General features: G+C 42.4%; 4 protein-coding genes and 1 long non-coding RNA gene across 10 annotated transcripts in view; 4 read left to right on the top strand and 1 right to left on the bottom strand.

Moving 5' to 3' along the window:
* Positions 1-38,963, top strand: part of LOC106576405 (anoctamin-4) — a 42,005-nt gene extending 3,042 nt beyond the window's left edge. Inside the window, exons 3-29 of one of the 2 annotated variants that reach the window (XM_014153552.2) lie at positions 6,676-6,912; positions 16,918-17,112; positions 17,258-17,394; positions 17,720-17,872; positions 18,468-18,568; positions 19,016-19,060; positions 19,170-19,301; positions 19,686-19,792; positions 20,122-20,177; positions 20,525-20,646; positions 20,903-21,037; positions 21,323-21,419; positions 22,056-22,116; positions 27,016-27,098; positions 28,287-28,427; positions 28,714-28,878; positions 31,677-31,713; positions 31,853-31,964; positions 32,094-32,151; positions 32,619-32,716; positions 32,817-32,959; positions 36,566-36,718; positions 37,033-37,180; positions 37,318-37,437; positions 37,536-37,644; positions 37,746-37,949; positions 38,306-38,963. In XM_014153552.2, coding sequence (XP_014009027.1) covers positions 6,676-6,912; positions 16,918-17,112; positions 17,258-17,394; positions 17,720-17,872; positions 18,468-18,568; positions 19,016-19,060; positions 19,170-19,301; positions 19,686-19,792; positions 20,122-20,177; positions 20,525-20,646; positions 20,903-21,037; positions 21,323-21,419; positions 22,056-22,116; positions 27,016-27,098; positions 28,287-28,427; positions 28,714-28,878; positions 31,677-31,713; positions 31,853-31,964; positions 32,094-32,151; positions 32,619-32,716; positions 32,817-32,959; positions 36,566-36,718; positions 37,033-37,180; positions 37,318-37,437; positions 37,536-37,644; positions 37,746-37,937 — 3,137 coding nt within the window. In that variant the 3' untranslated portion in view covers positions 37,938-37,949; positions 38,306-38,963. Of the gene's footprint in view, positions 1-6,675; positions 6,913-9,745; positions 10,169-16,917; positions 17,113-17,257; positions 17,395-17,719; positions 17,873-18,467; positions 18,569-19,015; positions 19,061-19,169; positions 19,302-19,685; positions 19,793-20,121; positions 20,178-20,524; positions 20,647-20,902; positions 21,038-21,322; positions 21,420-22,055; positions 22,117-27,015; positions 27,099-28,286; positions 28,428-28,713; positions 28,879-31,676; positions 31,714-31,852; positions 31,965-32,093; positions 32,152-32,618; positions 32,717-32,816; positions 32,960-36,565; positions 36,719-37,032; positions 37,181-37,317; positions 37,438-37,535; positions 37,645-37,745; positions 37,950-38,305 lie in introns of those variants that run through there. The other variant, XM_014153556.2, reaches the window with a different exon arrangement.
* Positions 22,181-26,141, bottom strand: LOC106576406 (uncharacterized). Of its 2 annotated transcripts, none has more exons than XM_014153557.2 (4): positions 25,842-26,141; positions 24,136-24,256; positions 22,682-22,834; positions 22,181-22,455 (listed from the first exon to the last, which is right to left on the bottom strand). In XM_014153557.2, exons 2-4 carry the CDS (start codon positions 24,221-24,223, stop codon positions 22,271-22,273), a joined length of 426 nt encoding a protein of 141 aa, XP_014009032.2. In that variant the 5' UTR covers positions 24,224-24,256; positions 25,842-26,141; the 3' UTR covers positions 22,181-22,270. The 2 variants fall into 2 exon arrangements, with proteins under 2 accessions (XP_014009032.2, XP_014009033.2); XM_014153558.2 differs by having other exon boundaries at positions 24,136-24,252; positions 25,842-26,124.
* A 16,571-nt stretch (positions 38,964-55,534) lies between the features above and the next one.
* On the top strand, positions 55,535-60,205 carry LOC106576407 (amphoterin-induced protein 2). The gene is made up of 2 exons (XM_014153559.2): positions 55,535-55,879; positions 56,499-60,205. The coding sequence occupies exon 2, from the start codon at positions 56,588-56,590 to the stop codon at positions 58,109-58,111; it is 1,524 nt and encodes a 507-aa protein (XP_014009034.2). The 5' UTR covers positions 55,535-55,879; positions 56,499-56,587; the 3' UTR covers positions 58,112-60,205.
* Positions 60,206-83,750: 23,545 nt separating this feature from the next.
* On the top strand, positions 83,751-120,227 carry LOC106576408 (sodium-coupled neutral amino acid transporter 4). 4 transcript variants are annotated; one of them, XM_014153561.2, is made up of 16 exons: positions 83,751-83,961; positions 100,063-100,287; positions 100,700-100,796; positions 101,074-101,189; positions 102,586-102,659; positions 102,799-102,891; positions 103,006-103,087; positions 103,300-103,382; positions 103,628-103,686; positions 106,396-106,632; positions 106,927-107,006; positions 107,117-107,217; positions 107,546-107,670; positions 115,459-115,603; positions 115,861-115,958; positions 116,324-120,227. In XM_014153561.2, exons 2-16 carry the CDS (start codon positions 100,175-100,177, stop codon positions 116,426-116,428), a joined length of 1,608 nt encoding a protein of 535 aa, XP_014009036.1. In that variant the 5' UTR covers positions 83,751-83,961; positions 100,063-100,174; the 3' UTR covers positions 116,429-120,227. The 4 variants fall into 4 exon arrangements, with proteins under 4 accessions (XP_014009036.1, XP_014009038.1, XP_014009037.1 ...); XM_014153563.2 differs by having other exon boundaries at positions 83,864-83,965; XM_014153562.2 differs by lacking the exon at positions 83,751-83,961 and adding an exon at positions 96,323-96,454.
* An 11,975-nt stretch (positions 120,228-132,202) lies between these two features.
* Positions 132,203-137,830, top strand: LOC106576410 (uncharacterized). Its single transcript, XR_006760157.1, has 2 exons — positions 132,203-132,381; positions 135,007-137,830. It is a non-coding gene; the product is annotated as an uncharacterized lncRNA (long non-coding RNA).
* Positions 137,831-144,179: the final 6,349 nt, after the last annotated feature.

Raw genomic sequence — 144,179 nt, 5'->3', positions numbered from 1 at the left:
TGCAACACTGCAATTAGTTTCAGAATGGGTGACAAGGAATAAGTTAGTCCTAAATATTTCAAAAACTTAAAGCATTGTATTTGGGACAAATCATTCACTAAACCATAAACCTTAACTAAATCTTGTAATAAATAATGTGGAAATTGATCAAGTTGAGGTGACTAAACTGCTTGGAGTAACCCTGGATTGTAAACTGTCATGGTTAAAACATATTGATACAACAGTAGCTAAGATGGGGAGAAGTCTGTCCATAATAAAGCACTACTCTGCCTTCTTAACAACACTATCAACAAGGCAGGTCCTACAGGCCCTAGTTTTGTCGCACTTGTACTACTGTTCAGTCGTGTGGTCAGTTGCCACAAAGAGGAACCTCCGAAAATTACAATTGGCTCAGAACAGGGCCCTTAAATGTACACAGAGAGCTAACATTAATAATATCCATGACATGCTGAATGCACCGAGGTGTCTGTTTAAACTACTAGCACACAGCTCAGACACCCATGCATACCCCAAAAGACATGCCACCAGAGGTCTCTTCACAGTCCCCAAGTCAAGAACAGACTATGGGAGGTGCACAGTACTATGTAGAGCCATGGCTACATGGAACTCTATTCAGACCCCTTGACTTTTTCCACATTTTGTTAAGTTACAGCCTTATTCTGAAATGGATTAAACAGTTTCCCCCCCTATCAATTTACACAAATTATACTATAATGACAAAGGAAAAACAGTTTTTTTGGGGGGGGACATTTATAAAATAAAAAACTGATATCACATTTACATAAGTATTCAGATCCTTTACTCAGTACTTTGTTGAAGCACCTTTGTCAGCGATAACAGCCTTGAGTCTTCTTGCGTATGACGTTACAAGCTTGGCCCACCTGTATTTGGGGAGTTTCTCCCATTCTTCTCTGCAGATCCTCTCATGCTCTGTCAGGTTGGATGGGGAGCGTCGCTGCACAGCTATTTTCAGGTTTCTCCAGAGATCGGGTTCAAATTCTGGCTGTGGTTGTGCCACTCAGGGACATTCAGAGACGTGTCCCGAAGCCACTCCTGCGTTGTCTTGGCTGTGTGCTTAGGGTCATTGTCCTGTTGGAAGGTGAACCTTCACCCCAGAGGTCCTGAGCTCTCTGGAGCAGGTTTCCATCAAGGATCTCTCTGTACTTTGCTCCGTTCATCTTTCCCTCGATCCTGACTAGTCTCCTAGTCCATGCCGCTGAAACACGTCCCCACAACATGATGCTGCTACCACCATGCTTCACCATAGGGAAGGTGCCAGGTTTCCTCCAGACGTGTTGCTTGGCAGTCAGGGCAAAGAGTTCAATCTTGGTTTCATCAGACCAGAGAATCTTGTGTCTCATGTGGTCTGAGAGTCCTTTAGGTGTCTTTTGGCAAACTCCAAGCAAGCTGTCCCGTGCCTTTTACTGAGGAGTGGCTTCCGTCTGGCAACTCTACCATAAAGGCCTGATTGGTGGAGTGCTGCAGAGATGGTTGTCCTTCTGGAAGGTTCTCCCATCTCCACAGAGGAACTCTGAAGCTCTGTCAGAGTGACCATTGGGTTCTTGGTCACCTCCCTGAATAAGGCCCTTCTCCCCCGATTGCTCAGTTTGGCTGGGCTGCCAACTCTAGGAAGAGTCTTGGTGGTAACAAACTTCTTCCATTTAAGAATTATGGAAGCCACTGTGTTCTGTTTTGCGAACATAGACTGGAATATGATTCCAGGATTCTTCCGATGGCATTGAGGAGTACACCACATCAGTCACTGGCATTATCCATAAGTGCATCGAGGACGTCGTCCCCACAGTGACTGTACATACATACCCCAACCAGAAGCCATGGATTACAGGCAACATTCACACTGAGCTAAAGGGTAGAGCTGCCGCTTTCAAGGAGCTGGACTCTAACCCGGAAGCTCATAATAAATCCCGCTATGCCCTTCGAAAAACCATCAAATAGGCAAAGCATCAATACAGGACTAAGATCGAATTGTACTACACCGTCTCGGACGCTCGTCGGATGTAGCAGGGCCTCAAACTATTACAGACTACAAAGGGAAGCACAGCCGAGAGCTGCCCAGTGACACAAGCCTACCAGACAAGCTAAATAACTTCTATGCTCGCTTCGAGGCAAGTAACACTGAAACATGCATGAGAGCATCAGCTGTTCCGGATGACTGTGTGATCACACTCTCCGCAGCCGATGTGAGTAAGACCTTTAAACAGGTCAACATTCACAAGGCCGCAGGGCCAGACGGATTACCAGGACGTATACTCCGAGCATGCGCTGACCAACTGGCAAGTGTCTTCACTGACATTTTCATCCTCTCCCTGTCTGAGTCTGTAATACCAACATGTTTCAAGCAGAACACCATAGTCCCTGTGCCCAAAAACACTAAGGTAACCTGCCTAAATGACTACCAACCCGTAGCAATCACGTCTGTAGCCATGAAATGCTTTGAAAGGCTGGTCTTTGCTCACATCAACACCATTATCCCAGAAACCCTAGACCTGGGACTAAACACCTCCCTCTGCAACTGGATCCTGGACTTCCTGACGGGCCGCCCCCACGTGGTAAGGGTAGGTAACAACAAATCCGCCACGCTGATCTTCAACACATGGGCCCCTCAGGGGTGCATGCTCAGTCCCCTCCTGTACTCCCTGTTCACTTATGACTGCACAGCCAGGAAAGAATCCAACACCATCATTAAGTTTGCTGATGACACGACAGTGGTAGGCCTGATCACCGACAACGATGAGACAGCCTATAGGGAGGAGGTCAGAGACCTGGCCATGTGGTGCAAGGACAACAACCTCTCCCTCAATGTGATCAAGACAAAGGAGATGATTGTGGACTACAGGAAAAGGAGGACCGAGCACGTCCCCATTCTCATCAACGGGGCTGTAGTGGAGCAGGTTGAGAGCTTCAAGTTCCTTGGCGTCCACATCACCAACAAACTAACATGGTCAAAGCACACCAAGACAGTCGTGAAGAGGGCATGACAAAACCTATTCCCCCTCAGGAGACTGAAAATATTTGGCATGGGTCCTCAGATCCTCAAAAGGTTATATAGCTGCACCATCGAGAGCATCCTGACAGGTTGCATCACTGCCTGGTATGGCAACTGCTCGGCCTCCGATCGCAATGCACTACAGAGGGTAGTGCGTACGGCCCAGTACATCACCGAGACCAAGCTTCCTGCCATCCAGGACCTCTATACAGGTGGTGTCAGAGGAAGGCCCTACAAATTGTCAAAGACTCCAGTCACCCTAGTCATAGACTGTCTTCTCTGCTACCTCACGGCAAGTGGTACCGGAGCGCCAAGTCTAGGTCCAAGAGGCTCCTAAATAGCTTCTACCCCCAAGCCATAAGACTCCTGAACAGCTAATCAAATAGCTTCCCAGACTATTTACACCCCCCCCCCGGAGCGATGCTGCTACTCTCTGTTATTATCTATGCAAAGTCATTTTAATAACTCTACGTACATGCATATTACCTCAATTAACTCGACACCGGTGCCCCCGCACATTGACTCTGTACGGGTGCCCCCTGTATACAGCCCCGCTATTGTTATTTACTGCTGCTCTTTAATCATTTGTTATTCTTATCTCTTACTTTTTTGGGGATTTTCTTAAAACTGCATGGTTGGTTAAGGGCTTGTAAATAAGCATTTCATTGTAAGGTCTACACCTGTTGTATTCGGTGCATGTGACAAATACAATTGGATTTATTTGATTTGATTTTCTTGGGGACCTTCAATGTTTTGTTACCCTTCCCCAGATCTGTGCCTCAACAGAATCCTGTCTGGGAGCTCTACGGACAATTCCTTCAACCTCATAACTTGCTTTTTGCTCTGACACGCACTGTCAACTGTGGGACCTTATATAGACAGGTGTGTGCCTTTCCAAATGATGTCCAATCAATTCAATTGACCACAGGTGTCCACCAATTAAGTTGTAGAAACATCTCAAGGATGATCAATGGAAACATGATGCACCTGAGCTCAATTTTGAGTCATAGCAAAGGGTCTGAGTATTTCGTTTTTTGGGGGGGATATATATATATATATTTTTTTTAAAGTTGTTAGTACTTTTTACCCCTTTTTCTCCCCAATTGGTAGTTACAGTCTTGTCCCATCGTTACTACTCCAGTACGGACTCAGGAGAGGCGAAGGTCAAGAGCCATGCGTACTCCGAAACATGACCCCGCCAAGCCGCACTGCTTCTTGACACACTGCTCACTTAACCCAGAAGCCAGCCGCACCAATGTGTCGGAGGAAACACCGTACAGCTGGTGACCAAAGTCAGCGCGCAAGCACCTGGCCGCCACAAGGAGTTGCTAGAGTGCGATGGGACAAGGACATCCCAGCCGGCCAAACGCTCCCCTAACCCGGACGACGCTGAACCAATTGTGCACCGCCTCATGGGACTCCCGGTCGCAGCCGGCTGCGACACAGCCCGGAATCGAACCTGGATCCAGCGCTGCGATGCAGTGTCTTAGACCACTGCGCCACGCGAGAGCCCCCTGTTTTTTTTATTTTTAATACATTTGCTAAAATGTCAACCAGTTTTCACTTTGTCATTATGGGCTACAATATTTAGATTGATGAGGAAAACATGTAATTTAATCAATTTTAGAATGTAGAAAAAGGGAAGGGGTCGGAATACTTTCCGAATGCACTGTAACTGATGATTTAAAAAACAGATAATAATACACCTTATGGAACAGTTGGGACTGTGAAGAGACACACACAGGCACAGCCACACGCCTACACATGATAATACACCCACTCTACACACAAGTACACATGGATTTTGTATTGTAGATTTGTGGTAGTAGAGTAGAGTAGAGCCTGAGCTAACATACTTAATGTGTTGTGAAAAGTGTTATGAAATGTAATGCCATGTAATATGTTGTCTTAATGCAACTTATTTTTTTACTTTTAGATGTGTATATTGTTGTGAATTGTTAGATACTACTGCACTGTTGGAGCTAGGAACACTTGCATTTCGCTACACCCGCAATAACATCTGCTAAATATGTGTATGAGACCAATAAAATTTGATTTATTTTATTGTTGCTGGACTCCAGAAAGAGTAGCTGCTGCCTAGTGGGGATCCTTAATAAATACAAAATAATACAAATCTAGCCCAATTCTAGGCACCAGCATTGTAGTGTATCTTGGTCCCTGTAAGAGGCAGGAAGTGCTGGCAGTGGTGATCTGGGCCTCACGTTCCTCAGAGAGCTAGGCAGGGCATTTATTTTTATGATGACTGCGACAGTGATGTTGCTTAGAACACACTGTATCATTCAAACAGCTCATTGCATGGATGGTTTTAGAGGGCACCCTGAAGCACACGCAGGTGTGGATTACCTTGTATACTATAGCATTTCAAGTAGCATACAGTTGCAATGGAGGTTGAGATTTCCCAGGGACCCACTACATTTGCAATGATAAGAATAAAGATTTATGTTAATGAATAAATAGTAGTAATATAGTTGCCACCCGAAGATGCGATACATTTTTTTCCTACATTCTTAATTCCATTTTAGTGCTTGCTTCAGTGTAATGTATAGCCTAATAAAAAATGCAATGCATTATGCATTACTGTCTACTGATGCTTTACACAGCATTAATAAGAAGGCTACTAGCTCTTCAGTATGGGCCATTCTACTGTCAATGTTTGTCTATGGGGATTGTCAGCAATGGTTGTGGCTGAAATAGCCAAATCCACTCATTTGAAGTGTATCTTATAATGCACTGGGGTTGTGTTTCCAGAAAAGCTGGAAAGGCCTTCCTCTCATTGCTCTTTGGTATGATGCCCGTTGAGCGTGGACAGAGACATTTGCGTTCATACAATGTCTTTAGGATTGTTGGATTTGTTGGCAACCTTTATGTGGTATGCTTCAAATGGAAAGTCAAATGCATAAAGTAAACTCTGTTAAATCAATTCAAGTTAAATGTACACTTATTTTTCCTTATTTTTCTTATTTAATTCTACAGATTTTCCATAATTTACAGACTTCCACAAAGGTGCTTGCAGGTGGAAATGTTTCACAACATATCTTTTGATATAGATTTAGTTGTCAACCGTCAAAACATACTTTTTGTCATAAGTAGCCTCTTCATACTTAGTTATGATACTTCCCAAGATGTATGTGTAAGTAGACCACTGACAAACGAGAAACGAAGATGGACTCATCAAACAAGGGAAAGGACAGTCATGGAGTTGGCAACATCAACCACTAGAGTGCACCCCCCCCCATTTTTATTTTGAACTGGGAGAGCGAAATATGTCAGCATTTTGCTGAATTGGTTCAACTAGGGAAGCGGAACCCTGAATTTCTGACATATGGGAAATGTAATCGTAAGTGGAAACTCAATCCTCCAGAGAGCAACAACATTAGTTTCATTATGAAACAGGAAATTATTTCAATAATATCACTAGTTTCCCTTTTCAAGGAATGGGATTTTTCTGCAATGTCTGCCTTTCTGGGATCTGTTCAATATCAAGGATTTTCAAAGAACCCTGACATTGCTGTAAGAGAAATAGACTAAGTATGCAAGTTGCAAGGACAAGTGTTCACATTCACATGCTTTCCAGGGTTATGTGTTATAGGAAGGGAGTCTGTGTTTTGAGAAACTCTTTCAGTCTGAGATATTAATATTCCCTACAGGCTTTGATCTCGGGGGCCAAGTGGCCATTGGTATCTCTCATTGGAACAGTCCATTCCCTCCCAGAGGTCACCCCCTGTGTGATAGTCCTGATGGGGTTCGGTCCGAGGCCTCCGCTGCCGCAGCCCCGCAACTCCCTGATTACCAAGAGCCAGTGTCCTGTCCTGCCTCCCTGTCAATCAACCCTATATCATCCCTCTGCAGCGCCAGCCAGGAGACCATCAGCGACAGCAGCACAAGTAAGGTTTCATCTTTCAACTTTGAACCCTGACTTCATTCTAATCTCAGCTCTGTGGTTTGGTCACAAAAAAATACGGTCTAGAAATGGTTTATCCTGCCCAAGCTCAGAACCTTTGGCGGTGACCGTAATCGGGGTAGATGGCAGTAGTGCGAGCCATCAGGAGATGTATACTGAACAAAAATATAAACGCAACAATTTCAACGATTTTACTGAGTTATTCATTTGAAATAAATTCATTAGGCCCTAATCTATGGATTTCACATGACTGGGCAGGGGCGCAGCCATGGTTGGGCCTGGGAGGGCATAGGCCCACTCTCTTGGGAGCCAGGCCCACCCACTGGAGAGCGAGGCCCAGCCAGTCAGAATGAGTTTTTGACCCACAAAAGGGCTATATTACAGACAGAAATACTCCTCAGTTTCATCAGCTGTCCAGGTGGCTGGTCTGACGATCCCGCAGGTGAAGAAGCCGGATGTGGAGTTCCTGGGCTGGTGTGGTTGTGAGGCCAGTTGGACGTACTGCCATATTCTCAGCAACGTTGGAGGTGGCTTATGGTAGAGAACTGAACAGCACTGGTGCACATTCCTGCTGTCAGCATGCAAATTGCATGCTCCCTCAAACCATCTGTGGCATTCTGTTGTGTGACAAAACTACACATTTTAGAGTGACCTTTTATTGTCCCAGCACAAGGTGTACCTGTGTAATGATCATGCTGTTTAATCAGCTTCTTGATATGCCAAACCTGTCACGTGGATGAATTATCTTGGCAAAGGAGAAATGCTCACTAATAGGGATGTGAAAGAATTTGTGCACAACATTTGAGAGAAATAATATTTTTGTGTGTATGGAAAATTCCCGGGGATCTTTTATTTCAGCTCATGAAACATCAGATCAACACTTTACATGTTGTGTTTATATTTTTGTTCAGGATAGATGTGCTGATTCAAGTGATAATGAGAGTAGTGTCTGTGCTTTTTGGAGTTAGGCCAGTACAGTGTTTATCAGTGCCAATGGTGATGAGTTATATCGAGTCATTCTGTTGGTTCTGAGATTCACAGAAGAGAGTATCCTGGGATCACATTATAGTATGAACACACCTGGATCATTCCATGTCATTTCAGCAAGCCATGACACCCACTATCTCAGATTGTTCTGAAATGATTTCTGTCGTTAGAAACAGATAAAATGTCCTGCAACATTATTTTGTTGAAATATACTTTGTTGAAATATAATTTGATCTCTGAGAAATTAAGCTAATTGATTGCACCCATATAATACTGAATAAATAAATAGCTGTGGGGTGTTGGTGGTCCGTGAGTGGCTTTTGACAATTTCTCTGGATTCCTCATGTCTAACTCAATGTTAGAAAAAGGTTTGGTCCAAATTGGATGTTTGGCACTATATTTATTGAATATTATATGAATCCTATACATTTAAAATGGCCAATTTGGGTGCAATCAATTAGCTTAATATCTCAACAAAATAATGTTGCAGGAATGCTAATCTTATGTTTCTAACAACATTAATGTTTTCAGAACAATCTGAGATGGTAGGTGTAAATCCTCTTTTTTGTGCTTTTTGAGGTGGAACAACCCACCTCTGACCTTTTTAAATAATATGTGGATGCTTTCCACCTTATTGGTTGACTGTGAATCTAATATTTGAAATACCATACTGGACATCACAAAACCTAACCAAGCACACACACACACATACACACACACAGTGTATTTCTGGTTAGCACCAGTAGTGGAAAAAGTACCCAATTGTGATACTTAAGTAAAAGTATAGATACCTTAATAGGAAGTTACTCAAGTAAAAGTTAGTCACCCAGTAAAATACTACTTGAGTAAAAGTCAAAGTATTTGGTTCTAAATATACTTAAGTATCACAAGTAAATGTAATTGCTAAAATATGCTTAAGTATCAAAAGTAAAAGTATAAATCTCTTCAAATTCCTTATATTAAGCAAACCAGACAGCACCATTTTATTGTTTTAAAAATGTACGGATAGCCAAGGGCACACTAACACTCAGACATTATTTACAAATTATGCATTTTGTGTTTATTGAGTCTGCCAGATCAGAGGCAGTAAGGATGACCACGTGTTCTCTTGATAAATGCGTGAATTTGACCATTTTCCTGTCCTGCTAAGCATTCAAAATGTAACAAGTACATTTGGGGATCAGGGAAAATGTATGGAGTAAAAAGTACATTATTTTCTTTAGGAATGTAGTGAAGTAAAAGTAAAAGTTGATGAAAAAATAAATAGTAAATTGCAGATACCCCCAAAAAAGTCTTAAGTAGAACTTTAAAGTATTTTTAATTAAGTACTTTACACCACTGGTTAGCAAACTGTGTTCCAGTTGGATTCTGCCTGAAAACACATTGTTAAAATAGTGTTACTAACATGGTAAAGCATACAACAGACTTTTGAAAACACACTTTTGGAAAGCAGCCAGCTATTATATATATATATGAAGGGTTTGTTTAATTTGCAGTAGCGTGACACTCACTCACAGTGTTTCATGCAAGTAGGGTAACTAATGGTAGAATTTTTCATAGGGATTCCTCCTTTAAAATATACACACTGTACACAACAATGATGTATTTGTGTGTGCACCAATGTGTTTGTGTGCATGTGTGTGAGGTGCTGGCTTTAAAAAACACATTGACAGCCAGAGCAGCAGCAACTGTCATTCCTTTGGTCAACAACCACACTAATAGAGCCAGCCCTGCTCTGATTGGCTACCCTCAAAGCTCCTCTCCCACGGATTGGCTGACGGGGATAACTGATTAAGAATACTGATTGTCTTGCAGCTCTCTTGCTCTCCCCCTCGCTCTGCATAAACATTCTGCTTGTATTTTTCCCTGAGAGAGGATCTAAGCTGGTCTGCATCTGTTTCTTCCTGAGCTGTGCCTCGTGCCGGCTGGACAGAGGTTTATATAATCTGAGGGATGTTTTGGGGATGAGCAGAGTGTGTGTGTTTGTGTCTGTGTGTGTGGGAGCTCAGAAGCTAGAGCAGAGCACTGCGGTGCTCGGGAGTAGAGGTAAACATGGGGAATGCAGCTGATTGCCTCTGCAGAAGGTCCTTTTCCTTTTCCCCCTGCGGGCTTTAGTACGGGAGCCAAGTTTAGCTAGTTGTAGCTACTGTAGCGTTTGCGGAGCCTCCACTGGGTCGGCCCCCGGGCTGTGTCGTCCTCTCCTCCTGTTGCCCTCTGAGGGGTTGAAGTTCTCTCCCTCTCCACCTCGCATGGTGAGTGCTGCAGGCAACTTGTTTTAGACCCACAGCAGTGTTTTTTCCCCCCCTCTGTAGTGGTTTTGCTGCAGTAATCTCTCTCTCTCTCTCTGTCGCTCTCGCTCGTCCCCCCCCCCCCCCTCTGTTTCGATCTCTCTCTTTCTCTGTCCTTCACTCATATGCTATGACCCACATGTACTCTTCTTTTACTGTCTATCATCTCTGTTCTCTTTTCACACTGTTGTGTTCCTGAACTGTACAGGCATTTGACCTTCACACGCGCATACACACACACACTCTCTCCCTCGTTCTCCCATCTCTCCTTAGCTCCTGTTCACCCCTTCTCTCTCTCTTTCTCCCTCTCTCTCTCCCGTATTGCCCTCCCTCCCACACAGTTTCACTCCGGGGGTTGTAAATGAGCTGTGTGTCCTAAGTGTAACACTCCTCCATTATGCATGGTTCAGGGAAGGAGAAGTGGGTCAGGGCTCAGTGGAGACGTCGTATGTCCGAGCTCTGTTGCCCATCTGGCAGGCGTGAAACAGCCATTGTGTTGCCCCGGGGCCTGACGGAGCTGGAGGTGTGTTGTCCCCTGACTGTGCTGGTGTAGTGGTCCAGAACCCTTCTGTCTTCCTGATACCTGGTCCCCATGGCAACCCCTCCCCCCTTTTTATTTTCTGCTCACTTACCCAACCAGCTAGCCTACTGTGAGCTGTCATGCTAAGGCAAGGTTATGTCATATGAACTGAGGAGGCGCTAGCGATCTCATTGGGAAATAATTTTTTTCCAAAAAATATTTCTCTACTGACAATCATCTGTGGTTATGATTCAGGGTTACAAATCAACTAGCAATACTGTTATACTGTAGCATTTTTCATTCAATTCAAAAGTAATTTTCGCAGCATAACTAGCAGTTCATGCACTTTGTTGCAAAACATCTTAATATTCGACAAAAGTTTTATTGTACCCAATAATTATTTCCGCTAACTAGCTATTTGAAAGCCAACTGAAACTAGAGGGCTTCTAACTTTGACTATTTATTTGAACCCTACTTCTGATTTTAAATATTCTCATGTAGCCTAGATTGTTGGTTAATCGGTGTGTCTGACTGGGTATCATGCAACATTTGCTGTTGTCTGTCCTGTTCAACAGTTTTAGATTGTTTGTAGATTCCATGATAAATATATTGTGTAGGTTGTCTAGTTTTTGACGAGTTCACCATTTCCAGACATTCAGATCCAAAAATGGGCATCCATCCCAAAATATCTCGGTGCTCTGTCTGTTTTCCTCTGCTGCCAAGGCTGAGGTGACCTCACCAGTAGCTTATGTTACAAACGATTGGAGATTCCATATGAAACCAGGACAAAGAAATACCATGATTTTGGGGGGATTTTCACAATTTTATTCATATCATTTGGGGGAAGCATTGTTGACATATTTGACATTTGTATCTAAAAGTGTAATTGAGAAATAATTAATAAAAGTTTGCATATTTATGACATTTTGTCCTGGTTTCGTATGGAATCACTCGATTTCGTATGGAATCAAATGCAGGTATGACAGAGAGTCTTATAATGATACAGATCTAATGCTGGTAGTTTCAGCCATAGAATTACATACAGAATCAATGTGAAATAAATATTCTGAATCAATACTAACCAATCTCTTTTTCATCATGTAAGAGGTGACATTTATGGGAACGAGGGAAAAATTATTTGACTCTTGACAGAATTATTCTTTTGTAGGAAACACTATTGTTGTGAATTGTTAGATATTACTGCACAGTTGGAGCTAGGAACACCAGCATTTCGCTACACCCACAATAACATCTGCTAAATATGTGTATGTGACCAATAAAATTTGCTGTGAATTGTGAGCCAGGCTAAATCATGTTAGCTAAACAGTGGCGATTTTAGCATGTAAATCTCGGTGGGGCAAACAAAACAAAACACTAAACAATACATTAATTGCACTGTAACGGTACAAACGGTGCCCACAAACTGTTAGGGCCTATATAAAGCTGTCCCAACAGCAGAGTCCCAACAGAGTCCCAACACCTTACCACTGCTACACCTGGCTTTTAGTGGAGCCTTGTCTGGCAGCGAAGAAAGTTAACTCAGCCTCATTTACTGCCATTTAAAAAAACATAGCTGATATGGATGACTTGTTTAAACAAATGTGGTTTCTACTGACAATTGAGATGTACAAACTATGGCATAAGAGGACGACAAGCGGATAAGAGGCAATCCGTAATTTCTATTAAGACATTAATGAGCGAGCGACGACGGACGTAGTCAATATAACTATTTGTTCAGCACTTTTGAAATGTACAGCGACAAAATTCAGAACATGGGACATTCTTACAGTGTACTCCTTGTACAACAAGTCAGAACCGTAGGATAAATAAAGGGGGCACATAAACAGACAATGAAAACTCTTACAACATTCAATTATTACATTTCTCTAAAATAGGTTATAGGCTACCTGTGCACCACCAAGTTAGAACAGTAGGCAAAATTAAGATGTGAAAATAGACCAAATTATTAGGGTGAGGCACATTGAACGGCGTTTGGGTCTTTGCGTGTCAAAAAATATACATGTCATATAACACTATTTGACGCGCTAAATAAGCTTTTAATTTGACACGTCAAATAACACAATTCTATTATAGAATGTTGTGTGTGCTGAATTTGCATGTGCAAGCCAAGCGCCACCACTACTATCAGTAGCACTGTCAAAACTGTACAAAAAGAGTTTGCAAATAACCACACACCTGCCACAAACGATGCAGTTTATAAGGTGCTTGTTTAAAAAAATACAAGTAATATGATTATTGTGGCAGATGTTAGTGTCTATAGCACATTTTATGTTTAGGTTTTCAATATATCACAAACTGTTTCTGCATATTGCCGCGTTGGTGAAAATTAACCAAATGATTAGGGTGAGGCACATGGGCTACTAACAGCTTTCTACACAACATACACTTAGTATTACGTTCTTAGCTACAGTATACATATCTCCATGGCATATTACATAATTTATTGCAGCAGCATACAAAACATTTTTGGACTCACCTTGTGAAGGTGGCACGACGGTCCTTTGTGGGCAAATTTTGTCATCAAACTTTGTCATCAAAGTCTGGCATTCGCTGGATTTATGGTGGGAACTCTGGGAAAAAACACAGCCACTCCATTGAATATCAGGCTAGGGGTTGCTTTGCAATGTTGCAGTCAGCCACTGATTTCTTACAAACCACTCATTGTTGAATTTACGATTTCCAACTTGTTGTGTAATATTTATGTCCAATGGCTGATGAGCACTGATACGTTTTATCTATAATTTCTCTTCATTATTTCTCTTCATATGACAAGGATTATAAATTATTTGCCAGTAGATTGTTGACATGATTCATGATGATGACTGCTAGCTAAGACTTTGAAAGTAAGATGTTGACATGATCAGTCCAATCAAAGCTACTCTACATATAACGTGATTTGACGTCATTTTATCTGTGGCCAATGATCTTGAGACTTGTAATATAACTCTATGGCAGGACCCTAAGGGCTGAAATTTTGGATGTCGACTCTTACTAAGGACTTAAACTTGGCGATGACATAGTGTCCCCATGAGTGATTGAACACTGAGCCAATCACGGCGAAATGCTCCTATTTTCTGCTGGCTCACCCCACCACCACAGAAAGCACTGAGCTAGGCTGAAACACCTGCATTTTGGAGCTGCCTCACTCAAGAAAACAAAAAAGAGACCATGCTTGTCGCCACTGTAGCTAAATCATGTTAGCTAAATGGTGCAGCTTTACTCACAGATTAGCAAATAATGTCACCTAAGAATCACTTTAGTCCCATGTTACATTTTCTGAGTGTAATTTCATTACATCCACTGAATGTAACTTAATACTTTGCTTTGCTGTCTGCTAACTCCATTGCATCTTGGTAATGTTCCCCATTCCTGGAGGAATAGAATCTATTTTCCCCTCCATGTGGGAGACTCGATCATTAACTTAATAACACCCATAATAACGTGCCAATAACTTTATAACTTGTCAAGTAAGACTGCTTCCTGTTCATGTGCAGAGGCCATGAGCCACTGTTGGTGCGATCTGGGATCATTGGAACTTCCCTGCCCTTACTCTAACCATTAACCGTTTAAAATTTCAACTTCAATGGGGTATCGTCAGAGTTGGGAAATCCCAAGGATCAAATTTAGACTTTTCCCATGAGCTGCTGATGTGATGCAGCACACCTGAATGTAATGTACTTCTTATTATCAATCAGAAGTTTCTGATACTACTATTCAGTGGAAAGGAGAATTATGTGTTTTGTGACTGTACCTTGGTTCTGTGTGGAAAACTACTTAAACCAACTAGCTTTGCCTGAACATCCTCCTGAGATAGCAAGCATAGCAACATGCTAGCACCAACTTGGCCTCCACTCTTATGGCATGGATTACCACATGACAATTGGCATTTTGTGTGTGTACCTTGGGTCAGGATTTTGGCTGATATGCTCATTGACTCTGCTCGTGTGTGTGTGTGTGTGTGTGTGTGTGTGTGTGTGTGTGTGTGTGGCTGGCTCACTTGGTAGAGCTTGGTGCTTGCAACGCCAGGGTTGTGGGTTGTGGGAAAGTATGAAAATGTATGCTCTAACTACTGTAAGTTTTTCTGGGTAAGAGCATCTACTAAATGACTAAAATGTGTGTGTGCTGCTGCCCAGTGGTTAAATACACTGTTGTTAATTATTGATTGGCTTTATGTTTCTCTATGGACACCTAGGCTTATATCTTATCATCCAACATAGATCAACCTAATGGTCTATTAGTAGGCCAATCATCTTGTCATGTTCAATATTTATAATTTTCCAGGGTCTAATCTACTGAGTAGTTAATATAAATCATGTAAAGTATATCTTAAATATAAAGTGGTTTTCTCAATGTTGTGACTTATGCTTAATCTTGAATTTAGAGGGTACTGTGGTAGTCGTGGTAACAACACGATATAGACCTCGTGTTTGGAAGTAGCAGGTCATTTGGATTTTGATGGGCACAGATGGAATTTTAAAGTGTGCAAATGATATGCTTTGATGTGTCAATTCAGACCGGCAGAGCTGCGTTAGACAACTCTTTCAAATGTGATGGAATCATTCGATTTCTATATTGCCCTAGCTTTTATCACTCACATCTCCATTGGGGCTGCAGTAACCTCTACTCACGCTATAAAATACCTAGCAGCTGATGGCTGAGTGAAACGTTTATTACAACTGAAGTCATTGAGGGAACCCGCCCATCGATTTCATCCAGGAAGGAGGAGTTCATGGTGGTTTTATTACCTGCTGTTATTTCAATACCTCAGCCACTGCGGGAAGGGCGCGAGCGTTGAGCGTTCTCCCTCGCACTCCTTCTCTGTATGTCTGGGGCTCAGCAGGAATATTCTGCTGAGTCGCGGAGCTGTCACAAAGGGAAATTCAGCGTTCAGACCAGCGACGACCTTCCCCAGAGCCTCGTCAGATGGAAGAGTGGGTCACAGACCTCTTCAGAGGGGTTGTTGTTAGCCTACTCACTAGGCCATGTTAGATAATGGCACCTCACAGCGGGCGCACAGAATCACTGAAGGGCACGCAATGTATTTGTCTGATCAATTGCATTAGTATCAACAACAAAAATTCGAAAACAATATAGCTCAGTGTTTGTATTATTTATTTTATAGAGGTTTTTTTGCTCATCTTTATTAGAGGTGTCAATCATTTCAGACCTGACTGTATAGAGATATATCTCTACATTTTCTTTGGGGCCTCTGTAAACCTTACTCATGATTTGCATGTCTGTATAATAGTGATGGGGGAGATGTATTATTTTGGGACAATATTATATCAATATTTGACACAAAGTATTTTTTTTTACAATTGCTTCTATAGGTAGTGTTAGCTAGCGCTATCGGCTGTGGGCCTACCTGCGCCAAAACTCTGGTATTTACCTCCTATATCTTGTTCTCCATCTTCTTTTTAAATAGTAAGCCAACATGGTTTCAGCACTTTTATTTCCCTGACTGATCAAAACTATTTTTCTCATGGCTGGCTCTCGTCTCTCTGCAGCAGACATATGGTGAGCAATATGTTTGAAACATCGAATCACAATAAAATCACAGTATCGAATCACAGTATCGAATCGCAATAAAATCAGTATCGAATTGCATATAGAATCACAATACATACAGAATCACAATGAATATAGAATCACAGTGCATATAGAATCACAATACATATAGAATCGTGAGATTCGCCATACATTATCATGTCGGCACCAAAGTATCGAGATGATAATATCGTGAACTCCCTGGCAATTCCCAGCCCTACTATATAAGGCTCTGGATTCACCTATCTCCCATTTCCTAACCAACAGAGGATGTCTCCTGAAGGTTTGATAATGTCTCAAACGTTACAACGTCAATGTTCCAGCTCCTTTACTGTTAGGTTATTTTATTTGTATTTTTATTTTATTGAACCTTTATTTTACTATGTGGGTTTTATTTTACTTTATTTACTGAGCTCTGATAATAATACCTTTCACTCTCTTTTCTGTCATCTCTGTTTTCCACTAAATGTGGGGCCTCAGTCTTTACTGATGGTTGATTATATGATGAATTCTCTCCCTCTCCTCTCTGTCTCTCACTGTCTTTCTCCGACTCCCTCTCTCTCACTGTCTCTTTTTCTCTCTCTCTCTCTGTCTTTCTCTCTCTCTCTCTGTATCTCTCTTCCAGGTGTGAGTTTTTCTCTACATGGGGCTGAGCTCCAGTGGCAGAGCCCCCACAGACGCAGAGTTCTGCGGCCCCCGGCACCTGGGGTTGAGGCTGCAGATTTCTTCTTCCCCCCCAACAGGTCGCCAGTCAGAATGGAGGTGTCCTTGGCTGGGGCTCCTGATTCCCCCAGCACACAGGACAACGTGCCACCCCACGGTAAGCCATTTGGCACCTCCTTAAAGGGGTACCTCAACCAAATAACATTACCATAATGTAACCTTGGTGCAGCATCTTTTTAAAGAGCAACTTTTATGAGACAAAAAAACTTGAACACTGGGTTTTCTGCTGATGTTCTGTCCAGTTTTGAAGGATGTGAAGTTGTTAATGGAGAGTTTGGAGGGGCTGAGCACTCCGTCCAAAGATGGCGACTCGACCCTGCTCGACCCCGGGACCAGTAGCATCCTGGACGACAACACCAGGACTGACCCGGCACCAGAGGTGAGAGGTCAATGACAGGTGTGTCCGTAAAGCACGTATGGTCATTGTGGGTTGAAGCTGGCTGCTGTCAGTGTTATTCTCATCCTCCTTGGGGGATCTGGAAAGACGTTTAGTCTTCTTAGGGTGAGCTCATTGGTTTCTTCCTACGGTAGTGTGATATATAACCCTTGGAAGGGCATATTTAGATATTATGCTTATGAGCAAAGCACTTTAGCTCAACCGCCTCTGTAAATGTTAGGCAGTGCTAATGGTAAAATATATTAAAGTCACTTTGGGTCAAAACAACCTTATAGTGGTTACTCCCTCCCTCTGTTTCTCTCCCCAGGTAGGGAGAAGTAGATCCAGTGGCTTGTGCTTCAGCGATGGCAAGTGCCACATCGACTACATCCTGGTTTACAGGAAGTCCGGTCCACAGTCAGAGAAGAGGGAAATATTTGAGCGCAACATCCGGGCCGAGGGCTTGCAGATGGAAAAGGAGGCGAGTACTACTGAGTATTACAGTATATTATAGCATTAAAGTAACATAGTATTACAGTAACACTATATTATAGTATGACAGTATTACAGTAGTCACTGAAGCTCTGCCTGTCACTCATAAACCAACGCAAATGTGCTGATGGCAAGTTTCATCCTCAATCCTGTTTAGAAGGAGCAGGGAAGCAATTGTGCTGTGTGTGCGGTGTGTGTGTGTGCTTTTGCATGTGTCTGAGTGGCTGATGCCTAGTGTGCTGACGCAGTAACATCAAGGTCATCATGTGGAGCATTCAAAGAGACTATGCCTCTTCTGCCTGTTAACTGTTCTGAGATCAGTCACAGGAAATTGATGTCACAGGAAATGATGAGAGAGAAAAGAAAATCAATATTTCAGCTGTCCCTTTCCAGTTATGAAGTCCATAAACCTCTCTACTCAAGCTAGATACATGTGTGGCTACATGATTTAGAATAGAAACATTTTCATTTAAAACATTAGATTTTATATTATTCAAATGTTTTTATGTGCTAAGAAACTGTTCTAAGAAATAGAATCAACAGGACGTAATACTTCTAATGCTGGGTCTTTTCCCCTCAAACAGCTGTCTGTGTGCAACAGTGATGTGATCTTCCTGAAGCTGCATGCTCCCTGGGAGGTGCTGTGTCGCTACGCAGAGCTTATGAACATTCGGATGCCGTTCAGGTGGGGAGACGAACACACAGCTTTCTGTAGTTCCAGACACACTCACACACATAAATCACATCGACAGACAGGTTCCCACCACACACACATTGCCTGCTCTCTCTCTCTCTCTCTCTCACACTGACTCTCTCTCGATCGATCTGTCTCTCTCTCTTTATGTCTCGCTCGCTCACTCTCTCTCTCACTGACTCTCTCCCTCGATCTCTGTCTCTCTCTGTCTCTCTCTCTCTCATACTATGAATCTACAGTTATTTGCAATGCACTTTTATTAGATAGAATGGTGAAAGGGCTCTAGAGGGGTCGGATTCTAACACATACGAGCACCGGTATATGTGTTCCAGAGGCATAAGTGACCTAGACTGCTAGACCGCCCCAGGCCACTGCAATGCATTAATGCACTGAGATTTTTAAGAGTTTAATAGTTGATAATGTTGTGGGGGTTTTCAGGAGGAAAATCTATTACATGCATCGACGGTACAAGTTCATGAGTAGGTGAGTGCTAATTGATTTATTGATTGAATTTTGGGGCACAACCCTAATGTTAATGGTCTCTGGCTGCATGTGATGTGTGATTTTTGGGGGGCTTTCTGTCACCATCCAGGATGGAGAAGAGAATCAACAGATTTCGAGGATGGCTGCCTCGCAAACCCATGAAGTTTGACAACAACACCCTTCCTGACCTGGAGGAGAACGAGAGCTTTACCGCCCCCTTCAGTCGCTCCAGAATACATCAGTGAGTGTGTGTGGGTGTGGGTGTGGGTGTGTGTGTGTGTGTGTGTGTGTCCACCACCAGTCTGGTATATGTTTTTTCCTTACTAACTTAAAGGTGAAGATGAATCAATGTCTTCCATCTTTAAACCACAGTTCTTAGTTTTAGGGTACCACATTTTTGCAATGTGAACAAATGAACTACATTTCCTTGTGGGTGTGGTCCAATTTTAGGGCCCTTTTTGGGGGGGCTCACAAGCGCCCGTCGAGGCAAAATGATATAGAATGCACTGAGATGACATCAGGCCAAAGTGCTGTGCTTTTCAAAAGCTCAATAAATCCAACGGACTGGAAAGATCTAGAAGAAATATGATCTAGGATCCTTTTCTGTATCTATATTATGTTACAGTTTCACCATTCACAACAAAGACACGTTCTTCAACAACGCTACCAGGAGTCGCATCGTCCATCATATCTTGCAAAGGGTCAAATATGAGGAGGGCAAAGACAAAATGGGTGAGATTGTCATCATCATCCAACACGGTTACAAATGTAGTCATTTACATTTACATTGTAGTCATTTAGCACACGCTGTTATCCAGAGAGACTTGTAGGAGCAATTAGGGTTAACTGCTTGCTCAAGGACACATTTTTCACCTAGTCGGCTCAGGGATTCGAATCAGCGACCTTTCAGTTAGTGGCCCAACACTACTAACCGGTAGGCTACCTGGCGCCTCTCCAAGTAGTACAAGTCCACTGCTAAATGTGTTCCACGTTTGAGATACAGCATGTCTCTGGTGTGTAGAGTTATTGACGGTGTCTTCATGTTCTTGTTTATGCTCCAGGGCTGAATCGTCTTTTGAGCAATAGTTCCTACGAGGCAGCTTTTCCCCTTCATGAGGTAATGCACATACACTTCACACATTGGCTTGGAAGAGAAATATCACTTGTAGGATCTTCATTTGAGCCAGTTCGCTACAGCAGGAAAATAATCCTGCGGCAACCAGGAATGTGAATTATTATGTGGTTTATAATTAATGGACATTTTTTGTAGGGATTGATACATTTTTCGTTAGGGCAAATCAAGTCTGATATTTCAAAGTGGAAATGACAAACTTTAGAATCATCTTTAAAACTGAAATTCACTACAAGTTTGCATTTCCTGTAAGCAACAAAAGAGTAATCAAATTAAGATCCTACATCTGTAGTTATGATGGTACATAACGGTGTGTGTGTGTGTGTTAACAGGGGAGCTACAGAAGTAAGAACTCCATCCGGACGCATGGGGCAGAGAACCACAGACACTTGCTGTATGAATGCTGGGCCTGGTGGGGTGTGTGGTACAAGTACCAGCCACTGGACCTCATAAGGTACAACACTGTGTTAACACTCCTGCTCTATAAGGACATCACAGATCTAATACAATGTATTATCTGCACCTTGCAGGTTGTCCTCGATCCTGCAAGCAATACAACTTCACCAGCCACATGTATTAAAGCCACATGAATGAATCAATGAAGGAGTGAATTTACTAGATCATTAAAAACGTATGAAGCCACAACATCATTGCCATGGTGGTACATAATGACCTGTTTGTTGTCGTTTGTCTCCTGGCGGTGTTGTCAGGCGGTACTTCGGGGAGAAAATTGGTCTCTATTTTGCCTGGCTGGGTTGGTACACTGGGATGCTGTTCCCTGCGGCGCTGGTTGGGCTCATGGTCTTCCTCTACGGCTGGTTCACCCTAGACCACTGCCAGGTCAGGTAATGTGAGCTCACCTAATACTCATTGGTCGTCTTTAATTATGTTTTACCTTAGTATTTTATACATATTTTATCCTTCACTATGTTTGGTCTTGTGTTCTTCCACTAGAAAAAAATACCAGACGCATGCTTTACACTGGTGTAAATTTGTCCTTAGTCTGGTAGAAGTCTATTACCAATGCTATCATTGCCTTAGTCGTGTGGAAGCACTGACACAGGCTGATAAATGCAATAAGAATTGATGAGTGTATGGAACCAGGCTAAAGGTTGTCTGTGATTCTCCAGTAAAGAAATCTGCCAGGCCACTGACATCATCATGTGTCCCATATGTGACGAGTACTGCCCCTACCTGAGACTCTCAGACAGCTGCATCTATGCCAAGGTGACTTCCGTACTACCATGTAGAGTGTGTTAAACGTTTGCCCCAGACTGAGCACTGCTGACAAACATCAAGGCAGTTGTGGCTAATTCCGATCCTGGAGAGCCACTGGGTGTGATTCAAATGATTAACTAATGATGGTCATAAATTTAGACCAGAATTATTTTGTGTTAGAGCTGGGCTGAAACAAAAGCCTGCGTACACTGCAGCTCTCCAGGAACAGTGATTTTGTCATCTACTTTTTAGAAAAAATATAGAATTTTTTGACAAACATTTACTCCAGAGCTATGCCACAGTAACATAAGTATAACACATTTAGCAAGGTAATCTTTTTACTTTACATGTTTGTCATTTAGCAGACGCTCTTAGCCAGAGCGACTTACGGTAGTGAATGCATACATTTTCATACTGGTCCCTCATGGGAATCGAACCCACAATCCTGGCGTTTCAAACGTCATGCTCTACCAACTGAGCTACACGGGACTACTTTGTGAGCTTGCTCTGGAAAAATGTCTAATGAACAGCCCTCCTTTGTGATCTTTATATACAAATGTGACTACTGTATGTGTTTGTACTGTATTGATGTTTTCAGAAATCATTTCTCTAAGCAATTGCTATTGATCTGTTTCTTGGCTTTAGGTCACCCATCTTTTTGACAACGGAGCAACAGTATTCTTTGCTGTATTCATGGCTGTGTGGGGTGAGTTATCATTTAGTATAAATATTATAGTTCAATTTAAAACAAATCTCATTTTATTGTAAAATAAAGTTTAAGAAATAGTTTAATGGGTCAGCATTCCATGCACACTATATTTAAGTTTCAGTATTTACAGTGAAGTGTTACAGGGTCCTCCTCAGCATTGCACAAGATCCCAGGCAAAAGGTGTATAAGGAGAGTTAGTGCAGGGCCCAGCCTCCTCATCGTCATAGCAGCAGGGTGTAGGCAGGGAGGATTCAGCCACTTCTACGTCATAACGACAGTAAGCCATTGGTTTCACACTCTTCAAGTCCTCTGGAAGTTGAATGACGGAGGAAGGGACTGAAAGATATGGAATACATGTGTTATTAACATTGCATCCTGTTTAGTAAAATGAAAGGTCGCATTTCAACCTGCTTAACTTTTGATTTCAGAATGTAGTGAGATCGAAAGTGTTCAGTGGATTTGATAAAACAAAAACGAACGTTTTTGTCAAACTACAGATTTGCCATGGTCAGTTCATGGATCACTACACTGTGTCAAGGCAACATCCCTGGAATAGACCTACATGTTGTGAAGAGCTTCCCCGTAGAGGGCAGGTTTTTAAGAGCCTGCTTTAGCCTCGTGTCAAAACTCCAGCACTTCAGCAGGCAGAACACAGCTAGGTAGAACTGCAGGCCAAAGGCCAATAGAAGCGCTAGCCAAATGAAGACCTGGGCGGCTGTGTGAGAAGACAGGTGGGGGAAAAGAGTTAGGGAGAGAGAGGGAGTGAATTAAATAAAGGAAGAGAGCAAAGCTGGTAGACTGATGTGGGGGAAGGGATGATCAAATGTCTACAGTTTATCCAAAATGTCCCTGGGGAAATGGACCCAGATTAGGCCTAGCACGTGGACAAGAGCTTCTGATGGCCAGGGCCAAGCCCTTTGCCACATATAGCAAAGTAACCATACAGAGGTTGTAGACTGTAACCAGTTTGGTGGAAAAACCACTCAAAGGCAGTCCAATCTCAATATAAAAAAGCTTTATTACGAGCATGCATGCAAGGGAAAACCAATTTCACTCGCGATTTGTTCTCCACAGACATTTTATACAGACCAAGGATGGGTGGGGTGTTTCACATGCCCTTCAAATGAGTCTGGTACTTCTGCTTATCACCACAGATAGTAGACTCTGAGAAAGACCAATCATATCAAGGACATGTCCACTCCCCCACACATCCTTGGATAACAAGAACCATGAAAGGTTGACAGGAAATTAGAACAGGGCAGTTTAAAAACAGTTCTAAAACAGACTGATTATATTACATATCAGGGAACAGAACAACCTTAAAGACAAGACGAGGAACAGGATGACCTGTGTCTTACAGGTCATGTAAGATTAAAAATCTAATTTACTCTTCCACACCAGTCGTCTTCCATCAGTGTTCCAGAAATGTACACAATTGAACAATAGGCATGAACTATGGCTTTAATACACTGTAGATACCGGACTGTAAACTGCCCAAACACTAATTCATACTACCAGTCCTCAATTTTCCAGATAGTTCAAATGAGAAATACAAGTTGTGTAATGTATCTTCTATTCTTCTCAGAGAGCTTGGTGACTTCCAAAGCTCAGGCGGTGAGTGCGCTGCCAGACTGTGACTCATATTCATATTAGACTCATTAAAATAGCTGTAGTTCTTCGTTTTTCAATTATTGATTGCACTGCAAATTCAGACATTGCCTTCAGGGCTAATGGAAACCACTCTCAGAAATGTCCCTGCCGTTCATCTTTTATGGTGAGCAATTTATGGTATAGAGGGATTTACCTTCAACATACATTGGATCAGGTATTCATTACACACTACATATAATACTGAACTGTAAGTCAACCATTTAAATTCAGTTTAACCAAGAAGAATGAATTAACCAACACAAACAATGGAGCAATACTCCAAGGTGCATTCTAGGGCTTTTTCACGTGGAAATATAGCACTTGATTTATATGAGTGTGTCACCGCAACGTATGTGATTCACTCACCCGCCATTGGCTTAGGTTCTGTGTCCCAGACCCAGACGTCTGGCTGGGAAAGGTCCAGAAAGAAGCTGTCATTCTGGGGATGGCCCATCGATCACCTCCTTTACACAGGACCAGGGCCTATCTAGACAAGACGGAAACATTAGCATGTAGTGTTAACCACAGATTGCTTAAGATAACATTTTGGACTTGACAGAGGCTGTCATAATTATTTCTTTACAATTTGTGACAGTAGGGTATGCATGTTTCTTCAGTGTAAGTTAGTAGCTATGGTTACTGATTGCATACTTCTTCATGAGTCATGATTTTGTCATTTGTCATACTGTTCACTCTTTTGAATGGTCACGTGTTGATCAGTGGTCGTTGTTTGTGATGGCTTTACGTAGGCTTCATGTGTACTTAAAGCTGGAATCCAGCGGTGAAACTGCCACATCCGTTTGCGATATTACAACAACAAAGACGTTACTTCAAACAACGAATTGTTTTTCCCTCGGATATCATTGCACACGCCAGAGAACTGCAGAGTACGTACTACGACGTATTTTTACCACGATGCTGGGTGCTCATTTCCTCAAAACAAAAACAATAACAAATGCGGGTGGGGTGTCCAGTGATGCTGTTTCGCGGATCACTTCCCTAATGTGTTATCTAACGTGTTATCTAATGTGTTAGCGAGACTCATGTATAGGTTAATGAGTCAAATGCAGGTCATTGTTACACTACATCTCCACAATTCATCATTCTCTTGAGTGCAATGTCTACCAAAAATATTTGTTTTATCTAACCCTGCCTTTAATCAGTCACAAATTGGCAACGTTATCTCCTTGCTACAAAAGTACAGTACTTCAAAGGTCAAATTTATTGCGTGAACTGTGCTTCACTCAAATGCATACAACAAAGTAGATCAGCTGATAACGTTAAACAGTTAGGTAATACATGTTATTTACACTTCAATAGCACACTACTCTTTTGTAACAATCCCATAGCCTACTCACATTGAGTCTTTTCTTTTTTGTTGCTAGAGCAAATTATGGAAAATCTACAATGTTAAACAACCTAACTGCATTTGGTGCTCATTCAACTGGTAGATTACAATAATTTTCTGTAGTGCAATTACATTCACATTTAAGTCATTTATCTGACACACTATCCAGACACACTTATAATCATGTAGGTGCATACCAGTGGAACCACAGCTATAAAATTATGACAATAAAGCAAAACATTTTAAAATACATTTGAGATTAATCGAGGCTAAATAACTGCATAGGTCCTAAGATACTTAATAGACCATGGTTCCCCAACTGGCGGCCCGTGGCCCAAATTTGGCACACGGGTGGATTTATTTGGCCCCCAAAGTTTTCTGAGCAAAAAAATGTTGGGATTATTGTTGGACAGAAAAGACTAAAAAAGAACAGTTAATCAGCTATACATTTTTTTTATTTAAGGAATCTGTTCCCAAGTATTCCCACGCATAATAGAGAGACACGACATGATCATATACTAATGCAAGCAAGGTTTTAAATTATGTTTTAGTCAAACATCTGTTTGGACCGTCTTTTTGCAGTCTATCAAATTCTTTCTAATTATGTTCTGATCCCCTGACGATCCGCTCAAGAAAAAAATTGGCCCGCGGCTGAATCTAGTTGATGATCCCTGCAATACATTATCGTTGGACTGCCTGTAAATAACTATAAAACTCAACCTACCTGGGTTTGTCCAGAGAGCAGTGGATCTTGCTGTTGTCCAACACTGACTATTTCTTGGCATTCACCTACAGTAGAATACCCATTGAAATCGCTTCATTAACATTCCTCTGAAGTGTGCTCCCCTGCTGCTATCTCTGCAGAAACATGTGCCTTTCCACCAAAAGAGCCCGCTAGTCACTGGCCGACCTCATGCAACTGTCTGGAACTACTAAAACATGTGCCTTTCCATTCAGAGCTACTAGTTCAACTGATCTTAGTCCAGCCTCAGCAAAGAGATTGCTCTGATTGTCAAGTGACACACTGGTAAACAGATTTGGATGGGTTACCCATTGCCAAGGACTTTGTTCAGGAGAACCTACCCTCTCTCTCCAGTGCTTTAAAGGCAGCAGTGGCTTGTTGGTGAAATGACCTATTGCACAGTGTCTGTCCTAAATAGCTAAAATAGGGAACTATTTTAGACAACTGAAGTAACAGGATGAATCCTGGCACCCAACAACTGTGCTGCAAAATAATTGTATTATCTGTGTAATGAATACTCAGGGAGGAAAAGGTGTAGATTCACTCGCAGAGTGAGGCAGGTGTTTATTTCACCCTCGCAGAAGGCAAGAATCGTGGTCATAGGCAGGCAATGGTCATACACAGGTAGGCAAACAGGCAGGTGAATCAAAACTAGGACTGAAGGCTATAACTGGTTCTCACAAACGAGCTAGTAGACTCAAAATGAACAATACCTCACAAAGGCACAAACAGAATGAACTGAACTAAATAAGGAGCTGATGAGACCAGGTGAGTAACTAACACAGGTGAAATCAATGAACAAAAATGAAAGACAAGGCTACGTTCAAGAACACAACGAAACAACACAAGGTTGACTAAGAAAATAAATACAGAACCTTATCTGAATGTGGAGAACTACTTGAAGTGATAATTGAATCATTTTGAGTCATGCAAAACAACCTTCCTTCAACTAAGAAAGCGATGGTTGAGTTTAAATGGTTCCTGTTTTTAGCAGCAATGCAAGAGATGGTTGAATTTAAATTATTCTGTTTGTAACACATTGCCAACATTGTTTTATAGCTTGAACACAAGTGTACATATTTGTCCCACATTAAATATGACACATACTCACCAAGCCCTAACAACCCTCAAACACTAACCTAGTTGTGTATTTTAGCAACCGTGTTTCTCGAGTTCTGGAAGAGGCGGCGAGCGGTCCTTGCATATGACTGGGACCTAATTGACTGGGAGGAAGAGGAGGTAAATATACTTTCATTATGATCAGCATCATCAAATTAGAAATAATCTCCCAGGCATAACATGTGTTGCAAGAAGATCTTTTCAGATTTTAATTTTTTTTACATTTCTTAAAAGATTTTAACAATCATGCCATGAAGGTCCTAGGGACGTTCCACTTTCCTGAAATATACAAAATATTACAAAAGGGAGCATTGCCTTGGAATTCCCACTCGGGTTATGACTAGGGTTACGTAGCAGGCACTGGGCTACTGAGATTTTCCACCCAAACCCAATCCCTTTTCTCAGGATAAATAACAGCAAGAAACCGGTAAATGAGTTCTATGAACAGCATGATGTGAAATTGAACTGTTAAATTATATGCAACGTCTAAATCTTCTCTAGGCTACAGCCTTCCCTCTGCTATCGCATATCTGCATGATCAATCATCAACGCTCATGTTGGGGACAGACAGCCCGTCTCAGTATGGAGCACAGAATTTTCTATTTTTGTAATTTTTTTTAATGTTGAGGTACATTGATGTAATATTTTTTTATAAACACCCTGTTTCCAAAATGTGGGTTTTAATTGAATAACAAAAATATCTACATTCTGCCCACTTATTTTCCTTCCAAATGTGTTTGCCAGTTTTGCACATATCTAAATCTTACCGAAGCGAGGAGATACGCTAATACACACGTCGCACAACATTAAGGGAAATATTATGAAAGGTGTGTATATATAGGTGTAAGTCTACTAATTCATGTAAAATAGGCCTTACTACATAAAAAACCCCATCAAATTCACTTGCCTTCAATTGTAACTTTGTAGGCCGCATGTCCTGCACCAGCATAACAGCTTCTCTCCCAGCTTCATGGTTTGAGCGACTTCATATAATACAGTAACACAGTCCACACTCAAAAAATTAAACACTTTAAAATGACACTTCCAGTTTGGGCGGGAAATACCGGGTTACCTGGGAGAAAAGGGATTTTATTATTGGGATGGAACATTTGTAAAATACCAGGAATATATTCAACCTTGGTTATGGATACTTTGCTGTGTTCTTGAAATACCCACAGTTATATGTTCTACAGCTGTTTCAAGAAAGCCAATGAGATATGTCATGATCACTTTCCTAGAACATTTTGCAGACGTTTGTAGAACATTCTGGGAGCGTTTGTGGCTCAGCCAGCTTTCTGTGTGCTGCAGGAGGAAATCCGTCCCCAGTTTGAGGCCAAATATTCAAAAAAGGAGAGGATGAACCCCATATCTGGAAAGCCTGAGCCGTACCAGGCCTTTACAGACAAGTACAGCCGACTCATCGTCTCAGCTTCTGGAATCTTCTTTATGGTAAGTCCCTGGAGTAGGTATAGTGAATATTTCATAATAAATTAATTTCAGTAGGGACAGATTCATTAAAATGGTTTGCATGTTGCCTCATGCTTGCTGCTTGTCAAACCAGTTTCCCACTGGTTTTTGTTTGAATTCATTAAAATCTTCAGTAAGTGGCCCATGCAGGAATCAAACCCATAACTGTGATGTTGCAAGCAAGCCAACTCAAGCCAGTGAGCTATCAATCAGATTTGCCTTGTTGCTATCGGTGTGTCTGACAAGAATGTTTTATTGACCTACTCAGATCCTGGTGGTGATCGCTGCCGTCTTCGGCATCGTGATTTACCGCGTGATCACAGTCAGCACTTTTGCCGCCTTCGGCTGGGCTCTCATCAGGAATAACTCTCAGGTGGCCACCACCGGCACAGCCGTGTGCATCAACTTCTGCATCATCATGCTCCTCAATGTGGTAAGGGCTTTGTTTAGAAATGCATTTAGGATTATGAGATAAAAAAGTGGCATATATACGGTTGAGGTCGGAAGTTTACACACACCTTAGCCAAATACATTTAAACTCAGTTTTTAAAAATGCATGACATTTAATCCTAGTAAAACGTCCCTGTCTTAGGTCAGTTAGGATCACCACTTCATTTTAAGAGTGTGAAATGTCAGAATAATAGTAGAGATAATGATTTATTTCAGCTTTTATTTCTTTCATCACATTCCCAGTGGGTCAGAAGTTTACATACACTCAATTAGTATTTGGTAGCATTGCCTTTAAATTGTTTAACTTGGGACAAACGTTTCGGGTAGCCTTCCACAAGCTTCCCACAATAAGTTTGGTGAATTTTGGCCCATTCCTCTTGACAGAGCTGGTGTAACTGAGTCAGGTTTGTAGGTCTCCTTGCTCGCGCACTCTTTTTCAGTTCTGCCCACAAATTTTCTATGGGATTGCGGTCAGGGCTTTGTGATGGCCACTCCAATACCTTGACTTTGTTGTCCTTAAGCCATTTTGCCACAACTTTGGAAGTATGCTTGGGGTCATTTTCCATTTGGAAGACCCATTTGCGACCAAGCTTTAACTTTCTGACTGATGTCTTGAGAAGTTGCTTTAATATATCCACATAATTTTCCTACCTCATGATGGCATCTATTTTGTGAAATGCACCAGTCCCTCCTGCAGCAAAGCACCCCCACAATATGATGCTGCCACCCTCATGCTTCACGGTTGGGATGGTGTTCTTCGGCTTGCAAGCCTCCCCCTTTTTCCTCGAAACATAACAATGGTCATTATGGCCAAACAGTTCCATTTTTGTTTCCTCAGACCAGAGGACATTTCTCCAAAAGTACGATCTTTGTCCCCATGTGCAGTTTCAAACCGTAGTCTGGTTTTTTTATGGCGGTTTTGGAGCAGTGGCTTCTTCCTTGCTGAGCGGCCTTTCAGGTTATGTCGATATAGGACTCGTTTTACTGTGGATAGAGATACTTTTGTACCTGTTTCCTCCAGCATCTTCACAAGGTCCTTTGCTGTTCTGGGATTGATTTGCACTTTTCGCACCAAAGTACGTTCATCTCTAGGAGACAGAACACGTCTCCTTCCTGAGCGGTATGACGGCTGCGTGGTCCCATGGTGTTTATACTTGCGTACTATTGTTTGTACAGATGAACGTGGTACCTTCAGGCATTTGGAAATTGCTCCCAAGGATGAACCAGACTTGTGGAGGTCTACAATTTTTTTTCTGAGGTCTTGGCTGGTTTCTTTTGATTTTCCCATGATGCCAAGCAAAGAGGCACTGAGTGTGAAGGTAGGCCTTGAAATACATCCCCAGGTACACCTCCAATTGACTCAAATGATGTAAATTATCAGAAGCTTCTAAAGCCATGACATAATTTTCTGGAATTTTCCAAGCTGTTTAAAGGCACAGTCAACTTAGTGTGTGTAAACTTCTGACCCACTGGAATTGTGATACAGTGAATTATAAGTAAAATAATCTGTCTGTAAACAATTGTTGGAAAAATTACTTGTGTCATGCACACAGTAGATGTCCTAACTGATTTTCCAAAACTATAGTTTGTTAACAAGAAATGTGTGGAGTGGGTGAAAAACGAGTTTTAATGACTCCAACCTAAGTGTATGAAAACTTCTGACTTCAACTGTATAAATATACACACACACTGAGTGTACACAACATTAGGAACACCTAACACCTACCAAAGGACATCCAGCCACCAGCAGGCCAGTGGTTAAAAACGGGTCATTGATGAAAGAAGAGAAAGGAGGCTGACATGAATTGTGCAGAGCAACAGACGAGCTACAGTTAGTCAACTGACAGTCCAGTACAACATTGGTGCCCAAAAACCCATAAAAGAATGCACAACTCGTCGTACCTTGACACGAATAGGGTATGGCAGCCGACAACCTTACAGAGTTCCACTTCTTTCATTAAAAACAGGAAACTGTGGTTGCAGTGGGCTAAGCAACGAAGACACTGGAGAATGTGAAAAACATTGCCTGATCTGATGAATCCTGGTTCCTGCTGTTTCACACTGATGTGTAACAACATTGCAGGCTGGTGGTGGTGCGAGGGTGTGGGGTGTGTTTTCATGGCACACATTAGGCCCCTTGATAAAAGTGGAGCAGCATTTGAATGCCACAGGATATCTGAACATCATTGCCAATCAGGTGCATCCCTTCATGGCGGCTGTGTATCCGCCTGCGAATAGATTTTTTACAACCGGATATTGCCCCATGACACAAGGCTAGGATTGTCCAGAAATGGTTCCACGAACATGAATGAATTCAGCTTACTGCACTGGCCTGCCCAGTCACCAGATCCCAATCCAATTGAGCATCTGTGGGATGAGATGGAACAAGCTATTTAGAGTAGAGATCCACTACCAGCAATTCATGGGGGAATCATTGGAGTCAACATGGGCCAGCATCTCTGTGGAATGCTTTCGATGATTTGTCCATGACCCGATGAATTGAGGCTGTTCTGAGGGCATAGGGGGGTGCAAATCAATATTAGGAAGGTGTTCTTAATGTTTTGTACACTCAGTGTATATTAATGTCTATCAGTGGTGAAACCCTCATGTCGTGTGGCGCCTTTTGATATAGTTAAATACAGTTGCGCTCAAAATGTTGATAAAAATGGATCCTAACGCCCTTCAATGCCTTGACGTATCGCGTTTTAGCTACAACAGCATGAGAATCAAGAGAATCATGGAAAACAAACCCTATTAACTGGTAACCTTGTTTTTTTTCAGTTATATGAAAAAGTTGCCCTTCTGCTCACCAATTTAGGTAAGCTACAACTGTTCCTCCATCTGTAACATGCCATCCTCAGAGGTAATTACAGTCAATATAATGCAGGGGCTGTCATTTTCTACACACCCTCTCTCTTTCTGCCTCCCTGTCTCTCCCTCTGGCTCTGTATCCACAGAGCAGCCAAGGACTGAGTCAGAGTGGGAGAACAGCTTCACCCTGAAGATGTTCCTGTTTCAGTTTGTCAATCTCAACAGCTCTACCTTCTACATAGCTTTTTTCCTGGGCAGGTGAGGAAACATCTCTACTTCATGGTGTAAATCGTAATACCCGGCTGTATTTCACACTATATTTCATAGAGATTAGTTAGTAATAGAGATAGAGATTAGTTAGTAAAATGATGTGACCACCTTTGTCAGGTTCACTGGTCGGCCAGGAGCCTATATCCGCCTCATTAACCGCTGGAAATTGGAAGAGGTGAGTGAACTTTCATGAGGCTTTTCAAATGTGTTCAATGTGGAACATTTCTAGTGGAAAGTACTCTCGTGGACAGATGCACGTAACATAAATGGTAGTAGCATCTATCGACAGACTGTGGGATGCCACATCAAATTAGGAACTTTGTTCCAGTAGGTAGATTTTTTTTCACAATTTCACAGGTGCTCGCATCTTTAGAATTTAGGAAGTGGAGGGGACATTTTGTCCCGTAGACTTGCCAGAAACTGTCTCCGCCCAGAACTGAATTTAGTTTATGCTGCAAATACCCAACATTTTAGTTCTGGGTGTCCCAGATTAAGTGGAAAGTAGCTTGGAACACTGTATTCTCACTCTAACCTCTGTGTTATGAACCAGAAAATTAGGGTTAGGGTGTAGGGTTACAGGATAGTTAGTTGAAGAGTTGTTGATTGAATAAAGTGTCGGCACTGTTTCCCCTTTCTGTGTAGTGCCATCCCAGTGGTTGTTTGATAGATCTCTGCATGCAGATGGGTATCATCATGGTGCTCAAGCAGACCTGGAACAACTTCATGGAGCTGGGCTACCCGTAAGTATGGCCTGGCTTAGCCAATTAGACGCAACTAGCGCCTAGCGTGTCATCTCCACCAGTCACCCCCCATGACTCTTTATAATTGGTTGTTTGTCAGGCTGATCCAGAACTGGTGGACGCGGCGAAGGCTGAGGCAGGAGCACGGCCCCAATGCCAAGGCCAGCTTCCCGCAGTGGGAGAGGGACTACAACCTGCAGCCCATGAATGCCTACGGACTGTTTGACGAATACCTGGAGATGAGTATGTGCCCTTTGACCCTGAGCCCACGTTTAAAGCAACTGTCCAATGAAAATCTCACTTTTAAAACTTTATATTCTCTTAACTCATACCCAAATAATGTTGTTGACTCATCCTATACTCGTATTTGTGGCCAAAGCATACATTGGAGAAAAAAAAAACACTTAAAAAAAAACAACTCAAATAGGCCGTTTAAAAAAAATGCTTGCTATTTCCACATAGAGGATGATGTCATCCGCCTGAGAAGGAGGAGCTGGCGAACCAGTGGTCTACTCATATAAAACATTTTTTAATTACCAGTATACACCCACACCTTTCTGTTGTTGGGCTACACCGTTCCAATACAGAAAAGCTGCTTTTTAACATACTTAATTACCATTTTTTGGAAGGAAAAATATTTATCTCGTATTGTAATTAATTATAGGTTATATTCTATAGAAATCTGGAACACTGGACAGTTACTTTAAACCGCAAATAATTTCTATCTCACTATCAATCAATTGACCGATCAGAAGAAATCAGTGTGGCTCGAGCCATATAGACCTGTGTGAGACCTGAGTGAGCAACCAAGTAAGCCACTGCTCTGCATTGAGAGCACTGAGAATCATTGCTGTCATCATCTTGTATACAGTTAATACATAAATGCAGAAAACATAGCCAACTCCTCTGTGTAAGACAGGTGTAAAAATGGGTTGATGTTGTCATCGATAGATCCTCTTTCTGTTTGTCCCATTCCCATCAGTGGTGCTTATACTGTTCTGTTTATGTTCACACGCTTTGACTAGAAATGGCTCAATTGTAGACACTTTGGAATGATTTGGACATGAAATGCTAAACATGCTAATATTGGGGATATTGAGTTACATTGTTTTTTGGACAAAAATACTACAATGTTAGCATTTGGAAATTGTGGCCACTGGCCAGGTATATAAAACCAAAGGATGGATGGATGTCTAACCTTGTCTCTAGACTTCTTACAGCGTAAGGAATACAATGTGTAAATTGGGTGAACCATTTCCTTAAACAATTTGGGTAACACTTTACATGGGGTTCTTATTACTGTGTAATTATTCCTGTGAGTACAGTGTAATTATTCCTGTGAGTACAGTGTTATTATTCCTGTGAGTACAGTGTTATTATTCCTGTGAGTACAGTGTAATTATTCCTGTGAGTACAGTGTTATTATTCCTGTGAGTACAGTGTTATTATTCCTGTGAGTACAGTGTCATTATTCCTGTGAGTACAGTGTCATTATTCCTGTGAGTACAGTGTCATTATTCCTGTGAGTACAGTGTCATTATTCCTGTGAGTACAGTGTTATTATTCCTGTGAGTACAGTGTTATTATTCCTGTGAGTACAGTGTTACAAGTATTTTAGTTACTCATTGTTACACTCCAACTTACAGCAGCACAACTCACCCTAGCAGCACCCCTAGACGTAACCGTTAGTTACGCTAACAGTAAGTACAGTGTAGCAATGACTAATTACAATTATTTGTGCGCTGCTTACAATAATAATTCAACAGTAATAAGAGTAGTGTAATGTAAATTGTTAATAAGTTGAGAGAACCTATTGGTCAGATGTGGGACACCAACTCCGTTGTCTCCGTTGTCATTTTTCCCTGATTGCCTGATTGCTTGCAGTGAACATGAAAGGTACTGTAGAACAAAATGTTGTTTACTAGTTAGGTCATGAATGCATGTGCCAAATATGTTTATTGCGCTCCTTGCCATCATATTTTACTTTGCCAGGCAAACTGCACATGGAGAGGAGAAAGGCCATGAATATTAGCTTAGGACCTAATTACTTCTATAGAAAAAAGATTTCCACTGGGCAAAACAGTGTTCTATGAGGGGCTGCGGGCTGGTTCTGCAGTGGGCAAAGTGTTGGTGTTAGTGGCAACTTTTTCTCCAGGCTGCCAAGACAATGACACACCTGACTACAGTCTATTGATGACTATAGATCACCTCAGAGGATGTTGATTAACCTAGCTAGTTTCTGGGTGGTGGAAATTACCTTTCTGTCTGAGAGATTCCAGACTGAAATACAACCTACTTGAATAAGTGGCCAGTTCATATACTAAACGTCACAAGGCTCACATACGGCTAAAAACACCTGTCATAAGAATACAGAATTTCGAACAATTTTTACCAGTATTACAAATGACTCGAATGTAATTTACAAAGTAAACACTGGTGTAAGAATGAGTGGTTATGACCCGTGTATGATGTCATTATTGAAGTTATCGCATAGTTAACTGAAGTATAATGCTATGCAATTCTCCATGTGAAATGTCCATATCAATCTGTAAGCTCTTCACCTTTACAGGAACGACATCCTCGAAAACGGCATGCAGCCTCTGCCAACTTCACTAACTAGGAGAGATCATTATTGAAATGTAAACATTTCAATATTTCACTATTTTATAATCCTCTAATACAGTCTAATATTTAAGAACTGTTGAATAAAAACCGGAACATGTTTGAACAGTAAGGACTCTAACCTGCTGTTGTTACATTCCAGAATAAGTTCATCTACATGACTGATTTATCCTCTTTGGGGAGCTGGAGGTCAACCATAAACTAGCATTCGTACTGTGTTTGCTCATGTAAACCATTATATACATGCCATGTACTGTATATATCGTGTTTACATTTATTTACCAGCAATGTGAATCATTAATGTCTACATAGATTTTCCACGTGTATATTGAAGGAAAAGTCTGCCCCAAAACGATCTTTTGGTATTTGTTAAATTAGTCCATTGTTGACATAGTTCCAAAATGTTTTGCTTGTCAGCACTCAAGTTTTCAAGATATGTAACTTTCAAAACACAGAAATCATCACTGTATGATGCATAATGCATTATATGATGCTGCGTTTTGCATCATACGGGGATGATTTCTGTGTTTTGAAAGTTACATATCTTGAAAACTTGAGTGCTGACAAGCAAAACATTTTGGAACTATGTCAACAATGGACTAATTTAACAAATACCAAAAGATCGTTTTTGGGGTGGAGTTGTCCTTTAGGTATGATTATGTGAGGTACATAAAGCAGGCACATGTCATGTATTAATCACACAATGGTTACGTGAAGCATTTCTCCTACATGTGTTTGGTGTAGACAGATTTATGTATGACGATGCCAGATGACCGTGACATTTATGACAATGACAGATCAGTGCAATGCTTAGGCTAGGATTCCGTGGTTGCACACAGCATGCAGCTATATCCACATGCATGTGTCCCTGTTTATTTTAACCCATAATGCTATTTTAACCCATAATGCTGCATAGATCCATTATGTGGTGTCTCTGTAGGCCTTTTGAATGCTGATTTGTAATTACGTAATTACGCTCGTACTAACGTCTGTGACTTCCTTGGCGAGGCTCTTCACGAAGCACAAAATCTAATGGCTAACTTTGTCCTGTGCAATGCCCACACACACTGACATACAGTAACAATTGGGACATCGAATGGTATAACCTCAAATCATATTGGCCTTTCTGAGTGAATATGGCTTTGGGGTGGCCATCTGTACAATATGTAATGGGGTTTTGAATAGGACTACTGGTGACGCTTTACTCTCTGTGTCTGTGTGTTTCAGTCTTACAGTTTGGCTTCACCACCATATTTGTGGCAGCTTTCCCCCTGGCCCCGCTCCTGGCCCTCCTCAACAACATCATCGAGATCCGCCTGGACGCCTACAAGTTTGTCACCCAGTGGCGGAGACCCCTGCCCTCTCAAGCCAAAGACATAGGTTAGGCTCATCTTCCGCTCTGACAATCCCCTACTGTAGGGCCATTTTCAAAGGAACGCAAAACATGCCATATAGACAAAATTGTTTTACGCCAACAACCATGCCTCAGCTATTTTCACTCAATGGAACCCTATTTCATTAGTTTCAGCACAGACAGACGATTTTAGCCGACCAGTCTGTTATGCTTTATACTTTTGGAATCATTTTCATACCCCTTTATAAGTATTCTTTGAAGACGTCCTGACAGGCTGCTTGCTGGTGAACTGTAATAAATCGTTTGCATCGGAGCCAGAACATTGTTATTTTCTCTCCAGGGATCTGGTACGGCATCCTGGAGGGCATCGGTATCTTGTCCGTCATCACCAACGCCTTTGTCATTGCCGTCACCTCCGATTTCATCCCACGCCTTGTCTACGCATACAAGTACGGCCCGTGTGCCGGGCAGGGCCGGGCCGGGGAGAGGTGAGCGAGCCTGACCACGGTGACCACACAGACAAAGTGTCTGCCTTTTGACATGTATTCTGGCTAGTAATAGAGGGCAGCGGCATTGTCCTGCATCACAACGTCAAACCACTGACATTTTATTGTTTCCTGTCCAGGTGCATGATGGGATATGTAAACGCCAGTCTATCGATGTTCAGAGTGTCTGATTTTGAGAACACGTCGGTGCCCAGGACAGATGGATCGGATATGTTTGGAGAAGCAGTGAAGTACTGCAGGTAGGTTTGGTGACCAAAGAGAGTCTTGGTATGGTTGTGCTTGTTTGAACACAAAAGTCATAACCTTTGACCTTTCGACCCTGTGTTTGACCCCCCAGGTACCGTGACTACAGAGAGCCCCCGGACTCGCCCGGTGAACCATACTCCTACACGCTGCAGTTCTGGCATGTCCTGGCCGCACGGCTGGCCTTCATCATAGTCTTCGAGGTTAGTTTGTACAATTCATTCCATTCAACAAAACCGTAACACAATATTCAGCCGAGATGATTCTGTAATTACTGTACTATTGGCGTTGTGTTCTTTTGTAGCACATGGTTTTCACCATCAAGAACCTGATCGCCTACCTGATCCCAGACCTGCCCAAGGACCTGCGTGACCGCATGAGGCGGGAGAAGTACCTAATCCAGGAGATGATGTACGAGGCCGAGCTAGAGAGACTGCAGAAGGAGAAGAACGAGAAGAAGAAGAATTACAGGGCCCATCATAACGCATTGCCCTGAATGCACAAGCAGGTGATAAATAACTACACTGCACTGAAGGGACCAGCACGGAATAGTGACAGGCAATCTATAACAGTTTGCAGGCTGCAGAGTGTGGCGTATAGGAATTACATTTATATATTGGAAGGATAACTCACCTGCATGACCAATGTGTAGCACCACTCATCTAGGTGAAGCACAGCTGCCATTTTATGCCTGAACGCTCAACACACATCAGCTATCGAAGTAAGATTTGCCAATTGAAGCACCGGACGACAAGGGACCAGGTTGTGCAAGGAAGTGAAATAAGTCATGTCCCTTTTGTTCCTGTTGTCTAGAGGTTCCACTACTGTTGTGATTATCTACTGACACTCTCTATGACTCCACAGGTCATACTGGTGTCCATTTTTGCTCGGTGGTGTTGTGTGGGAATGACAGAGAACTGGCTGCATGCACGCCAGGGACTGTCCTGCCTGTCTGCGTCTCCCACTGGACCAGGTGAGCGCCCCCAAGAGGACCGTCAGCATGCTCCTCGCCATGGTGTTCAAACGTACTGTACGTCATTCTGAATCCGAGAGACCAGTGGGTGAGGGGAAAAAAGAGGACATACATTGGAACATTTGAAAATGGGTTTACTACTTTTTTCCAGATTGCTCCTTCCACTTTGGACTCACAACTATACATTTCTTCAAAACCTGAATGTAGATTTCAAAGAAACACACAAAAAAAAACTTTTGCAGTTCTATTGTTACAACTTCAAAAAAGATTCTGTCATCCGTGCGGTTGAATGACAAACCCTGTTTACAATCCTAGCCTTTTTATTTTGAGGACAAACTCATGAGAAATCATGATCAATTGCTTTCACAAGGTTGTGAACCTTCAGCCATGTTCTCTGCTTACATTGTGTGCTGCAATAAGATGTTATTTTGAAACGATGTTCCATCAGATCTGTGTTAGTGGACGCAGACTGCTCAAACATCCAATGCCTTCCTTTACAATGGATACTAATAACAAGACTAATAAAAATGCATATTTATTACAAACCGGTTTTGTAATTGTCCCATGTGCACTTTGATGTCATTTTAAAACCGTCTCAACATGTTTCCATCTGACAGAATGTGCCACTATGAGAATCTCCATGGAGGTTAGCACGTCCTTAGCGGGTAGGTCAGGTTGTCAGAACACAGTATGCATCACTAACACTGATGTCTCCCCCAGCTCGTTTAGAGGCTGCCCACCAAGTAACTGTAACTGCAGCTACTGTCTGCCTCTAGTGTCTAGTGTGGTAACACCTGATTCCCCTCTGCAGTTTCCTACTTGGTCACCAAGGGGCGCCAATACACCTATCTTCTGATGCAGCCACAGGCCTCAGAACAGTGAGAGAGAGAAGCAAATAGGTGTACAGTTAGTTCTCACATTTTTTTGTCAGGTGTCCAAAGATAAACACAGTCATGTTCTGATGAGAAGTATCTTCATTTATGTTTATTTTAGGGGAAATACAACGATGACCGGTGACATTGTAGAGTGTTTTTGTGCTCCTGGAGAAATTCTTGTTTGGTTTACACCTTTATTGGTATAACATTTCTGTCATATACTTAAAGCTTGGCAGCTTTCTCCTGTACGTTTTATATAATTCTTAGTGTCTACATGTCTATATAATATTAAAACACATTTTGCCAAGGGCAACAATTGGTTCCCCAAGCACCGCCTCAATATCGACCACTTTTTAAAATATCCGTAGGAATTGTCAGGCTTGTTTCACACATCTGGCGCTACAACAGCCTATCAAGGTGAACTAGCTTGTTATCCCTTTCTGTGATAGGTAACAGTTACATTGAGGATAAGATGTAATTTAAAACTGTTACAGCTCCTATTCATGACTGAGGTTCAAGGGTCTAATAAGACAAAACAAGAATATGGCTGAAGTGGCCAGTCAAGGTCATGTTGGCACACAGAGCACACTGAAAGGGCTTTTTCAGCAGCAACCACAGGGCTGGATTCAAGCAGAAATTGGATGTTCCTGTTTGAGCACAAAATGCATGATACATGTTGGGGGGAAATGTCTTGGCTGAATGTCATTGAAGAGAGACAGAATTTTGGTTGGAAGTTGATTGTCTTGACAACGGAATCACAACCATCTTGCAGCTGTCTTGACCCTGGAAGCCTGAGAAAATGGCTTTGTAATGCCACTGGGAAGTTCCAAACCATTCTGTATGTTATATGAAAACCACTTTTACAGTATGTTGTCTATGGTCATATTGTGTTAGCATTATAAAGCCATTCTGAGGTTACATAGAGTATCCCTTCTTAGTCTAACTGTCTGACCTTGACTGGAACTGTTACATGTGGAGCTGGAAGCTATTGGAGATCACATTAGCATCTGAGTCGTTGAGATGTAGCTTACGTAATAATACATGGATGTACTAATCATCTAATAACCACCGTATCCATAAGGGTGTCTTTCTATATTGTTTTTAGCTTCATAACTTTTCCATATTGTTCCATTTTATATATTCAAAATGCTTAATCCTCCTGACCATTGCAAAATGCTTGTTATCTGCTGTGCAGATGTAAAAAAAAATTATGCTTGTACATGATGCACATCACTACAAATTGGAGGCTGCAAGTTCTATGTAGTCCAGTGCCATGTCCTTCAGGGTGGATTACTGTGGTGTGGTGGAAGAGTTAGTGTAGGGTGCCCATCCACACGTAAACTCTCCATTTTGATGATTAAAAACAGGAGAGGAGAAACATGGCATGTTTGTTTTCTATTAAGGCAAATTTTCTCCTCTAAGAGGATTATCCCTGACGGCTTTGAGTTGCGTAAGACTATCCTGGGAATCTGCGATCATATCAGCCATGGCCTCGTATCCTGTATTTTGGCAGCTATGTCAAATAGAATGAATGAATAGATTATATTTCTATGTCCAGGCTACTGTCTGATGGGATGTAAAACTTCATTTTAATTTTCATCCATTTCATTCAGACCGGTGACCAGTGTTCCTTGGCCCGTCTGGGGTTTTTTTTCTTCAAATTTGTATCCCTCTCTAGTCTTTTTAATTAATCCATTCTAACTCATTTTCGAATACTTTTTCATGCAGGACTACTCAGTCTGCCTCTCCAGTCTGTCTCAGACACGATTCAGACATCAAACACAATGTCTCATAATGTTATACCCAGACTTATTCGAGTTCAATCACATTTAATAGGAGTTCTCAAATATAGACTTTCAGATTTGAATTGAAGAGACCCCCTGCTTTGTGTGGTTCCTTGAATGTTGCTTGCCTAACGATTAACCATGCCTGATACTTGAAAACCCATGTCAGCTCCTAGAGCTAATTCTAAGGCTTTAGCTCGGTGGGCTACCACAGACAACTTAGGTTTGATACTGGTCAAATTTGTATACTCCAAGATCAAGGCTCTCGGATAAAAGCTATTTTGTCAGGATCCAGAACTTCAATGTGAGGGTGAAAAAGCTCTAGCACACCTGAATCACACAGTGATGGTCCCTCAAGCATTTCCCAACCCCAGTGAGAGCTTTGCCAGAAAAAGGCATAGGCCCTTTGAGCAACAGAAATCACCAACACACAACTGTGTCTTGTATTTACAAGTCATGGTCTTGTATTTTTATCATATGTCATAAATGATTTCAGCACTCCCATGGCGACAGTGCCATGGTGCATGTCCTTGACTGTCAGGCCCCCAGCTGTCGGCCCTAATGTTGCTGATAAAGAGCCCTCCTTGCAGGCTGTTTGCACAAACAGATTAGATGTATGACTGTCTTCCTCTGTCCCTGCTACAGAGAGAGAAAGAACCACTCACTGGTTGCCTGGAGCGACACAGCAGCCTGTTCCATCTCACACACACACACACACACACACACTTAAGTGTGTCTACAACCCTTGTAACAGCGGATAGATAATAATGTAGTCTAATAGCACAGTTGATGATGTGGAAAGCTACTCTCATCCTGTCCAAACCGTGACCTGCTGTGTGCACCCAATACGTTGAAAGGGACCATTTTTTAAGGGTGAATCTGTCTGCGCTTGTCCCGGTGAAAGTGGCAATTATGTCAACAGTGCACCACTCTTCACCTTCCCCACACAAGAAATTGGGTCAAAGGTACCACCTTCTATTTATTGACTTGTCCATGGAACCCATTTCTGTTTATATGAAATATTATGGCACCGTTTACCAGTCCTGTTCTAGGAAATAGTGCCACAACACAAGAGTCTTATTCCCCTCACTTTAATAGGTCCACCGACCGTACAAATTAATTCATTCTGAAAGAACACATGGTACTGTTATAAATTGATGCATAAAACGAATTATGAAATTAGTTGCATTTTTAATACATCAACAATAATTTAGTGTGTGCTGCGTCTCTAAGTCAAACATTTTGAAATGCTGCTTAATAGTTTCATAGCCAATCATGTTTGACCTTTCTCGCACATGTAACTGAATATCATTTAGAGATTATGGTCAAATGTCAAACGTGAAAGCTTTCAGAGGAGGCATGTAGGAAATCTAAGTGAATAAATATAAAATTATAGATCTGGCTAAATTTGCTAATGCAGACCCATCATAACAACTCGATAATGTATTTGTCTACACCGGTTTCACAATCTCTTCTAAACTAACCTGTTAATTTACTTGTTTACTTTCCAAATGTACATCTCCTCGCTGAATGTTTTTTTTAAACTATTATTTGTACCTTTATTTTAACAGGGAAGATGTCCCCTGTATAATACAACATAGATATATACACATTATACACACACATTAAAATACAAAAAAACGGTAATGGGAAGCACCAATAAAACATCACAAATCACCCAGAAAAACAGTTACATTCCTCCACAAATAAGTCCTGTCCCATGTCAGGTGCATTGTACATATGTCACAGGTCTCCCCTCGCACTGTCACCCCATAGGTCGTCAACAAAGTTAGGTGGGAACTTTGAAGGGTGGGCTAAAGTTACACCTCTAATGGCATTGCCTTGGTGACCCCTGACCTGCAGGGGATGAGGGGATGTATGAGATACCAATGACCCAGTAGCACATCCCTTTACAGCCGTGACCTGCAGAAGACATTACTTACAAGACCCAATGTATTACGAACACTAACACATATAAATACACACGCACAGACGTGCACTCACACAGGCACTTAGCCCAGCATCTACCTTAGGGGTTTGTACACGTGCAGTCAGCTGTTTATCATAATCTGCCAGTATTTCTCTGTCTGTGTTTTCAAAACACTATGATAATTTACCCATGTAAAGTTTATTTTTGTATTTTATTTAACTAGGTAAGTCAGTTAAGAACAAATTCTTATTTACAATGACAGCCCGGCCAAACCCTAACGACGCTGGGCCAATTGTGTGCTGCCCTATGGGACTCCCAATCACAGCCGGTTGTGATACAGCCTGGAAACGAACCAGGGTCTGTAGTGACGCCTCTTGCACTGAGATGCAGTGCCTTAGACTGCTGTGCCACTCGGGAGCCCAAAGGTGCAGTATGCAGCATTATATGAAAAAAGTTGACAGTGTTGCAATTCATAACAGTAACCGCGTTTCCAATCAATGCTTGACTGCCATTTGACAAATACAAATATTCTCGCTCTTATCCATAGTAATCTCATCATGTATTGCAGACTAACATACCCGCAGATCCTACCCGCACAGAATCTGCAAGCTGTTGGCTAGAGCACACGTGCCAAGACCAGAGTAGGCTCATTGTCTATTTAACTCAACACTTTTTGTGACAAAACCATTGGTAAAGTTGAAAATGTGATGAATACATTGAACATTAGATTTTTATTTGGTACATGAAAACTTAAGAGAAAAAGTACATTTTGTGTGTACTACATCATCACGCACTGATTTTTATCCATAACAATTCAGTTTGGTGGGAAATGCTCAGATTTTTTGAATAATCACATGAAAATCTGTAGCCAATTGGATGGAAACCTAGCTCCTTACTAACTTTAATCAGTCTGTACCAGGAATGAACAGCAGGTGCAATCAATCAGGCTTGATTGACGTTTGGTTTCTTTGGCATGGACGATAAAAAGTGTTACACAGGAAGAGGAAGAGGAAAAAGATAAGGTGTGAAAGATGGTGGGCAGTTTGATTTAGGGAAGGAATATTTGGCCACTTTGATGTATGGACGGAGTATTTGGTTACAAGTGTTTAAAGAGGGACAACTTGGGAGACCATAAGCATCAGAAGGGTTAGCAGCATAAACCAAATATATTTTTATTCATCACATCCTTTGTAATATAACAGTGAAATTCATACTTACAGGCCCTTCGCAACAATGCAGAGATAAAGAAAATTTGAGAAATAATAGTAAAGTAAAACACTTAATAATAAATACACAGTGAGTAACAATAACATGGGCTATATACACAGGGCACCAGTACCAAGTCAATGTAATTTGAGGTAGATATGTACATATAGTATAACTAGGAATAAGTGACAGATAATAAACATTAGCAGCAGCTTATGTAATGAGTCAAAGTTATTGCAAAAAGGGTCAATGCAGAAAGATAGCTATTTGGCTAACTATTTAACTAACTATTTAACAGTCTTATGGCTTGGGGGTGCAGCTGTAGAACATTTTGAGGATCTGCGGACCCATGCCAAATCTTTTCAGCCTCTTGAGAGGGAAGAGGCGTTGTCGTGCCCTCTTCATGAATCTGTTGGTGTGTGGACCATGATCGATCCTTAGTGATGTGGACACCAAGGAATTTGAAGCTCTCGACCCGCTCCACTACAGCCCGTCAATGTGAACAGGGTGTGCTGGGCCCTCCGTGTCCTGTAGTCCACGATCATCTTCTTTGTCTTGCTGACGTTGAGAGAGAGGTTGTTGTCCTGGCACCACACTGCCAGGTCTCTGACCTCCTCCCTATAGGCTGTCTCATCAAAGTTGGTGACCAGGCCTTCCACCGTTGTGTCATCTGCAAACTTAATGATGGTGTTGTTCACCCATGAAGTCGTGGGTGAACAGAGTACAGGAGGGAACTAAGAACAACCCTAAGTCCCAGGGTCCTTAGCTTAGTGATGAGCTTGGAGGGCACTATGGTGTTGAACAATGAGCTGTAGTCAATGAACAGCATTCTCACATAGGTGTTCCTCTTGTCCAGATGGGAAAGGGCAGTGTGAAGTGCAATAAAGATTGTGTCATCTGTAGATCTGTTGGGGCAGTATGCTATTTGGAGTTGGTCCAGGGTGTCTGGGATGATGGTGTTGATGTGAGCCATGATGGAAAACCCATGTTTTACTGTAGCTAGTATGGTTCCTTTGGAGGAACTCCTCACAACTAATTCCACTTCATTGACTTTTCCATGTGCATGAACGTACTCTGTGGATTTGCTGAAGGAAGAACATTTCATATGCCATTGTTGCTTGTTTTTAAAGGCCCACTACTGCAACCACAGAGCTCACCCAGCCTGAGGATTCATCCATAAGAGTCTAGTCATCAGAGTTGGTGAGTCCATGTGCCAAGACTTCTGTTTAGTTTGTTTACATTTGTAATAACAGGTATATGAACCCAAGTACTCATTGTTGTCAAGATAGTGAGTGTGGCGGAAACCAATGCTGAATGCCTCTTGGCAGCAATAATTATTTTTCTTTGGGCAACTGAGAAACAGATTTCTTGAATCAGGTCCTGTCCAGTCAAAATTTAGGATTTCCCTGAAATTCTATCATATTTGTACAGTCAGCATCACCAAAGTTTTGAAGTTCTGAAAAAACAAAAGATAAAACTTCATCTGAAATAACAAGGCTTCCAAAAAGCTGTTATATCTGACAAAAGATAAGTTATACGGGTTCAGATCAGTGAGACGCCCCTCGGCGTGACCAGACTGTAAATGCAGCAGGTGTCTGGGGTAAATCATCCCATTTCTGTCATTCAAACCTCGATGTGTCGTGGTGGTTGGACATTTTGCAGAGCTCTCGAGACCATCCCCTTTGATGATGATTGCCATGGCAACCGTCCCTAAGGCAGAGTGTGTCTGTCACGGTGTCCGGGATGGGAAGCTCATAATTACAAGTGCATAGTGATTATAGAGGAAGTCTGGATTACCCTGTAGGCCTCCCGTTCAATTCCCGTATGGCTAATGGAATTGACTTCACTTTGGGTGCAGGAATTAAATGGGCTCAAGCTGCTCTGTAGTTTCATCAGGTACTATTGTCACTGCTTCCTAAAGCATCACTTGTGACGCTACAACGGTGTCAGGTGCGCCGGTGCACATGCAATGTGTGTCGTGACTAAACTTGTCTTTATCCAAAACGGAGGCCTGCTATCAAAAATGTTGTTTCCCAGTTTACTTATATAGTAGGACCTGTTTTGCTATTGATCTAAATTAATATCTGATCTGATTGCCTGGCAAGCTAGCAGCGATTTGGATGTTGGCTGCATTCAAGTTTACAGCGGGCAAGGAGTTCACCCTTAACTCTTTGTAACATTGTCCAAAACCTCTGAAAAGTTAAGACAATCATTATGGAAAGCAATGAAAGCTACAAAGTTAATTGTACATTTAAAGGCTATGTGATGGATTAAACAAAGCTATATGATATAACTTCACACAGGGAGATTTTGTCTTGGCTGTTACAGTAAATAAACCTACAGTCAGTGGTGTAGTGGAGGGTATACGCAGGTATACCCACTTATTTTTCAGTGGGCATTACGTATACTCACTTTTGAATCCCCACGATGCATATCAAAGTAGGACTAGTGTAGGTACAGTATATGCCGTATAAATTAATAAGGCTGATGGAACAGACCATTTTATCTTAAAATGTTGATAAATTATTATTTCTTCACATTTTAAGCGCACCAATGTGAACACGGAGTTAACCTAATGTAACAGGCGTAAAAGAAATGCCTGAAACTAGATCCCCTAGATACTGGTCTTGACGAGAAGGAAAAAATCTGTCGGCAGAGGTTCTCTTCTGCACTGTTCAACCAATCCAGTTCATGCGGAGGAGGAGTTAAGCTGGAGCGTCACCTTGTTAACATCCAAAAGTCCCAGGCTCTATTTCCCTCAAAACTGAACATCCGGTTGCTGGGGACTCCGCAGAGGCTACATGGTGGTAGGCCTACTCGCAAATGTTCCAAAATGCAATTTGCGGGAAAATGTTGTTCTGAAATGCCCACTGCACATGCGAGCAATTTTATGGACAGAGATCTAAATATCCATTAGACATTTTAAAAGAGGGGAGATCTAAAGATGCTAATATGACTAGGATAATGCCTTTGGTTGCAAGACAATGAAAGAAAGTTTAAAGAAAACCAATAGAACAGGAAACTTGGAAAGACAGTACCGTGCAGTATCGAAGAGCCCTCACTGCTGCTCGATCATCCTATTTTTCCAACTTAATTGAGGAAAATAAGAACAATACAACATTTATTTTTGATACTGTCGCAAAGCTATCTAAAAAGCAGCATTCCCCAAGAGAGGATGGCTTTCACTTCAGCAGTAATAAATTCATGAACTTCTTTGAGGAAAAGATCATGATCATTAGAAAGCAAATTACGGACTCCTCTTTAAATCTGCGTATTCCTCCAAAGCTCAGTTGTCCTGAGTCTGCACAACTCTGCCAGGACCTAGGATCAAGGGAGACACTCAAGTGTTTTAGTACTATATCTCTTGACAAAATGATGAAACTAATCATGGCCTCTAAACCTTCAAGCTGCATGCTGGACCCTATTCCAAGCTTCCTGTGCTTGGCCCTCCTATGTTGAACATAATAAACGTCTCTCTATCCACTGGATGTGTACCAAACTCACTAAAAGTGGCAGTAATAAAGCCTCTCTTGAAAAAGCCAAACCTTGACCCAGAAAATATAAAAAAACTATCAGCCTATATCGAATCTTCCATTCCTCTCAAAAAATGTTTGAAAAAGCTGTTGCGCAGCAACTCACTGCCTTCCTGAAGACAAACAATGTATAAGAAATGCTTCAGTCTGGTTTTAGACCCCATCATAGCACTGAGACTGCACTTGTGAAGGTGGTAAATTACCTTTTAATGGCGTCAGACCAAGGCTCTGCATCTGTCCTCGTGCTCCTAGACCTTAGTGCTGCTTTTGATACCATCGATCACCACATTCTTTTGGAGAGATTGGAAACCAAAATTGGTCTACACGGACAAGTTCTGGCCTGGTTTAGATCTTATCTGTCGGAAAGATATCAGTTTGTCTCTGTGAATGGTTTGTCCTCTGACAAATCAACTGTAAATTTCGGTGTTCCTCAAGGTTCCGTTTTAGGACCACTATTGTTTTCACTATATATTTTACCTCTTGGGGATGTCATTCGAAAACATAATGTTAACTTTCACTGCTATGGGGATGACTCACAGCTGTACATTTCAATGAAACATGGTGAAGCCACAAAATTGCCCTCGCTAGAAGCCTGTGTTTCAGACATAAGGAAGTGGATGGCTGCAAACGTTCTACTTTTAAACTCGGACAAAACAGAAATGCTTGTTCTAGGTCCCAAGAAACAAAGAGATCTTCTGTTGAATCTGACAATTAATCTTGATGGTTGTACAGTCGTCTCAAATAAAACTGTGAAGGACATCGACGTTACTCTTGTCCCTGATCTCTCTTTTGACGAACATATCAAGACTGTGTCAAGGACAGCTTTTTCCATCTACGTAACATTGCAAAAATCAGAAACTTTCTGTCCAAAAATGATGCTGAAAAATGAATCCATGCTTTTGTTACTTCTAGGTTAGACTACTGCAATGCTCTACTTTTTGGCTACCCGGATAAAGCACTAAATAAACTTCAGTTAGTGCTAAATACGGCTGCTAGAATCCTGACTAGAACCAAACAATTGTATCATATTACTCCAGTGCTAGCCTCCCTACACTGGCTTCCTGTTAAGGCAAGGGCTGATTTCAAGGTTTTACTGCTAACCTACAAAGCATTACATGGGCTTGCTCCTACCTATCTTTACGATTTGGTCCTACATTTTTATTTATTTATTTTATTTCACCTTTATTTAACCAGGTAGGCAAATTGAGAACAAGTTCTCATTTACAATTGCGACCTGGCCAAGATAAAGCAAAGCAGTTTGACACATACAACAACACAGAGTTACACATGGAGTAAAACAAACATACAGTCAATAATACAGTAGAAAAATAAGTCTATATACAACGTGAGCAAATGAGGTGAGATAAGGGAGGTAAAGGCAAAAAGGCCATGGTGGCGAGGTACATACAATATAGCAAGTAAAACACTGGAATGGTAGATTTGCAGTGGAAGAAAGTGCAAAGTAGAAATATAAATAATGGGGTGCAAAGTAGCAAAATAAATAAATACAGTAGGGGAGAGGTAGTTGTTTGGGATAAATTATAGATGGGCTATGTACAGGTGCAGTAATCTGTGAGCTGCTCTGACAGCTGGTGCTTAAAGCTAGTGAGGGAGATATGTGTTTCCAGTTTCAGAGATTTTTGTAGTTCGTTCCAGTCATTGGCAGCAGAGAACTGGAAGGAGAGGCGGCCGAAGGAGGAATTGGTTTTGGGGGTGACAAGTGAGATATACCTGCTGGAGTGTGTGCTACAGGTGGGTGCAGGTGGGTCTTGTAGATGACCTGGAGCCAGTGGGTTTGGCTACTAGTATGAAGCGAGGGCCAACCAATGAGAGCGTACAGTGGTGGGTAGTATATGGGGCTTTGGTGACAAAACGGATGGCACTGTGATAGACTGCATCCAATTTGTTGAGCAGGGTATTGGAGGCTATTTTGTAAATGACATCGCTGAAGTTGAGGATACCTACACGTACGCTATGGTCACAAGATGCAGGCCTCCTAATTGTCCCTAGAATTTCTAAGCAAACAGCTGGAGGCAGGGCTTTCTCCTATAGAGCTCCATTTTTATGGAATGGTCTGCCTACCCATGTGAGAGACGTAGACTCGGTCTCAACCTTTAAGTCTTTACTGAAGACTCATCTCTTCAGTAGGTCATATGATTGAGTGTAGTCTGGCCCAGGAATGTGAAGGTGAACGGAAAGGCTCTGGAGCAACGAGCCGCCCTTGCTGTCTCTGCCTGGCCGGTTCCTCTCTCTCCACTGGGATTCTCTGCCTCTAACCCTATTACAGGGGCTGAGTCACTGGCTTACTGGTGCTCTTCCATGCCGTCCCTAGGAGGGGTGCGTCACTTGAGTGGGTTGAATCACTGACGTGGTCTTCCTGTCTGGGTTGACGCCCCCCCGTGGGTTGTGCCGTGGCCGAGATCTTTGTGGGCTATACTCGGCCTTGTCTCAGGATGGTAAGTTGGTGGTTGAAGATATCCCTCTAGTGGTGTGGGGGCTGTGCTTTGGCAAAGTGAGTGGGGTTATATCCTGCCTGTTTGGCCCTGTCCGGGGGTATCATCGGATGGGGCCACAGTGTCTCCTGACCCCTCCTGTCTCAGCCTCCAGTATTTATGCTGCAGTAGTTTATGTGTCGGGGGGCTAGGGTCAGTCTGTTATATCTGGAGTATTTATCCTGTCTTATCCGGTGTCCTGTGTGAATTTAAGTATGCTCTCTCTAATTCTCTCTTTCTCTCTCTCAGAGGACCTGAGCCCTAGGACCATGCCTCAGGACTACCTGGCATGATGACTCCTTGCTGTCCCCAGTCCACCTGGCCGTGCTGCTGCTTCAGTTTCAACTGTTCTGCCTGCGGCTATGGAACCCTGACCTGTTCACCGGACGTGCTACCTGTCCCAGACCTGCTGTTTTCAACTCTCTAGAGACAGCAGGAGTGGTAGAGATACTCTCAATGATCGGCAATGAAAAGCCAACTGACATTTACTCTTGAGGTGCTGACTTGTTGCACCCTCGACAACTACTGTGATTATTATTATTTGACCATGCTGATAATATATGAACATTTGAACATCTTGGCCATGTTCTGTTATAATCTCCACCCGACACAGCCAGAAGAGGACAGGCCACCCCTCATAGCCTGGTTCGTCTCTAGGTTTGTTCCTAGGTTTTGGCCTTTCTAGGGAGTTTTTCCTAGCCACCGTGCTTCTACACCTGCATTGCTTGCTGTTTGGGGTTTTAGGCTGGGTTTCTGTACAGCACTTTGATATATCAGCTGATGTAAGAAGGGCTATATAAATTGATTTGATTTTGATTTGAACAGGAGTATGCATATGAGGAAGTCTTTTATAAAGTAATTGCTTCCAATTGATGGGACTAACCGCCTTCTGGTATATGGAAAGGCTTTCCCAAAACCTTCTCAATGAAATGTTAACCAGCTACAAAGTAACCTACCTGGCTGAATGATATCATGATTATTTGCATCAATCCAGTGGCCATTTGTTTTGAAAACTCCATCTCATGTGCTATCGAAACACCGCTAACCAAACAACAGTGTTATATGCTTGCACACTTGAATAAAAGGGTAACTACAATCAAAAAACAATTTCTTAGATTTTTCCCAGACCTCAAAAGGGGTCTCCTGATGTGGTTTAAGCATTGTTATTGTGGACTTAGAAGAGGAGGTTCAAACTCATTCCAAGGAGGGCCAAGTGTCTGCAGGTTTTAGTTTTTCCTTTCATTTAAGACTTTGACCACCAGGTGAGGGGAGTTCCTTACTATTGTAATTAGTGACCTTAATTAATCAATCAAGTACAAGGGTGGAGCGAAAACCCACGGACACTCAGCCCTCCAGGGAATGAGTTTGACAAGTCTGACTTAGAACATCCACATTTTTTTTATATAAAAAAACAACAATTTAGGTCATTCAGAGTGTATGTCACTGTTTCTCATAGAAGTTTTCACACAGGGCGCATTTCCGTTGCCGGGTGGTCCATTTTTATTATTTTTTATTTCACAGTTAGAGTATATCTACTTCTCCAGGCACCACTACACCACTGCCTGCAACGATTCACAGCATGTCCTATTTAGGGAGGGAATATGTGTAGGATGGGTTGTATCATTCAAGCTAATCAGATATTTTATATTCAATGCTAAAAGCTGTTAGGTGGGTGAGAAGTGTTTCATATTGGTTATGCTGATCAAACCCTTCAAAGTTAGATTTATACCATGCACTGAATTTGTTAATATAATGTTATTCCTAATAGGATATGTGGATAACACTACCCTTTGGGAGGCATATAACATCAATATAACACCACCAGTCATTGGTCATGTCAGCAGGACCTTTTCGAAGCACACAGTCACAGGAGATGAGGTACATGAGTCAGGGGTATGGGCTGAATTTAAAGCTCCATGGTCTTTAGATTGTCCTAAAAGACTTGAAACGTTGCCAGATAGGCCTAATCACTGCTGTTCAATAGACATGGCATACAGTATGTCCTTTGTTGTGACAATAAGAGTACCTCATATTCAATTATGAAATATATTATGTTTTATCCAAAGTAGACAAGTGATGATTATTTTGTATTAATATATACTATAGGCCTGTCATTATCTTCTTATACAATCAATCTATTGTTCCATTTTCCAGGTGCTAAATACAGTTCAATGCACCAGTTTGTTACAGTGGATGTCTGTTGAAATTCTTCTCCACTAAAGACTGTGGTAGAAGACATATGCTGATTTCCATAAGCATGCTACTCTCTATTCCGATTTAAATAGGCCACTGTCTTCGTATGACTTAAAGGGAAAGGGGGATGCCTAGTCAGTTGTACAACGGAATGCATTCAACTGAAATGTGTCTTCCGCGTTTAACCCAACCCCTGAATCAGAGAGATGCGGGGGGCTGCCTTAATCGACATCCACGTCATCGTCGCCCGGGAACACTGGGTTAACTGCCTTGCTCAGGGGTAGAACGAGGGGCAAACTGCAGTTGTTGTATCCATTTTATGACTCATAAATTAATTATATATACCCATACATGAAGAATATAACTTAATGCTCATGAACTTAGTTCAACTGTCACACCCCATCTGAACCCAAAATATAAGCTGGTTTTACTACAATGATTGTAAACATTGTAAATGTATCGCCTCAACACTGTATAGCCTCAAAACATAGTTAAAACATGGTATTAATGGTTAAAACAACACCTTTGATGTAACATATGGTCAGTCCTCTGTCTATGAATTTGAATGGTTACATTTCTCCAGGCTCAACCCTCAGCTTTTTACCAAAACAGAGGCAAAGTTGTCGTTTTGTTATTGTTTCAACAGCGGATTGGCCCTATAAGTGGGGTGGCAGGTAGCCTAGTGGTTAGAGCATTGGGCAAGTAACCAAAAGGTTGCTAGATCGAGTCCCCGAGCTGACAAGGTAAAAATCTGTCCTTCTGCCCCTGAACAAGGTAGGTAACCCACTATTCCTAGGCCGTCATTGAAAATAAGAATTTGTTCTTAACTGACTTGCCTAGTTAAACAAAGGTTAAACATGTTTGAGCTTGGAGAAATTTAACCATTCAGATACATAGACAGAGGACTGACCATACATTACATCAAAGGTGTTGTATTAATACCATGTTTTGAGGCGATACATTTACAATGTTTTCAATGAACAACATGCAATAACATGTTTGGCCAAAGAAACATGCCACTGGGCAAAAACTGGTTGAGTTGATTCAAACTGATTGGTGACTTTTTGAAAATCCAATCAGTTTTCCAAATTGATTCAACGTCATCAACGTTGAATCAACTCAACCAGTTTTTGCCCACGGGGATGTTTCTTTGGCCAAACATGTTATTGCATGTTGTTCATTGAAAGGATCCTGTGTTGACACAATTAGGTGACCTATCCCATATCTCTCAAGTCCAATTCACATAAAGACCACAAGAGGTCACCAAATTATTTTCCCTGGCTGTCACTGTTCTTGCTGAACAAAAAAATGTCCTCTGTGTCATTACAACTTTTGGAGATATTTCAACAAAACGATTTTGTGGTAATTTTTGGACATTTCAAAAAAGTTGTAGATATATTCCAATGAAGTTAGATCTATATATTTTTGTTAAATATACAAGTAGGAAAGCCTTAAGATAAATAACCAACTTGTTTAGAGAGAAGCATGTTGATCATTTTTGAGTATGTAAGATGATTGTGTTGGGGCAACTCTGGGGGGTAACTGACCCCTGGGGGCTAGTTACCCCTTTGTGGTTATGAATGTGTTTCTACCTGTCATTTAGACAATGACTAGCCCAGTTAGTGCTAGTTTATGTTAACTTGCTAGCTAGCAACTTCACTAGCATTAAATGCTAGTCAGCTCGCTAATTAGCATAAGCTGCTAGGGGTTCTAGCTAGCAACCTTACTACCAGATCGTCTGAGGTAAAATACATAAAAAAAGAGAACAACTTAATGTCAGTTCTAAATGTTTCCTCTGGTGACTGATAATGCAACCTTATAGTTAATGCTACTTTTTAGCCTTTTAGCTATTTTACACAGCATTTTATGTCATATAGCTAGATAGCTATCTACGTTTTTAAGAGAGAGATATTCAATTGGCATCTCTCCCCTTGTTTTCAGTCACAGGTGGGGACTGGATTAGGTGCGAGCAGTGCAGGAGGTGGGCTCATGAGTTGTGCTCCAATTTTACTAGGGATAGCTTTATTTGTGACCTACATGTACTAATTAGAATTGTGCAAAATCAGAACATAAGAGAGTTGCTACATAGTTACACTGAGTTAATTAGTTAAGTTAGTTATTAAATGTTATATTCCAATGTTATTTAATGTTATTATTTATATTCCATTCCAATATTATATTCCAATTAATGTTTTTTTTATGAATTAAAAACAGCTTTTGAAACCTTTTGATCCTGAATGTCATTTTAAAGACTGCTGGGATTTAAGATCTTGCATTATTCAAATCATATTTAGTGCATATTTAGTCCCCCCCCCCCACAATCCTACTGGTGAAGAAGCCGGATGTGTAAGTGGCGTGGTTACACGAGGTCTGCGGTTGTGAGGCCGGTTGGATGTACTGCCAAATTCTCTAAAATGACGGCGGCGTCTTATGGTAGAGAAATGAACATCCAATTCTCTGGCAACAGCTCTGTTGGACATTCCTACAGTCAGCATGCCAATTGCATGCTCCCTCAACTTGAGACATCTGTGGCATTGTGTTGTGTGACAAAACATTTTAGTGGCCTTTTACTGGCCCCAGCACAAGGTGCACCTGTTTAATGATCATGCTGTTTAATCAACTTCTTGATATGCCACACCTGTCAGGTGGATGGATTATTTTGGCAAATGAGAAAGGCTCACTTTCAAGGATGTAAAGAAATTGGTGCACAAAATTTGAAATAAATAAGCTTTTTGTACATTATGGAACATTTTTGGTGATCTTTTATCTCAGCTCATGAAAAATGTAACCAACACTTTACATGTGGCGTTTCTATTTTTATACATTTCAGTCAATAACGCCAATGCCAATATTACTATGCAATTGTTGCAGCCTGATTATCAATAATAGCTTAATCTATCAGCCTACAGTATCAATTGTTTTATTTGTAAATGAAACATGTTTATTTGCAAATTCTGTGTTTACACACGTTGTATATATATATATATATATATATAAAATCAATTGAGGGTTGTAGACCAACTGATGCTGCGCAATAGCGTAACCTACCCAGACACACCGTGGCATCCAAGCAACGGTTTCATTTGTCGGGGACGCGAGGAAACAAGTCGCCTAATTGGTTTAATAGCCTAAGCCTACTATCGATGTGCCATATTTATTTTGTGCGCCACCGCTCCCACAAAAGGTGAACTGAACAACACGCTTCCTGAGTCCTGAAAGCTCTGCTTTAATTTGGACGCTTTTGGAGTCTGTGTGGAGATGACAATACACTAGAAAGTGTATTTTATTGCATGAAGTATTGGTTCCATTTTTTTCTTATAACGGAATATAGCCTACGCATCTTGTGTGAGATGAAAACAATTCCAGAGGTGAGCGAAATACGTTCATTGGTTATGGTCACAATACGAAAAAACGATGTCGCATTATTGTGAGGATCTTCATCGTTTGGAAATGTAAGTGGTTATGTTAAACTTTCTATTGCTTGGACCTTTTCTTTTAATTTGGCAGCCCCCTGGGAGTATTTTCTATGAGACTCAATCTATTCCCTTATAGCCTAATTTTCAGCTGGTAAAATAACAGTTTCACTAGTAGTTCTAAACTACATGATGGTTCGAGCTATTCCACTGTAAATTGTCTTCTTAAACGAGCATAATCCAGATGGTTATCAAATGTAATAGCTAATGCCTCATGAGTTTAGTTCAACTGTCTAACCCCATCAGAACCCAAAATGTAAACATATTTTACTCCAATGTTTATAAACACTGTAAACAAACACTGTAAAGCCTCAAAACATGGTTAAAACTCGAATTCTGATATAATGGATCCTCAGTCCTTTCATCCACATCTCTGTCTATGAATTTGAGAGTGGTTACATTTCTCCATGTCCATCCCTCAGTTTTTTTACCAAAACAGAGGTGGGATGGCCACTTTTTATTGTTTTAATTAAGGACTCTAGCATTAAGGTTATTTTGCAGAGAAAACAAGTTAATCACTGTCATATGACATTATCGATGCCAATACCCATCTCTCCCTCTCTGTGTGTCTCTCTCTCTCTCTCTCGCTCTCTCTCAGCTCTTTTTGAATGGGATGCTTAAGAGTGGCTCATAAGATGTTTGCAACTTTTTCACCAACAAGCTGAGACTCAGCCATCAAACAGTAGAATGTGTCCCATTGTGCCACAACCGCTGTGTGTGTCCATTGACGGGCACTTACATGGCTTTAGGGTTACCTTGGCATTCCTCCTGTCCGTGTGTGTGTCCCGTATGACATTCACGGCCGCCTGCCCACCACCCTGCCTGTGTGCCAGCGACATCGTCTCCTGCAGTGGTCGCAATCTGTCAACCGTTCCCCCTGACCTCCCTGGCTATGTCACCCGATTGGACCTCAGCCACAATGTCCTCTCTGCTCTGCTTTTGGATTGGCCAGACCGGTGTCTGGACAGGCTGACCGCGCTGGTCCTCAGTCAAAACGCCATTACCCATCTGGCACCGGACGCCTTCGCCCCCACCCCTCACCTTCGCCACCTGGACCTCTCGTCCAATGGGCTGTCTCGGCTCAACGCATCTGCCTTTCATGGGCTCGGGGAACTGGAAGTGCTGCTTCTGTTTGGAAACCGCATCAGTCAGACCATGGCGGGAGCCTTCCAGGGGCTGAGCAGCCTGGAAAGGCTGTATCTGGGCGGGAACAGACTGGCTGCCTTCCCCCTGGAGCTCTACCAGCGAGATGGGGCTCTGCCACGTCTGCGTTTCCTGGATTTGTCGATGAACATGGTGAGGCAGGTGCCCGTGCAAAGCCTACTCTCTCTGGCCACCTGGCAGCAGGGTGGCATCTATTTGCAGGGGAACCCGTTGGTGTGCGACTGTGCCCTGCGCGCCATGCTGGAGTACTGGGAGAGGAGGCAGTACCGTCCCCTACTAGACTTCAGGGAGGAGTATCCATGCAGCCTGGGTCAGGAGGAGTGGCTGAATTGTTCTGCTAGCCCTCAGGGTGGGTTTAATGGACCTGTAGAAGTGTCTTACCAGGCAGAGCCTGGAGATTGGCTCATGGTGCCGTGCCCTGGCATTTCTCTCCCCCTCCGGGAAGGGTTGATGGTGTTCTGGGTGACCCCGGGCGATGGATCCCCGGCACTGGGCGTAACAGACGATCAGAGCAGCCGCCTCACGGTCCTCACCAACGGTACCCTGGAGATCCGAGGGGCTCTCCGGGAGGATTCAGGGACTTACTCATGCGTGGCAGTCCGCGGGCGACGCCGGAGCTCCAACGAGACTTTGGAGGTCACCGTCTCCGTAGGTAACTCCAGCGGACCGGGCAAGAGCGGGGAGGAACGTAGCAGCGGCGGGGAGCATTTTAACACGGCCTTTACCACGCTGGCGTCCTGTGTGGTCAGCATCGTCCTGGTGCTCCTCTACCTGTACCTCACTCCCTGCCGTTGCCATGGTGGAAAGGCCGGGGGCGTTGGTGGGTGCGGCGGGCGAGCCATGCTCCTCTGTGCAGATCCCAGGGAGGCGGAGCTCGCAGACAGAAGGGTCACCGGTGGAAAGAGGGTGGCCTTCCTCGAAACGGGGGGCGAACACCCCCACAAATGCAGCGCCAAGCACCCAGTAATGGACGCTGCAGCCACAGAGGGCATTTTGAAGAATGGAAGCAGGGCCTTGGAGCAGGTCCTCGAAGAACACATTGCGTAGCATTCAGGGTGTGTCCTTCAAGCCCCACCAGGCTTTCACTGGACTAGACTACACCATGCAAAATGGACTGTTTGTAACATGGTTCTCAAAATGTCAAATATTGAAACCTCGCATTGAGAATCCATACATGAAAGTAGTTTTAACACCTGTTATTTCACAACAGTGATCAGACTGCTTTTTAATGTTATACCTACTGTGTGGATAGATATGGAAACAGTAGTTGGTTTCTTTATGTCAAAGTTTTATACATATGAACTTGCAGATAAAGAAATAGTTCAAAACAAAATACATTCTGTGAAACACCTGTGTGAAATGCTTTATGTAGGCATTCATGGATCTATAACTTAATGTTATTACAGGATACACATGGTATACACTGTCCATCCAAATGCTTACTTGCAGGTTCCTAGTCTGTCATAAGGTGCCATGCGCTATTATGAATGATCATAACAGGGCGAACACTGTAAATGTATTCTTAATGTATTATATGCAGGTTGAATGGATGCATTCAGACAAAGATGCCAAAGTCGACCCTGATCAGTGTCTGGGAACTAGCCAGCTCTAGCCCCAAGCCTCCCATGACCTATATACTATTGTTGTTCTCGGTTATTTTTGCAGGTATGACTGTGAATAGAGAGTTTTTCAAGGTGAGGAAGGGACTGATATGTTACTGCTGGTATTAATATATTGAACTAACCTGGATATTGACATTCATTTAGAAGACCTACATTTCATTGTCTTGATGTTGTATCTTCATTTAAGTATATATGCATTTCAGATGAGTAGGCTTTTTTATCCATCAATGATCTCGAAACAGTGCAAGAGACCTGCTATATCTTGCAGACACCATTTTTAGTAAGAAAACACTTAATTTTATCTTAGCGTTAGGCTGTAATGGAATAAAGCTTTAAAAAGCGTGTTCACGTCCTTTGAGGTGATGGAGTGGACAGGAATTGATTGCCGAGATCCCCCCCCCCCACTGACAGTTCTCTAGGGGACATATTTAACTACAGTAGGTTCCCATTCCCACCGATGACAAGGTAACTGGCATCCAGATGTGACTTAGCACGTCAAATTGAATGGTCTCTGTACCAAACTACATGTTTATAGACAAAGCCCACAGTTCCATGTTTTTATGGTTGTTGTTTGTTTTATTTACAAACTGTGTTGTGAATATTACGTGATCACAGTATAATGTTATACCACAGCTAAATGTGACTTGTACAGACATGTAGTATCAGGATGGAACCTAGTGATTTGAAGTATCTGAAGAAGGAATCTGATGGACTAAAATCTGTGACCGTTTTTAAGGCTGTGTTGTCTAGTGCAGAGAACTCTAACTCAGCTGTGTAATCAGGCCCTCATAAAAGTTGTATGTATGGGACATACGTTTGACCTGAACCCCTAGCCCCCATCCCTTCTGTGTTTACAGATCTGAAGGAGCCGTATATATGTAAGCAATAATGGTGATGGCACCATCTAGCCTTTTCAATGGGCTTTGGGGAGCTTCTGCCATATTGTTTACACCTATCCGGTTTCATGGGATCTGCAAACAACGAGGGACTTGGAGCTGCTTTCATTCTAGTCATTGTATTTCATTTGGTATAGAATGTTTGTAAAATTGAACGTAAAACTACAATTTCCCAAGACTCAGTCCTCCCCTTTAGTCATGTCCTGGGCATTTTGTCACCTCCAGCTAGTAGCTACAGTATCAGATCCCTAGTTTTTACAACCATGACCTTTGCCCTTTCTCCAATGGTCTTGTCCTTGACTCCTCTGGTAGGAATATTGTTAGTTGTATCTGCTGTATTTCCTGTGTGCTAAGTATGTTTTGCCATTGCCAAGCTCGTTCCCATGCAAGCAATGCTGCCAGTCTTGCATTATACAGAAAGGTTTTGAATCAAACTTGTCATGAAAATTGTTTATTTACCTGAAGGATTTTTGTTTACTTTATCTGGGTAACGCTGTTCTCATTTGTCACAGAATGTATGCAAAAGTTGTCATTCTCCTAACATAACCTTTTGCTATCAAATGTATTGCAATATTTAGAGGTATGAATTAATTAAATATATTAAATCATGGAATAGAACAACATTTGAGAGAGATGCAAGGCTTTCTTACTCACTAAATGCAAAGTGTTTGTTTGGTCATTGACATTGCCGTGTTAACTAAACCTCAGCTCATTTGCCATCCATGTGAAAGGGGAATGGTCAGCAATAAGCTACGCCACAAACCACCCATAAAGTAGATGAAAAGAAAAGTTATTCCTTTCAGGGTTATTATATGGAAATATGGTCCCATAAAAAGTGAGGCTACATCCAATTTATCTTTTAGCAAAGCTTTCAAAAGGCCACTCAGCCAACAAAGGAAAAGAGGATCATTACAAAAAACGAAGTTTCATGCTTTTGTGTGTTGTAGTCTGTACTGTAGGAACAGAACAAACGATTCTTGATTTGATGCTTGAAGCCACAGGGATGCCGGCGGTGTAACTGATTTTAGATTGTGCTGTCTCGCTAACTGTAACAGAAAAGCCATGTCAACAACAGATCTCTTTTCTGTCATCACCATAACTGTAGGGGAGTTAGAGGAACATGTAGGATGAAACTCCGCCTCCATGACAGTTATATCATTGATGAAGGGGCAAGACAGCAACTCACAAATGATTTCCTCATGCAATTACATAGTTTACATTAGAGTACAGTATGGCCATAGTGTACTATATTCTGAACTGTGTCTTTTTTGGTTTTGAAGTTCTCCCTAAAACACACATTGTCCGCAAACTGATGTGAAAACAACAATTCACATTTTGGCCTTTCTTCTCCTAAGAAGAAAAGGGAACATTTTCCTAGCAATGGCAGGGAGCTAGCGACACACGGACTTTAGGCCTGGCTTCTGTAATAATGACAACTCAGAGATGTTTAGTATGTGTGCCTATTGGTCAATGACTCGATGCTATGATGAGCCTGTGAGATCTGTTAGCATATTTGTATGATGTACTACAATCACACAACAACAAAAAACATTAGGCCATTTTTGTTAAATACATACACATGTTACAACACGTACGTGTGTGTTAAATTGGCATGTTGACAGGTGATTGTAAATGTTAATATGTAATATTAATATTAAGCCAACTTTTCCCTCAGTCAGTCCAATGTTAAGGTTCTCAACATTAGCAGTGTAGCAGCACATTAACTATGTAACCATAAGTAAGTGAACAGAAAATTGAAAACTGACGCATTGAGTCACTGACACTTCATGTGCTTGGTGTAAATAAATGTCCTTGATAGAAAACAGAAATATTCAGTTGTGAGAGGAGGATATATTTCTGAAGGAAACATATGAATGGCCTCCCGTGTGGCTCAGCAGCCTAAGGCACTGCATCGCAGTGCTAGAGGCGTCACTACAGACCCGGGTTTGATCACTGCGCCATTCGGGAGCCATCATTGTAAATACGAATTTGTTCTTAACTGACTTGCCTAGTGAGGTAAAGGTTAAAAAAAAAATATTGAATCATTGAAATAGTTGTTGGAAGCCCATTTGATGCAATCTTCCTGGGAAAACATCTAAATATATTAGTGGTGCATTTCTGAGAATTACAAGTGATGTAATTTCCATTCACATAAACTGAAAATAACTTCATAGTGCTGTTTCTGCATAAAGCTTACTTGAGTCTTGGTGGATCTGGAGCCCAAACGCATCAGGATCCTTATAACAGAGAAGGTAGTTATTCCAGAATACCTACGTTTCATTTCAAGGCAATTAAATGTTTTATCATTCAAAATATCCAGGGGCGCAACTTTCACTGGGGACAGGAGGGGGGGGACATGTTTCCCCCACATTCTGAAATTTCATTTTTGTCCCCCCCAGTTTTATCATTGGAATGTGATACAAAACGAGGCAACGGTGTGCTTTAGGAAGATGCGGACACCTGCGAGCGGTCGGGTAGGCTGTTTGGAGTGTTTGTCCGACTGGATTAAAGAAAGTATGTCCCCCCCACTTCTAAAAGCAAAGTTGCGCCCCTGAAAATAGCTACTATTGAATTTCCATTCTATTAAAGCACAACAATAGAGTGAATCGACAACACTTCCATATATCCAGTGCATTCCATATCATAGAACACTCCCCCTTTCTCTCTTTTCAGCTAATGCATGTCTGTGATGTGACCTACCTGAGCTCCCCTTGACAGAACTGGGTTTTCTTGATGTCTACTACATGAAGGTTTGCCCTTTACAATGCCCACTGGGCACAGACATCAATTCAATGTCTATTCCACGTTGGTTCAACCAAATTTCATTGAAATGACGTGGAAACAACGTTGATTCAACCAGTGTATGCCCTGTGGGTGGTTTGCTCTCTCTGTCTCTGTTTTGTTCATACTGGGAAGGTTTTACACTCCTGTGTAACTCTGTCATGTCACACTGTTTAGTGTACTATTCAATCCCAACTTGAGATATGCAAATCTGAAATGACACATTTCCTGTTAATATCAATGAATTATTAGCGCTTGAGTAATTAGTGCATCATATCTCAATGATTCTACCTTCTGTATGTGTAGAGTAGGCATATTTTCTCTGTAGCACAAAAAAATGTGCAGTACTGTTTTGCAGTGGTGTAAAGTTCTACTTTAGTAGTTTTTATCTGTACTTTACTATTTATATTTTTGACTACTTTAACTTTTTACTCGATACATTTTCCCCGAAACCCAAAAGTACTTGTTACATTTTGAATGTTTAGCAGAACAGGAAAATGGTCCAATTCACGCACTTATCAAGAGAACATCCCTGGTCATCCTTCTGCCTCTGGCGGACTCACTAAACACACATGCTTTGTTTGTAAATGTCTGAGTGTTGAAGTGTGCCCCTGGCTATCAGTAAGTACATTTAAAAAACACAAAAATGGTGCAGTCTGGTTTGCTTAATATAATGATTTTGAAATGATTAATACTTTTACTTTTGATAATTAAGTATATTTTAACAATTACATTTGCTTTTGATACTTAAGTATATTTAAAACCAAATACTTTTAGACTTTTACTCAAGTAATATTGTACTGGGTAACTTTCACTTTTACGTGAGTCATTTCAATTAAGTTATCTTAATTAAGTATGACAATTGGGTACTTTATCCACCACAGGTATTTACCTGACATTTGATAGGAAATAATGTAGTAACATTGGGTATTTGCTGGTACTTTAAACCTATTAGGTGGCATCCGTAGAGAAGTGGCGCCCTCGTGCTTTGACTGAGGGTGCCACATGTTCTGACAGAGATGTGCCGTTAGGCTTATTCCTTAGAACATATAAACGCTACAAGCACACTAAATAGTAGACTACAAACCACAACAACATTAGGGTTTGAGTTACAGCTATTATTGGGTAATAATGAATAGCAATTGGGTAATGGCAATACTATACCATATGTACTGTAAATATATTTTGTATACAAACTTTATGAAAGTGCTCATACAAAATTGAAGAGTATTCTATTTCAAGTCCATTCAGTCCAAGCCAGAAGGTAAAATCAAATAGATTCCAGGACAAGTTATAATTCCTAATTTAAATGGATGAGATGGTAATGGTTTGTCATCCTACCACCGTTCTTCAGGACCAGGGTGAAAGCCCTATTTGATCACAATTGGTATTTTGAAGTTTACTGTGTGCACTTAAACCACATTCTGTGCAGAAAGAGAATGTGTTTAAAAAACATTTTTTTTAAATCATCAGTGTTATTTCAACATCAAAACACTGTTTTATTTATTTGATACTAAATGACCATTATCAAAATGCAAGATTGGCAGCAGCAGCTTCATTAGAATAGGGCCCTCTGGGTAACGGTTATGAGTAGCCACTGGATGGAGCTAGTAAACGTCATGGACCTACTATCTCACTCTGCACATTGTAGAAATCAGGGGTTTGCCACGGTAGATCTCAGTGTTGTATGGGCAGTTCAAGCGCAGGCTGTGACTGTGACATAGTTCCCATACGTCAGTGATCATTTAATATTCATTGATTTAGTTTTCATTAGGCATATAAATCATTAGGATGACAAATTCGTGTTGAGTTGGAGAACATGAGCGTTCTTAGAAAATGGCTCACGTGTCAACACAGCAAGTGATTTTCATGGCGTTCTGCCTTTTGACCTTTCTTAACTGGTTCCCTGTCTCTCTCAGAAGGTTGTTTGCTTAGCAAGGCCTAAGAAGCCATTTTTGTCTTCTCCAGAAGTAGCTTTCTAATTCTTACCGCCTAAACGTCAAGCATATTTTCCACGGTCTTGTTTTGTAATCTGAGCCTGTGTAACTGGTTGGATGTGTGTACACTACTTTGAATGGGACCAAGCTTTTATACTCTATACTGTACAATCAAGAATGACTGACAAGCTGTCTGACCTGCAACTTCACTCACCTGTGACATGCAATCTTCCAGTAAATGGTCCAGCCTAGCACAGTTAATCAGGTTAAAACAGGGTTATTTGAGTCACCATTCCAAATATTAATGTAGCCGACAAGAAGTCAGATGCCTTACCAATTCAGTGCCACATTAGTAACACTATTACAGATTGCTATTTTGTGGCCAAGAAGAGGTTGTACATATTGAGATGCAAGCCAGTTGCAGCATCACAAGACATAGTCTGTAACTGTGATCATCTCTGTTCATGGTTGCTAATGATTGCCATCAAAGAAACCAAATCATTCACCATGACCGAAGGAAAATAGTCGTTAGTCTCAAATTGTTGATCGTAAACTTTACCACCAAACACCAAATCAGGAAACATCCAAAGTCCTGCTACTTGTCACATGTTCTCTCAATTTTTTGTTCTGGTTTCTCCATGTACTTCCATGCGATGTAACGTTTTACTCATGTAGTCTGTTGCTATCTACATGACAAACACAGAAAATACTGAGAAATGAACACGGATCAAATGATAAGAGCTGGAAAAAGTTGTTAAAGGAAACATAAAGGATGTCCATAACACTAGTATACTCATACAATGTTTTCACAGTCTGAGTATTGAGACAGATACACAATGAGTCCATTCTGTATACCAACTCTGTGGCATTGTGGTTAGTGTCAGCCCTGAGATTGACATTTTATCAGACACTCTTATCCAGAGCGACTTGCAGGAGCAATTAGGGTTAAGTGACTTGCTCAAGGGCACATCGCAGAGATTTCTCACTTAGTCAGGACTTGAACCAGCGGCCTTTCAGTTACTGGCCTAACACTCTTAACCGCTAGGCAACCTGCTGCCCTGGAAGGTAATTAAGGACGGTTGGGAGTTTGATCCCCGGCCGAGTTATACTAAAGACTAAAAATGGGACCTGCTTGGCACTAAGCATTAAGGAGATAGATTGAGGGTAAGGCCCTGCAATAGATTAGCGTCCTTTCCAGGGGTGTACCTCTACATCAAGCTGCCTCACGCTACAGAAACAGGAGATAGGCTCCTGCCTCTATTAGCTGTTCTGGCTCACACAAGCCAAGGTTCATGCAAGGCCACTTACTTAAGTACCATTTGCAGTATGGATCTTTGCGAGGGAGAAGATCCACCATTATATCAAAGCCAGTCACTATTCAGGGGCGGAAATCGCGGGGGGGACGGGGGGGACACGACCCCCCCATCCTGGGAAAAATATGATTTGTCCCCCCCAATATATCACTGAAACATAACTATGTAATTTAAATAATATTAATAATACGCAATGAAAGCAATTGTGCTGATTATAGACACTTAATAGCGCGTTTTTAAGTTTCAAAAGATTGCGACCCCCCCACCCTTTTCCTCACAATGGTTTGATCCACTGCCAGTTCCTTAGCTTGCTAGGTAACAGAGGTCGTATCTACTGTCTGAAAGGCACTCAATGAACGTAACTGACGTGAGGTTAATCCAGTCAATCGCGCACACACACTAGCTGAATATGCAGAGCTAGCGCGCAAATATGAACTATTAAGCTAGCTAGTACCTATTCCATTTATGTGGCCTCGTCAAAGATGGAATCTTTGCTATCGTCAATTTATTCCGAGATCAGCATGCAGATGATGTAAGTTAGTGCTTCAAAGTCCCTGTGATAAGGTTAGCGATAAACTGAAGTCCAAACTGAACAGAACTACACTCTCTTCTACCATTGTCTTAAATATATTTAATGGTCTCGTTGCAAAAGCTAAATTGTCGCAAGGGAACTTTTATTTATTTATTTTATTTAACCCGGGTAGCAAAGATTATAGCAAACACCACTGAAACTGAATTGGTGCTCGCTAGCTTTGCAAATTCAGCTATTGTTGGAAGCCAGCCAATATGAAACAAACTATTACAATTACAAAAGGTTGCAGCATATGTTGTGTAAATGGTGAACTCATACAGCTGTCAACTCTTGTCATTTTAATCCGTTTCACATTTGCTAGCTACCTTTTAGATCGAAGCCCAAATAGAATGATAAAAGATAAGATGATAGAAGCCCATCTCCTACTGTAAATAGCCTACACACTGTGTGTGTGTGTAGCCAGCCAGCCAGGTAGAAAAATGGCAGAAAAATAAAAGACGGACATCAGAGTATTTTTCAGTACACCAAAACGCAAAGTAAGAACCCTAGTAGCCTAATATCTCAAAGACTGGTTGATAAAATGTTCATAAGAAAGAAAATAAATTCTAATGGAAGTGTTTCACAATGATGTCATTAGGCAGAGCAGGCAACAGATGGCACACAGACAGCAGAGTTGGGGACAGATATGCAGGGACAGACTGGCAGAGACAGGGAGTCTCAGGTAAGTTTGTTGAGTCTTTGTTTGGCAACGTTATGAAAGGTTCTCCATTTTTTAACTTGTAAAATAGGAACATAATTGGAAAATGCCATGGATACCCCCACTCTCAACTTAAACTGGTGACTGAACTAAGATTTGTTAAAGGCAATGGTATTGCTGTTGTGAGTAGTTGTGTAGTTTTGGGTACCGGTAGTTAGGAGTACGGCAAACACCTTATTTCTTTGGTTCCTCAATATACATTTACCATATTACAATGTAGGCTATGTGTTACAGCACTACTTTTGGTGTCCCCCTCAGGAATTGCTCTTGAGAAAATTTCATGTAATTGTCCCCCCCAAAGTTGATATCAGATTTTCGCCCCTGTCACTATTGAACTATAGGCAAATTCAAAGTATTTGATAGTTCTTCATTTTAATAACAATCTCACTGTTAATGGAACTGGTTTCTAGTACTTGTATGTATTTCTGAGTGTCTGTGTGTGCATGTGTGTGCGTGCGCACTTGTGCGTTCCTGTGGGCCGTGTCAATTTAGTGTTATTACTGTATGTAGAGGTGTGTGTGATTCCTATAGTTTAAAAGTGGACAAACAGGCAACTGCCTAAATTTTTGTCCACAGCCGACATCATGACTTTGAACCCATTGGGACAGAAAATAACCGTCCTGTATCCTGTATTTACACAGAGGTAAATAATACGACCTGTTCGTCAGAGGGAAGGAAAGGTGAACCCAGGAGGAGGTCACTGGGTTTGCATTCCAGGTAGAACATACTGCTGGGGTCCTTGAATTAGACTCTGACGTTAAATAGCTTGAGTGAGTGGAAAGTATGTTTGAATGCCACCAGAGACAGTTTGAAAACTAGAATTGAATGTATTGCTAAGATTCTGGCTTCGTTTTTTAAAATTATTATTATTAAACCCAGACATGTTGGTGGCTTGCTTTTTGAACCAAAGGCGCAGGGGCTTGGGGAATGGCTCCTACTGTGATCTGCTTGGGGGTCACAGGGTCAAGTCCAAAAATATAATGTTGACGGGAAGCTAATGGACATGGAGGGTACAGGTGGTCGCCCATCCTTACAATGAGCTGAACACAGATGCAGCTAAAAGCATGTAATCTGCAGTCCATGGCTCCACGCAGTCCAACACACAGAAAACAATAACAACCTCACACTGAGGTTGTCACACTGAGTCGCTCACACTGAGTCGCCTCCCTTGCCCCCTCACTTGGAAGAGTGGGATGAAAGAGCAGAATACAGCTCTCAAAAAGAGCATGATAGTGCTATGAAGCTAGACAGACGTCCGCTTTTTCAACAGCTTCATGGAAGTACAGTGAGGGAAAAAAGTATTTGATCCCCAAACGATTTTGTACGTTTGCCCACTGTCAAAGAAATGATCAGTCTATGATTTTAATGGTAGGTTTATTTGAACAGTGAGAGACAGAATAGCAACAAACAAATCCAGAAAAATGCATGTCAAAAATGTTATAAATTGATTTGCATTTTAATGAGGGAAATAAGTATTTGACCCCCTCTCAATCAGAAAGATTTCTGGCTCCCAGGTGTCTTTTATACAGGTAAGGAGCTGAGATTAGGAGCACACTCTTAAAGGGAGTGCTCCTAATCTCAGTTTGTTACCTGTATAAAAGACACCTATCCACAGAAGCAATCAATCAATCAGATTCCAAACTCTCCACCATGGCCAAGACCAAAGAGCTCTCCAAGGATGTCAGGGACAAGATTGTAGACCTACACAAGGCTGGAATGGGCTACAAGACCATCGCCAAGCAGCTTGGTGAGAAGGTGACAACAGTTGGTGCGATTATTCGCAAATGGAAGAAACACAAAAGAACTGTCAATCTCCCTCGGGCCTGGGGCTCCATGCAAGATCTCACCTCGTGGAGTTGCAATGATCATGAGAACAGTGAGGAATCAGCCCAGAACTACAGCTGGGACCATAGTCACCAAGAAAACAATTGGTAACACACTACGCCGTGAAGGACTGAAATCCTGCAACGCCCGCAAGGTCCCCCTGCTCAAGAAAGCACATATTCATGCCCGTCTGAAGTTTGCCAATGAACATCTGAATGTTTCAGAGGACAACTGGGTGAAAGTGTTGTGGTCAGATGAGACCAAAATGGAGCTCTTTGGCATCAACTCAACTCGCCGTGTTTGGAGGAGGAGGAATGCTGCCCATGAACCCAAGAACACCATCCCCACCGTCAAACATGGAGGTGGAAACATTATGCTTTGGGGGTGTTTTTCTGCTAAGGGGACAGGACAACTTCACCGCATCAAAGGGACGATGGACGGGGCCATGTACCGTCAAATCCTAGGTGAGAACCTCCTTCCCTCAGTCAGGGCATTGAAAATGGGTCGTGGATGGGAATTCCAGCATGACAATGACCCAAAACACACAGCCAAGGCAACAAAGGAGTGGCTCAAGAAGAAGCACATTAAGGTCCTGGAGTGGCCTAGCCAGTCTCCAGACCTTAATCCCATAGAAAATCTGTGGAGGGAGCTGAAGGATCAAGTTGCCAAACGTCAGCCTCAAAACTTTAATGACTTGGAGAAGATCTGCAAAGAGGAGTGGGACAAAATCCCTCCTGAGATGTGTGCAAACCTGGTGGCCAACTACAAGAAACGTCTGACCTCTGTGATTGCCAACAAGAGTTTTGTCACCAAGTACTAAGTCATGTTTTGCAGAGGGGTCAAATACTTAATTACCTCATTAAAATGCAAATCATTTTATAACATTTGACATGGATTTTTATGGATTTTTTGGTTGTTATTCTGTCTCTCACTGTTCAAATAAACCTACCATTAAAATTATAGACTGATCATTTCTATGTCAGTGGGCAAACATACAAAATCAGCAGGGGATCAAATACTTTTTTCCCTCAGTGTATAGAGCTACGTTCACCCAGTGCCAACCCACTACAACCACCACTGAAGCCTTCCAATCTCCAGTGATGTTTGTTAAATTAGCGCAATTGAATTTATGAAAACAACAGGCGCATGATGCTCATTACACAAAGTTCTTGTTTGTGCGAGCGCCTCACGAGGGGCAGCCTTGAATTGCTCAGTGACACAGCATAAAAACTCCCAGAACGGGATACCTCTTATCTCACTGAGGAACTCTCTCCAAATCTGCCCACAATATCCACTTTGGGCACGTCAGTCAGGCGGAAATTCCGGAAACTAGACCCTATCCCTAACAAGTTTTAAGTTAGGCAGGGAAGTGTTGTTCATTCAGTTTTGTGAAAGCCATTTAGTGCCTGCACGCTCACACAGCCACTGTAGCCCATGCCAAAGGCCTCTTCTAGGAGTAAGATTTAGCAGTCTTTCCCAAACCTCTTCTCAAGTACCCCTGGCTAATGTCACTGTTTTGATCTATTCCTGATCTAGTACACCTGATTAAAGTAACACGCCATTGGTCAGTTCAATCAGGTGTGCTAGTTCATGAAGTAGTGACTATTTTGCTGCAGATCAAGAAGGGTGCAAGTGCATCAAATCCTCCCCTCTACACTGGTGGTACATAATAACACACTTGTAACAGTCACATGATTGTGTCAGTAGCATTTCTGTGAGACACTCACATGCCAGTAAGTAGTGTGAAGCCAATAGGCCAGTAAGTAGTGTGAAGCCAATAGGCCAGTAAGTAGTGTGAAGCCAATAGGCCAGTAAGTAGTGTGAAGCCAATAGGCCAATAAGTAGTGTGAAGCCGGTAGGCCACTAAGTAGTGTGAAGCCGGTAGGCCAGTAGGTTGTGTGAAGCCGGTAGACCTACACATTCATCTCATTTTGGGGATTGTCACCTTCGCGCTTGTTTTTGTAGTAGTTTGTCATTTTTTGAATGGTGACCATTTGTTAGACCATCAATCAATCCCATGAGATGAAGTGCTTAACAAAATGACAGTGACAATGAAAAATGAACACTGGAGGGGGAGTTCATCCTCTCCTGTCTGGCCAGACAGAAGTTCAGAGTATATACACTGAGTATACCAAACATTAAGAGCACCTTACTAATATTGAGTCGCCCCTCCCCCCTTCCCTCCCTTTTGCCCTCAGATCAGCCTCAATTCGTCAGGGCATGGACTCTACAAGGTGTCGAAAGCGTTCCCACAGGGATGCTGGCCCATGTTGACTCCAATGCTTCCCAGAGTTGTGTCAAGTGGGCTGGATGTTCTTTGGGTGGTGAACCATTCTTGACACACATGGGAAACTGTTGAGCATGAAAAACCTAGCAGCGTTGCAGTTCTTGACACAAACCGGTGCGCTTGGCACTTACATTTTGCCCATTCACCCTTTGAATGGCAGACAAAATCCATGTCTCAATTGTCACAAAGCTTAAAAATCCTTCTTTAACCTGTCTCCTCCCCTTCATCTACACTGATTGAAGTGGATTTAACAAGTGGCATCAATAAGGGATCATAGCATTCACCTGGATTCACCTGGTCATTCTATGTCATGGAAAGAGCAGGTGTTCTTAGTATTTTCTATACTCACTGTATGACCATGTGGGAAGGCCAATTGGCTGTCCTCAGATCCCATCACGTGCTAGTAGTTTTGTCCGTCACGTTCTAGTCCATGAGCTGTGTATTGACTGTGATCCAGCAGTGTAGTGAACTTCACCTCTGAGTGGTGATAATGTAGCATTCATAAAGCCTTTATGAGCATGACATAGAGGGTCATAATGCTCTACATAATATTAGACTCTTTAATATACGTTTATAAAGCCTCAAAACAAATGTAGCCTCTTATGGTATGATGAGACACCTGTTATGTCCTTCATAACAACAAATAAATAGTAAGAAAGTGAGCCGGGTCCTGTTTCAGCAGACACATCAACAGTTTCATGCGTCGGTTGGTTGCACTGCGGATCGCCACGTTACTGGCGGTCATGATGTGGAGAGTGGACTGGCACGTGTTGCTGCATGTTGTGGACAGTTCCGTTGGACACGTGTGTATTTTTGCAGTGCTCCTCCAATCTGACCTGACCATTCGTTTGTGTGTTTGGGTGCCTTGTGAATGAAGCCCAACAGCAGGAGATGAGCTGGGCTCTTATCATGGCTATGTGAATGTCAACAGAGGGATGCGACCCCCTAACCTCTTCCCCATTAGAGAACAGGAACGTCTGAAAAATAGATTACATAATGCCTTTTACATAACGACCTCAACAATTAAAGAGAGGGTAGAGGAGCGGAAGAATTTGGAAATTATGCAGTTGACCTTGGCATTGAGCGCCCAGACTGGTCTTTGAGGCACAGCAGGGGCCTCCAAAGGGTTAGTCTCTAATGAGGATGGTACAGTGTGCCTAAATGCAGTCATAACAACAGCTATATATGCCTTGTCTAATTGGATAATGGGGATTATGATTTTCACTCTCAACACAACTCTGTATTGACAGTTAGGCCTATTCCACCTGAACGGCCATTTTGATGAGGTACAAAGTGTTGTGAATAGTGACATTGTGAAAACTAGTTTCTATGGTGCACTTGTGTTGTGACAAGATTTGCCACTTCTGCAAAACAGTAAACATACACCTGTGGTATTTTGAGAATACATTACCCCAAACTAGTCATGACCTCCAGACTACTGACACTTACTGTTGCCCCCGTCCCGTCACCGTAAACATACAAGACATCCTCAATGGACTTAGATACAGCTAGAGGACAGACATGTATGTGACCTAATTCTGACCCAGAGACAGCTAGCTGTTGAATTTAATATTCATTACACCACAGTACAGACGTGTGATGTTTTAAAGTGTCATCATGGCTCAATGGACGTAGAACAGATAGCATTTTTCCCTCCATGAAAGATAATTATTACCCAGAAATAGAGAAGAGGGAGGATATTGTTGGGGTTTCCCTTCATCCTATCTTACGTTAGTGCAAAAATATTCGGCTGATTGTCTACCGTCCAAGGTGAATTAGCTGAGGACGACTATTGGAGAAATATCCATACCCAGCAGATACTCTTAGCCCATCGTTTTGATGAGAAAAGAAATGTACAAATACTGACCTGTAGCCTCACAGCTGAACTTATAGGGTTAGCTGAAGAGACTATTTGTTTCCTTTTGTCCAGATGCTGACCTAAACCACAACCTGCTCTAACCATAGAGGGCATATCAACATACAACAAGCATTTATTCAATCCCGTTGCCAAAAGAGTAAAACACAAAAATTCTGGCTTTATACCTCTGGTAGGTTTTGTGTTGCTTGATCTTAAAAATTAACACGTTTCGAAACTTCCAGAACCATTAACATTTTAATGACTACGGTACAAAAACAATGGGCCGTGATACATACTTTTTATGTCAACAACCAATCGCATGAGGCAACCCAGTTCAAGAAGTCAGAGGTCATTCTAGGGTCAGATGATGTACACAACAGCATGTACACCAGAATAAGCAGAAAGTTATCTGTTAGTCAGTCACAACTGTGTTGATGACAGATGTGACACACACACAACTTGGAAGGATAATACACAACACTTCAAAGACTGAGAGGACATGGCTAAATGGTAACCCTAATGGTGGCTAAATTCCCGAATGGTGACTAAATGGTAACCCTAATGGTGGCTAAATGGTAACCCTAATGGTGGCTAAATGGTAACCCTAATGGTGGCTAAATGGTAACCCTAATGGTGGCTAAATGGTAACCCAAATGGTGGCTAAATGGTAACCCTAATGGTGGCTAAATGCCCTAATGGTGGCTAAATGCCCTAATGGTGGCTAAATGGTAACCCTAATGTTGGCTAAATGGTAACCCTAATGGTGGGTCAATGGTTACCCTAATGGTGGCTAAATGGTAACCCTAATGGTGACTAAATGGTAACTCTAATGGTAACTAAATGGTAACCCTAATGGTGGCTAAATGGTAAGCCTAATGGTGGCTAAATGCCCTAATGGGGCCTAAATGGAAACCCTAATGGTGGCAAATGGTAACTCTAATGGTGGCTAAATGTCCTAATTGTGTCAATTTCCTCCATGCTGGATACAATGCTGTATGAATCAAACACACTTCTGAAAGTGTAATGCAGAAACCCCTTAGGCAACTTTTGAATTAAGGTCAGAGCAACGAACTGTGCAATTGGAAATGGATTGGGTAGATGTCATAAGACTGACAGGAATCATAGCGCTGTGTGTTATTCTTATTTTTACTTATTTGAACTAATTTGTCTTATCTGTAATCAATTTCGGATGGAAATCAACAATTCTATAATTATTCAGATAAAATGTATAAATAAATACAACTTCCTATGGTTTATGGAGTAGCTCATTAGTAGTTTTCGTAGTTAATAAAAAGGTGAATTAATTTACTAATTGAAAACAGGAGACTGGAATTTGATAGTTGGTCTGATGTCAAGCCAGAGTCCCCAAAATAAAAATATGGTCACGAAGAGGAACTGAGGCACCTATTACTGTATAATTTCATTTATGACCAAGACTGTGGAGCCATTACCATACCATTGATCAAAACCTGGTGTGCATGAATGAGCTTGCATGCATGGATGAAGAATACAAATATTACCCAGACATAATGACAAGAAGTACACCCAAATCTGAGTTGAGGAGACAGTAATCAATGTTCTGATCAAGAGTCTAATCGTAATTTAGGCAAGTACTTTGCAAAAGACGTTTGCTGAAGTGCGACATGATGTAATGGAAATGATACCTCTCAGATGTGTTGATGTCCGTGTTATTAGGGATGTTCTAACCATTCATAACGATGGCTTGTTTGTCAGTGCCCCTGTTATGCATGTTTGGATCTAAAGGGGCCATCATAAGTGGCAATGCCTGTGAACAAATTGCTCTGCTGAGCCCTGTCTTAAACACTGATCCCAGAGCTGCGACTGAGTGGCCCCTACCCACCTGAGTAAACAGCTAGGAACAGGGACAAGGAGCTGTAGGGGGCCTTCTATTTTTCAGTTGGTTGGGGAACTTCCTCTGTGTCTGTCTGTGAGATGAACTGAGTACCACGATGTTCTCTCATGCAAAAATAGACACATTTTCACATTCACTCTTGAGTGCTGTTTGTCCCTCCAACAATTCAAGTCCAGGTCATGTTGAGAGCCAATAAAATACAGTTGTTTATTATTCTACAAGAACAGCTGTTGTCTGCTGTTCAAAAACGTTTGGTCTTCCTATATTTGACTCAACACATCCATCTGAAGCCTGACGTTACATAATGCATGTTCATTTTTCATCCTGATTATTGACCATATTGAATACAGCCTAATTTACATTTACATTTAAGTCATTTAGCAGACGCTCTTATCCAGAGCGACTTACAAATTGGTGCATTCACCTTATGATATCCAGTGGAACAACCACTTTACAATAGTGCATCTAAATCTTTTAGGGGGGGGGGTTAGAAGGATTACTTTATCCTATCCTAGGTATTCCTTAAAGAGGTGGGGTTTCAGGTGTCTCCGGAAGGTGGTGATTGACTCCGCTGTCCTGGCGTCGTGAGGGAGCTTGTTCCACCATAGGGGTGCCAGATCAGCGAACAGTTTTCACTGGGCTGAGCGGGAACTGTGCTTCCTCAGAGGTAGGGGGGCCAGCAGGCCAGAGGTGGATGAGCGCAGTGCCCTCGTTTGGGTGTAGGGACTGATCAGAGCCTGAAGGTACGGAGGTGCCGTTCCCCTCACGGCTCCGTATGGCAAGCACCATGGTCTTGTAGCGGATGCGAGCTTCAACTGGAAGCCAGTGGAGAGAGCGGAGGAGCGGGGTGACGTGAGAGAACTTGGGAAGGTTGAACACCAGACGGGCTACGGCGTTCTGGATGAGTTGTATTCTACACAACAGAGTCGTAGGCTTGACTCAAAGTAGAAAAAAATATGACATGACACTCCACCCAGACTTACCAAGTGTTTCATGACTTAAGACTCTGAGTTTTTTTTTAATGACTGAGCAAATTACGGCAAACCTTACACTAAGACCGAAAGGGACTTGAGTAAGACTAAAACTGATGACTGTACAGATGACAGCTATGCCATTTCAACACTTTTTTGATACAAATACCCCTCCCGCTTTCACTATGTTCACAGGACGACTTCTTGAGACTTGACCCTCTTAACTTGGAACCTTCTTGAGACTTGAAGGTCAAGACTAACTGTGATTAACTACAGCAGAGGTATTGGGTTAGCATGCGGTGAGTATTCTATCAAGTTCAGTTTTACACAAACTTCTACAACCTCAGGCAATCTCAGAGACATAACTTGTCTGAGTCTGAAGTGTAAGACACTGTGCATTTATGCTCCATAGAAAATAGACTTGATACGGAGGAACACACAACAGGGATGTAAGTCTGCTTGCATGTGTTGCTGCTGCACTAACATGCAGCTTACAGAACTGATGCAGCAGGCAACATTGACATCTGTGGAGTTGTACCAGTTGCGTCTCACAGCCGTCCAAAAAACATGGCTGATTTGATGTTACTCTGAACTGGAAAATACATTGAAAATCTGGATATATACTTTGACTTTTTGTCAGTTGCTACTGGCTCAACCCTATTTGGCTCAGTGACCCCATTTCCTGTCTGCTTTCTATTTGACTGACAGGTATTGGAGGTGAGCAAAAATCACTCTACTGAAATGGACACCATACCTACCCACTATTTAAAGCTGCAATATGCAACTTTTTGGGCGACCCAAACAAATTCACATAGAAAGGTATAGATCTGTCATTCTCATTGTAAGCAAGTGGTAGATCTGTTCTGTGTGTAGTATTTCTATGCTTCTCGTTCTTAAGTTTAGTTTTTGTGTCTTTTAGTTTTGGTTTTGTACACCAGCTAAAAGAGCTGAAAGTACAATATTTTTGGTTATTGAAAATATATTTCACAGCGGTTTAGATGGTATAACGATTCTCTACACCAGGGGTATTCAACTCTTACCCTACGAGGTCCGGAGCCTGCTGATTTTCTTTTCTACTTGATAATTAACTGCACCCACCTGGTGTCCCAGGTCTAAATCAGACCCTTATTAGAGGGGAACAATAAAAAAATGAAGTGGAACTGGCTTTGAGGTCCAGAGTTCAGTTTGAAGGCTCTATACTTTCTTGTTTGTTTTGTCACATAAACTGAAATTAGGCGAACTATTAGAATTTTAGCAACCAGGAAATGGCAAAGACATTTCTGCATATTGCACCTTTAAACCTCAGGAGGCTGAATAAATTTGGCTTGGCCCCTAAGACCCTAAGAAACTTTTACAGATGCACAATTGGGAGCATCCTGTCGAGATGTATCACCGCTTGGTACGGCAACTGCACCGCCCACAACCGCAGGGCTCTCCAGAGGGTGGTACGGTCTGCCCAACGCATCACCGGTGGCACACTGCCTGCCCTCGAGGACACCTACAGCACCCGATGTCACAGGAAGGCCCTAAAGATCATCAAGGACATCAACCACCCGAGCCATGGCATGTTCCCCTCACTATCAACCAGAAGGCGAAGTCAGTAGAGGTGCATCAAAGCTGGGACAGAGAGACTGTAAAACAGCTTCTATCTCAAGGCCACCAGACTTTTAAATAGCCATCACTAGCCGGCTACCACCTTAGAGGCTGCTGCCCTATATACATAGACTTGGAATCACTGGCCACTTTAATAATGGAACACGAGTCATTTTAATAATGTTTACATACTGCATTAATCATCTCATATGTATATACTGTATTATAAACTGGGTGGTTTGAACCCTGAATGCTGATTGTCTGACAGCAGTGGTATATCAGACCGTATACCACAGGTATGACAAAACATTTGTTTTTCCTGCTCTAATTACATTGGTAACCAGTTTATAATAGCAATAAGGCATCTTGGGGGTTTGTGGTATATGGCCAATATACCACGGCTAAGGGCTGTGTCCAGGCACTCCGCAATGCGTCGTGCCTAAGAACAGCCCATAGCCGTGATATATTAGTCATATACCACACCCCCTTGGGCCTTATTGCTTAATTCTATTCTACTGTATTTAGTCAATGCCACTCCGACATTGCTCGTGCTAATATTTATAAATGTTTTAATTAAATTATTTTACTTTTAGATTTGTGTATTGTTGGGAATTGTTAGATACTACTGCACTGTTGGAGCTAGGAACACAAGCCTTTCGCTACACCCACAATAACATTTTATTTTGTTTATTTTAAAGACAGATGGGCACAGTCATGGCTAAAATAACATCAGAACTTGTGTAAACATTAGACCTGTTTCAATGGAGTGACTCCCATTTGGCTAACAGATCAAAACATACAGTATTTGTTGCATAAACTCTCTTGGTATTTATAGATCTATACCTGTAAGCTAAAGACGCACCCATATCTGATCAATACATGCTATGTTGAAAACCATTCAGCTTTCACAGAGAAAGACCAGGATAAGCTTTTATTTTACTATAAATTGGTTGCTTTATCCCCAAGAGCAAATTAGGGATTTGTTGGTATAAAAAGGTGATATAATCTTTCCATAATACAGATGGTTTCCTATTGTTTATCTGGCAAAATGTCTGGCTATAAGTAGATTAAACAATGTAGCAACAAAATGGCATTCTCCTAAAATGCTAGCCAGGAGATTTTGTACATTGCTAAATAACAAGCTAACGAATTTAAAAACGTGTTGGAGGAAATGATAACGCCTCAGGGAAGTCAAAAGGAAGCTAAAACGTAAAAAGGGAGAACTATCACTTTAAGGTGTTGTTAGAGCTTACTAAATCAGACATCTTACAATAGTCCAAATTACCATTCTACTATTACAGGTTGCACTAATTCTGGGCTGGGTGGTAGCCTAGTGGTTAAGAGGTTGGGCCAGTAACCAAAATGTTGCTGGTTTTGAATCCCCGAGCTGATAAGGTGAAATCTGTCAATGTGCCCTTGAGCAAGGCACTTAACCCTAATTGCCTCTGTAAGTCTCTCTGGATTAGAGCGTCTGCTAAATGACTAAAATGTAAAAAATGGTCACACTGCACAGATCGTTGTACCTTTATGGACCATACCAGTTTTTATTCCAAGTCTTTACTAAGTCCCCCCCCCCCCAAAGGTTTTTGAACACCTGCTAAAATAGTATTTAAATCCAATTCACCATTATTACAAGGGAAATTCAATGGCAATTTCCGATACATCATGAGAAACAATTATTAAGAGGTTTTTGGGGGGTGGCATAGGGAGTGGGGAGGGTCTCGTTTTGAAAGCTTTGTTTTGAGTAGGAGAATTGAGTATGGGAAGGTGGCGTGAGCATTATACCATGCAATGCCATGTATGAGGTTACTCTGGGGACTGTGACCCCAGTCACACCTGTCACTCCTGGCTGTTCCCCCGCACCCACCCAAACCCCTATCTGTGCCCCCTCCCCAAATCTGAAGCCAGTCTATTTCAGCAAACTCGGTCAGCCACCTCTGCAAGCCAAGTTTCCCACATCTGTGACATACCCACCGCCTCAGCCACTCTGACGCAGGAACCTGAGGAGTGTGTGCACAATGTGTGCCCTTGATTTTACCATCAGGTATCTTTACTCAATCCCACATAGAAGTCATCATTCTGCTATATCACCCTCCCCTTTTAAACAGGCTGTTTCTTGTAATATCATACACACACCAAATACTGTTTATACCTCCTTTATCATAAAGCAGAACTTGTAAAAACATGGTGAATTATTGATGTAGCACACTGTTACTGGCAATACATATTTATCTAGTATGTTTATCAGAAATTCTTGGTATCATGGCTAAATATACAAAAGGGAAAATACTTATTTCAAAGGGAATAGAGGCACCCATGCTGTGTCTGCTCTGGCGTCACCTGACTCCTATCCTCAAATGGTTCCCTAGATCAAACCTACATGTCTTAATTGCAAACTTCATTACAGTGTAGGAGTCTTTAATGACTGTCAGCTGGTAGGCACTGGTCCTCCTCCTGTGAGTACTTTAGTAGGCATCACTCTCTAAACCAGCGCGTGAGACAGCTGATCTCAGATAATACACGACAGAAGCCTGCCTCTCCATGGACTTCAGTGAAATTGTTTAGAAATAATGTATCCATTAATCATAGCAGATCCAGAATCAGAGTCCTGATAGGGAAACATTAGAGTAACATACTCACCATCTGCTGATGTACTGTAGTGTGGCAGGTAGCCTAGAGGTAGCCTAGTGGTTAGAGTGTTGGGCCAGTAACCGAAAGGTTGCTGGATCGAATCCCAGAGCCGACAAGGTAAAAGTCTGTGGTTCTGCCCTTGAGCAAGAAAACTGTATCAACCCCTACAAAAATGTCCATTAATTAAAATCTGCATAATAATCAACATTTCCTGTTGCTGCAGGATTAGAGTTATACCAAGCTAATAAGTCACTCGTAAGAGTGTGCTTAACTGTATTTTCATTTACTTTATAGTTCTCACGGAAGGTGATAATTTTGACTAAAACTACAGAATAAAGCCGCCAGTTAAAATCAAGGAACGGTTGTGCTCGTGGTTACTGGAGGGGGCTGCAGTTTTTAGTATGCTTAGCAGGCTTGCTCTATCGGTTGTTTGCTGACTCATAGCTTTGAGAATGTTAAAGCTGATTTTATGAGCTGCTGAGACAAGCAAAGTATTGTAACGGCTGTCGTAGAGGGGACCAAAGCGAAGCGTGTTGATTGCTCATGATGATATTTAATTTTAACTCAAACACTAAAGACAAAATAACAAACAGTTCTGTCAGGTACATAGACTAAACAGAAAATACAACTACCCACAAACACAGGTGGGAAAAAAACTACTTAAATATGATCTCCAATTAGAGACAACGAGGACCAGCTGCCTCTAATTGGAGATCATCCCAAAAAATAACAACATAGAAATAGAAAAATGACCAACTCTACCATAGAAAATAACATCTTACTATGGTCAGGACGTGACAGTACCCCCCCCAAAGGTGCAGACTCCGAATGCTACTACTAAACAAAAACAAAAAAGGGAGGGTAGGGTGGGTAACTACTGTTCATGGCGACTCTAGTGCAGTCCACATAACCTTATCCTCCAGCAGAGGAGGCGGCTCCGGTTCGGGGCGTAACCCCCGCTCCACCCGCTGATCCCTCTGCTTTAGTACCACCGGACCATGGATCGTCGTTGAAGGAACCGGGCTGCAGGCCGCCGCTGAATACTCCGGGCTGCGGGTCACCGCTGAAGACTCCGGGCTGCGGGCCGCCGCTGAAGACTCCGGGCTGCCGCTGAAGACTCCGGGCTGCGGGCCGTCTCTGGAGGCTCCGGGCTGCGGGCCGTCTCTGGAGGCTACAGGTTCCGCGCCATGGATCATCACTGGAGGCTTTGTGCCATGGATCATGACTGGAGGTTCCGGGCCATGGATTATCACTGGAGGCTTCGTGCCATGGATCATCCCTACAGGCTCCGGGCCATGGATTATCCCTACAGGCTCCGGGCCATGGATTATCCCTACAGGCTCCGGGCCATGGATTATCTCTGGAGGCTTCGTGCCATGGATCATTCCTACAGGCTCCGGGCCATGGATCATCACTGGAGGCTTCGTGCCACGGATCATCTTTACAGGCTTTGGACCATAGATCATCACTGGAGGCTTCTTTCGTGGAGCTGGAATAGGTCTCACCGGACTAGGGAACGTCACTGGGAGTTCTGGACTAGGGAACGTCGCTGAAGGCCGGGTGCGCAGAGCAGGCACAGGGTATACTGGGCCGTGGAGGTGCACTGGAGGTGTGGAGCTTATGGCTGGCACAACCCGTCCTGGCTGGATAACCCCCGTAGCCCGGCAAGCGCGGGGCATTGTAACAGGTCACACAGGATTACCTGGGCCAAAGAAACACACCGGAGACCAGGAACGCTGAGCAGGCACACTCCTTCCTGGCTGAATGCCAACTCTAGCACGGCAACTGTGGGAAACTTGCACCGAGCGCACCGTGCTGTAGCTGCGCACTGGCGACACAGTGTGCATCCCCGCATAACATGGTGCTTGCTCAATCACTCGCCCCCCACGGTAAGCACGGGGAGTTGGCTCAGGTCTCCAACCTGACTCTGCTAATCTCCCCGTGTGTCCCCCCCCAAAAAAATTGGGGGGGCTGTCTCTCACACTTGCCTCGTGGTTGGTACAGCGTCTCATAATAACGCCGCTCCTCTTTTGCTGCCTCAATCTCCTCCCTCGGGCGGCAATACTCCCCAGCCTGACTCCAGGGTCCTTTTCCGTCCAGAATTTCTTCCCAGGTCCATTCCTTTCCACGCTGCTTGGTCCTTTTGTGGTGGGTAGTTCTGTAACGGCTGTCGTAGAGAGGGGACCAAAGCGCAGCGTGTTGATTGCTCATGATGATATTTAATTTTAACTCAAACCACTAAAGACAAAATAACAAACAGAGAACGAACACGCACAGTTCTGTCAGGTACATAGACTAAACAGAAAATACAACTACCCACAAACACAGGTGGAAAAAAACCCTACTTAAATATGATCTCCAATTAAAGACAACGAGGACCTGCTGCCTCTAATTGGAGATCATCCCAAAAAAACAACAACATAGAAATAAAAAACTAGAACTAATCATAGATATAGAAAACATAGAAAAACACAAAACACCCCCTGTCACGCCCTGACCAACTCTACCATAGAAAATAACATCTTACTATGGTCAGGACGTGACAAGTATAGCCAGTTGAGCTGGTTATTTTATGTATCCAATTTATACAGCTCACTCAGTTCTTTGATTACATTGGCTCTATTGACGTCCTCGCATCTGACATGCTACTGTATAGAACATTTTCTATTCAACTCACTAACTCACTATGAGGTCACTATATGGGGTGTTATTACCTTGTAACAATAATAAAAAAAATACAGACAATTGCATACAGATGTAGGATCTTAATTTGAGCCAGTTTGCTACAGCAGGAACATAATCCTGCAGCAACAGGAAATTAGAATTATGTGGATTATAATTCATATAAATCTTTGTAGAGGTTGATACATTTTTTGTAAGGGAAAATCAAGTCTGAAATTTGAAAGTGGAAATTGCAAACTTCAGAAGCGTTTTTAAACCTCAAATACACTACAAGAAAAGTTATCCCACAACCGGGTGATCAAATTATGATCCTACATCTGTAGTAGTTTGTTAGGCAATTTATGTAACTAAAAAATATAAAAAGTTAGCACCATGTCTTTATGAGATCTTTGTGGCTGTATATATTACACATATTAAACCATTCAGAAACTGTTGTAAAGTGGAGCGAGCATATTTATTAAAAAAAAATATATATTTAACCTTTATTTTAACTAGGCAAGTCAGTTAGCAACACATTCTTATTTACAATTACGGCCTACAAAAATGCAAATGGACAACATAATTAAGATACTTGTCCTATATCAATATTTTACCTGAAATGATGGTGACTGACTAGATGCCAATTGTTTTTAATGCATTATTACGATACCTGGGTTATGAAAATGTAATCTATAATAAACTCATTGTCTTCATTTTCAGGATAGCCTGCCCTACAGTGATAAACTGCAAAACACTTTCCCTTATGCTCTGAATTCTAGGATTACGAAGACAAGACATCTTTAGAAAAACACTGTTGGTTGTTGCAATGTTAAATTATTTCATATAAATAATTACTTTCTTAAAATCAGTTATCCAACTGAAATGAATTTGAAAGTTAACGTGTTGAATGGAAATGCATCCACAATTGAAGGTTTTTGGAAACTTTATGCAGCGCGCGCAAACAATTGTAACCGTGCCCACTCCTTGAGTGCGTCTACTCTACAAACAGAATGTGTAATGTCAATGAATCACACCAACGTGAAGGCGCTCCAAAATCAATTGGGCTCTTCATATTGCCTACGTTGTACATATTTTAGTCGACCACAGTCACTGTCCATCATACAACATACAACTTCCATGTTCTGCCATTGCCTAAAGACGACTGCGAGATACAAAAGGCAATTGGTTGCTTTCAGTCCGAGGGTGTCTTGGTAGTGAAACATGATGCTTGAAGAGTTGCCATCACATGGTGGAAATTTCCACTGTGTCCCTCGGTTGTTAAATGGGAAGGGTCTCCCTTACTGGTGTTCACTACGCTTACTTGTCCTCCACCTCTGAAGCCCCGAACAATTAAAATTTAGGTAGGTAGGTCCCCATTTAAGCTTTTTTCCAATGTTTAGCCTGTATATGTTCTCCCGTAGTTGTGTAGGTATTGCATACTTGTTTGTCAACGTCGGCATTTTGAAACACTGTATCTCATTTCAATTCGCACCGGAATGCTAATGGTTAATGTTGACATTATTTACAAAACATCTACAAGAGTAATTAACCAAAGCTGAAAATTGTGGTTTAATCTCTCAGGTAATCTGTTTAGCCAATAAATGTGTCGTTTAAAGGAAGTATGGGATATTTAAAACACGTTCTTAGGTATTAGCCATGATATTTGATCAAATGTCATCATCCCTGGAGTATATTTGCTGTGTTTGGTGTAGCCTGAATGTTAAATAATGTTTTTCGCGAAAATAACACGTGTCGAATGTGTCGTGTAGCCTACATGAAGGGTCAATCTTCTATTGTAGACCGATAATTATTATTATAACGCCAGTAAGTGAAATTCACTTCAAATTCATGTGTAATTCACTTACTAGCCAAAGGCATTAAATATTTTGATGTGTTTTGGAGAAGAAACAATTCAGTTTCTTCCAATGTTTGGAACTGCCCCGCGTGTGCATTTCGCATACTACAAAGGAACGTGGAAATTATTATTTTTACCATTCAATAACCTTCACATCGACACTGTCGGAGTTATACATTTTACATAGGTTTAATAGTTATTTTTGAATACAATTTCTGTATGTGTGTGTTTTAATAGTCTTACAATTATAAATATAGTGGAAAAATCTGGACATGTAGAAATAAACGAGAAATGTATTTTGGAGTGTATGGTTTAGCATACAAACTGATTCCGCCTTCATTCGTTGATTGGGGTGGAGCGTATATCTGGAAGATTCCTAAAGGGTTAAGTCATTTTAACCCTTTAGACTTTTTCTCTATCTTTATGTCGTTGATGGTGATAGGCTCAGAGAATATTCTGATTTAATTTCACTTCTCTATTTGCAACATTATAATTTGAAGATGTAAACCTAGATATATTGTAAAAGTACATAGGGTTCTCAAATCCATGTTGTTCAAAAACACTCCTCTCTGTACCAGCATCGAGTTTAGGTTGTAGCATACATTATTAGCCCAGTGAGCCTACCATAACAGAAGCTCAGACATATATCTTAAATAGAAATAAAGTAAGTTATTCAGGTAAAGAGTTATATATATTGTCTGGTGAACTCCCACTGACACCGCATGCATTATTAGGTTACCTTTGCCACCAATAACATACTTTTTAGACTACTGTGAGATGGGATTATTTTAAGTAATATTGGTTTTGAGTTGGGCAACCAAATTCAGATGACCTGACCGCAAGTGTGTCCCTAAATTGTAATGTTTCGCACATATGTAGACAAATGCTGATGTTTACAAGTGCAGCACACGTATAGGTTAGTATTGGAGCATAATTTCACAGTTTAGTGAAATGTTTTTATGGCGTGAAGGTTCAGGAAGTTAGACATGAAGCTAAAACAAAATGTCCAACTTCTGAATGTATCACGGTGATAATACAGGTCTGTTGTATAGAGCATGCCAAAAGGGTTCGTACAGTTCCCATTGTTTTGAACTTTACAATGCAATTACTAAATTGGTGCTTGGTAAAATCCAACCCACATCTTGGGTTGCTGACTGTGTCCACAGACTATTTTCTAGGTATCCATAAAATAAGGTCAATTTGTAATATGGGTAAACTATCTCTATCTCTGTGAAGCCTCTTTTGACACCTGTCAAAAGGACTATTATTAATAAAGTGTACAAATGTGTGGTGTTTTTTATTTATTCTCACAAATGGTGACACAAATTATAGAGACAAAGATCGGAAATGACTTGCAGATGTGAGAAATACTTTTCACATTTGATAATATCTTGATTTCATAGCTAATCTACAGATGTAACCATTTGGTGACAGACAGAAGCCTAGGCTATTACAGAGAACACTGTACACCTTTGATTGTTTACGGTCTAATAGAAAATGGGTTCATTCTATGTCAAAGACTTTCATGTCAGCAGTGTGCAGGTGTGTTCAAATGCAGGGGCAGGCCCTGGCACCTTTTCTCTGCACACACCTGTCAGTGGGGATAGAGAAATGGGCATGCTCTTTTCATTGGTCAGTATGAGGTGTGTGATGTAGGGTCTTGAGTGACCGAACAGATGTAGGTCAAAAATCCCAGAGCTGTTCATGTTCGAGCAATGACGGTTGATGCAATTGGGACTGTGGAACAGAGCAAACTTACCCTTAAGCCGGTCGCAAAGTCGTGTTTGAGGTGTGTGGTGCATGGCAGCTACTATTAACACTAATTCACTATTATTCCACAAAGGAATCAAAGGATTTCGGGGTGATTTTCCAAAACACTGTCACTATGTCCTTTTGAAATCTGAGAAGGGCATACAATGTGAGGGCTGGCTATTCTTACCAATACTATTGCATAATGCAATGACTAAAAAATTTGAACAATAAGAATATGGAACTTAAATACGCCCTGCACTAGCAATGGTAAGAAATATTTCTTAGACTAGCTTTCATTTTTGTGAAATGGCTTTGAACCAGGTCTCTTAATAATTGATCTTATCTCTATTGGACTAACCTGCATTGATTAATGGAATACCACGTCCTATTGCATAATTGCAACCAGAGTGATGGCTCTAACTATGATCTTTCTCTTGCATTTCAAAGATGGTGGTAGAAAAAGACCAGTTGTTTTTTTTCTTTGTATTTTCTTCTTCCAGATCTATTGTGTTATATTCTCCTACATTCAATTCACATTTCCAAAAACTTCAAAGTGTTTCCTTTCAAATGGTACCAAGAATATGCATATCCTTGCTTCAGGGCCTGAGCTATAGGCAGTTAAATTTGGGTCTGTCATTTAGGCGAAAATTGAAAAAAAGGCAGCTATCCCTAAGAAATTAAATAAAGGTAATATAAATTATTTTTAAAAATGAGACTCGGTTTAAAATGTCTCAGGTGCCAGCACGTACTGGCTCGAAAATTGCGCAATTATGAGCAAACGGCTAATGACATGCAGGGCCTTACCTGGCCCCGGAAGCAACCTCCTCCCCTAGCAAATTCAAGGCCACTCAGATGTGGTCCTACGTCAAGCAGTGCAACTTCGTCATCAGCCAACAAAAGCCATGGACAGATCAATAGGGACTGATAAGACCATCGGAACATGGGGGACCTGGGGAGAGTGTTCACAAACAAAGTTAGGATGGACCATGTACAGTACCAGGAAGCAACAACGACTACAGCCTGAATCACAGCAGGCCAACAAAATAGATCTTAATGCGGAGGTCCAGCTCAAACACGCATGGACCATGCTTTGGGTGGTCCCCTTCACCACAAACCTGGTCACACATTGTTGTATTTGATTATACCTTAGTAATAGCAGGGCCTCATACATCAGGCCCTTGTGCTGACCACACCAATACATATCACCGCACCCTTCACAAGATCGTCTTGAGGATGTACATTCATTATGTTTTGACAAGAGTATGTACAGCATGAGAAATGCCTATATTGATGCTAAGGCTTGAGCAAAGAAGTATGTACAACAAGGTCACTGAGTCATACGTATGTACATAGTTGCATGGAGACCGTGTGTATTTAATACCATTCCACTTATTCTGCTCCAGCCATTAACATGAGCCCGTCCTCCCCAATTAAGGTGCAACCTACCTCCTATGAATAGTACAGTACATGCTTGTGACTGTAACTCATACCATACCTTTGTACATTGATGGCCTATATTTTCTTTTACGAAGCCCAACTACAATTCTGAAGTACAATGGCTCAGACACACCGGTAGGATTGTCAAACGTTTGCCTGCCGACAGTACTTAGCACTTCTGAACAGTGTTGGCAGCCAATCTCTTCTGTGTTCAGACAGCAAATACCTTGAAGTCGTCAGCCACTCAGCCTTGTTAAAATACACCATACCAGAAGGTGGCAGTAGAGTTTTTGGCAATGCATGTCTGTGTGTGTTGCTTTGTTTAGTCAATGTTAGCGAGCTAGATGCGCTACTGTTGCTATTGTTGTAAAAGGCCCTTGTTGATACTAGCCAGATGGCCACAGCTAGCTAGCAATATGACATTCTTTTTTAAATGTACTCTCCATAATCACATACAGTCCATATATACAGTTTTAGCTAGCTGGCTAACGTTAGCTAAATGGTTAGCATGATTCGCTAGCTAGGGCTCTGATGTGCTAGCTAGGTAAAGTAAAGAGACTGCATTGACTCTCAACAGCTACAGGCAGCTGCTTCATGGAAACAAATCCCTTGTGATTTAATTATAATGTTACTAGCTACAGTGGCTAGGTAGCATGCTTGGTTAGTGAGCTAGCTAGCTAACTAATAAGCTAGTACACATTATCAAACCTACCAAAAAAGCACAAAACTCCTTACCTAGATGTAAAAGATGTAAACACTTGCTATACATTTTTTATGCAGCTTTATTGTTTTAGGTAGAACAGTTCTGATTAAAAGGGTGGATTGGCGCTCTTTTTTTTTCCTTTTTATTGTCACTCCTGTCGGCTTCACCACGTGGAGGTTTGTGCTCTCTGATTGGCTTAAAGTGAAGTTGTTAACCATTGTGATTCTACAAGTACACAGTAGGTACGCCATTTGTTCTAGCAAGAGAAGGATCGGCCTCCTACTTTTATATGTACCTATCAGCAGTCAGATTCTCGTGTGTTTCATGCTTAGCAGATTTCACTGAGAGATTGAACTTGAACAATATTGATACTTTCACATTTGTTGCCAAGATCTTTTAGACTAAACCAGATGTTCTCTTGAACAGTTTGCCTTGTGCACTTCTACAGCACTGTATTGGTTTGATAGATTCAGGAGTAAGTGTTGCATGAAGTGGTAAAAGCATGGCAGTCATGTCACAGCTAGTGTAGAGATGTGAGGTTCTGAGGAATGGCTTATATTTAGCTCTGTTGCTATGTGGACTTTGGCCTGATGGGAGTCTCTCAGCCTCTATCAAATAATTTCTCCCACTCCAGCCCAGCTATGCTTTAAATCAAATCCCATAGATTAATCCAACCCTGTGTTATCAATGATAACCTGTGTTCTCAGTACTAACCTGTGTTCTCAATGCTAACTTGTGTTCTTGAGGCAATCTTGCTCTCTCAATGCTAACTTGTGTTCTTTGGGCTAACTGGTGCTTAATGCTAACATGAGTTCTTTAAGATAGCTTGTGCTCTCAATGATAACTTGGTTCTTAACAAATGCACTATTTGGCTGTATTCAATCTGTATGGAGATCCTCATGGAAATATTTGCATGTTTTGGAGCTTACCCTCACAACCCACATGTTCATCTCCATAGAAGCCAGCTCACATGCTCTGACCTGTGGGAATGCTAGCGAACACACCTACTTGTTAGATGATATTGGCAAAGGCCTAACCAAACACCTTGCAAGTTTTTGGATGGATACCTTTGGGTATTTACTGATACCAGACAGGTGAATAGCAGCAGTGTTATGAAGCAACCTTTTCTATGTCAATAGCTAAATGCTGCATTTGCAAATTTGAGTTCCCGACATTCTGAAACCATTCTCGCGAGTTGAATGGAGAGAAGGGACACCTAAATTCAACATTGGGTTTAAAACTGATCAGTGGTCGACATTCAAAGCTTTTCTAGTTGTACAGATGGATTACAAGGGCTCACACAGCCAACAATAGTAACTAGCTAGTGTCGATAAGCAGTGGATCGGATGCATCTCCATGTAGGCTACACGAGTCAACCCCATCTTGAACTGGGCTCCCATAACACCCAAGCATTTATGGTGGAGCTGAAATTGTGGCAGGGAGCCTCGGAGAGTGGACATGTAGAATGTGTCACGTCTGTGAGAGAGAAAGAGAGGCACATGCCACTCATAATTAACTTGCATGTGCAGACAACATCTAAATAGTTAATTTGTGGGTATCAGCTTGACTGACAGGGTGGTTAGGACACATTAATACCACCAACCTTGTGGGGATATTAATGTAATCCCCGGCCGAGTCATACTGTAAAAAAGGGAACTGATGCGTCTGCTTGGTGTTGCTTGATAGATAGGCCATGCGATAGACTAGCGTCCTGTCCAGGAGGTGTACTTGTACATCAAAATGTGCTTTGACTGGTTGTAACCCTTTCGACAATGCCTTTAAAGAATCTTCACGGATGTAACTCCACTCTGTGAATTTCGGAGTAGTTCCACATGCAGGATGGATACCTTTGACTTTCTCCTAAACTACCCTGAGGTGGTCAGCTGATCACTGTAACCTGAGTCTTTTTCGACATCATGTTGTACCCGGACTATTGGTATTGAACCCCCTTTTTTCCCGCTGCTGCTACTCACTGTTACCTGCTATGCATTGTCACTTTACCCCTACCTACATGTGCATATTACCTCAATTACCTTGACTAACCTGTTTCCCCCCACATTGACTCGGTACCGGTACCTCCTGTATGTAGCCTCGTTATTGTTATTTAAAAAATATATAATTCTTAACTCCTGTTTTTCTTAAAACTACATTGTTGGGGTAAGGGCTTGTAAGTAAGCATTTCATGGTAAGGTCTAGACTTGTTGTATATGTAACAAGTGTGTGGAAGGGCTGGTGTATCTCTTGCACTGTATTCATTCCTTATTGACCTTTCAGCATTTGAGGGATTACCAGAAGGAGCATTGTGTTATATCCTCTTTGCTTTTGAATGCCAGTGTTACACACCTGATTGTACACAGGCTAATGGCTTCTAATGGTTCACCAGATGTAAGCATAGCTACATAGCAAAGATCATAATGTGTCTCTCAACACTTTCTAAACTGTTATGACGTAAGGGCCCAGACATTCTTCCAGCAATGTTGATGTTGGACGGAAAGAGATGTTGGTTTGTTTGATGCAACAAAAGCGGCACGTTCCATTACCGTCCTGGTGATATGTCATCTGGCCAATCATTCACCACCTACCGGAGCTATTTGCAGCAAGTCACATGGAGTCTGGGGTACCGACTTATTTTGGTTGCCTTAAAATTCCTGCTTTCTATAATTGGTTAGAGAGCTGTGGAGGCTGCTGGAATGAGGCTAGTTGGACGACTGCGCTGGCAAGAGTCTGGTGACTGGAGTGCTGTGTACAGTTTGTGGGTGTGCATGCGTCTTTCTTGGGACAGGACCCTGTATTCACCCTATTAGAAATGCCTGTAGTATTGCTGTGACATGGTGTTTCAGCTGTTCCAGTTACCTGCTGGTGCCAGTGGACTGGTTTGGTGTTTTTGTTTTGGAAGATAAGAGAGGTCAGGAGGCCACTTGACCTGTAATTGACCACTGCTGTTTACCAGCTGCTGTTCACCCAACATGTGGGTCTCCTGCGGCAGAAATAACCCAACTATAGGGCATCTACAGGCCAGATCCTACTCTGTCGACGTCAGAGACCCCTCGTAAAAAGTGAATAAGTTGGAGGGGGAATATTTGCCTCCAGCCCAGTGGGTTTTTGGGGGACCACAGTTGAAGTACTTCCAGTAATGCAGTTAATGCAGGGATCTGGCTCTTGGTCTTCACAGAGACACAGAGGGAGAGGTAGTTCAAATTACTGTAAAAAATACCATAGAAAGTTCAGCCCATGTAGCTGAAACTTCTGATATACAGCAGGAAAACATTGGCTGTTATTTATAGCCCGTTATCCACAATGCTAGGTACTGTATATTCCTCCAGGTAGATGCTTGAGATTTTCAGAATAGGACATCTGTTACTGTATGCGTATTGATTTGATTGAAGATGGCCTCTAATATACAGATGAGCCCAATGCAAAGTGTTCCGTAAGTTCCTCAATGTCAATAAGAAATGTTTACTAGAACAATAATTACAGGAAGGTTATATTTATATCCACATTTGAAAGGAGTGTTTGAAGATGGGAATGTCTTGACATGGGGAAATAGCTGGGGTAAGGAGTGCAACTGGTCAGAGGGCTAAGCTGTTGTTATTTCCATGCTCAATCCATGTGAGGTCGAGTAAATATGCATCTTCTTGTGTGTGAGAGATGTAATATGACATGAAAAATGCCATGATAACACTAGAGGTCGACCGATTAATTGGAATGGCCGATTAATTAGGGCCGATTTCAAGTCTTCATAACAATTGGTAATCGGCATTTTTGGACACCGATCATGGCCAATTACATTGCACTCCACGAGGAGACTGCGTGGCAGGCTGACTACCTGTTATCCGAGTGCAGCAAGGAGCCAAGGTAAGGTAAGGTGCTAGTTGGCTAGCATTAAACGTATCTTATAAAAAACAATCAATCTTAACATAATCACTAGTTAACTACACATGGTTGATGATTTTACTAGTTTATCTAGCGTGTCCTGCGTTGCATAGTTTATCTAGTGTGGTTCTGTGTGGCTCAGTTGGTAGAGCATGGTGTTTGCAACGCCAGGGTTGTGGGTTCGATTCCCACGGGGGACCAGTACGAAGGGGAGAAAAAAAAAATTGTATGAAATGTATTCACTACTGTAAGTTGCTCTGGATAAGAGCGTCTGCTAAATGACTAAAATGTAAATGATATAATTGATGCGGTGCCTGTTCATTTATCATTGAATCATAGCCTACTTTGCCAAATTGGTGATTTAACAAGCAAATTTGTGAAAAAAGCACTGTTGTTGCACCAATGTGTACCTAAACATCAATACCTTTCTTAAAATCAATACACAAGTATATATTTTTAAACCTGCATATTTAGTTAATATTGCCTGCTAACATGAATTTCTTTTAACTAGAGAAATTGTGTCACTTCTCTTGCGTTCTGTGCAACAGAGTCAGGGTATATGCAGCAGTTGGGGCCGCCTGGCTCATTGCGAACTGTGTGAAGACTATTTCTTCCTAACAAAGACAGCCAACTTCGCCAAACGGGGGATGATTTAACAAAAGCGCATTTGCGAAAAAAGCACAATCGTTGCACGAATGTACCTAACCATAAACATCAATGCCTTTCTTAAAATCAATACACAGAAGTATATTTTTTTAATCCTGCATATTTAGTTAAAAGAAATCCAGGTAAGCATTCATTCAAACAGCACTTTTGTGCGTTTGCCAGCAGCTCTTCGCTGTGCTTCAAGCATTGAGCTGTTTATGACTTCAAGCCTATCAACTCCCGAGATTAGGCTGGTGTAACCGATGTGAAATTGCTAGCTAGTTAGCGGGGTGCGCGCTAATAGCGTTTCAATCGGTGATGTCACTCGCTCTGAGACCTTGAAGTAGTTGTTCCCCTTGCTCTGCAAGGGCCGCGGCTTTTGTGGAGCGATGGGTAACGATGCTTCGAGGGTGGCTGTTGTCGATGTATTCCTGGATCGAGCCCAGGTAGGGGCGAGGAGAGGGACGGAAGCTATACTGTTACACTGGCAATACTAAAGTGCCTATAAGTACATCCAATAGTCAAAGGTATATGAAATACAAATGGTATAGAGAGAAATAGTCCTATAATTCCTATAATAACTACAACCTAAAACATCTTACCTGAGAATATTGAAGACTCATGTTAAAAGGAACCACCAGCTTTCATATGTTCTCATGTTCTGAGCAAAGAACTTAAACGTTAGCTTTTTTACATGGCACATATTGCACTTTTACTTTCTTCTCCAACACTTTGTTTTTGCATTATTTAAACCAAATTGAACATGTTTCATTATTTATTTGAGGCTAAATTGATTTTATTGATGTATTATATGAAGTTAAAATAAAAGTGTTCATTCAGTATTGTTGTAATTGTCATTATTACAAATAAATAAATGGGGGAAAAAAACAATCGGCCGATTAATCGGTATCGGGTTTTTGGGTCCTCCAATAATCGGTATCGGCGTTGAAAAATCCTAATCAGTCGACCTCTAGATAAAACAATGTTTGGTTAGAATGTTTCACTGGCTTCTATAATGTTGAGCCTTGCTTCAGCCAATGTATTAGTTATTGTCTTAATAACGTTGATGGCAAGGATTTTTGTGTTGTAGTTTAGAATTTGTGTTGTAATGACTAAGCACGTCTCTGTGCGTTTGAGTAGTGGCTGGAGCAGGCTTGTTCCAGTCAGTCGCTTCTCCTGTCTGACCTGGGCTGGTCTAGAACCGCTAATGATTGACTCAGAGACATTACACTGTTTGGTGTGAACCCCTTGCACTTCAGAAGTGTGACACCTTTTAAGGAATGCTCCCATAGCCAGAAGAAAGTCTGTGAAGATCTGTGAAGATATCAGGCATGGTCAGTAGGACTGTCACTAGAATTAACCTTTTAATTTAATTCTCCCTGTATTCATTTCTCTTACCTTCTTGTTAAAATTTCACTCTGATTGAGCTCTGAGCTTCTTTTTATAAATTGCACTCAACTCTGAATAGGCTGGATATTTTCCATGTAATTTGCCATAGTGGTGATGCATTGCCAATGGTAGCATAGAAGAGTATTTTTGTTTGTGTTTTCGGGCTATTGGTGCTTAGTAGCAGATCATTTTCCGTGAATGATGGTTGAGGTATAAATGGAGTTGACATATATTCCAGCTTTGGATCGTCCTGACTGACTCAGTCTTTGAATGGTTGAGATAACATACTTGCAAATTGGTTTGTTTTGTCTCTTAACTTGTAACTAATTACAAATACTACATGTGAATATACGACATGCTATTTAGGTTATTCTGTGGAGATTTTAGATCTTTATGTGTGAGTGATGTTATGTGACTGTACTGCTCTGCTTCTGCAGATGTCTTGTGTGGACCAGACAATACTCTCTGCTGTAACAGGTGTAGACCAGACAATACTCTCTGCTGTAACAGGTGTGGACTAGACAATACTCTCTGCTGTAACAGGTGTGGACCAGACAATACTCTGCTGTAACAGGTGTGGACCAGACAATACTCTCTGCTGTAACAGGTGTAGACCAGACAATACTCTCTGCTGTAACAGGTGTAGACCAGACAATACTCTCTGCTGTAACAGGTGTGGACCAGACAATACTCTGCTGTAACAGGTGTAGACCAGACAATACTCTGCTGTAACAGGTGTGGACTAGACAATACTCTCTGCTGTAACAGGTGTGGACTAGACAATACTCTCTGCTGTAACAGGTGTGGACCAGACAATACTCTGCTGTAACAGGTGTAGACCAGACAATACTCTCTGCTGTAACAGGTGTGGACCAGACAATACTCTGCTGTAACAGGTGTGGACCAGACAATACTCTGCTGTAACAGGTGTGGACTAGACAATACTCTCTGCTGTAACAGGTGTGGACTAGACAATACTCTGCTGTAACAGGTGTAGACTAGACAATACTCTCTGCTGTAACAGGTGTGGACCAGACAATACTCTGCTGTAACAGGTGTGGACTAGACAATACTCTCTGCTGTAACAGGTGTGGACTAGATAATACTCTCTGCTGTAACAGGTGTGGACTAGATAATACTCTCTGCTGTAACAGGTGTGGACTAGACAATACTCTCTGCTGTAACAGGTGTGGACTAGACAATACTCTCTGCTGTAACAGGTGTGGACTAGACAATACTCTCTGCTGTAACAGGTGTAGACTAGACAATACTCTCTGCTGTAACGGGTGTGGACTAGACAATACTCTCTGCTGTAACAGGTGTGGACTAGACAATACTCTCTGCTGTAACGGGTGTGGACTAGACAATACTTTCAGTAATATTTATTTTATTTCAGAAAATGTGGTGGGTTGTGGACTCAAAAGAAGCATTTCATGTGTCTGATTTGAAGTTTCTCTGTGTATAATGTGTGTGTGTGTGTGTGTGTGTGTACGTGTGTGTGAGGGGGGTTACAAAGTTGGACTGTTAAGACCCCATCCTTCAGCGGAGTGTGACCTTGCGCTCAGCGGCACACTCAGCTGTGGCCCCTGATTGGCGGGCAGTGTCACAGCCTCCCCAGTGGATGCCAGTTGTCTTTGGCAGGCTCTGAATGCTTAACGGTACGCTGAGTCAACCCATGGTAGTAGGGGGTAGGGGTAGTGGGAAGGGAGGGATGTGTGGTTGAGGGCAGGACAGGGTAGGACAGTGACCGCAGCATGAGGACGGTACCATTTGCACCCAGGGATGACCACCCGGGGTGTGTGCTCGGCGGGCCATCACAGAACAAACAGCAGTTGATGCAACAACGCTCACTGTGCAATCTTGGCCGAGCTTTCAGGATGTCTGTGTGCTGTCCCTCTCTCTCTCTCTAACCCCTCCCTCTCTTCTTCTCCTGATTAACTCCTCTCTCTGCCTTTCTCTCTCTTGCTCCTTTTTCATTGACGTAGGGGAAAGGGGGGGGGGGTTGTTGGCTTCAGGCTCCTGACGTGATTGGCCAGGGTGGGTCCTTCCCCTGCTCTTTAAAAGCCTTCCTCTCACCTGGGTTACAAAAAAACAGCAGCTCTTGCCTCTCCCGGCTGCTCACTAGCACTGTCCTCATTCTCCCCCCACAAACAAGCAACAACAAAAAACTTCGGAACCCCTCTCTGTCATCTCTGAATGAGTGAGTATGTCTCCTTTTCCACATGATTTATCTGCTTCTCGTGACAGGGGAACTTTAGTTACCTTGGTCTAAGTTTGTTATTCAAATAGGCACTAAGTTGTAACTGCTGAGAAAATAAAAAATCTTGTAGAGAAGTTTTCTTGACAAACTGTAGACGCACCTAGCGGAATTAGTTTGTTTTGTGCTTTTGAGATTGTGGGAGGTATTTCATTGGTTGAAGTATTCAGTTGGTTTCCTTTGAGCATTTGTTTGTGGGTTTATTAGATGTTTTGTTGGGTTGTTGAGAAAACCAAGCCACTGCTGAAGTGGGACTTGCATAATTTGAGTGGTAGTTAGACAGAGCTAATCTTTGAGCTAATGATGTGTTGTGTACCTCCAGTAAGAATGGGATCCTCTGGTACTGTACTTTTGTTGTGCCCTTAAACTTAGAGTTGAGTGTTATGTAAGTTGCACAGCCTCCTTTTCTGCTACTTCTGGACAGATAAAACGAATTAAGTTCATGTTTTTCCCAATCAGATGATTGATGTCACGCTGTTGGCAAATTGGATTAGAAGAATCTCAAGTTTTGATCAGTGTTTGTTGTGTCACAGAACTGACTTTTCTATTAAAAGTGTTGTAGCCTTGTTATATGCAAGCACACTATATTAGATTTAGGCATTAGGCATTTTCAAGAAGGTTCTTTATTTGCACAGTGTACAAGACTTGGTATCAAATATTGTGTTTGATAATGCAATAAACGATTTGGCATACAGATGCCGTATCTTAATTTGATCATCCTGTTGTTGCAGGAATTTTCCTTAACAGCAGGACATGCAAACTTGTAGTGTATTTGAAGTTTAAAAAAGCATCTAAAGTTTGTGATTTTCACATTAAAATGTCAGACTTGACTTGCCCTAACAAAAAATGTATCAACCCCTACACAAAATGTCCATTAATTATAATCCGCGTAATAATTCACATTTCCTGTTGCTGCAGGATTTATTTCTTACTGTAACAAAAACTGGCTCAAATAAAAATCTGTACTTGCGTGCATTTATCACATTGGTTTTATCAAACAGCAAATGCACACACAGACACATTGATTAACACACTGTGACAACTTTAAATCACATTCACTCAGTCGTTGTTATCCGATATAAAACGTGTTTCTAACAGTCGTATGCAAAAGTAGCAGTGGTTTTAACTACAGTGGGTAAAGCATACATTTCAGATGTGCATGAAAGGCAAAGGTTCAAGGATTTTGCTGGGGCTGGGTCTATGGCTATAGGTAGCTTAGTCATAGCATAACTCAAGGTATATGCATGGGGAGCAGTGGAGTGCTTAGCTGCATGGGTGGAGGGTGAAGTCTGGTTGAGCAGGTTCCTTCTTGTTTGCTCGAGGGTAGCACACTGGGGAGGTGTACAGTTGGGACCATGATTGATTGTATTTGTATGCAATGCACACTTTCGATCACAAAGATACAGATATCTACCAATACGAAGATATAGGCCTACCAGTCAATCTGTTTATCTAGAGGAGACATAGGACATGTATTAGGACACACAGCAGTTACAGGAACGCAGCTGGTACAGGCACAGCAGGAACTAGAATACGATCAAACCAGAACTGTGTAGAGTAGACAAGCTAGGCAAAACTAAGGATGTAGAAACATGCTTCACAAACAGCTAATGATTGGCTTGGCTATGCATTTCCATACAGGGTAGGTGACAGCAGTCACCACAAAAGTGGTGTGTGGTAAGATACAGGTTCAGTCTGTCTATGACTTCTCCACAGCATGGAGTTAAAGGGAAACATGGAACCCCTTACATGACCTGTTTCAGTCCTGAAGGCCATGGATCTCTGTCCTGACTGGGTACAACATGGAGGACCTACTGTGCATAGACTCACTTACGTAATGCCTTATTGACTGTAAACGTGGCGTGCTTTGACCATCATGTGAGGATGATGGATTTTATACTTGGCCCAGTTTCATTAATGCCTTTCAATGTCTGAGGCAAGAGTGTAAATAGCCAGAGTGTAAATAGCCAGAGTTGAAATAGCCAGAGTTGAAATAGCAAGTGACTGAAATGTATTTTCTAGCACTAAACCTTCCTTTCAAAGAGTTTGACAATGCTTGTTTTTTGATGGGCAGCACTGAAATGTTAATTCATGAACTTGGATTGGTGGATGAGGTTATGTTCCATAGCTGTTTGTTTATGGCTTTGTCACAGCGTTGGACATCCATGTTTGTTACTAGGGTTTAGATGTGTTTCCCCGTTGTGTTTTTCCTGGGGTGTTGGTCGGTAGGACAGGGGAGGGAGCAGGGTGCCACTTTTGGGAACCTGGATGGACAAGGGCCCTGGCTGCTCGGCTGTTTTTACCCATTCCTGTCAAAGAAGCCTTTGTATGGGAAGAACAGCACTGTGGGTAATTGGCTGTTAAAACCATTTAGCAGAGCTCTGCGTGCGCTGCCTAGTGCCTCATCTTGTTGTTACGTAATAGCAGCAATCAAATGTTCAATAGAATGGAAATATGAACACATGCCTCCTGCTGGCCCGCTACTTCAGTGCTCTCGGTGCGTTCAATTGAATTGGCTTTACCGTGGACAGCAGTACAGACAGGCCTTTGTAGCTTGCTCTCCCAGAGGTTAGGAACATTTGGTTGGAAACTTGCCTGCCTCATAAGCCGACCTCTTTGACCTGAATTTAGGATTCAGGCGTGTTTTTGTCATAATGTTGAGACTTGCTTTCACCCGCCTGAAATGAATGTGGTTATAGCATCATAAAGGAAACTGCACAGCAGCAAAAGAACATGGACGTGTGTCTGAAAGGGTTACTTAGAGGTTCTTTTAGGGAAAATAATGTGTGCTATTCTCTAAAAATAGATATGTCAAATTTGAGGTCACAATTGATATGGGATTTTACGGTCTGTTAAGCGAAAAAAAGACTACAATTACTTATCTACATTGACTACAAAATCCTTTTGAACTTGATACAGTTAGAGGCCATTTTGTTAACTCTCAGTGTATAGCAGAGTACAAAAGGTATCCAAAACCAGTCTGCACGGAACGCCAAGATTCCAATGTGTGACAGGAACAGTGATATTGTTTATGAAAGACGCCATAGTTAAAGCACACTGAAGTGCATGAGCTACCAACATGTATAGAATGGGGAGATAAAATGGTGCTGCGGGTTCTGGGGAATGTGACACAGAAGGGTGTGTGTAGAATGACACCTTTTCTTCCCCTTGAAGTGTCCTTTGTCAAGGCCCTAGAGTTCTGGCCAGTCAGATAAGACTCATTGAATGTATCTTCATAACATTAACAGTAACTAGCTCATTGTTGACAGATTACACAGTCAAATCAGAAAATACTTGTGGCCATGACCTTTTTTGACTGGACATGTACAACTTTGTGTCTTATTAGGGATATTGTCACTTCATAGAGGTCTAGTCAAAGTGTAATTACAAAGAAATGATGGCTAGTTGAGGCCCACAACTTTTAGTCAACGTTTAGACAACATTGAATGATTGGTTGTATATTTGCTGGTGATAAGGGCTTCCCGCCACATCAGCAGCTCTCTTAATATTCTTAGAACATTTACTATCTCTCCCTTTGCCGTTTTCTGCAGGTATTTGCCCTATAGTGTAAGGCTGAGGTAAAGCACGCCAACCTACCGAGTACAACTGCTCTGCTTTGGACCGTGACCCCTTCCCCAGCCCCGCACCACTATAGCCGTAACCATGAACCGCATGGAGCTGAAGAAAGTCTGCACGGAGGCAGACGATGACAGCACAGCCAGTTTGGACGACCGCTTCACAGAGCCCATCGACTCAGAGAAGGCCACCATCAACAGGTGTGCTTCAATACTGTATCAATTATTTTATCTGAGACTTTCGACAGAAAAAAAAATGGAAAGAAAGCGCATTGCCTTAGTTGTTGCAACAAGAATGTGTTCTTTGCCAAACTGTACAGGAATTATGTTCTTTATCATACATTTCTTGTCTCCTACCTATCATTGTCTAATGTACACAATGCTTTTCAATACACTGGTTAGGAGAATCTCTCAGCTCATAGCTTCACTGTAAACCGCCAACAGATTAGCTACACTGTAATCTAATTTCTTATCACCAAAAAAATGTAAATAAACATATAGAAGCTGGAACTAGCCTAACTAACCACTCATAAAGTCCAAACATAGCTGTCATAAACTAGTCAAAAATAAGTATTTTAAACTAGAGATTGATTCAATGATTGTACGTCTGCAGTCACTTCCTGGATGAGGATGGAGACGCAGAGAGCCACAAGTTTCTCACTAATGGGATTATGAAGAAGAAGAAGTATGAGGAGTATCAAGAAGAATACGTAAGAAGACTGATGATGAACTATCGATGACAACACGTGCATGTTTGCTCTTGCTTATGGACACTGTATCTCTTAGCAACAACCTTGACCATTTCCTCAAAAGCTGTCTGCTTTTATTCAAACTTTCATTCCGAGGAACCCTTTCGTAGGAAATGATAGTTACGTGTGTGTGACGGGTGGTGCATGCACGTGTGTGTGTGAAATGTTATTGTTTACGATCTGTTGAACTCATAGTAATCTCTCTCTTACCCTCTCTCTCTAACGTTTTCTCTCTCAGCACCCAGGACATACCTCCTTTGGTATGTCGGTCTTCAACCTGAGTAATGCGATCATGGGCAGCGGCATCCTGGGTCTCTCCTACGCCATGGCCAACACTGGCATTGTGCTTTTTGTGTAAGTGTGTGTCAACTTCTGCCATAGAGACAATGTGGAACGGGTCAATGTTTGGTTTCTGCAACACTCAAGTGATTAAAGCACCAGCTAATAAAGTAAAGAATTCTGTCTGCATCGTATAGTGTTACTGATAGGACTGTAATAACTTCAGAGTCCTTGGTATAGCAAGTGGGGTTTGACAACAGGGTGAGTGGTGGGGTATGTATTCGAGAATAGGCAGACACAGACACTAACTCTGGCTCGAAGTCAGGACGTTTTTGTGACATGCCATGAACAACCATGTCACAGCCCCACCTCTGAACCCATCACCCAATCCATTCCCAGCTTCCTGGATTGTGTTTAAGGTCCGTAAGAGTCTGTTCAATCAATCTCTATAACCAGGTTTCTCAAATGTCCAACACAGGATGGTGAGGCTTTATTTCAGTCCTGTTTCCACTGTATATGGCTGGGCTTTACCAAGAAAGTATTTGGTGACTGAGTACTTTCACTAAGCAAAAACATATCCCTGAAAGTGATTGAAGGACAGGAGACAAGGAAGTAGATTAGGAACCCACTTGATGATTATATTAGTTTGTTCCGGTTTGTTCCGGTCCTAAGGAGTTTACAGGGAGTCCCCTAGCGTCAGTCGCTCTCATCAGTTGCGACATCTTACTTCCGTACCATCTATTCTGGGCTTCCCTGACATTCTGGAAGGTGGTATCACATAACACCCATTTGATACACTCATTCACCTGCTTTCCTGTCTCTGGCCAACAAGATTACAGTGAGGGGTAGAGGGGCAACTCTCAATTCAAAAACAACATATTTAATTCAGTTAGTTTAATACATTGGAGCCTGGATGATTGGGTTAGAGGCTCCTTGGTGACCAAGGCCCCTTGTGACCTCTTTAAGTGTAAGGATTTAGGGCTGATCATGTTCAGCCGAAGCGGGAAACCCATACATCCCCTCCCGGAATAACTCACGTTACTTTATTGACTTATATAATAGCTCAGAGTTTAGTCTGGTCTCTAAGCACTGGCACGCATTGGTCTACCACTATTTTGTCTGAGCTGACACATATATTGACATGGCATGATAGTGTCTTTGACATGTGCTTCAGGAATTGGAACATGGTCTTCTCAAATAGGCAGTAAATGCATGCCAGAGAAAGCATCCGGACCCCTCCCCCCCTCAAGTTAAATACGACTGCGGTTCTAAAGCTAAGTTTACCTCCCTAAATAGGTAATGGGGAAAGCAGAGTGAGAGTGACTAGGGGGTGAAACTAGTGAAAGTTATTATTTAGGGTGTTTAGTAACCCAGTTGATTCCCCTCCAAGTGTTGTTCATTGTAATTTGTGTAAGATTTCCATATGGTATAGCCCAATGCTAATGTCTGACTGGTTTCTATCCCAACGTAGAGTCCTTCTCTTGGGTGTGGCCATCTTGTCGTTGTACTCTGTTCACTTGCTGCTAATGACTGCAAAAGAAGGAGGTAGGTGTCTTTTTTTAACTCATGGGCATGTCTGTCTTTCGTCAGCCTCTGTGTCTGTCTATCTGTCCTCGCCTTTCTGCTTTTTTCCCCTCTGTATCTTTGAATATCACTCATCAGCACATTGTCGTTGTTCTAACAGGCTCTCTCATCTATGAAAAGTTGGGAGAGCGAGCTTTTGGCTGGCCGGGGAAAATGGCTGCGTTTGGATCGATAACCCTTCAAAATATTGGTGGTAAGTGAACAGCTAATGTTGCATTCATCGTAGTGTTATGATCCTATTTTGAAATGTACATGTGTTTCAGTGTGGGAATATATCTTTTGTTTTTTTGTATTTGTTTGCACACAGCCATGTCCAGCTACCTCTTCATTGTAAAGTATGAGCTGCCAGAAGTGATCCGGGCCTTCATGGGACTGGAACAGAACTCTGGGTAAGTGTCTGTCTGTCTGTCTGTCTGTCTGTCTGTCTGTCTGTCTGTCTGTCTGTCTGTCTGTCATTGGTTAACTCTTTCATAAAATCCATTATTTGTAGTTAATTTGGCACAGGTGACACAACACATGACACAGTTTGGTTGGTGTAGATAGATGGATGGATGGATTGATGCTCTGCGTGTGAGACCTGTTCTCTCTGCGTTGTTTACAGTGAATGGTACATGAACGGAAACTACCTGGTTGTGTTTGTGTCCATCGGTATCATCCTGCCTCTCTGCATACTCAAAAACCTGGGTAAGTGGTGTGTGTGTGTGTGTGTGTGTGTGTGTGTGTGTGTGTGTGTGTGTGTGTGTGTGTGTGTGTGTGTGTGTGTGTGTGTGTGTGTGTGTGTGTGTGTGTGTGTGTGTGTGTGTGTGTGTGTGTGTGTGGTTGCGAGTGTGTTTCAGAGTTAAGTCTTTGTATGCTTTGTTTCCATAATGTGTGTGAGTGTTTGCTTGATAGTACATGAGTTTCTCTGTAATTCTCTCTCTCGTCTCTAGGCTACCTTGGCTACACCAGTGGATTCTCTCTATCCTGCATGGTGTTTTTCCTGGGAGTGGTAAGTTTAACCTGCCTCTTGCTCCGCTACTTTAGCATTTCTAGCCCTCTGAATGACTGAACAATGACGGATGATGGTGTTGATATTATATAAAGTACCATCAGATGTGAGATAAGACGGCTACATTTCACCTTCAGTCAATATGCCAACAACTACAGCTTTTTATAAACTCTGACATTCTTTTTCTGTCCAGTCATGTTTCAATGCAGACAGAAAATACTTATTGCCAAAATAGTACATTTCGCCTACATTGCTTTTGTATTCTTGGCACACGGCGTCTTGATCGTACCTACTTTATCCTCCTTAAATGTCATCCTGACAGTTTGTAGGGTATTATGCCAATGTTGGCTTTGCTCTCACAGGCAATGTGGGCGATTTGCATGCCATGGTAGTTCCTAGTAACATTTAGAATATGCCTGGTGTGGCGCTCAGCTGGTTAGTTACCGTACATGAGATTAGAGATGAGTTTATCAATAGCCTTCTTTTGATATCTTAAACTCCACTTTGGCCCTCTTGCTCTCTAGTGCTGTATCATATTAAACACTGATACAGTCTGTATCATCATTAATGAAATAGAGCTGTGCTTGTGGCCACAGTCAGCTTTACAAAGGGTTTATACCATAGTAGCTATCAGAGAGACATCCTATGTAGTTAGTAACCCTGAAAGTACATCGTTTAGTGTTCAGCGTCTGTTTCTTTGAAGACAGAATGAAAGATTACAGGATGGAAGGAACTCATTGCTCTGCAATATAATGGAATGCTGCCTATGTAATATAATGCATTTCTATGTTTGCTAATCGTCCCCATCTCACCCCTCTGTCCCCATCTCACTCCTCTCCCCCCTCTTTACCCCTCTGTCCCCATCTCACCCCCCTCTTTACCCCTTTGTCCCCATCTCACCCCCCTCTTTACCCCTCTGTCCCCATCTCACCCCCCTCTTTACCCCTCTGTCCCCATCTCACCCCCCTCTTTACCCCTCTGTCCCCATCTCACCCCCCTCTTTACCCCTCTGTCCCCATCTCTCCCCTCTGTCCCCATCTCACCCCCCTCTTTACCCCTCTGTCCCCATCTCACCCCTCTGTCCCCATCTCACCCCTCTGTCCCCATCTCTCCCCCCTCTTTACCCCTCTGTCCCCATCTCTCCCCCCTCTTTACCCCTCTGTCCCCATCTCACCCCTCTGTCCCCATCTCACCCCTCTGTCCCCATCTCTCCCCCCTCTTTACCCCTCTGTCCCCATCTCTCCCCCCTCTTTACCCCTCTGTCCCCATCTCACCCCTCTGTCCCCATCTCACCCCCCTCTTTACCCCTCTGTCCCCATCTCTCCCCCTCTTTACCCCTCTGTCCCCATCTCACCCCTCTGTCCCCATCTCACCCCTCTGTCCCCATCTCACGCCTCTGTCCCCATCTCACCCCTCTGTCCCCATCTCTCCCCCTCTTTACCCCTCTGTCCCCATCTCTCCCCCCTCTTTACCCCTCTGTCCCCATCTCACCCCTCTGTCCCCATCTCTCCCCCCTCTTTACCCCTCTGTCCCCATCTCACCCCTCTGTCCCCATCTCACCCCTCTGTCCCCATCTCTCCCCCCTCTTTACCCCTCTGTCCCCATCTCTCCCCCTCTTTACCCCTCTGTCCCCATCTCACCCCTCTGTCCCCATCTCACCCCTCTGTCCCCATCTCACTCCTCTCCCCCTCTTTACCCCTCTGTCCCCATCTCACCCCTCTGTCCCCATCTCACCCCTCTGTCCCCATCTCACCCCTCTGTCCCCATCTCACCCCTCTGTCCCCATCTCACCCCCCTCTTTACCCCTCTGTCCCCATCCTACCCCTCTGTCCCCATCTCACCCCTTTGTCCCCATCTCTCCCCCCTCTTTACCCCTCTGTCCCCATCTCTCCCCCCTCTTTACCCCTCTGTCCCCATCTCACCCCTCTGTCCCTATCTCACCCCTTTGTCCCCATCTCACCCCTCTGTCCCCATCTCACCCCCCTCTTTACCCCTCTGTCCCCATCTCTCCCCCCTCTTTACCCCTCTGTCCCCATCTCACCCCTCTGTCCCCATCTCACCCCTCTGTCTCCATCTCACCCCTCTGTCCCCATCTCACCCCCCTCTTTACCCCTCTGTCCCCATCTCACCCCTCTGTCCCCATCTCACCCCTCTGTCCCCATCTCTCCCCCCTCTTTACCCCTCTGTCCCCATCTCACCCCTCTGTCTCCATCTCACCCCTCTGTCCCCATCTCACCCCCCTCTTTACCCCTCTGTCCCCCTCTCACCCCTCTGTCCCCATCTCACCCCTCTGTCCCCATCTCTCCCCCTCTTTACCCCTCTGTCCCCATCTCTCCCCCCTCTTTACCCCTCTGTCCCCATCTCCCCCTCTCCCCCTCTGTCCCCATCCCACCCCTCTGTCCCCATCTCACCCCTCTCCCCCTCTGTCCCCATCCCACCCCTCTGTCCCCATCTCACCCCTCTCCCCCTCTTTACCCCTCTGTCCCCATCTCACCCCTCTGTCCCCATCTCACTCCTCTCCCCCTCTTTACCCCTCTGTCCCCATCTCACTCCTCTGTCCCCATCTCACCCCTCTGTCCCCATCTCACCCCTCTGTCCCCATCTCACCCCTCTGTCCCTATCTCACCCCTCTGTCCCCATCTCACCCCTCTGTCCCCATCTCACCCCTCTGTCCCCATCTCACCCCTCTGTCGCCTCTTTACCTCTCAGCTGATCTATAAGAAGTACAACCTCCCCTGCCCGATGCTCTTCATGTACCATCATACCAACCACAGTATGAACGGAACAGCCCTGGGGCCCCACGCCCTGCACAACGGCACCGTCCTCATGGACATGTCCCCCGCCTCCTACCTGGACGGCCACCACACCTCAGGGGTCCACTTCGAACCACACCCCGACGACGTGGAGGAGATGTGCACGCCCAAGTACTTTGTGTTTAACTCTCAGGTGAGTTAGTGAGTTGTGGAGCTACTGTATGTGGGTGGGGGGGTGGAGGTATGTGGGTGGTGTGTGTGCATACGTGTGTGTGTGTGTATATGTGGTGAGTCGGGATGCTTCATGTCATAATTCTGTGTTTTGGAAACAATATCCTCTGTAAAACATTCCCAAAAACGGGATTCATCAAGGTTTAGAAGAACGCAATTCTTAATGTACATGAAATCAAACCAAACATAGTTAGCTGCTGTGAGTGTGTATCTGGGCCTGTGTTTCATTCCACAATCTCTTCTCCTGTCATTTCAGACTGCTTACACTATTCCCATCCTGGCCTTCTCCTTTGTGTGCCACCCTGAAATTCTACCCATCTACAGTGAACTCAAAGAGTAAGTGCATCCAAGTGAATTACAAAAGACACGTTTGCATAGACGCTCATAGAAATTGCTGCGGTACATTTTCTCCACACAACTCACATCTCAACTTGCGTCTTCCCCAGTCGTTCCCGGAGAAAGATGCAGAACGTGTCCAACCTGTCCATCCTGGCCATGCTGGTCATGTACATGTTCTCAGCGCTGTTCGGCTACCTCACTTTCTACGGTAAGATACACACACACACACACACACACACACACACACACACACACACACACACACACACACACACACACACACACACACACACACACACACACACACAATAAGATACATTTACAGCAATTGTATTACATTGTTTCTGCTTTTATTGGCGTTATATGTTCATTTTATGAGTGAAATGTTTGAAAAAGAGACAGTAGTATGTATTAAAACACTAGTAAGCTACCATAACCATTGCGTGTTTGTTTACCATATCTCTCTCTCACCCAGTTCAAGCGTTTGTATTGGTATGTCTCTGACAGCTTGTATTCCTTCTTTCTCCCGAACACAGAAAACGTGGAGGCGGAGTTGCTCCACACCTTCACCAGGGTGTATACGTTTGACACCATGCTCCTGCTGGTCCGTCTGGCTGTCCTGACCGCTGTCACCCTGACGGTCCCCATTGTCCTGTTCCCTGTAAGTACAACGAGGCATCTGCTCAAACGCACGCAGGCACACAGGCACACGCACATCCACACCACACACACACAAGCAGAGACTCACACACGCATGCATGCACACAGACACACACACACCCACCCACCCACATGCACAAAACATATGCACACATTCTCACGCCGGCAATTTATGCAGACACATTCACACGCTGCTCAACACCTGGGTCACTGTATCCAAATGAGCTAAACATCCATGATTTATTTTAATACCAACAAGAGGGTCTCTTTCTGTATTGAGTGAGTGGGTGTGTTGACACGGCTGGTTTTCTTGCTGAACTTGGTAAAGCACATACTGTTCTGCTGTGACATTAGCTGACTCATTATTGGACTTTGAGCAATCCCGTCAATCCAACTCCCCAGGTCCCAAATGAGAACCAGCCCAGGTTTTCAAAGCTCTGTTTGTCTGTCGTAAGCTTCCTTACAAGAGCACTCTGTCCCTCCTCCAATCATACTTTCAATCATACTTTAGGCACACAAATACAAGCATAAACACAAATTAACACGCACACACATACACAGCTTTGAAACAATTACACCCCTACACTGCTCCCCACATGATGCCAGACATATTCAGTCTCTTCCTTCTGGGAGACACATAGATGGACACACATCAATAGACACAGCATGTGAAAGCACAGAAATGGATGCACTCACTACTGTATGTCTCTCTGGATAACAGCGTCTGCTAAATGACTAAATGTCAATGTGAAAAGCGGTGGTAAAATAGACGTCTTGTTCGTCACAAGGTCTTCAGCCTGGCTGCCAAGGAACACAGTGTAATGTTCACAACTCCCCTGTCTCCCATTTCCCACTCTGCTCTAAGTTGCACATTGTCACCACATGCTGTCCTAGCAAATACATACCGTAAAGTCATTTGCTACCGTCCTTATTTTGTTAAAGTGTAAGCTGCAGTTTAGCCTTGGTTTGTACAGTTTAGCCTTGGTTTGTACAGTTTAGCCTTGGTTTGTACAGTTTAGCCTTGGTTTGTAGTGTCAGTTCAGGTCTGATACTGTGTTTCTGTTCCACTGGTTATTATGTAATATCCTGTTCATGCGGCCTGCCTGTCTGCCTGTGTGCCTTTCTGCCTGTCTGCCTGTGTGGTGTGAGTCACTGAATGAGAGCGTTGGCCTTGCATGGCCGTACCTGACCCCCCTATATGGCTGTGGGCTATATTTGTCTTGGCCCTAGCCTGGCACAGGAGCCCATAAAGGGCTGAGGGTCTCAGAAGTGTCATGGACCTCCTTTGTAGCCTACAATGAACCATGCATTCGTACTTAGCAGTGCCCATTAGAATGGATCCTCTCAAAGTACTTAGTTGACCCAAGGAACATTAAGATGGTAATAATAGATTCGATTTATGGAATGTTTTTTTTCTCCAAGCGATCAAAGTGCTATACAGGGGAACTGCACCACAATTCCACTGTTTACCTACAGTCACTGTAGCTTGCAGGAGTTGGGAGATGGGTTCTTGTGATGGGAAAGACAGTTTTAGGGTGGAAGGGTTAATGGAGTGTGTTGGTGGTGTTGTTACACTGAGCCACCAGCAGAGGGTATGGGAGAACTGTCAGCCCCATGGCTCTAGTCAGCCCTGCTTGGAGAGAGAAAGAGAGGTGGGGGGAGTATCCGTTTTCTCTGTGGGCTGCAGTGGTACACACACACACACACACACACACACACACACACACAGAGAGAAACTCACACACTCACCAGCTCTCTCACTGTGGGAGTGAACGCTTCTTTGGTCATGGGAATGTGCGAGTGAATCTCACAGTCCCAGTGGAAGTTTACAGGAGATAAGCCCTGAGCAGACAGTGGAAAAACCCTTACTGTGACCTCCACCTTAGAGAGAGGGAGGGAGAGAGAAAGACAGAGGGAGGGAGGGAGGGAGGGAGGGAGGGAGGGAGGGAGGGAGAAAGACAGAGGGAGGGAGGGAGGGAGGGAGGGAGGGAGGGAGGGAGGGAGGGAGGGAGGGAGGGAGGGAGGGAGAGGGAGGGAGGGAGAGGGAGGGAGAGAGGGAGAGACAATGCACTCACTGACTACTGCAGCTGACACCAAAATGCAGTGTCAGAAGGGAGGCTGTACGGACACGCCTAGTGCCCAAATTAATTACGTTTCTTGCGCACTGAGAGTCGAGTAGAGACAAACGGATTGGGTTCAGTCAGTCCCGATGAGCCCTTCCCAGCTACCTAGTTTATGCTTGTGGCTAGAAACTTCAGCGAGAATTTGAAACTTGTCTGCCAAAGTTGAAATCATTTTGTTTTTATCTGAGTGTATATATATGTTTTTTAATGTAACGTTAGACGTTAATGCAGGAGTTGTACATTTTTGGTGAAAACTACAATAAATGTGCTTCAGCTGTCACCATGGTCTGTTATTGGCTACGCTATCTAGCTACCCTTTCCTTACTGTGGCAAGCGGGAGCGAAGGACACTGTTCCCTGTGTTGTTGTGTTGCTTGCAGCGCAAACTCTCCCCATTGAGCAGTAGATTGTATCCAGATGGTTACTACAAACATTACAAGTTATTTCTTGTCTAGGCTTCTATCCTACTCGGAATAAAATCATGTTGGATGGAACAAATTGGAGATGGTGACCAATAAGACAAGTTATTTCTCCCTCGCCCATCGACATAATCATCACGTTCTTTAACAGGTTTTAACTAGTGCCATGCTGCTGCTGTTGCCAGGTAGCCAGCATTACCTATCTGGGAGAGGCTTATCAGGATGACTAACTGAACCAAACCCCTTTGTCTCGACATGACTCTCAGCTGCGTCACATACACTTCATGACCAAAAGTATGTCGACACCTTCTCGTCGAACATCTCATTCCAAAATCATGGGCGTTAATAATGTGTTGGTCCCTCCTTTACAGCTGTAACATCCTCTGCTCTGCTGGGAAGGCTTTCCACTAGATGTTGGAACATTGCTGCGGGGACTTGCTTCAATTCAGCCACGAGAGCATTAGTGATGTTGGGCACTGATGTTGGGCGATTAGGCCTGACTTGCAGTCGGCGTTCCAATTCATCCCAAAGGTGTTTGATGGGGTTGAGGTCAGGGCTGTCTGCAGGCCAGTCAAGTTCTTCCACACTGATCTCAACAAACCATTTCTGTATGGACCTCGCTTTGTGCACGGGGGCATTGTCATGCTGAAACAGGAAAGAGCCTTCCCCAAACTGTTGCCACAAAGTTGGAAGCACAGAATCGTCTAGAATGTCATTGTATGCTGTAGCATTAAGATTTCCCAGATTCGTCCATCGGACTGCCAGATGGTAAAGCCTGATTCATCAATGGCGGCAAGCTTTACACCATTCCAGTTAACGCTTGGCATTGCGCATGGTGGTCTTAGGCTTGTGTGCAGCTGCTCGGCCATGGAAAGCCATTTCATGAAGCTCCCAACGTTCAGTTCTTTTGCTGAAGTGGCTTCCAGAGGCAGTTTGGAACTCGGTATTGAGTGTTGCAACCGAGGACAGACGATTTTTACGCGCTTCAGCATTCGGTGGTCACATTTTGTGAGCTTGTGTGGCCTACCACTTCTCGGCTGATCTGTTGTTGCTCCTAGACGTTTCCACTTTACAATAACAGCACTTAGAATTGACCGGGGCAGCTCTAGCAGGGCAGACATTTGACGAACTGACTTGTTGGAAAGGTGGCATCCTTTGAAGGTGCCACGTTGAAAGTCACTGAGCTCTTCAGTACGGGCCATTCTACTGCCAATGTTTGCCTATGGAGATTGCATGCCGTGTGCTCGATTTTATACACCTATCAGCAACGTATGTGGCTGAATTACCTCAATCCACTCATTTGAAGGGGTGTCCACATACTTTTGGCCATGTAGTGTACATCATCCATTAGGGAAAGGGGGATACCTAGTCAGTTGTTCAACTGAATGCATTCAACTGAAATGTGTCTAACGCATTTAACCCAAATCCTCTGAATCAGAGAGCACCAGGCGTGTCTGTACAGTCTCCCATAGCCGAAAGGCTCCTTGAGCAAGCCGTAGTCAAGCACAGAAATGAAGGGAGGCGATGTGAACATAAAGTAAGTACCGTAATTTCCGGACTATTAAGCGCACCTGAATATAAGCCGCACCCACTGAATTTAAAAAATGTTTTTATTTTGAACATAAATAAGCCGCACATGTCTATAAGCCGCAGGTGCCTACCGGTACATTGAAACAAATGAACTTTACACAGGCTTTAACGAAACACGGCTTGTAACAAAAATAAATAGGCTTTAACGAAACACGGCTTGTAACAAAAATAAATAGGCTTTAACGAAACACGGCTTGTAACAAAAAATAAATAGGCTTTAACGAAACACGGCTTGTAACAAAAATAAATAGGCTTTAAAGAAACACGGCTTGTAACAAAAATAAATAGGCTTTAACGAAACACGGCTTGTAACAAAAAATAAAAAATTAGCAGTAAGCTTTAGTTGTCTTTTTCCTCACGCTGCTGTTTCCAACGTCTTATCATCGACTCATTAAGACCAAGCTCCCGTGCAGCAGCTCTATTTCCTTTTCCAACAGCCAGATCAATCGCCTTCAACTTGAAAGCTGCATCATATGCATTTCTCCGTGTCTTTTGCCATGATGAGGGTGACAAAATGACTACCGTAATTAGAATGATGGGAAGTTTGAGAGCGCTCGATTTAATCTAAACAGTAAACAAAAAAGTTGTTTGACCTTAACCCGTTCGGCAATTTCATTGGTCTAATGAAAGCTTCATGCCTCCAAAAAACTGAGCACGTCACAGAATGTGTTTTTTTGGAGAAAAAAAAATTTGAAAGCGGGAAAAATCCATATATTAGCCACGTCATTGTTTAAGCCGCGAGGTTCAAAGCCTGGGAAAAAAGTTGCGGCTTATAGTCCGGAATTTACGGTACAGCATGTCGAATACATGTTTGGACACAATCATGTCGATGTGTCTGCTGCCGTGTGCTCTGTAGCCATTGGCTACTGGTCTGTTACACCTGGAAAACTGTGGGGCATAGCATATGCATGACATATTTTTCAAACACATTAGTCCAGGTCTAGATAACCCAGCAGCAGCATCAAACCATTGATTTCCCCCCCCCTTGACTGCTGCTCAGGCTTCAACAAAGCATCACGTGCACCTCAGCATTTACAGTGCAGTGAGTTCAGTTCACAGCACAAGCTTGAGGATATAGTTGTGGAGACATAGGAGAGGTGAGATGAAAGTAACCAGTCATGCTGGCATCACGTTGCCAGGTGTCCAGCCCTCTGAATCACGAGACGTGACATTTGAGATCTTCCCTTGAGAGTCCTTTGCCCTTCATTTGGCAGAGAGGCCTTCAGCACTCAGATTAACGTTTGCTTTGTCTCTCAAGCACTATGTCCTTTATTACAGGCAGGAGGGCTGGGGTTGTGTAGGAGGGGAGCGGGGAGTGGAGGTGAAAGGGTGGGCTCAAACAGTAAAGAACTTAAAGGCAACAGTAAAGATACTTGGTCACGAACCAGCAGGTTTTAATGAAACAGTGTTTAGATGTAGTAGGCAGACTTGTCTAGTTCCCATGCTCTCTTTGTTTCATGGCTCCTCAATAACTGGAACACAAAGAATTAAATTACCTCAAGTAAACTGTTCATTTTGATGTTTAAAAAGTCACTTAGTGTTCTTAAGTGTAATGATTCCTGTTTTCATGAGTTATTTTAATTTACCTACAACATTGTTTTTTAATGTTGGTGTGTGATATGATCTGTTATATTGTGATATTCTATGCCCTCATCTCAAGGCGGTTGACCTTTTTCTTTCTTTCTAAATGAAGTAAATAAAGCAGTGGGACCACTTGTCTGAGAAATATAAACGCAAGAAATAGGGCCTTCTAACTATTAACGTATTTTCTGCTGCTTATGGCTCTGTAATAAGAAGTGATTCTGTTTGTGTTGCAGTCAGTTATGATGGTAACGTTGGCCTAGTAGTGATGGTACTCTTGTGATGAGGTTGTTAGGCTGCTGCTGAGTTTTCCACTAGAGGGCAGGTCAGAGAAGGCAAATGCTGTGGTGCACAAGCACAATGCCCAGTTGGCTGTGACTAAATGTAGCCTGCCATGCATGCTGTCTTTTCACAATGACTTCACGGAAAATAAGCTTATAGTTAGTGAGTTAATTATATATCTGCCCTTGTTATTGCTGTGATACAATATTTTCAGGATCATTTGACTGGCTTTACAAAGTGAACCCTGTCACCTGTCTTTGACAGTGGTTGAATAGGCTTGTTAAATGTGGTGGAAAAGGGATTAAAATGGGTTTTATTTCTGATGGTCAGTCAAATGAGGATTTCAAAAATCTCAAGTTAAAACCTGTCTATCTTATTCCTGACTTTATGGTGTGATTGTTTCTCTTAATCTTGGATTGACCTTTTTGCTCTTCCCTTTTTAATGTCTTTCTCCCTATGAAAAAAGCAGGGGCAAACCAAGGTGTAGTAATACTATGCCATATATCTAGCTGTAGCTGAAAAGGTTGCAGAATCTTTCACTTGGTTGGAGCCCAGTTGGCTCCCTGGTTTTGGGCCATGTTGCTAGCTTTTGGCTGGCCTGGTAGACCCAGGTACCTAAGCAGCGGTGGCGCTTTGCCACATATCTCACCCCAGTGGGAGCTGTCATAGCAGGTGGAGGGAGATGCAGGCAAATATTGCATGGTGCACTCCAAAGGCGCTGCGCAGGATCTCTGTTGGGCGCTGAATAGTTCAGAGCCTTGGCATCCAGGTGGGTAGAAATGTCACCCCCAGGCGCCAGGTTTTCACCGGCCCAATTATGCCATGGCTGCTGGAAGAGGGGATTGTTTATTATCAATAGGGGGGGGTAATTTTGCCATGCAGAGTTACTGCCACTCCCTTAAAATAATAAGGTTGTAAATCTCTGCCACTCCTTCATTCTTTCAGCAAGGTGTCAGTGTGGCCATTTTGGCATTAGATCCACAACTCAAGAGAGCAGCGCGCCATCAACCCTCACCAAACAAGTATTTAGATTGAAACATGAACCTCTCGTCTTTCTGCTCTCTAAATGTGTACGTAGGAAAGGTATCATTAGTGAAAAGAACAAATGAGAGGATTTCAGTAAAGGGAAATTGTTAAGTGACAAGCATTGCCTGGTGGCAGAACACTCCTATCCTGCTGCCTTCAGTCCCGCCTTCTCTGGCCTTGGCTGATGCAATCCCAGGGTGCCGTTGCAGGAGGCTCTCCCGGAGTTAATCCTCTGCCTTTTGAATGGCGCGTTAAGCCCCGCCTCCTCAACCTTTCCCCATGTGGCCGGCTGGCCCATAGCAGTTCCTTTTCACCTGATACCCATGACCTCTCACCCAGTGAAGTCTTTAACTCAATGCCTTGAGCTGTGCAGCTCTCAGCCTCTTAGCTGGTGGCCTCCTTCCCTGCCTCTGCCTGGCTGCCTACTTAAACTCTCACCTGCTGCAGTTGACACACTTCAGTCAGCAGCCAACTGTGGGAATTGGCCTGTGGGCTTAGACTGGTTTGCAGACGTGACTGACGATATTGTTACCTACTCTCCCTTGAATTTGACTGTGTGTGTGTGTAATTTTGTGTGTGTGTGTGTGTGTGTGTGTGTGTGTGTGTGTGTGTGTGTGTGTGTGTGTGTGTGTGTGTAAGAGAAATAAAGACAAAAAAGTGCTGTATTAATCAATACATAAAAAAACACTTTACAAGTGGTATCGTAATTGTCAACTGATCGTCAGTATGTAGCGATTGATCAGACGTTATAAAGAGGTTTGTGTTGCAGATCCGTTCCTCAATCAATACAATGCTGTTCAGCCAACGGGAGTTCAGCTGGGTGCGTCACATGCTCATCGCTGCCTTCATCCTCCTGTTCAACAACCTGCTGGTCATCTTCGTCCCCACCATCAGAGACATCTTCGGCTTCATCGGTGAGTCCTCAACCACAGCAGTGGTCCCCAATCCATTCCTGGAGAGCTACAGGGTGTGCAGGCTTTTGTTCCCACCAAGCACTAACACTGATTGATGTCTTGATGTGGAGGTATTTCGTTGAATGAGGTGTGTTAGTGCTGGGCTGGCTCAAACGCCCGCACCTCCTGAGGCTAGTTCTGTCCAAGTGAGGACATTTGTTTAGACAGAAAAGACTAAATGACTGATGGTGGTCTTCTTCCTGTTTCCCCTCTGACAGGCTCCTCTGCAGCCACCATGCTCATCTTCATCCTCCCTGCTGCCTTCTATCTACGCCTGGTCAAGTCCGTGCCGATGCGCTCCGTGCAGAAGATCTCGGTAAGTGTGCAGGAAACGATGGTGCACGTACACACGCACACAAACACTCAACTCAAAATAACATACGGTGACTCACACACATAACAGCCACTCTGACACACGCAACATATGACACACACATGACATAGCCTGACGAAATTAGCACCCATCAACATGCCCACACAGACACACCATAGCTGTCATTAGAACAGACCCCCATCCACAACAACCCTGATTTACAGATTTACAGCAGTCCCCCAAAACAGGGTTTCCCAGAGGCCCACTGAGATTCTTGGCAAAAAATGATTGCACTGAATGTACAGACATGAAGACTTCACGCATCCTCCTCTCACAGTGTCGTTATTCTTTTTCCTGATGTCTTTTAGGCGGCCATTTTCCTGGTGGTGGGCATCATCTTCATGTTCAGCAGCCTGTCGCTCATCGTGATGGACTGGATCCACAACCCTCCCGGCTCCGGTGGTGGTCACTAAGAGGTCCCCCCTTACCTCCACCCCCTCTCACCTCAAACCCCCTCCCCTGACTGTGCCTTGGGGGTAAGGTCACCGGGCCCGAGGGGTGCCCCCACACATCACCCACAGACTGAGTACATCAGCGTACTGTAAAGGGGCGGTTCGCTTTTCTCAACCCCCACCCCTTTCCACAAAGTATTACTGGAGGGGACTACGTTCTACGACTGAAACAGACTCTTTTAAGTTCGTTATTCTTTTTCTTTCTTGTTGTTGTTGGATGGTTTAGTTCTAAAGAATCCTCCACAACAGGGACTCGCCGAAAGGACACAAAGTAATCAAGGAGGCCGGTCAGAAACGGGAGAAAAGACAGCAGACGCTTGGCTGTTGCTGCGCGCCCTGCCGTAGTTGTCTAGATAGCCCATCATCCCTACTCTGTGATATTACCTGAGCAAAAGACAAATACGAGCAGAGACCTCAACCATTAAACTGTCAAGAGAACCCAAAGAGAATGAGAGCTGATCTGAGAGCTGATCTGAGAGCTGATCTGAGAGCAGATCTCCACTATTGGAGCTGGTTGTGACTGCAGGCGTGGCTTCAGGGCCATGGGCTCTGCACACTTGAAGATTAGAGAGAGAGAGAGAGAGAGAGAGAGAGGTGGGACAAGGGTTCAAAAACAAAGAGCACTTTTAGCATATGTTTCAAGTTTTAATGTATTTTTAACACATCCAGACACACACACAAAAAGCACACACACACACAGCACGCCATCTACACTAATTGGAGCTATGTTGCTTACTGTCAAAATATATTTTTGTACACCTAGGGGGAGTAAGCAAAGTCGATGTAATGGTACATATGACAGGTGTAGTATCTTTTTCAGAGGAAAAAGTTGTTCTGAGTGATATTTGTAAACTAGGTTTGGTAAAGTAGTTTATATTGTATTTTATACTTTTACAATCAATCAAATCACCGCAGTTTATGTGCACACACATATTTCTCAGTGGCCAGTGTGTTGCTCTCAAACATCCCTTCACAGCAATCATCAGATCAGACGTTAGCAATCATACACATCGACAGACACATACACCAAGTCAACATTTTCAGCCATGTCCATTCTCCCAATCAACACTTAACGCGATGATCAACACACACTGTCAGCCATTTTGAAACAGCCGTGTAGACTGAGCTTCAAACAAGAGACTACATTCAGTGTTATTGTCGCAGAGATTTGAATGTTGCCGAGTTTTGAATGTACCGGTACTTGGCCAATGGTCTACTGATCTACTGAATGACAGTTTACGTGTTTCTTTCTTTGCCTTCTTGTTCACGCTTGTCCAATGTGTCACGCTACAGACCCCTTGGGTCAATTGCAGCGAACATTACCAGGAGCTGAGCTCATGTTGTTGGCTTGAGATCATTTTCAACTTGTAACTCCATCTCTTCCTAAACTTCATGTGAAGTGAACTGTGCAATGAAATACAACTAGTGAAAGCTAGTTTCAGTGAAGAGGAACAACAACAGAGCTCTATGAGAGTTAAAGAAGGTCTACTGGCAGTATACCATACAGGTTATTTAGCTATTTGACTTGGCACAGCGATCCTATAACCCATGAGAATATTTTTATTCTATCCCAGTGTGTAAAACGATATCTTGTGACAAAATTCAATTGTGGGAAAAAAAGATTCTGGGTAAAATAAGCAATGGATTGGACCTCCAGACTGTGCTGTTTCTGAGACACCAGATAAGTTGTTTTATCACCTTAAAGGGGAAATCTGCAGTTGCTACATTTTTGGACTTATAAATTAATAATTTGTTCCCATTGATTCTTGAAAAATATAACTTATAAATGCCTCGAGCTTAGTTTAACCGTCGTACCCTATCAGAACCCAGAATATATGATTAGTTTACTCCAATGTTTGTAAACAACATAAATGTAAACAATATATAGCCTCAAAACATGGTTAAAGCCATCATTTTGATATCATGGAAGGTCAGTCCTTGCATCCGTATATCTCATCCTTCACCTTTTCCGGAACAGCGGGGGCTACACTTTGTTATTGCTTCAACTGCTGATTGCCCCTTTAAGTTCAATATGGGTCATAATGTCAAAGGTGGAGAAGATTAGAGAAATGAAATGCATCCACTGTTACTTCGCAGGCTTGTCATTTGGTGACGTTGTTACCAGCGATTTGTTTATGGCAGATTGCTGCTGATAGTAGAGTTTACATAAACAGTATGCGTTTATTACTGTAATTGTGACTATTGTTACTGTAATTTACCTAATTTTAACAGACCATCATTTCTTAAAATTCCCTAATTCATTCATTAACACCACGATAAAGGAATTTCAAAATGTTGTGCAAATTGTGCCGTGCTGAAAAAACATTTGTCAGAAGCTGGCTACATTAGCAGTTTGCATTCAAAGCAGAGAATACCTGTTTTCTAAGGTATTAAAGCAGATACTTGTTCCAAATGGATCCAGCCAGAACGGACAACATTTACAGATCCTTTGTGGATCTACATATGCATGAAACAAATTGATATTTCAAATGAAATGGTATGTTATGTGTATGTTTTGGGTCACAAACATGGTATTTTCTGACAACTTGTATATGCTTTGTAAATAATCGTATTATATGGTGCACTCACAGAATTATGTGTGTGGGGGGTTGTAAGGATTTTACCAGAAGTCTTCTACAATCAGACTGTTATTTTAGTATTCAATGTTTCCGATTTTTGCTCTATGATGATATTTCGGTCTTTTATGGAAGCTTGTACATTTGTAGAAAATCTCTGTCCCTTTTCATTTCTTTATAGTTACATATCTGGAGTACCTAGACCTTGAATTAATGAATGGTTTGTCGGTAATGTTGTCTGATGCCTCAGTCCTACAGTGGCTGCAGGGTCCAAGTAGAATCTCAGTGTTGATGTCTTGTGAGACTTAGGTAGATATTGCCTATGTTGAGCTGAAGTACTTGATTCATGCCATGCAGGTGGGTGCGCTATCAAAAGATCAATGACGTTCAGATCACATGCTTTTAGTAAGAACCACCCAACAGTCACATTTTAGATGCGGTCCGCATCGATAGGGGCTGCTGGGTCTTTGCTGAAATTCCTCCTGAGCCTCAGTTACTGTATGTGAAGATGCATTTCATGAAGTGTATTGACAAAAACCTTACTATTGTGTGAGAATGCAGAAACCAACCTTTGCCTTAATAATTGCAAACTTCAGTTTATCTAGGGAGCAAACCTTAGGGTCAGGCATGGCACCAGATGTAAGACCGTCATACAGTGATTTTCTCATTCGTTTTTTAACGTTCAAAAGGGGCTCATTTTTTTTCTCTCCCAATGAAGGACCAGAGCAGAGAGCACAGATGTTGGGGTGTCAGACACTCAAGAATGGGGTTGGGGAGGGGATCTTTCAGCGCTATGCCCTCAATATCACTCAGGTACAATGTACTCTGTTATGAAGCATACTTAGACTGTCGTAGCATGACATGCTGTCGTCACGACAGCTGACTTTAATATACGTTAAATGACCAAGCATTCTGGCATGCAAACTGCGTGTCATGCGTTTGACAACGTAAAGTAGGCTTCATGCCGGAGGGTTTAAGTAATGTGTTACCCCAAAACCATCTGCCTTATCTGTAACCTGGCCTGAAAGAAGCACTGGGTCAGCACCGGTGTCCTGCCGTTCAGTGTCTGCTTCCTGTGGATCAACTAACATTCAAATTGTATATTTGCCTGAACAAAGGGGATTTTTGTATCAGTGAAGCTGTTTCAATGTCATGTAACATGAAAAATAAAAATGTGAAATAAACTTGGCTGGATCTCTCTGCTGTTGAAATGAGTTAAAAACAAGGAGTTGTGCCTAGAGTCCGCCAGATCAGAGGCAGTAGGGATGACCAGAGATGTTCTCTTGATAAGTGTGCAAATTGGACCACTTTCTGTCCTGCTAAACATTCTAAATGTAACGAGTACTTTTGGATTTCAGGGAAAATGTATGGAGTAAAATTTTCATAATTTTCTTTAGGAATGTAGTGGAAGTAAAAGTTGTCAAAAATATAAGTAGTAAAGTACAGATACCCCAAAAAACTACTTAAGTAGTACTTTAAAGTATTTTTACTTAAGTACTTTATACCACTGAATAAGGCTCCTCGGGGATTTGTGATATATGGCCAATATACCACTGCTAAGGGCTCAATCACCACCTTCCGGAGACACCTGAAACCCCACCTCTTTAAGGAATACCTGGGATAGGATAAAGTAATCCTTCTAACCCCCCCCTTAAAAGATTTAGATGCACTATTGTAAAGTGGTTGTTCCACTGGATATTATAAGGTGAATGCACCAATTTGTAAGTCGCTCTGGATAAGAGCGTCTGCTAAATGACTTAAATGTAAATGTAAATGTATCCAGGCACTCCGTGTTGCGTCGTGCGTAAGAACAGTCATTAGCCGTGGTATATTGGCCATATACCACATCCCCTCGGGCCTTATTGCTTAAGTAGTACCCAGAATAAACTAAAAATGCAAAAATATTTTTTCTCTGATTATTAGCTACTGAAAAATATGACTAGATTTTTTTAGTAATGCATCTTATAAATGCCTTGACCAGTTTAGTATAATCATTTAAGTACCATACCATAACTCTTTGTAAGTATGTGAAATATTATTGTTATTTTTTTTACATTGGACAACGAGGTCTAATTAAATGACATTTGATTGAACCTCAACTTATGATAACATTTTAATTTAATTTCATTCCTTCTCTTCTACAGCTATAGTGTTAATTCATCATTATCTTTCAAGCTCCGCAACAAATATGCAGTATAGCTAATGGACGTGTGCATGTGCGTGTGCACTTGCTTGGGGTTGTTTCTACTCACCAAATCCCCTCTCTCCCTGCCCACGGCTGGTGTTACGACGCCTGTGACCGACTGACAGGGCATAATAACTCTTCATTTGGGAGCAATTTTACTGGTGTAATGACACAGTGCACTCTGGCCTGTCCAGAAATATACCTTTGTCCTGTCTATTTAACATCCAGCCCGGACATCTAGCACCCGCTTGTCATGTTCCAGGACAGGTCACACGCTGGTGGTCAGGTGGGTGCTAGGAGGTGTTGTTCTCTACCCTCCACCTTACCAAAAACATCTAACATCAGGAATCAGCCTTCAAGTTCTGTGGAACAGGTTGTGAGTTTCATTTGAATTAAGACAGTATACCAACTGTACTGGCTGTACAGTAGCTCAAGTGCATTCAGTTCATGTTTTTTATTTTTTATTTAACTAGGTAAGTCAATTAAGAACAAATTCTTATTTACAATGACGGCCTAGGAACAGTGGGTTAACTGCCTTGTTCAGGGGCTGAACAACAGATTTTGACCTTGTCAGCTCGGGGATTTTATCTAGCAACCTTTTAGTTACTGGCCCAATACTCTAACCACTAGGCTACCTGCCGCACCATCAGTTCATGGTTAATTATGAATGCTTTAAATGTTATTTTATTTATGTTATGACATTTTGGGAAATACCATCAGTAAATTCCAAGAAATTGGGCTATTAAGACATACCACTACATTTTGTTGTAAAATATAACAGTAAAAAATAGAATACTACTTTCTTGTATTATTAAATTTGTTGGGTGTGTGTCTGTGTCTGAGTGTGAGCACCAGCTCATAGCCTCACTCAGGATGCAGGTCACACTCCTCTGCATGGTTCCCTGAGGATCTGGTTACATAACGCCTCTGCCTCTGGATCATCCCCTGCCTCTATCGCCCCCCTCTCTCTTTCTCCCTCTATCTCTTTATCCTCACCCTGTCCCACCAAGGACACATACTCACCTCATTTCTAGTGATGCGCTGACCTTCCTTCTTTGTGTCCTTCTATGACACTGTGATACAGTAATTCATCCAATGAGACGTCTCAGAGATTTCATTTCAAAACAGAAAGGTCTAGGCCAATGCCATTTCTGTTATATAGTGCTCTGGTCTAGAGAATTCCATATACAGTAAATATGCTGTACCACAATAGTGTGTTTGTTGAAGAGGTAAGTACAGAATCCTCTGTAGTAATGCTTGTGTAGCACTGTCATAGCAGTGACATAATATGCATTATATGCAGTCATTAACTCTTATGACGGGTCTCCGTTTTTTGTGTACTACGTCATCCAGTTATGTATGATATGTTACGTCCTGCAAATTCACATGATATGTTACATTCGTACAATATGTTATGAATTTGTTGTGCTTAAGATGCCGGACTGCATCTTTAACACTATGGCAGATGTCAGCTAATTAACTATCTGTAAGTTTAACCAACTAGCTTAGCAAAATAACGGTTTGTGTCACAACTGAGTTAAGTTAGTTGCCATGAGCTGACATCAGCTGTCATGACTGCTTAGAGCATCTGTTATGTCATAGTTTATTTAACTAGGCAAGTCAGTTAAGAACAAATTCTTATTTACAATGACAGCCTACCAATTTCAGGCCTTACCAAGAAGTGATGAGGTGAAGTGTTACCGTTGAGGATAAATGCCTCTATGCCTGCTGATTCCATTTCCCATTAACCAACAGCACATACATCAATATCTCCTGGCACAGAATCAATAGGAATTGATTGTAGCCAGCAAACTGACATATTCCCCGGAAACTCAGCCATGGTGTGTTGGAATTCAAATGCTGTATACAGCTAAGTCACATGCTGAAGCAGATGCTATTTGAGGTTGTGTACATATGAGTCACTTACAGTGAGCTCCAAAAGTATTTTTGGACAGTGACACACTTTTTGTTGTTATGGCTCTGTACTCCAGCACTTTGGATTTGAAATGATACAATGATGATTGTGGACTACAGGAAAAGGAGGACCGAGCACGCCCCCATTCTCATCGACGGGGCTGTAGTGGAGCAGGTTGAGAGCTTCAAGTTCCTTGGTGTCCACATCACCAACAAACTAACATGGTCCAAGCACACCAAGACAGTCGTGAAGAGGGCACAACAAAACCTATTCCCCCTCATGAGACTGAGAAGATTTAGCATGGGACCTCAGATCCTCAAAAGGTTCTACAGCAGCACCATCGAGAGCATGGACTAATTATTTGGATTACTTCATACAGACTCCACTGACTTGGTTGGATAAAACATTTTGGTTGCATCACTGCTTGGTATGGCAACTGCTCGGCCTCTGACCGCAAGGCACTACAGAGGGTAGTGCGACCAACCAAGTACGTAACTGGGGCCAAGGTTCCTGCCATCCAGGACCTCTATGCCAGGCGATGTCAGATGAAGGCCCATAGACAGTTCTCTCTGCTACCGCATGGCAAGCGGTACCAGAGTGCCAAGTCTAGGTCCAAGAGGCTTCTAAATAGCTTCTACCCCCAAGCCATAAGACTCCTGAACATCTAATCAAATGGCTACCCAGACTATTTGCATTGCCCCCCCCCTCTTTTACGCTGCTGCTACTCTCTGTTTATTATCTATGCATAGTCACTTTAAGAACTCTACCTACATGTACATATTACCTCAATTACCTCGACTAACCAGCGCACATTGACTCTGTACCGGTACCCCCTGTATATAGCCTCGCTATTGTTATTTTACTGCGGCTCTTTAATTATTTGTTACATTTATCTCTTTCTTTTTTTAGGTATTTTTTCTTAAAACGGCATTGTTGGTTAAGGGCTTGTAAGTAAGCATTTCACTGTAACATCTACATCTGTTCGGCGCATGTGACAAATACAATTTGATTTGATTTGAACTACAGTGCAGACTGTCAGCTTTAATTTGAGGGTATTTTCATTCATATCGAGTGAACCCGTTTAGAAATTACAGCACTTTTTGTACCATAGTCCCCCCCATTTTAGGGGACCAAAAGTATTGGGATAAATGCAGTTTTATGTATATTAAAGTATTCAAAAGTTTCGTATTTGGTCCCATATTCCTAACACTCAATTATTATGTCAGGCTTTTGACTTTACCAAATTGTTGGATGCATTTGCTGTTTGTTTTGGTTGTGTTTCAGATTATTTTGTGCCCAATAGAAATTAATGGTAAATAATGTATTGTGTCATTTTGGAGTCACTTTTATTGTAAATAAGAATAGAATGTTTCTAAACACTTCTACATTCATGTGGATGCTACCATGATTATGGATAATCCAGAATTAATCCTGAATAATGATGAGTGCGAAGGTTACAGAAGCACAAATATCATACCCCCAAGACATGCTAACCTTTCATCATCACAATAACAGGGGAGGTTAGCATTTTATATCATACCCCCAAGACATGCTAACCTTTCCACATTACAATAACAGGGGAGGTTAGCATTTTATATCATACCCCCAAGACATGCTAACCTTTCCACATTACAATAACAGGGGAGGTTAGCATTTTATATCATACCCCCAAGACATGCTAACCTTTCATCATCACAATAACAGGGGAGGTTAGCATTTTATATCATACCCCCAAGACATGCTAACCTTTCATCATCACAATAACAGGGGAGGTTAGCATTTTATATCATACCCCCAAGACATGCTAACCTTTCCACATTACAATAACAGGGGAGGTTAGCATTTTATATCATACCCCCAAGACATGCTAACCTTTCCACATTACAATAACAGGGGAGGTTAGCATTTTATATCATACCCCCAAGACATGCTAACCTTTCATCATCACAATAACAGGGGAGGTTAGCATTTTATATCATACCCCCAAGACATGCTAACCTTTCCACATTACAATAACAGGGGAGGTTAGCATTTTATATCATACCCCCAAGACATGCTAACCTTTCCACATTACAATAACAGGGAAGGTTGGCATTTTGGGGGGTATGATATTTGTAACGTTCTCTTTCATCATTACTCACGATTCATTCAATACCTTTGGAGCTCAGTGTAGTTGCATTGTCTTTTCACCATAGACAACATGACATTAAAACTAGTCATCTCAAACAGTACAGTGCCCATTACAGGACTGGCCTTTTACTTCATATACCAGGCAATTTAGACAGTCTCCCCTGTAGTTATATTGCATGGCTGTTATGGTCCCATACAATCCATGTAACTACAAGGTTCCATAATTACTTAGCGTGTGTGTATGTAGGCTTAACTGGGCCCCGCCCGGCCACTGACCACACCCATATTTACTTAAATAGTAGTCTTGTTTATTGTTCATCAATGTTCTCGTGGACTAATTATTTGGATGACTTCATACAGACTCCACTGACTTGGTTGGATAAAACATTTTGACATTCAACGCTGCTGGATTGAATTGTGCCTATTTTGGGGGATTTCTTCTTTCTAGACATTGGATTTTGGGTGTCGTCCTCATCCCCATATCCTTATCCCTGCAACGTTGAAGATCTTTGGCTGTTGCCAAGGCTGTGCTTACTTAATAGCTACTGCGTTCACAGGCAACTCTATACCTTGTGCGCACTCTTAATAACTTAACCTGGATCCGTTTGTCATGTTACACAGTGGTGTGACTGCCATGACTAGGTAAATAAAGGCTTGGCTACCCCCTCCCTTTCTCTTCACATCCTCCACATCTTCCGCCTCTCTTTAACCCCTTCCCTTCTCTATTTAACACCTCAATTCCTCACTGTAACCCCTCCCTTCCTCTCTTTAACCCCTCCCTCCTCTCTTTAACCCCTCCCCTCCTCTCTCTCTTTCTTCCACTCCCTCTTTCACCCACTCTGCTCTCCACTACTCTCTCACGCCCTTCATCAATCACTTTATGTGTTACAGCTGCGGTCAAATATATTGGCATCCTTGCACTTCACAATGATGTGCAATGGAGTAGAATGTTCCGTTTTGTCTTTTAGAAAGTGGTTGAATGGCTATTTTTACCCTGTAGGCATCTGAAATTTACCACTGGTGAGACAAGTTACACATAGATGAGAATCACTTGCGTCCAACCAAATTCATTTGAATTTTTAATAGTTTAGTCCAGGCCATTTTATGACTCTTTTTTTTTCTTGGCCCTGTGCAGTTGTATATCAAACAAATACATACAGTATGTGAAATAAATAAAAATCAACTTGTTTTAAAATAAATAGTGAATTGTGCAAGGGTGCAAGGGTGCCCATATATTTAACCACAGCTATATTTCTTATACCTTATCCCTCCATATTCCTCTCATCCAATTTCTCTATCGTCTTTCCCAATGTCCCTCTCCATCCCTCTCTTCCTCCTCTTCCACTTTAACTTTAGACATTCTTACCCTATGTGCCTATTTATTTTCCCCCTAAAGTTTCTCTCCCTCTCTCTACCTTCATTTCTTTTCACTCCTTCCCCTCCCTCCCTCAGATCATTATTTTATGAGGATTAACTGTCCTGCACGGTGGAGAGAATTCCAGGAAAACTGTCACCTTTAATAATCCAGTGTCCATGTTTGAGATGACCTCGGTCAGATCGCATAGTCCTGCCACCCTTGTGTAGCCTGCATTAGGAACATACCGTATGTAAGAGAAACGTCTGGGTCGTATTCACTAGGCACCAAGTGGAAGAAAACGGACTGAAACAGGGAAGCACTAACCTAAACTTGTCCAATAAAAAACGTTATTTTTTGTTGCAAAACGTGTTCCATTGCGATGAGTTTTGCTACGGTTTGCACTAATGACCCTGATGGACACAATCACAGACTAACTGGGGTAGTTCCGTTTCTCCCACTTCTGTTAATGTTTACACAAAAGTTGATCGTCCGATGTAGGGTTGTGTGACAACGATTATTTGTTTGAGTTTGAAAAACTGTTGTGATGATGGCCCGCCTCTCTAGTTCTGTTAGAGATAACTGCTGAAACGTTTTGATCAGCTATTTTGGAGATATCAGTGATCATCAGCTATTTTGGAGATATCAGTGATCATCAGCTATTTTAGATATAACGAAATATTATCATTAACTTTTAGAGATATCAGTGGTTGTGATCAGCTATTTTAGAGATATCAGTGATGATCAGCTATTTTAGAGATATCAGTGATGATCAGGTATTTTAGAGATATCGGTGATGATCAGCGGTTTTAGAGATATCAGTGATGATCAGCTATTTTAGATATAAGTTTAAATGTTATCATTAACTTTTAGAGATATCAGTTGTTATGATCAGCTATTTTAGTTACTTATAGCCTATACATAGATAAGCTATTTCAGTATACGCCGTTTTATCTGTTTTGGTGGAGTTGAATGGTTTACTGCTCCGACATCCTTTACTGGAAGCTGCTGTGTCTCACACAAGTGGTGGTCAAGACCCTGTAAATGGCGACTCGGTGAGAGAAGCAGCCACTTGGTGTGAGAGAGCAAACTTTGACCACCACCCAAAAAAGACCCTCCACTCAGAATGACCATGATTCTGACCTCTCAGGAACCCTTGTTACCTGGTCAACATGTGATTGACAAATGGTCCAATCACAGAGTAATGAGAAGCCATTGGCTTTTCTGAAGCCATGAGAGCCCATAGGCATTTTCCCATCCCTGGGCTAAACAACCCTAAGAGGCCTTCCATGACTATAGGATACAGATATGTAGAAATAAAGTATTATTTGTGTATGAAAATATAATGTGATGACATTGCCTTCAATGATAAAATTTGTGACTGCTGCTAAATGAGTCTCACATGCATCAGACTCTGGAGGTCAAGGCAAACAAACCAGCTTGTTTACCATGTTTCTAAATGTAAATACAACTCAAATGGAACCGGGAATGAAGCAGGTTAGGGCAATGGCCTTGGAAACTAGACTAGTTGGCCAATTCAATGCCACAGTCTTGACACATATTGTACATAGGCAGCGTCTGTCTGAAATGTTAGCATGCCAGTTGATGGTCACAGTATGATCCTAATGTAAAAGGACAGAACGTACAGCACCAGGACAGAAAGTCTTAATGTGCAGATGATGGCCTTAATATATATGCTGATGGACTGGATGTCCTAAGTATTAAAAGAACCTCGAATCCTGAAGTTGATCTCCACTAAGGAGCATCACAGAAGCATTCTTCAAGTGGTGCCTGTATGTGTCCCTTTTTGTCACAAACAGGAAATAGATTCATCATGGCATGTTCAGTCTTTGAAAGCCACTGAAAATGATGTAACATGGGTTTTATTGGGGTTTTATTGTAAAATCCCATTTATTGCTTCCTGTTGATAAGATACACAGCTTTGATCATTTCTGAGTCGCTGGTGTTATAGCCCTGAAAGAACGTGAGCATTTCCCAACGACATTCCAAACACAGTGATAAGCCATCTCGTGCCGCAGATTGCTCCCACCTAAATCGATGGTTCAGTCCAAAGGTCCTGCTGTAGGTTTGAAAGAGACCCTTGCCCACAGAATGGTCTTCGAGACACTTTTCAGACCACTATGTACAGTACACTTTGTTGTTATGATGTGGCAGGACAATGGTCTTTGACAGTATATCCTGTGACCAACTCATACCATAGAAATGGATTGTATTTGTATGATCCTGCCAGCTCTTAGGAGAGAAAGAGCACTGTCCCAAAAGGAAGTATCTATTTAGGTAATTCCCACTGTCTGACAGACCAGCACTGGGTAGGAGTGACGCCCCCATGGGAATCAAACCCACAATCCTGGCATTGAATGTGCCATGATCTACCAACTGAGCCACACAGAACCATAATGGGTCATTCCTAACAGAACCAACCACGTAGCTTTTCAAGCCAACCGCTCTACTCTTTAGACTTACTTTATCAATAGCTACAGTATCTGAGGTAAAAATCTATGATTGGATTGGTATCAGGATGACGGACGTGAGTTGACAAACACTATCTGAAAAGTGCTCGTTAGCTACCCGTATCTTTCATGTGTGAACTTCAAAAGCTGTTCACTTGTTATTTGGTGGCACTGTTTGTTTTTTGGGAGGTATGCAACAGCAATGTTTTCAAAAAGGAAACGCAGAGTCATCCGGAGTTGCGATAGAGTGACCATTGATGTTCTCTCCAGGTGTAAACCTGAGAGCACCAGAGGGAAATGACTGTGCAGGAAATAAATCAGACTAGAGACATACCATGAGAGGCATCTACACCGCTAAATAAATGGACATTTTTGGGCACACATTCTCTCCTTCTTTATAACCATTACATGTCGATCATAGGTGATCCTAGACCAGTGATTAGGTTGTTGCATGTTTTTCCTTGACATAATGCTGATAGCTAGTGTGTTTAGCCTGATAGGTTCATTATGGTTATGCAGGCTGAAGGGGAATGTTAATGCTAATAGGGAGGATTGATAGCATTACGCTCTTTCACAGGATATGCAATGCTTGGTGCTGCCACATGGATCTTCCAGGAAAGTAGCAGTAAAGGAACTAGATGACTGCGGAACGAGGTCTATCTCTGTATAATGCTGTGGGCAGAGCCGTGATGTTATTACATGAGGGTAACCTGTTTGTTGTGTTCCCAGACGCTACCGATTACTGTCCACTGTGCCAACCTTTAAGGAATGGCACCAAAAGGGAAAAATTTAAAGATATACTTGACTTTTCATCTTTGCCCTCTACTGTAATTTAAGTAACTGAATCCATCTTTGAAAGTAGCTAAAGTTGTAGCTTTTTAGGGAGGAAAAACAGCAAGTAGGTCCCTATACTTGCTAGGTCATTGTAACGCCCTGGCCATATAGAGGGGTTTTTGTTCTTTATTTTGGTTAGCCCAGGGTGTTACATTGGGTGGGCGTTCTATGTTCTTTTTTCTAGGTTTTTTGTATTTCTTTGTTTTGGGCCGTGTGTGGCTCCCAATCAGGCACAGCTGAAGTTCGTTGTTGTTGATTGGGAGTCACACATAAGGAGCATGTTTTTCCTTTGGGTTTTGTGGGTAATTGTGTTTCTGTTAGTGTTTGCACCTGACAGGACTGTTTGGCTGTCAGTTTTCTCGTTTTGTTTTGTATAGTGTTCTTTCTGCTATTAAATATTCAATGATGAACACTAACTCCGCTGCACCTTGGTCTACTCTCTCTCACGACAGTCATGCCTGAACACATTTTTGGAGACAACATTCTGACAATCAATATGTTGTTGTCAGAAAAATGATCCAATCACTTATGATGACAGCTAAGTTTGCGTGTGAACAAGTTCCTATTTTCCTACAGAACATACCAAGAACTTGAGTGAATGTCCGTGCCTATGTAATAATGAGACTGCACAAATAAACTGTTTCGACCCCCTGCACAGCGGTAGAGATCATTGGCAGTGTGTATCAGTATCTCATATGATCTATCTCAGTGGGTGGGTGAACGGACACCGTAGACTTATATAATCAACGTTGGACAAAGGAACAGACAGTCAGAGAGCCAGGCGGCCGTGGGGTCTGAGGAAGAAGCGACTGAGAGGAGAGAAAGCTCCAGGTTTTCATGGGTCCCTGACCCCTATCAGATTCCACCTCTCCTGACCCTTCCATAACTGTGCCGACAGGCCCCTTGCCACCTGGTAACCCAACTCTTCTTTCTCACCCCTCCAGAGTTTCACGCAACTCAAGTCAACCCAGTTCTCTTGGCTCGTCTTGGTTTTTGAAGCACTTGATGGTCGTTGCAATCCGTACTCTTTGGTTCTTCCAGACTATGTTCTGACTTTCATAGTCTTCCTCAAGGCAGGACATGAATAGTCACATATGGTACCCTCCATTTTGAACTAATAGCTACAGTATCCCTACCAAGTCTGTAAATGCTGCTGGAATCGATAGGACTCAACAATCATTTGACTGAACAGCATTAGACGTGCAGTTTTAGAATGAACCCCCAAGTAAAGAAACAATCATGAAATTCCAAACAAAACTCTTATCAAAGTGTGGTTCACTGTAGAAGTTCGAAGATGCTAGTGTAGTAGAGTTAAAATGGTTATTCCAGCAAACTTCAAATTATTAGAATAGTACACAACGCAGAACAGAACAATCAGGTTGAGGGTCAGTGGCCAAAAGCCCGCGAACAGGAATGTTCCAAGTTCAGACAGAAGGGGGGAGTCAGATCGCCAGGAACTTTACTTTTGGTTTCTAATTTTAATTGTTGCGCTACTGGTGATGCCTGTTGATGTTAGGTAGGCAGCTACAGTAGCTGAATGATGTTAACATCTTCAGGTTTTGTTTCATTAAATGTATTTTATTTTATCTGGGTGCTTACGTCACCTACTGACACCCTGGTACTACCCATAGATCCCGCTCTCCTCAGTCTGAGAAAACACTGAGAGAGAAAGGTACGGGTTGCAGATTACTCCTTTGTAGAAGTCCGTAACGTGAAATAAATAAACGTCCCAAGGTTAATGCTGTAGATATTGTTATAAGGGGATGTGAGACTATCGAAACACGTAACTTTCAGAGTTTTATTGTTGTTATTAATATAGTTACAGAGTGCTAAAAGTGTTGCTAGCTAGTATGACTTTCTTTCTGTGATGCAGACGGCTAGCTGAGCTGCCGACTAGTGATGGTGTTGCATTATGGGGGATGTAGTTTTGCCCTCTAAGGCGATTTTATGTTGTAACTTGTTTGTGTTGCAGTGGTTTTGTACATGAGTTGTTGTATTTTGCTACTATCAACACTGAAAGCACCTAGCAATGTATTGGGGATGTGAGACAGGATATGTGTTTTACCTTTCTTCATGCTCCTGTGTAGAACAACTTGTCAGGTGGTGCATTGGAGACTGATGTGTTCCTGTCCTGTCTTTTCATAATACTATTGCAGGTATGGTTCTATTGTCTAAGAATTAAGATTATACATTCTTTGTATTAAGGACTGGTTATTATTTTATACTATACATTATGGCTTTATGTATGAGTGTGATTGTGAGAGTCTGAGAAAACACTGAGAGAGAAAGAACAACTTGTCAGGTGGTGCATTGGAGACTGATGTGTTCCTGTCCTGTCTTTTCATAATACTATTGCAGATCGACATAAAAGCCTAAAAGACAGCCGTGGTGTTGCTCTTCATTTCTTGGTTCTCCTGTGGTGCATAAGAAACCCGCTACACTAGCTATGGTAAGCCATGAAAGTGCATAGTCACAATCCTCTTTTTTTTTTACTCCTGAGCCCCTTTGTCAATCACATTTCTGCATTGAATCTTACTGTATCCTGCTTATCAGTCTTTCTACAATAAAATGGAAAAAAGAAGCTGATAACGTAGCTTATACTAGAGTTTAGTAGAGTTTAAACATGGCTGAAAGTGGGTTTAGGTCCCACCTGGCATGTGGAAAGTAGGCGGGGTGGAGTGTCTGTGTGTGTCAGGGGCTCCTAGTGTGATGGCCTTGTGAGTAAAGTCCACAGAATCTCCTCTTGAAAACTATGAAGGTCAGAAACCAAGGAGATGAAGAAACAACAAAGATGGGAACATGTCTTATATGGTCAACCTGAAGACACTAGAAGGTTGAAACAGTCTACACCGGGATATTCAAACAGTCTACACTGGGAGGTTTAAACAGTCTACACCGGGATATTCAAACAGTCTACACTGGGAGGTTTAAACAGTCTACACCGGGATATTCAAACAGTCTACACTAGGAGTTTGAAACAGTCTACACCGGGATATTCAAACAGTCTACACTGGGAGGTTTAAACAGTCTACACCGGGATATTCAAACAGTCTACACTGGGAGGTTTAAACAGTCTACACCGGGATATTCAAACAGTCTACACTAGGAGTTTGAAACAGTCTACACCGGGATATTCAAACAGTCTACACTGGGAGGTTTAAACAGTCTACACCGGGATATTCAAACAGTCTACACTAGGAGGTTGAAACAGTCTACACCGGGATATTCAAACAGTCTACACTGGGAGGTTCAAACAGTCTACACTGGGAGGTTCAAACAGTCTACACTGGGAGGTTTAAACAGTCTACACTGGGAGGTTTAAACAGTCTACACTGGGAGGTTCAAACAGTCTACACTGGGAGGTTCAAACAGTCTACACTGGGAGGTTCAAACAGTCTACACTGGGAGGTTCAAACAGTCTACACTGAGAGGTTCAAACAGTCTACACTGGGGAGTTCAAACAGTCTACACTGGGAGGTTCAAACAGTCTACACTGGGAGGTTCAAACAGTCTACACTGGGAGGTTCAAACAGTCTACACTGGGAGGTTTAAACAGTCTACACTGGGAGGTTCAAACAGTCTACACTGAGAGGTTTAAACAGTCTACACTGGGAGGTTCAAACAGTCTACACTGGGAGGTTTAAACAGTCTACACTGGGAGGTTCAAACAGTCTACACTGGGAGGTTCAAACAGTCTACACTGGGGAGTTCAAACAGTCTACACTGGGAGGTTCAAACAGTCTACACTGGGAGGTTTAAACAGTCTACACTGGGAGGTTTAAACAGTCTACACTGGGAGGTTTAAACAGTCTACACTGGGAGGTTCAAACAGTCTACACTGGGAGGTTCAAACAGTCTACACTGGGAGGTTCAAACAGTCTACACTGAGAGGTTCAAACAGTCTACACTAGGGAGTTCATACAGTCTACCCTGGGAGGTTCAAACAGTCTACACTGGGAGGTTCAAACAGTCTACACTGGGAGGTTCAAACAGTCTACACTGGGAGGTTTAAACAGTCTACACTGGGAGGTTCAAACAGTCTACACTGGGAGGTTTAAACAGTCTACACTGGGAGGTTCCAACAGTCTACACTGGTTGGTTCCAACAATCTACACTGGGAGGTTTAAACAGTCTACACTAGGAGGTTCAAACCTACAATACATTCACACCACTCGGTAAGTAGGTCATTTTGGATTTACGACGGATATACTATCAGCATCCTGTCATGAATCTGCCTCCATGTTCTATGTAGGAAGTTGATGATCATGTTTTTTGTGTGCAATTTTCATTACTATAATTATTATTGGCCATATACGTTTCTTCACGTTTCTCAACAATAAAACATTAAATTGTCTTTTTTATCACAATCCTTCACCCACGTCACACAATTACTTTAACATTTACATGTAGTGTAAACTACAAAGCAACATTTTAAATGTTTTCTGTTCATATTTTGGAAGCAAAGTGAGCCCTTAAATGAATCCGACATGCCAATGTTCAGCTCTAGTAACACACTCACACAACTTGTCAACACATCTTTTCCAAGAAAGCTTGTCCGCACTAAAGGATTTTACTGCTCAAATAAAATAAAAGAGTTGTTCATCAAAAAAGTACATGTAAGCAATGAGAGAACAGGACATGTTGTGGATAGAAATGTGTTCAGAAGGGATATGAAACTAACCCCAGACCAATGTGGCGCTGTTTTCTTTCTGTCTGATGTGGTTAAGAACTGGCTGACTCTGATAAAGAAAAGAGCAGTTACCATTTGTAATAAGGAACTATTGGTGTACTAGTCGTAGAAATACTAGTAGTCCGGTCTGATGTATACGCCACCATTTCAGCCACTGTTTCAGCCACCATTTCAGCCACAGTGGAAAATGTGCTTGATCAACATCACAACACCACATTTCCTTCCCCTTCTCAGAAGACACTTGAAAACATTTCCACAGCTCTTCCTGAGAACATATTTCCTTATCTTCTCCAATGCTGACACTATGTCAGACAGGAAGCTGTCAGACAGGAAGCTGTGTCATAATGCCTCATGTCTGTCCCCTTAACCTCCTGTCATCCACAGGAAATGGTCATGGAGATGGTATTTCACAGCACTTCCGGCATGGTGCACTGCGACAATGCCGTTGAGCAAATCGACCAAAATCACGCAGCAACAACTGCTGTGGCAGAGGGAAAACAGTGCACTCATCTGTAAGTAGGCCTAGTATGCATGTCTTCTTCACAGCCTTGTCTCAGGGTCTCTGTTGATGTTTCTTTCATGGTCTACGACTTGTTGAGTGTACCAATTGTGTGTCTAATTACCTCAGCGTATGCTGTTGGATCTTTGTAAGTCTCAGAGTACTTTTTCTAACACTTACAAAGAGTTAGGCCAATGTATTAATGGTCTAATCTAGTCTTATCTTAAGCCTGTCTTTCTAGTGTCATCTTAAGCCTGTCTGCCTGTCTCTCATTGAGTCTCATTGTCTGTCTGTCTGTCTGTCTGTCTGTCTGTCTGTCTGTCTGTCTGTCTGTTATTGAGTGTGGTGACTGTTATTGTCTGTTATTGAGTGTGGTGACTGTTATTGTCTGTTATTGAGTGTGGTGACTGTTATTGTCAGTGGTGTAGTGGTGCTTGGAGAAGTCGGTATACTCTAATTTTGCCAAACATTTTCCTATAGTAGTTTCATGTTTTCACTCTCAAAATTACAATTTTTAATCGAAAAACTTCAAAAATGTGAAGTTTGAAGTCCATAACCGGCTACTGATGTCTTTCAATTCTGTGAGCTGCTCCATGCGACAACAACCAGTTGAGAGCTGTGTGCTCTTCCTGCCTGATATTCCGCTAAAACTAGCAATGTGTGCAGCATGAATGTGAATAGCCTATATTCACATACTTTGCGATTGTTTAGGCTACTTTGTGCATGATTTCGCTATTGTACTACATAATTGAAATGGCATATACCTTCACTATACTACTTTGATACGCATCAGTAGGGATTAAGAAGTAATATGCAATTCCCACTGGAAAAAAGTGGGTATACGGCGTATAGCCCCCACTACACCAATGTTCATTGTAAATCTGTCTCTCTGTCTCTCTGTCTCTCTCTGTCTCTCTCTGTCTCTCTCTGTCTTTCATCGTGTCCCAGCGTGGGCTGCAGAGAATGTTGTGACTGACGTGCCCTGGTTAGTGTGTGTATACATGTGTGTGTATACGCATGTGTACGTGTGAGTGTATTTGTGTGTGTCTGGCCACCTTTCCCGCTCCTGATCCCCTTAATCCTCTCAGTCTGCATGGCTCAAACAGCCTTGCATTCCCGCGGCAACACCATTTCCCTGAGTTTCCCATCCAGATTGAACCCAAACCACCCTGGCCCCCACCTCCCCTCGCCCCCTCCCTCCACCCCTCCATCCCATCACATCACACACTGTGCAGAGGTGTCAGCGGGTTCACTGCAATGCAGGCGGGCAATCCCATCCCAGGAAATCTTCATAAAAAGTTTTGAAGAGCCTTAGAGGGAGTGGTCTACCCTGAACCCAGGCCCCTCGGGGCAGTGATCCCCCCCATTTGTGCTGCTGTTATAAAGAATGCACCTCTAAACCACTTTCCCACCACTAAGAGGATTACCAAGGTAATGCTTCATATCAAAAAGATGCTACGGCCGATCTAGCCGCTGGGAGGCTGAATTTAATTATTCATGTAGAAGACTGATGTCAGACTGGACACTGCCCTGTACTGTGATGAAAACCTTATGTATGTCCACGTGAGGGTCAAGACCTTGTTGCAAACCATGTCAGTCCACAAACGTAACTGATACTGTAGTAACCACTGTAAAAGCACTTTAACTTGCACATGTATACCTTCTCAAATCTCCGTAGTTTAGGTCACATGCTGGGAGAGATAAGATGGGTGGAAGCAAATGACAGCTATTAGCATAGAAATTGGACAGGATGGAAATGAATATTGAGTATAGGATGCTTAGTCCTGGAGTCAATAGTCATAAAGTCTAAATGTGTTCTATAATGTCCATGACCTAATGTACAGACCTTAACATTATCAATATACTACACATTGTTTTTAAAACTCTTTACTGTGTTGCTGTTAGGTATCGAAAACCAGTTGGTCCATTCCATAAAATAAAACTTTTACACTGCGTCAAATGATTCTGCCTTCATTTTAGCCGTCATCCCACATGACAGAAAGTACAGTAGTGTTGGTGTCGTGGGTCCCCTCATGCTTTGGTTTTCCACTCTTTGTGACGGTGTTGATGTAGGCAATGTTTACGCACTGTCTCCTGGCCGGCACAGACATCATGTCCGATCAGGATCAACTGGTACGTGTGTGTGTGTGTGTGTGTGTGTGTGTGTGTGTGTGTGTGTGTGTGTGTGTGTGTGTGTGTGTGTGTGTGTGTGTGTGTGTGTGTGTGTGTGTGTGTGTGATACCAAAACAAAACTCACTTCCTCTTTGGCGACATGTTTGCCTTTCAGTCTGATGGCTACTAGCCCTTTGTGTGTCCAATGTGGAATGGCACTCACTAACCTATTTTCTCCCCTCTAAACATGACAAACTTGACAAACTGTGTTCAAGGTAGTACATCCTAAATGCCCAACATCACCTCATCCCTGAAATGTACATGTTTTGGAAAGCATTGCTTCAGTCACCTGAAAATTAAATCAACGCTATGTCTGTTGTAGAAAAGGAATACAATCCCATAAAAATTTATTTTTTATATATGAACATTTTCAATTTCGATTTGAATGGATAACTTATGTTACATAGATTCATTAGTAGATATGAACTCAGCGTTCACTTTTGAGTCATTTTGTCTCATCTTTCAGTTAGGATGTTTTACAGATGTTTTACAGATGTTTTGCACTAACTGTTCAGTAAAGATCTGTTAAAATCTGTTTCCCTGGCTTGAATTACTTTTGAGATAGTTCATGGGATGATGTCATCAGTTTCCACAGAATTTGTCCCTAATGTGGTGCCACCAACAATTATATTTATTTCACTGCTGTGTCCAGTTGCAGCCTTGAGTCATGGTTCATACTGCCTTCCAAGGAACAGTCTTCAACCATTAGGACCACTGAGAATGCATTTGATTATATCAAACTCAAATCGCAAATGTTTATGAGTCACTTACTTGGCATGTACTGCATGTTATAAGCTTTATTTTTAGAAAAGCAATATCATTTCATTTGATATGACACATGACCTTTTGCTTTTTAAGGCAACTTGAAAACAAAACAAAACTCATATCCATTAAAAGTATTATTTCCAAACTATTGTGCAACATCATAGATAAGGTCAAGACATATTTTTACAGAATAGTTTACTTTCCACTGCAGTGGGTCTTTAAAGAGCAGGAGTGTCTGTGTGTTCTGTGGTCTAAATGGCCAGACCATGAGACTATTGTTGCCATTGTCCTTAAATGGACTCCAAGACTGACTAGGGCAGCGGGGTTTTTTTCAGAGGAACCTCTGGACTAGATAGAACATAACAAGAGAAAAATCAAGAGCATGTGACCTCACACTGAAGGGTACATTCCAGTGTCCTCAAAGGCAATAGCAGTCTCATTGGCCAGCTTATTTAAAGGTGCACCATGCAGGAATTCCTCTGCCATTTCCTGGTTGCTAAAATTCGAATAGTTCGCCTAATTTCAGATTATGTGACAAAACAAGCAAGTATAGTGTAGAGAATCATTGTACCATCTGTGAAATATACTTTCCATAACCAAAAATATTGCATTTTCAGCTGCTTGAAGCTGGTGTACAAAACCGAAAGTAAAAGACGCAAAAATGAGAAGCATAGAAATAGCGCACATAGAACAGATCTACCACACCTTTTACCTGCTGTCAATGAGAATGACAAATCTATAATTCACATTTCTATGTGGATTTGGTCAGGTCGCCCTAAAAGTTACATATTGCAGCATTAAGTAGATAAAAAACTGTCTTTCAACAGATGATCGTGGACTTCAGGAAACAGCAGAGGGAGTGTAACCGATGTGAAATGGCTAGTTAGTTAGCGGTGGTGCGCGCTAATAGCGTTTCAATCGGTGACGTCACTCGCTCTGAGACTTGAAGTAGGGTTTCCCCTTGCGTTGCAAGGGCTGCGGCTTTTGTGGCGCGATGGGTAACGATGCTTCGTGGGGTGTCAGTTGTTGATGTGTGCAAGGGTCCCTGGTTCGAGCCCGGGTTGGGGCGAAGAGAGGGACGGAACCTACGCTGTTACAGGAGCACCCCCCTATCCACATCGACGGGACAGTAGTGGAGAAGGTGGAAAGTTTTAAGTTCCTCAGCGTACACATCACATCACAGACAGCGTGGTGAAGAAGGCGCAGCAGCGTCTCTTCAACCTCAGGAGGCTGAAGAAATTCGGATTGTCACCAAAAACACACAAACTTTTACAGATGCACAATCGAGAGCAACCTGTCGGGCTGTATCACCGCCTGGTACGGCAACTGCTCCGCCCACAACCGCAAGGCTGAGGTCTGCACAACGCATCACAGGGCAAACTACCTGCCCTCCAGGACACCTACACCACCCGATGTCACAGGAAGGCCAAAAAGTTCATCAAGGACAACAACCACCCGAGCGAGGTCAGTACAGGTGCATCAAAGCTGGGAGTGAGAGACTGAAAAACAGCTTCTATCTCAAGGCCATCAGACTGTTAAACAACCATCACTAACATTGAGTGGCTGCTGCCAACATACGGACTCAAATCTCTATCCACTTTAATAATTAAAAATTGGATGTAATAAATGTATCACTAGTCACTTTAAACAATGCCCCTTTATATAATGTTTACATACCCTACATTACTCATCTCATATGTATATACTGTACTCTATACCATCTACTGCATCTTGCCTATGCCGTTCGGCCATCGCTCATCCATATATTTATATGTACATATTCTTATTTATTCCTTACACTTGTGTGTATAAGGTAGTTGTTGTGAAATTGTTAGATTACTTGCTAGATATTATTACTGCATGCTCGGAACTAGAAGCAAAAGCATTTCACTACTCTCGCATTAACATCTGCTAACCATGTGTATGTGACCAATAAAATTTGATTTGATGTGTGCAGTGTAAAGGAAACTCAGCTGCTCTCAGTTGCTCCACCAACTATGTGGTAGCGTCCTCAGTTACCCCATAAACACGGTGACCCATGAAAAAGTTCAGTAAATCTCCTGAAACTGCCTCTGGACGCCAACAAGAACAACAAATGCCCTTTACTTGACAGGCAGATTTTATCGTCTTTAATTTACTTTCAAAAGGCATCCACATTGAAATATCCTCTACTGAGATGAACCTTCTCAGAATCTGAGTTTTGGGAAGGTGGATAAAGGCTTGGAGTAGGAAAATCCTTAATTTAAACCCAGGGAAAATGAAAAGTTTTTATGAAACAGAGAAAGGAGGGGCTCTCGTGCTAGCAAGCTATGTGCCAAGGTTAGCGATCGGACTTCGAAGCCAGTGAGTGTGTGTACGTGTGTAGAGAGGGGGGAAAGGGGGGATGCCATGAATGAGTCAGATGCATTGAGAAAAACTATTTATCTAGTATCCTTGTGGATAAATGGGTTACATGATAACTAAATGGGCCCTCTGCCAAGACAATGGGGAAATGATCTTTGGCCTGGACATGGGGGTGACTGGTTTGAGGCTGTTCTACCCCTACTGGCTGCCATGAGGGTAACAAACATATTGCAACAAGTGGCACATAAATGATGCTCTGTGCGAACCAGGGGTTGGAACCAAAATTATTTCCCAATTGTTTCGTTCTGAACAGAACCACCATTTTGTTTCATTTCGTTCTACTATTAAAACCAGAAAATTAAAGTTCTGAACCGGTTCAAACCCCCCCAAAAGTTGTGGTTTATATGGTTCCTGTCTGTTCCTTTTCAACCTCTGAAAACAACAGTTTTTTACATTTAGTTCATTCAATTACTTCACAAGTAAGTGCGGATACAGCAGGCAAGCTAGTTATTTACATGTGTGATGGACAGACAAGTGTAGCCTAATTTATGGCGCAAGATGCAACTGAACATTTGCAGGTGAGGAGAGAGTGAGAAAGGGTAGAGGAGGAGGCTTGAAGCGCCGGGCATCTTGTTATGACATGCATTATCTGAATTAGGTCCACAGAATTATACCTGGGAGGAGCTGCTTTTATGGGGGAACTTTGAATGTCATTTGATCTAGCTAGCTAGCTAACAAGCTTGTGTGTGCAGAGCAGCAGCATAATTAAATACATGTCTTACCTTTTGGTAGTTAATAAATCCTATGTGAAACGTGTTAACTAGACCCATAGTATCCTTAACTAGCACTGAAAAGTAAAACCATTCTTCTCTTGCTAATAAAAAATCCCTTTGCCTATCTTCTGAATCAAGCTTGTAACATCAGTACAGTAGCCTGGGGGAGGGGCAGCTAGCCTAAACATGCACAGGCAAAGATTTTCAGCTTGCAAGCAGACACGAATATGTTCCTGAGTGAAATTAAACCAAAGCATCTCTTACAGTAATATACTATATTTGCACTTCATGCAGATACTTTTAACAGTTGCGGTTTTATTTTGTCGTGTCTTTGGCTATGCCGGATTAAGTGATATGACATGCTAACCTATAAAATCCTTTCTCTGTAATTAATATTACCTGATTAAGCTAATCATGTAAATGTAATTAACTAGAAAGTCGGGGCACCACGGAAGAACGTTTATAGAGCCGTTATCTTCCGAATAAACTCTTAAAATACTTAGTCATATTTTACATCGATAGCAGTCAATATTAACCCTTATCTTATTTTCAGTCTCATAATGAAAGTTGTAAATTCTTGGCTATCTTCACGAACCCTGGCTAACAAGTTGAATCAGCAATACAAAATTGGGTTTAATTATTTATTTACTAAATACCTAAACTAATCACACAGAATTACAAATACACCGAATACAAATGATGTCATACATGATGGCTGGTTACACAAAGGAAAGGGGGTTGGGCTTGAATGAAAGAGCGGGAAGACTTAGGAACAAAGAAACAGCAGCTATGCTATCGTAAATACATTATTACATTTACATTTACATTTAAGTCATTTAGCAGACGCTCTTATCCAGAGCGACTGGCAAATTGGTGCATTCACCTTATAATATCCAGTGGAACAACCACTTACAATAGTGCATCTAAATCTTATCTTATGCATTCTAAATTACCGCCCATTTGGAAAAGGAAAATGCAATAAATATTTACTCTGAGCTGCGCTTCGGTAGATTGGTCGTAGATGCTGGCCGGGTTGGCCAACAGATCTTCCTGTCCTCGGAAGAATGTCTCTGGTGGTAAATTGGATACGTGGTGGTATCTTTGTCTGTCTGTTAGACTGGATCCGTCGTCCGTCCTTTCCTAGCCCCCGTCTACAGCGGCCGCTGCTAACTCAACGGCTAGGAAGTATCACTTCTGTAGTGAATAAGATCAAAGTTCATACCATTCGCCACCAAAGCTCACGCCGAGGTTGGCTTAGTTCTGTACTTGACGTGTGTCCTTCTAACGTAGAGGCTGCAGACCTCACGTACTGGAACATGGTTATCTTTTCGTCAAAGGCTTATATAGTGGAGAGGGGGAAGGATGTGTTTCATTGTTTATAACCCCTGTCTCTTCACAGGGGTGGGCCACTGATCAAGCAGGGCACTTTCCTTATGAAAACCCAATTCTCTCATTTGGAAGCTAAAATTACATTTAATCTCCTAACAAACAATTTCAATATCAAACATTTCAATTGCATAACAATTCCATGTTACTCTGATAACTAGAGGGTGTATACTTTCTCAGGTACAGTTTATGTCGTCCTGTCATCAGTCATAATGTCTCAGATGACAACCGAACTGACATCCATACTCATTACGTTCCCAAGCATATTTCCAACTGGTTTTATTACCAAAATATGGTTCCTTTTCCCCATTTGTTTGATGTTCCCAGACTCTCTATATTTAACACAGGCTATTCAAGTCCTTCAGTAGGGTCAGAAAGAGAGGGGAAGGGAGAAAGGTATTTATGGGGGGTCATAAACCTTACCCACAGGCCAACGTCATGACAGTCCCCCCATGTTGGGTTCAATCTTGCGATTAACCTGCATGTTGTAAACCAACATAAAAATGAACGTGGGTTGTCCTGGTTGTGGATCATCGTTGTGGTCCCCATCTGGTGGTCGACCCGGGTAGGGTGTTTGCAAATGAAGAAGTCCGCTCCAAGGCTGGGCAGCAGATGTCCAGTTGGTGGTTACTATTGCAGTCCCCCCTCTGGTGGTCGACCCGGGTAGGGTCTCTGCAAATGAAGAAGTCCGTTCCATGGCTCGGCAGCGGATGTCCAGATTGGGATCGCCGTTCCGGACCTGTCGTCTGGTCGTCCAGACTGGAATATCTGGGCAGTAACTTAGGCAGATGTTAACAACGCACACACACTCATGAAATATATCATTACATTTCCTCCCAAATGAGCGGCGTTGTGGCACTAACTGATGGTTGTATGGGGGAGTTGTTTATGGCTTTATCACTTTCTATGTGCCGAAGAAAATGAAACAAAATGAATTAAAGCATAAACAAAACAAAATATAGTTATGCCACCTTAATCATCTAATTGGACTGTATTCTATCTACGTCCATGGTCTTGGCAAAATGACCCTATCATAGCATTGTCTAATGTCATATTTAGGGCTTTCCTAATTTGCGGGGTGGCGCTTAGGGTACTATCCTAAGTTGACAACTATATGATAAGTCTACAGCTGTAAGGCACTAGTTTTGGGCAGTCTACAGGGATGACCTATGGACTTCTGGTTAGAAAACTGGTGAGTGCTGTAGAGTCAAAGGCCTAGAAGTAAATGTTCAACTTTACTAAGGCTGGTATTTTGCTTGGACCCTTAAGTGATCCTAGCATAAATCCTAATTGGATGTTCCGTTATGCATACACAATCGCGCATGTCAAGGGAAGAAAACCAAGTATCCTGGCAGATTACAACTTGTTCAGAATGAGTCTGACGTAGTCAGGTAATTTTCTGGTCAATGCCTGGAGGTCAGTCAGAATTGGTGTCAAGGGAGTCTGTAGTAGTTTTCTACAAGTCACGGTGTCTTCCACTATTGTAGTGGCGGTAGGTATGAAGTCTATTTCATAGCTATGTTATCCACGGAGGAGCTAACCTCACGACGGAAGTACTCTAAGTATTAGACCAGTCGTACGTGGTGTGATCATGGTTCGTGACTTCTAATAACTTTTCT

This window comes from Salmo salar, chromosome ssa17, assembly GCF_905237065.1.
Source record: "Salmo salar chromosome ssa17, Ssal_v3.1, whole genome shotgun sequence".
Lineage (NCBI taxonomy): Eukaryota > Metazoa > Chordata > Actinopteri > Salmoniformes > Salmonidae > Salmo > Salmo salar.
Note: the sequence above shows the minus strand (reverse complement) of the source record. Positions and strands in the feature narration are given on the sequence as shown.

Bases quoted from the DNA above. Each gene is read 5' to 3' on its own strand.
- LOC106576406 (XM_014153557.2), bottom strand. From the start codon at position 24,223: ATGGGCCATCCCCAGAATGACAGCTTCTTTCTGGACCTTTCCCAGCCA. The intron at 22,835-24,135 runs GTGAGTGAATCA...CTTCTCACACAG, and splicing joins AGAACCTAAGCCAATGGCGG to CCGCCCAGGTCTTCATTTGG. The intron at 22,456-22,681 runs GTAGGTCTATTC...CATATCTTTCAG, and splicing joins GGGGAAGCTCTTCACAACAT to TCCCTTCCTCCGTCATTCAA.
- LOC106576407 (XM_014153559.2), top strand. From the start codon at position 56,588: ATGTGTCCCATTGTGCCACAACCGCTGTGTGTGTCCATTGACGGGCAC.
- LOC106576408 (XM_014153561.2), top strand. From the start codon at position 100,175: ATGAACCGCATGGAGCTGAAGAAAGTCTGCACGGAGGCAGACGATGAC. The intron at 101,190-102,585 runs GTAAGTGTGTGT...ATCCCAACGTAG, and splicing joins ACTGGCATTGTGCTTTTTGT to AGTCCTTCTCTTGGGTGTGG. The intron at 106,633-106,926 runs GTGAGTTAGTGA...CTGTCATTTCAG, and splicing joins ACTTTGTGTTTAACTCTCAG to ACTGCTTACACTATTCCCAT.